General features: G+C 37.3%; 2 long non-coding RNA genes across 3 annotated transcripts; both read left to right on the top strand.

Moving 5' to 3' along the window:
• Positions 1–31,883: 31,883 nt before the first annotated feature.
• LOC120753072 (uncharacterized) lies at positions 31,884–91,342 on the top strand. Of its 2 annotated transcripts, XR_005700950.1 has the most exons (5): positions 31,884–31,971; positions 73,064–73,133; positions 76,776–76,893; positions 79,149–79,410; positions 91,219–91,342. It is a non-coding gene; the product is annotated as an uncharacterized LOC120753072 (long non-coding RNA). The 2 variants fall into 2 exon arrangements; XR_005700949.2 differs by lacking the exon at positions 91,219–91,342 and having other exon boundaries at positions 79,149–82,102.
• Positions 91,343–97,902: 6,560 nt separating this feature from the next.
• Positions 97,903–132,392, top strand: LOC120753119 (uncharacterized). Its single transcript, XR_005700975.2, has 5 exons — positions 97,903–98,025; positions 115,454–115,597; positions 117,898–117,973; positions 125,958–126,047; positions 131,389–132,392. It is a non-coding gene; the product is annotated as an uncharacterized LOC120753119 (long non-coding RNA).
• The last annotated feature ends 11,787 nt before the right edge of the window (positions 132,393–144,179 follow it).

The raw sequence follows: 144,179 nt of genomic DNA on the forward strand, positions 1-144,179 counted from the left end.
GATCATCAATCCTTCTCCTTGCAGGTCTACCTAGAGACTGAGCCATATAACTGAGAGTGTCATCTGGATACTACAACCTAGTGAGCCAAGGTTTGCTTTTCCTGGGTGACCTGTGTGACTCCATAGCTACAGAGTGGTTCTGAGCAGGGTGCAACAGCTTGTAAAATACAGACACGAATATTCCTGTGCTCCTCACCCACCGCTATGCAATCCTGATAGCTGTGGAGCTCTCCTGGGAGAGATTAGTATCTCCCAGGAGGGTTAATATCTCAGGAGGGGCACTTTGTGCCTGCCTCCCAGCTCATGGAATGCTGTCACACATGCCACATGTGTGAATCTTCTATGTCCACTGGGTCTAGTAGTCTGTACATGCAAACAACCATGATCCATATACACCTTGATTAATTCTACTGAACGAGATTTTTTCTTTGATTATGTTTCTCTATTGATATTTGAAAAGTGTTCCAGAAACTCTCATCTGACAGGTAAACACTTTCAGTAATACTTGTTCTGAGTGTTGTATTCCCTGGCCATTACTTTTTGTCTTTTTGTGACTTTGCCTGTTAGTTTATACAGCCCTTCTGTCTCTAATATTTAACTTTGTGATGAGTTTACATAGAGCAAACATATCTCCTATTGGCTTCTCTTCTAAGATAGTCAGGAAGCCAAGCGTTCCTTTAGTCTTCCCTGTGACACAGGCTTTCCAAACTTATGATCATACTGGTTGCTTCCCCATCTACTTGTTCCAGATAGAGACTGCTCTTGAGCATGAATGACCAGAACTGTGAAGGAATAATTAGAAGAAAAATTTGCAATTATTTTGTGTAAAAGTCATGAATACTTACCAAAAATATTTCACATGCTACCTTTCTAAAATGACTTTGCCTTTCTATGTGAGCACATTGTAAAACTGATAATTAGTCATGTCAAATTTGTCTACCCTCTTTCATTTGCATCTCAGAGATTTTCATGCATAGCATAAATTCATGTCATGTAAGTAACGTAAATTCCTACATGTATAACCTTGCATTTTTGCATTACTTATTTTCACAAGGATTCATTTTGTAGTATTTTCAGGGTATGCAACTAAGATTATTTTTCTGGGATCTACCTCAACCAAATTTCAGAAGCACAGTTTCAAAGAAGAAAAGATAAAGCCTTCTTAAAACTATGCTGGATTTGATTTGTCATTATGTAATTCCTCTTCTGACTTTTTATGAATGAGACCAAATGAATTAGGGAAGCATAGATTTGATTGAGAACATGAAGTAGACTGAAATAATGGAATTTGACATTTTTCAAGAATTAAATTCTGAGAGAGTGTTTTGAGTTTAGATATGGTACTCACTTCAAGGATATTTTTTGTTGATGTAAATGTAGCAAAAAATTAAGAGTCCTACCTATGATAACTATTTGTAACTTTATCAAAAATACTTAATAAGTTTCAAGTAATTTAATGAAGGTCAGAAACATGATTAGAGTATTCTGTATTAAATAGAGAGTAGAGAAGTTATGACATTAAGAAATTTCTCTGTTTGCAACGATTTTGAGAAAGTTGGTTTAGGTAGGAGGTTGTTCAAGGAAATGTCTGACCTTGGTGCTTATAAAAGAACATGCAATTGGTTAGTTGTAGTCTTCCCCATGAGACTAGACAGCCGCTGATGACAAAAGTAAAAGAATCTGCTCTCTGGCACCAGGTGGGATTTTACAGCTTTTATTCTCAACTCCTGCTCTGCTTGCTGGAGACCTTTCCCAATGACTCGCCAATGCCAGAGATCCCTGGCCCCTCCCCCTGCCGTGGCTTTTCCCCCAGGGGGCAGGGCCCAGAGGCACCACCCAATAAGGGAGAAGCAGGAGGGGAACAGAGGTTACATTTCAGTCTGGGGGATGGGCACTGCTGGGCAAGGACAGATCACATGATACACAGAAAAAACATTGCAAATCAGATGAAATATAAACCAAATTAATGCATTACAACAGTTAGTCCAACACCAGTGTAAAAAACAAATTGCAATTAGAGTTCTCTGAAACTATACTTATTTCAACAAGGTAACAGTGGTCTACAGGTGAGACAGATTTGAAATCCTTTTCTGTCTCAGAATTTTAACACAGCTCTCAGGACTACAAAATATCAGGCCATTCTGAAATGTTTCTGAGGTCCCCAAAGCTGCCTAGAGTCCTAGGAACTCACCAAGCAGGTTCAGATGGAATCTAAGGGGAGCAGCTCCTTATTCTTCTCAGATACCAAGACTTATTTTTTGTCAGTAGTCTACTGATGTACATGCAGCAATACAATCAGGTGACATAGGATGAATTTATTGTCTGGTATTTTCACTCTCCCTTGCTCTCAGACCACTAGTTAGTTCTCCTGCCAGTGTTTTTCTCCTGGCAGGCAGGCGGGCTAACCATGTCCTGGGGTGCCTCGGGCACAGCATCGCCAGTCAGTCAAGGGTGGGGATTGTCCTGCTCTGCTCTGCTCTGCACTGGGGCAGCCTCACCTCCAGTGCTGGGGGCAGTTTGGGGCACCACAGTATTATTTTGTACAAGATTCCCAAGCAGCAGAGAAGATGCCTCTGGAAATATGCTGCTGAAGTAACATACAAGGAGAGCTCTGACTCCAGGAGCACTGAACACCAGCACCTGCTGTGCAGCTGGAAGCAATGAGGCCAGACTTTCAATAACTTCATGGTAGATAGAGTTAGGTAGAGGAACTAGAGCTGCACAAGTGAAGGAAATGCAGGTGTTTTCTGTGGGGAGGATCACAACAGAGCTGGGAGGGTAAAAAAGAGGAACAGAGACAATATAAGAAAAATCACTGCAAAATGATCCCTCCAATACAGGTAAATAAAATCAGTTGAAGAAGATGATTATTTAGAACAAGCTCCTCGGAAATTTCCATGTCTACATTTCTCATTAAAAATGAATAATAATATATAACCAATTAAAAAATATTTTTAATTTCTTGAGTTAATATAATTTTACATTTCTGTACCTAAATCTCTAAAAGATGAGTCTGTAAACATTAGAGTTCCACAATATTAACAGGAGCTGTCAAGGGCTCTAAGAAAAGACTTCAGCAGCAAATATGATGTGAAAATAAAAATTCAAATTGATTACATCTGAGATAATTCTTGCATAGCAGAACACTTAAGTCAACACTGCCAACTTATCATATCATCTTCATGTACCGAAATATTGTCTCTCCAAAGAAGAGAATTATTGATTTCCTTGATAGCAGAGGTGAAAACCTGATCCCGCCTACACTGGTGACATCTTACCTTAGCTTCCAAGGAACAAAACTATTTTATGTGTTATCCTGATCAACAAGCTCATAGAATTAAAACCCTGAAAGACTGACACTTGATTTTGTTCTATTATTACAACTGAAATCCAAGAAACTGCTGGATGGTAGGTACACTGATATAGAATTTTTTCTTCTTATTAGAAAAAAAAATACTATAAAGCAAATAACCTATTTTCAGAAGGAATTAAAAATACCTTTTGTCTAAGTGGCTGAATCTCTCTACCATTGTCTGTGTATAACAGGTTGCTCCAAGAACATGTGGATGTCCAATCTCCTCAGGTGTTTGAGCCCAGGCTGGATAGAGCTCTGAGCAACCTGGTCTTGTGGAAGGTGTGATAAGGGGGATGGAACTAGATGATCTTGGGTTGCTTCCAAGCCAAACCTTTCTGTGATTCTATGATTACTGCTGTGTTAAATCTGCACAAAATAATTTTGAAAAGCTTGTCATTCCAACACCTAAGATTAAATGTCAACCTAAGATTTTAATAAATTTCTCATGTTACTCTTTTTTCATATGCGTCTATAAATTTAATGATACAGGGCTGATTACATGTCCTAGAGAGCAAATACTAATGTCCTGTGTCAAACTGAATATTCGCCTAGACCAGCACTCTGTCTCTAACAATGACAAATATTGGATACAGAGCAAAAAATTTTAAAAATCCATGGAAGACAAAAGCTCTCCCAGGTTTTCTCTCCCACCTTATGCCAATCAAACAGAGAGAATTTTAATGCCAATGTTGGGCTAAAAGCACAATGTTGACTAGCCATTGATGGTCCTGTCTCTTGTGCATTTTTCCTGTTCTTTCTGGAATTCACTTTCAGCCCTCATAGGATTGTGTAGCACTGTCCCACAATTGAATAATATTGAAGTAATAATCATTGTAATAATTACCTACAATTAATTGCTATGGTGTATTGGTTTTTGATCTATCTATCTATCTATCTATGTATAGTATGTCTATATATAATTATTATATATTGTTAATTGGTTTCACTAATTATTATCATTAATATCTATAAACTGCTACTGTAATTTCTTATTCGCTGTCTTATTCACTATGCTATTTATGGTTCGATGATCAGAGTAATATATACTGCAGTAACTATTTATTTCTTACAAAACAGCTTTGCAAAACATCATACATTATCCTTTTTGCTAGCTTGTAGTTTGTTTCCCTTTCCAAAATTGTAATTTGTTTATTCTTTTATTCAAACCCCTGGCCTTTCCTACTTATGCTTTCTGCTATGGTAGGGCCAACACCATATATATTGTTCAAAGAGTGGGCACACTTTTTATTTACATGCTGTCATTGTTCTTTTTTTTTCCTCTTTTTTTTTTTTTTTTTCCTTTGCAAACTAAGGATTCTGTTTCTCAGTTAGCCCTAGTCTTAAAACGTGTATTTTTTTTTCCCTCCCCCCCCCCCCCCCCCCCCCTCTTTTTTTCTCTTTGTTTCCTTAAAAAGAATTTCTTGGAAGGAATTTCTGTTCCTTATGCCACTCAGAATGAACTGCTTAATCCATTCTACACATATTTCTCCGTCAGTGATAGATGAGAAGTCAGCACCATAAAAATTGTCTCTGTTGTCCTTAGTATCAGATAGAGGAGTCAGGCTAAAAAAAACCCCAAGACCCCATTTTCTCTGGTATTCTCTCCCTGTTAACTGTGATTGGGAGTATTAGGAAACAAATTGTGTTTGACTCAATGTGTTTGGCACTCTGGCCCCATAAGCACATCAGGAAAAATAAAGATGTGTGTGATTTCTAGAAGATTAAGTGAAACTGGTCTGGAAATATAAGTATTCATGGGAAAGGAAGTATTAAATTTCTTAAAGAAGCTTCACATACTAGCAAAATATTTACTTTAAAATATTCCTCTTTCAACTTCAAGTTCTAATGACTTATTAAAGAAAATAGGGTATTGATCTAGTATCGGTACCCAACTGTGACGGACAAAAACTCTCTAACAGTTTAAAGTTAGAAAGTGTATGTTTATTACGGCACCAGACAGCGTGCGGGATAGCTCACAAATACACACCGCAATTTACAGGTGATTACAAAGTCCTTTTATTTACAAAAGTATTGAATACCCAAAATACAAATGCATATTCATAACCCTGGTACATTCCATTCCCCGCTTCGTATGGTAATTAGCTCAAAAGCTATTAAGCATGCGTAGTTTGTTCTTTGAAATGAGTCGGTGGTCCTTTTCATGGGGAGGGATCCCCAAAATGAGGAAGTAAAGAAGTCTTCCTCGCTCTGACCTTTCTCCCTTTTCAATGCAAATGTGATAAATGAACCCTTGGTAGGACTCCCACTTCATGTCTTCATGACCGTTCAATGAGTTTCTGGGCAGAGGAGGCCTACAATTGTCTTATGTTCGTAAAAGCTATTCATCAGTTTCAATATTCTTCATTATAAACATAGCTAACCAAAGCTGACAAGTAATCAGTTATTCTAATATGGAAGAGTGATCCCAAACCCAATTTCTCTTAGTTAATTACTAACTTTTAATTTCAGCAAGGCCTACCTATCTACTTTAATTAATTTCAGCAAAGCTTATCTCTAACTAAAATCTTAACCCCTCTAAAAATCCTTAATTCTCTAAAGTTTATGTCTCACTAACTTGTCCAGAAATTCTCATGTTGATGTACGTTTAGAAGAAGTCCTAAGTTTTGCTAAGAATGTGTTATGTTCCTTCTCAAAGCACTTCAGTGAAGGTGTGCAACTATTCTGTGGGCTTTAAGGATATATCTCCAAAATTTTTCCCAGTTTTCTGTTTTAGAGAAGTTTGAAAAAGCTGTAAGTGTAGTTTTATTAATTCTGCTTTTTCTTTCTGCATGGAATAAACACAAACTTACTAATTTATTTAAAAATCAATATCATATAGAGTGCAAATTGCTTTATGGCTTACTTTACGGTGTTACGGTTCACAGAGTATTATTGCAGTAAATGCAGAAATGTTAGTACTGTTTAAATCAAAAGTGAACATTATTAGTTGTTTATAGATGGCAAGCTCAGCAAACAAAACTAGTCTTACAGAAAACACAAACACATTGATAAAGTACTTTTCACGTAATCATTTTCTGCCGTTTGTTCAAAATTAGATTTAGAGGTGTTGGCTAATAGGTGGACAATACTTTCTTACTCTGCATGATTTTAAATTTTACACAAAAGCTGTAATTTTCAATACAGCTAGAAACAGTGATGTTACCATTAAAAATAATTACCCATCTCCCCCTTCAAGATTGTTCCTTGTACCTATTGTGGTTTGCAGAATTGTTTTTTATTGTTTCGAGTCAGTGATCACAGAATGCTTTCTAAGGCTTATCAAAGTAATATCTAGGAGAGTGTCTCTCTGTAAAGGCAACATATTAATACCTAAATGTATTTATGGAACATTCTTCCAAGCCGTGGAATTCAATTAAACTGTGAGTAAAGGGTAGCCCATAGATTTAATGCTTCAGCAACATACAGAATTTAGTGGACACAATCATCACTGATTCTTCCTGTGAGAGGAGTGGGAGGTAATAAAGAAAGGTGATATTTTTCTGTGTATTGTCTGCAACTCTCTTTATTCCACGCATTTACTCCTCATAAGTAAGCTGAGGAATTTGGATTCAGCAGCCTCTCAACATCTGCATACTTTGGCAGGCTGAGATTTGACCAGAAAAAAGATAAGAAGGTCTTCATTACACAGTGGTATCCTTTGAGGACATATGCCTTAGGCTTTGATTATAAAGGAGAAAGTTCCATGTTCTCCTTAAGTGGACTAATACCTTTCCTCTTCCTTCAGTGCTGCTCAGCATGGAAGCAAATGCACAGTGGGCTGTTGTGGTATTTCTTTATGAGACCAGATGACCGCTGATGGCAAAAGGAAAGTCTGCTCTCTCTCACCCGGGGAATATTGGCTTTATTCTGCCTGGGTGGAGACCTTTCCCGATAGCTCACCGGCGCCAGAGAGCCCTAGGACCCGCCCGTGCTGGGGCTTTTTCCCCAGGGGGCAGCGCCCAGAGGCAGGGACAAGCCACTGCCCAATCAGGGATAAAGTGGGAGGGGAACAGAGTTGGGTTACAGCTGAGCAAGGACAAACCACGTGATTACAAATCCGATGAAACACAATATAAACCAAATTAATGCATTACAACAGGCTGTAATCTTCCTTCTGTCCAAAGCCCAGCTGTATCCAGTCTGGCACAAGGCTGAAGGCAACAGTCTGCTGCAGTGACAATGTGTGCTGCAGTGGGGCAGCTATTCAGCCGCTGTTTAACATAGTCCTGTCCTTCACAGCACCCCAGGTGAGTGAGGATGTGATGCTCCTGGCCTGTTTGCTGCTGACAGAACCAGGAGGAGCAGATATGGCTATCAGGGTTCAGAGCCCCTTTCCACGATTTGGTTTGCCTTGTGAACTGCACATGTTAAGCCGCTCTGCAGAATTCATCAGAATTCCAATAGTCAGGCTTTTATAGACCCTCTTGTTTATTGTGTTATACACGGCTTGCGAAATGAAGTATGGAGCATTAATAAAAAAGATTGGGATTTTCAAGGCATCATAATGGAGTCAAAGGTACAGCTATCACAGATGTCCAAAGCTATCTTTAAAAATAATGATTTTTAAAATATTGTTTTATGTCCATTTGTTTTAGCATATCTAAATGAATAATGGAGATAACTTCCTTCAAATATGTTATCTTCATGTCTCACTGTACTTAAACAGTTGCATGATCTTAGCATGTGATTAGTTTTGTTCACTCTAAAGGGACTGAGTTTGTGCTTAGCTTTAAGCACATTTAAACATTTTGTTATGCAGGGGTTGATATTTCAAGAAAAAAATATCAGCTTCTGTGCATAAAATAAATGTTAAGATATCATATGATGTATAATTTACTCCAACCAATTAGCAAGTAAAAATATTCAGTATGAATAAAAAGTTGTATCATTAGACTATGCATTTCTTGCTGCAAGAATTTTTTTAAAAAATGTGTTCAACTATCTGGAAGTGTAATTTTATATTCCCAGGCAATATTTTGTCCAGAGAATTGTTATGGACTTGAGAAAATTCTTTCTTTGCAACTTGACTCAGAGATTTCTGCAATGGCATGAACAACTTAAGTAAAATACTTGTGAGTTTATATCAGGAAGTCCAGTTATTCCCTTATTCTTCATATGGATAAGGTAGAATTAACATTCTGTAAGATTTAAATTTTGTGTATTGATAGTCTGGGAAAAAAAAAAGATAAAATCAATGGATGAAAAAGAAATGGACATCTCAGGAGTCATAGAAGGATGCCAAGATAAGGAATAGGAAGAAGTAGATAGTAAGAGAGCACATGTGTAGCAGCATATGTTTTGTAGCCTACCAGTGACAGCACTCGAGTTGAAATTGGGCATAGCTGTATTCGACCTTAAAGATCAGTTAAGTTTAGTGAGCTGGCGTTTTGCACAATTAACTAACTGATATTGGCATTTTGGCAAGTAATCAGTGCTGAATTTCAAATAGAATGGTTTAAGTATTAGGATTTCATTCTTATGGATATAATGGCATAGTTATGAAATGTTATCTCTGCTATTAATTCCTTTAAATCTGACATCAGAAAAAAAAAAAAAAAAAAGTGTTTTATAGAAAATGGGGGCAGGGATGCACGCCACTTTGTATTTCTCACCCTTGTGTAATGCAGTTAAGAACTGAAAAAGGAGTTGTCAGAGAAGTCACTGGACTGGGGTGGTGGCTTTTTGAAGACAATCCTGCTGCATTGTTGTAAGCTGTGTTGTAATGAGCTGCTTCTGGTTGAAAAAAAGAAGAGAGAAACAATTTTCAGAGATGCTGAATATATTGGTGGTGAATGTGACTTGAAATACCTCTTATTTAGAATTCTAAGTCTTCCTCTTCAACACAATATTCCTACGGCAAAAATACTTTCAACCACATGGGCAGAAATATGAAATTGTATTAAGTTGTAAGTAGTTAAGAAAGAAAAATAGTTAGAGAAACTGTTGTGAATTAAAGGTCCTAATCCAGCAAAATTTGTACATAAATAATAAGCACTAAACAATTCCTAGGTCTTCATCCAGTGCAATGTTGTATTCTGCTAGAATGGTTTATTCTTGCTTCCCCTATATTTCATGTGTTAATGGTTTACCCCAGATTTTGTATACTCCCTTTTGCTCCCTATATAGTTATTCCACACCTTTTGTTCCAGCACCTTCCTTGTCCATCACCTAAACCCTGCAACTCCCTGTCAGTTACTGTAAAACCTATCCCTTTTGCCCAGAAATTTCTATGTCTTTATGTATCCTTTGAAACCCCACTGGACTCTGTAACACAATCCCTGCCACAGAGTAACCCTATTGGTTTCCCAAATTGTACTATCCTCCCCTCTCCTCCTCCCCAGTTATCTCCCATTGGTGAATTGTTTATATCAACCCCTGTTACACCCCCTGCATAAAACCCCGTGCACAGAAGTGCTCTGGGCCTGTTCTTCCCTTGTGGACCCATTCACAATAAACACGTGGATTTACCTGAGAGAAGAAGGTCTCCTCAAATCCTTTGTCCTCGTCCTCGTGGACTCCAAAGGCTCTAGGAGTGTGCCTCCACTCCTACAGGTTCCATGTGTCCTAAGGCTTTGCCACAGGAGCGCGTTTCCCCACTCCTGTCGTATCACCGGGGTGCTGAGCTAGCCTATTCACCTCGAAAGCCTAAGGTATTCTACAGTGCAGCCCTTCAGACTTTGAACAAGGCTATTATGTCACTATCCTGAAATATAAGCATGCATTCGGAATAAATATTTATGAAATAATTTCAAATATTCCGTAATGCCAATCCCAGATTATAAAACAGACTGACCATAAATATGACTTCTGTCACTCAATTCCTCCAACCCCTCCCCAAAGAGAAAAAAATTAAAGAAGAAATTCACTTTTGTTTCATTCTGATTTACCTTTATAGCCTTGAACATCCCCTTTATTCACAGACTCTGAAGCTTTATTTGCATAGGTGTTAGACTGGAAACAGTGAAACTACTTGTAGTATCAAAGAGATGTAGTGCTTCCTAAAATGACAGCTCTTCAGTTTTCAGAGCAAGATATGGGAAGCAGGGGCAAAGGGTCATCAACTGAAAACTTGCTGACCTGATGGCTGGCTCATTATGTCTGTTTTTAGGTTGAGGCTGAGGTTGCTTCATAGTCTGAGTAGATTCTGCATAATCAATTGTTTTGTATCAATCTATTCAGTAATCACAGATGTTGCTAGCTTTAGCAAGAAATAAAGTTTGTGAGTAATGCTTTTCTTTCCTGATGAAGCATAAAAATAATTAACAATTTTGAAGATCCTTTTCTTTGCAGCACTTGTTTTAGTATTTAATGGAACTGTGACTTTTAAACCTTTCCACACCTCCAAAATTGCTGTTGTTAGCTCAGGTACCTTTCGTTATTTTCTGCAACATATTTGCCAAAACAGCCTTATCTTGCTCTTGTATGATTATTTCAAGATAATCTAATGTGCCGTGAGTTAAGACAATGAGAGATGTTCTTTCTGCAAAAGAAGTCATCCATGAAACGGGGTAAGCAGTCCTTGCTCCTGTATATCCCTTATATTCCTTCATAAATTTGTCATGTCATTGTAACTCCTATTTAAGTCAGAAAAAGAGGCAGAGGAGATAAGGAGGAGTGATTATTCAATAAATTTTGTGGTATTCTGTTTGCTCTCTTCCTATGACACTGCACCGACAAGACTCCTGTTGCTACTGGAGAAGACTTAATGCCCCTTCAGAATGCAGAATGTGTCTGGTGGCTGAGAGTCTTCAGAGACTTTTTGGAGCTGCTCCACTAACATGTGCCTGTTCTTTATTTTTGGTAGAACGTGAAGATTTTAATCCCTGACTGACTGAGCATGACATAATTTGGGAGTAAAACATGCATTCTTCCCTTTCAATGTCAGTGTTTCAAGTCTGGAATATCACAAGTTTAATTTCCCTTCCATCAAACATGGATAAAATCCTTAAGGTGAGGACAATAACCTGATGTTGAGAGGCTGAAGTTCTGGCATGTAAAATGACTGCCGTAAACTTAGAGACTTTGCTAGGGCTGAGACAGACAGACTAGCCCATTAAAATCTCCAAGATTAAAAGTACATGTCCTCTGTCATACTGAAGTAAATAATTAAGTCCTTTGTGTCATGATTTGACTTTTAGATTTGAAGAGAACTTCTCAAAAGAACCCCACTTTACCTGGATTAGTACCTGTGGTGTCAATCTTCTGAAACAACTCTAAACTATAATTGAAGTTTCTATCTTCTGTCCTTTATTACCTATTCTGTAAGAGATGTTAAGAAAGATACACTTTTTTGTTTCAAAGTTTAGTTATTCTTTCCTTGGTCAGATTGTTTTCCTTCTTCTTTATCCCCCTGCCCTTGACTCCAGCTTATGTGTTATTATATTATATTATTAGCTTATATTACTGACTCCAGTAATGTGTGTTATTATATTTTAGTCCCCTAAGTTTATGTTTCATGCTGAGGGAAAAGAATACTTCTGATTAAAAAGTAAACTATGTGTACTATAATGTTTAAAACAGTAGATTTCAGTCATCTTTGATTATGCTTCATCAAGTGTATCTTAATCTACAAACTGTTTAAAATTCACAAAATGCACAAAAAAAAGTTGTTTGACTGTTCTGGTATGCTTGTTACTCTATTGAATTAAACCTGTCTCATGGTTTATGTGTATCCTGTTTTCTGGCTGGAAAAGGGAAGTTATTCTCATCTTTTATGCTACATGCTAGTATAATGTAGATAATAAATCATAAAAAAGCTTTTATAAAAGGCAAAAAAGTTTTTCTGAAAAAAACCCCAACCCCACACCAAAGCAAGAGCAGAGAGAAATAATTAAACTATTTTATATTACTTGTACATGTTTTAAATCCAATTTGTTTCAAAATCTGCATGTTGCTAAATAACAAACAGTGCTAGTACATGCCACATTAAGGATTTCAGGAGTTCATTAAAATGATTTAAACTTTTCTTGGGTAAAAGTCAAAAGAACTGGCAAAATATCAAAGCTGAGAATAACACCCAGGCTATTGCTGTGCCAGTTGCTGAACTTGCTACAACAGACCTAAATGGGTTATTCTTAAGACTCCAACATGAAAGTATATTTAGTATTTTTAAAGTACTTTTCTTTCGTTTTGAGGCAGTTTTGTAAGAAGTGCTATGGAAATCTAAGGCACAGAAAATCTTTTAAATCATCAGTGCTTGAACATAAGCAATGCAAGCAGGGTTTGAATTGTCTCGCAGACAAATGATACTTCCTGCTGAGCTGACCCATTCTGTGACACTATTTAAGTGGATTTTTTTTTTTCCTGTTTGTGATCTCTTATTTGTTCTATTACACTTCAAAGCTGTGTTCTATAATTTCAGACAGCTCCTGGAACTTTCATCTTCAGGACCTTGTATGCTTTAATTAAGTGATATGCAGGCTTTAAGATCTGGAATTTGGATGTAAGGGATTTTGTTAAATGACATAGAGCTGATCTGATCTAAGGTTCCATATGATGTGGTTATTCTTATTTTGATCTCAATTAAATGAAGCTAAACAATGATCTGCCCCTAACTACCAAATGGAGATTTTTCTAATTCTATCCACATATAGGGAATTATTTTTGTTATAGAGCAGAAATTTTGGAGTAATCTATTTGAACTATATGTGGTCTGAATATGTAAAAAATATACTTTAAAAAAATAATACATTCTATATATATATATTAAAATATATATGTAAAAGAATACTACCATCATGGAGAAAGAAAAAAAAGTAAAAATTTACATGTTTCCACTTTCAAACAAAGCCAGAATCATTCTTGTTTGAAGAAAGCCATCATAGTGTCATAATATAAAGAGAAAGAATAATCTGCTTAAATATATTTCTAATCCATTTCATATACCAAGCTCTTTCCAAGAGCTGCCTTTACAGAAGGTGTATCACCTTGTAAAGAGTACTCTTTGTGGAAAGTTACATATAGATGGAAACTAGTGTTATGTTGTATAAATAGTACTGAGTGACATATAAATACTATACGATAAACACCACTCCCTTGTAAAGAATTTTTATCTTTTTTCATCCCTTTATTGCATATCCATCAATGTGTTTCTTCTTAAGAAAGCAAGAAGAGTAGCATTTCATCTTAGCAATAACTTTCAGAAACTCTCTGCCTGAATATGTTGATATGACACACAGCAAATACTAACAGTGATGAGAAAGAAAAGCTAAAATTTACCATGGTCTGTATGCTAGCTGAAATTCATGTAGTCTATATCTGTCTGTCACCACTGAAATAATTCCTCTGATATTTGGCCCTAAAATGTTAAACATTAGTATAATGTGTGTGTGTTATAGTCTATTGTGAACCTACTCAAAAGATGGTTTTCAGAATCTCCCTTTGTGGTTCAGATCATTTTAAAGCAAGAGTGCTAACGGTCCTTGAAAATAGAAATTCTTACCCAGTGTGATATTAAAATCTGTTGGCATTAATTTATATACTGAATTTGGTTGAAAAGTAAGGAAAATGCTGAATTAATAAAAATGCAATAAGAAAATGTTAAAATATAGCTAAGCGACATAAAAATGAAGACTATTTATATGTTAGCATTAAGGAGATTTATTTTCTCTTCTCAAAAATCATCAGAACAATGTATTCAGCCGGCTTTGATGTGAAAACTGAACCTATCCATACTGTCTTGTAGGAAATGTGGATCAAGTGGCTCATGATGTGGGCTGCGCTCCTCAGCTGGATTCCCTGTAAGTCTGCAGTGGGTAAAAGTTGCTCACCCTTGGTCTAAAATACTCTTGGAACATGGTGCGACTCTTGGGGATGGTGCTCTGAGGGCTGGGAGTTGATGATCCTTGTGGGTCTCTTCTAACTCAGTTGATTCTGTGATTCTGTGGCAATCAGCACAAAGGCTTGACATAAAATTCCTTCCCTACATAAGACCACAGTTGTATAACTTGTGCAAAAAGATGCCTTCTTTCTGGTTCATATCATGCTGAGGTACTATTTTTGCTAAGTTAACTTGTCAAGAGCAGTGAAACTTTAGTACATGCTTGGTACCTTGGGAACCTAAAAAAAAAAAAAAAAAGTAAAAAATATAAAGATTTTCCTTCAGATTAATAAGAAGGCTGGTGTCCTTCTAAGTATCAAAATTTGATACATGCTGTATTTTGGCACTATGAAAGTTCAGTGTATGCATCCAATTCTGTCTGCCTGTGATGCTGAATTCCTTGTGAGAGTAAAATTTTAATTTAACCACTGAACAGTTACTTATCAGACCTGTAAAGTTCACCCACTCCTTAGGAAGTCTTCAGAATCTTGAGCTGTAGAAGTATTTCAGAGACATAATTTCTTCTCTCTACTTCTTCATTATTTCCTCCTTTGGATAGGGCCAGTAATGACTGGTTAGCTAATATTCATAAAATATTTGGCATGTATAATAAGTTGATTTACCAGGCTTTGTTTAGGTAGCAGATTGAATGATAAGGTGCATTCATGTAAGATACCCTACTGGAGACTTAGTGTAACACCTTATATACTGACATTTATGTATGGGAAAAATATATATGTGAAAGAAATACAACTGCCTTCTCCAACAGAACGCTGTTTATTCCCCTCTTGTGATGCAAAATAATAGAAGACAGGAGGATGGTTGAGCTGAGGAAAAAACTGTCAGCCAGTTATGAAAGGTGAATGAAAGTTAAAAAGAATCATTGTGAAAATAAATTTTATATTTTAAATTCAATCCAGCATCTGTTCTTATTGAAACTGGTTAAGGCTCTGAAATAAGCTGCTGGCTGGGCACTGGAAACCCTAACTAACCCAGTGTTACCAGAGGACTATTCTCTGATGGGTACATCGGCTTAGAGCAAGAGGTTGAAAAGGGCTCAATTTGTAATCAATGTGTTGGAAAGTCAGGTTCAACAAGATTTCCTCTGTGTGTGCGCACGTGTGTGTATGGAACAAGACAGGAAAATTTTCTTTCGGAATATAGTGAAAGGGAGATGATTAATGATTTAGGATTCTTTTCACACTGCAGTAAAAATTAATTAAAGATGTGCAGCTTTTAAACAATTCTGTGCTTACAATGACAAATATGGAAATGTGCTGCATTTTGCAGAATAAAACCCACTGTCTTTACAACACACAGAAATGAACTGTATCCACATCCTCTTTATGTAATAACTGTGAAATTCAAGTGTTAAAGGTTTAGCTGAATGTCTCTCTATGATTAAAGAAAAGCAATACTGATGGTAGCATCTTCAATATCAAATACTTTTTCTCACTTAAGAAAGAATTGGAAAGAAAAGATTTTTGTCTTCTGTAGACATAAGGGTAAGTGAGGGAAAGAGGCAGGATCAATAAATACCTTCAGTAGCTAAATATAATTATGCTGAATGGGGGGAGAGATATTTTTGGTATTGTTTATTAAGCTTAATTGTGTTAGATGTGAGCTCTGAATCTATTATCACAAATAGGCCCCCAATCCCTTATCCCTTCTATTCTTACAAAATGAAGCTACCAGAGTAATATTCCTTTCTATTGACACTGAGACATAATTCCTCTTTTCAAATCCCAATGGCTCTCTCTGTATTACTACATTGAATAAAATCTCTTGTTCTCAAACTTTCACATAACTTTGAATGTAACTGCAGCTTTTGTCTAGTCCATTTCCTTCCTTCCATTTTCCTTCCTGTAGTTGCCATTTTGAGGGTGTTAGGAGCATTCCTGGTCTTTTCTCCTTCCTCCCTGCCTCCTGCACAGCAGCTGCACAAGCCTGTCCTACAGCCTGTCTAGGATAGCCACAGCAGCTCTTATCTTCTCTGCCTCTGAGTAACCTCTTAGATCAACCTCTGCCATGCTGCCAGAAGTGACTTGTTCAAAAGGTGCCTTTCATCTGCTTGCTGCTTGCTCACCTGTCCTGCAGGCATGTAAAGCCTGCTGCAGCTTACAGTGATGATAAAGCAAACCAAGGTTAGAAAAAAAGTATTTGGAAAATCCTCCTCATTAGGAACCTGTGTGTGATCTAGCTATTCTTATAGAAAAATGCTTTAATAGTGCTACTGATTTACTATGAAGTGAGTATGTGTAGGTCTCTGTATGGCACATCAACTAGAGAATTTAATTGGTTAAATGAGAATAGAAATATTCTCAGGAATATTTCTTGTTCTCTTTGGAATCTGAGGATAAAGGGAAGAGGGAAAGTAGGATGTAACTGAGACCTAAGCATGTAACTTCTTTTTAGGGAAAGAGCAGAATTATTTGCAGAGCCTGGAGTATCAGCAGTGGGTGGGCAGCTGCCTCTGTGCTCCCCTTCAGCTATGTCCATGTTTTCTCATCCCAATCTGTCCATTTAAGAATTAAGACATAGTTAAGATGCAGGATATACTGTTTTCATGAAACTTCAGCTAAATACAGATATATTTTTTGGCATGAAAGAAAAAATTTCTTGTAATATGGGTAAGGATAATATAGAACTAAAAGTTCTAGAAAACTGACAGATGACTTTTTAGCACCTCTGAAGATGAATGTTTTGATGTAGGCGTAATGTGCTAATGAATTAGCCTTTCAAATACAAATGGAGCAAATATATCTCATTCTAGTCCTACAGCATGAAAAGTGTTTGCTCAAACTTAAAAACGATCATATGCTTTAGCAAACTATGGCATGAGTGGAAATTTCCACTTGGTCAATAGCAAGTAGGTTTTTTTTTGGTGCAGGCTTTAGAAGAGCAGTAAACAAAATGCATGCAATCTTGCATAGTTTAGGATAATATTTTACCTATGTTTTAATCAGTGTTGTTGAGGCTTGGATAGAAAAATTAAGTAAGCTAGGAAGAGATGAGAACATGAGTGCTCTGAACCTGTGAGGTTACAGGAGGCATATGACCAAACGTATTTGAGAAGGTGTGTGCCCTTGGGATAGGTTTCTGTTTGCCCAGCAGATTTTCCCTCTTCTCTTGGAGTGAAACCAGGTCTGTCCTTGAAAAATCCTCTATAAAATCTTAGAAGTCAACTAAAGGCCAGTGGATGAGGACATAAAATCCACTCACTTCTGCAAACAGAAATATTTAAATAAAAATAGGAAAGAATTTCTGACCACAAGTGAAAGAAAGCTGGGAATGTAGGTTGTCACAAAGCCATTTTCAGAGGGAAAGATTTGAGACACTTGCTCCAGCAGTCACCACCCTCCATTAGTGCCTGTGGCTACACCAGCCTGTGGACCACATTTTAACTAGAGGCTTTTCTGTAGTGCCTGCTCTACAGTTTGCACTCCATTTAGTTCTGTCTCTGCCTTTGCAAGGCCCTGATGGAAACCAGAGCACTGGAATGATGTATGTTAAAAAACAAACTCCTCTTAAAAAGGGAGAAGAAGTGAGAAGCGTTATTGGTTATAACTGTTTAGTCTGGCAAGGGAACTGTGAATTGTCTTAAATGGCCAGCAGCAGCTCAGCCTCTCCAAGGCAGGGGAGTGAGGAAGTGTTTGTACTTACAGGCAGTAATTACAGCTGCTGCTCATTCCCTACTCTAGAGAAATTAAGCTGCTTCTGATTTGAGCAGTAGTTTCACCGTACAAAGTGCTATGTCTCAGTGCCCGTTGACTTTTAGTTTTCTTCCTTCCCTCCTGCAGCACCTGCCTCCTTTGTGCTGCATCAGCGCAAGTCTTTGTTCACGTTAGGTGAATTGGGAATTAGGGAATTAATCTGACTTTAAAAAAACACAACAAACCCGATTACTTCTATGCCTAAAACCCCTCTGATGTGAGAAATGAGGACTGAATGTACAGAATGAAATTACTGTAGGATCCCTTTAGGTGCTGGAAATACTTGGGCTTCTTATTGTGTGCCTAACAGACAGCCTTATTCTGTGCTCACAGAGATAATGGAGTCACTGAATAAGCGGTGTAAAAAAGCATGACTATCCATCAGTTCCATCCTTTCTACCAGGCAGACTGTCACTAAACATTAATAAAATCTCATTGTTACTCAGCTTTAAACCTTTAACATCAGCAGTACTATGCCATAACTAAGTACAAATCTTATTAGGAAAAAAACATTACCTTTTAGATTTTCCCCTAAAGAGGAGATATCTCACTGTTGCATTCATTGCTAAATAGAAACACTATTATTTCAGTAAGCAGTTTATAAACATTAAAAGAAACTGAGTGAGATTTATGGGATTTAAACCTTCATTTCATTATCTGTTAACAGGCTTTAACTCCTGCATGCCACGTCAAACATTCCTCTTGAATACACTTTTCTGCAGTTTTGTGTCTTGAAAGACTGAAAAAAAAATTTCTTACTTGAGCTGGATTTCTCAGAAAATCAGCAAGAGGACCTGATGTCAATTACAGGTTTAAGCAGCTGTACAAACATCACTGAATATGCAAAAATGCATCTTCAATGAATACTTTCTAGTTAGACTAATATTTCTCTCATGAATATTTCAGTTATAAAGTTTTCCTAAAATTGACTTTAATTAGAGGCCTGTTAAGAAAAAAATTGCTATAACTTAATTTCCCTTTGACTGGAATTATCATGCAATGCATTCAGCAAAAATTTATTTCTTTTCTTGACAAAACATAATGTTTGCTAGTGTCAGTTAGAACCAATACATAGACAAATGCTTATGGGATGAAAGGTTAATACATCATACATTGTGTCTTTGCAGTGACAAGCAAAATTTGCAACTGGATTCTTTATATTTACAATAAAATATTTATCTTTTCCACACACAGGAATACCCACAAACGTTTATTGATTTTATTGACAGATTAACAACTAATTTTTAAAATGCATGATCCCCATATATCATCTCTTATTTTTCACTTCATCACATTACTTTCATATTTTATTCTTTATGGGGATGGGATTAGAGGAGTCAATTATAATTTGATTGAATATAAAGGTCATGCAGAAGTTTCATAGAATAAAAATCTTGTAAAGAAATGCTCTAGCAGAGGTTTAGTGTATTGTGTCCTCTGAGAACTATTTGGTAGTTGTTTTAGGATGCACAGGAGTATCTCTGTAGAAGTAAAGATGACAAATTCACTGACCTCTATGCTCTAAAGATGAAGGCTTGAAAATCATGAATGTTTAGTGGCAAAGAAAAAGAAAGAAAGGAAAGTTTCACTTTTCTGAGAAGATGAAATTCAGAGGCTGATAAGATCTGAATGTTATGAAGGCTGTAAAATCACTGGGGAGAATGAAGTATATTTTAGCAGCTGCCAAACCTGTGGTATAGCTAGATCAGTGTATAAACTAAATTGAAACAAAGCCACAGCAATGCCCTGTCAAAATTCCACCATCAAGCAAAAATGCTGCACTAAATGAGACAAAATTGAAGCAGATTAGAAGCTTTCAACAGCTTCTGACTCAGCTGGTGGCATTACCAGGATGGAGGTTTGCACAGCGTATAGCCAGCCATTCATATCAGCCATTGCTTTGTAGAGATAACCTTATGTTTTTGCTCATATTATAGCTTCACAGAGAAAGCTGCACTTTCAGCCAATGAGAAAAGAATGTATCAATAAGAAAGTTAATAGAGGACTTCTGCATGGTTCAGCAAGATGATTACAAACTGGATTTTTTTGTCCGTAATTTTTCAAATGTGGAAAAAAATTCTTGGATAGAATGATTAAAGTCAAGAGAAACCAATCAAACAGATTTGTGGCCTGTGGAATGTCTCAAGTGTATTAATCTCTATGTAAATTCTGTTTTCAAGTAGTCAGAAAAAGCCTCTTTACAGTCATTTCTCCCTAAAAAATGGTAAATAAAAAGTGGATGCTGTTGGTAGATTCATGTTTGAGGTATTTTTCAGCATTCAAACATAATCAAATACTTTAAGAAAAAGAAGATAGTCTATGAAAATCTAAGATGAAGTGACAACCCAACTTTTTCCCTGCTGCTGAGTCTTTTGTCTGGTGTTATTATCTATTGCTGTAGTGTTCTTAAAACAAAACAAGGACATTATATATTCAGAACCTGTAGAATTAAGGTTGTGAAGTCAAGCACTCAGAAGATAAGAAGTGCCAGTTTAGGTTCCCATCTGCATCTTATTTTGTCCCTACCTAGCTGTTTATGTTAGCTAATTTTTGACAGATAGACAAATTCTGTTTCTTGTTACATTATTTTGGCATATTTAAACACCTCTGTTTTTTTAACTTTGACTACCCAGCCAAATGATTTATAAGACCTTATTTCTGTAAAAATATTCCTGATGCACCAGCAGGGTATTTGTATAGCAGTAGCATGTCCTGGAATCACTTTCATAGCTGTATCAGGTCTTCCTGTTGCTGAGCAAGGTGCCATTGCAGGTCTGCCTTCACTGACATACACTGCCTACACTGACCGTCTAGGCTACCTGAGCCTCCTTCTTCATCCGTGTCCTACCATTCATGCTTGTTTTATCCAAGGCGTATTAACCACACTCAAAGTGCAGCCTCTCTACAATGCAGCGTCTTTTCAGGCTGCTCTGCAGTAGCAAAGGGTGTTTGAGAAAGGGCTGGAGTTTAAGGTTTTTAAGTGTGATGGTGCTGACTGCTCTGTACCCTGTGAAGCTGAGAGATGTGCCAATGAAAGGAGCAAGGTTAGGGTGAGAGAAGAATGTAAATGTCACCATTTCTGCAAGTGTGGCTGAACTGCAGGGCAGGGCAATCTGGATGGCAACAAGGACAAAGCGTAAGACTTCAAGTTTTATGGGACGCCAAACTATGAGGGAGGTGGGAAATGTAACAACATGCCTCACTGTTACACTGATGCACTCCCAGCAAATAACTTCATTTTTTACTGTTCTTATGCTGCAATCTGTTGGCAAAATATAGCTCTCCTCCCCTTAAAATTTCCTCTTACAGTAACATACCTGGTTCATGAACTTTTATGTTGCTATCTGAACAAAGACATAGATACAGAGAATTACCAACTTTAAACTGAGTTGTCAGGTTGAACAGGCTATACCTACAAGATGTTTTTTGCTTAGTATTTCTGACCATTAATCTGAGAAATTTGGGTCCTTGACTCTGACTGACACAGAGCGTAGGATAACTTTAAGATTGAACCTTGTTATTTGTGCAAATGCAACCAATATGCTCATAAAGGTGGATAATGTTTTCTGTGGTTCCTATATTGTATTACGCTGAACCTCGAACTCAAAATCTGAATGCATTTAAATTTCAGTGAAGGGAATGGGCAAAAATATGTCATGTCACTACAGAACTAACTGCAAGGCTGGTGAAGTTTCTTGGAGAAAAGAACAACTGAAAGTACTTCAGGACAACAGAAAACAAGAACTGTTTAGAAACTACTTAAAAAAATAGCTAAAATGAAATACACAGTTCCCCAAAAATTCAGAAGGTCTGGTTAACCCATTGTTTTTGAATAATTTTAGAGAAATTAATCTACCACAGTGTTACCCAGGCAATTAGTAGTTAAACTACTGAAGACAGAAATTTGTACAGGAATTATAAGGAAGCGAGGGATCAGCTAAAATGGAGATGATAATGGATTTTGTTAAAGGGGAAATATTAATGAAATTCCTCCAAGATCAGTCTTGAAACTGATGTAATGTAGAATTTTCATTAAGAATCTCAACATAAATTTGAACTTGAGTAGAGAGAAAATTCTCAAATGACTCATCCATGGGGCCTGGTTGAGTTTTACTCTGGGATAGTCATAGATGCCTAAATCAGTAGGTTAGAGAAAGGAGTGGAGAGAAAAAGTCATCTCCCAAGGCTGGCTCCTGGCACCTGGGTTATCTTCCTGCTCTGAATTGCTTTTTTAAATACAGAGAGGGAGTCAGGATGCAGCAGGAGGCCTATTGGCTCGCTGTGGGGAGTAATGACATTGTTTATTACACACGGTTGATAACCCCACATCCAGGCCTGTTCTAGTTCTTGTTCACAATGTTAAAACAGGGCTTGAACATTGACTGTGAAACCTGCAAGCCCCCTCTGGAGACTCTACTTGAGTCCATAGATAATTTAAATGTACATGAAAGGACTTGCCTAAAGCCAGTGTATTTCAAGTACTCTACTTCTAGGTCTTTAAACGATGCTTTTGCAGTAGGTTTCCCTTTGTTGCCACAAAATACATTTGTAGGACAGTATCTAATGTTCAGTCTCACCAATACTCACCTGCTGCTTGACAGGGTGCTGTGTACCTGCTTAAGCACTAGCTCTTTCCCTTACAAATTAACCAAATTAAAGAGGTACTGCTCTTAGTTTCTCAACTTTGATGCTCCTTTTTCAAAACTCATGTTGTTTAAAAAAAGCCCAAACTAACTGCCCTCCCCAACTACTAAAATTCTTGCTGAAAATCAATAATAAAATACTTGCAGCAATAAAGAAGACATTGAGGATTAATAAAAACTAGCTGCAATTCTTTTGTCTCTTACTGTATTTGTTTGTAACTACCTCTCCAGCTCCTGGCTGCTCCCTGTGTCACTGCCCATACCCTCCACAGCTGAATGTGTGGAACAGGAGTCAGTGAGGGAAGGATGGTTTAGTTTTGGTTTCTGTCTGCCTGGGTGATTTCTGTGGTTTGGTTTACATTTTGTGGCCACATGTGGCAGCACAATTTGCAATGCAGTTTAAGAAAGGAAGTAGAATGTCCCAAATTCTCTATACTTGCACTAGTCTCCTTATTCTGTTTCCCTGTGGCCAGACTTAACGCAGATCGTCCTCATTGATACGTACCACTGATCTCATTGATCCACTATTGTAAAATACCCAAATCTCTCTCTCTTAAGCGAGTCAACTTAAGCCACTGTTGCAGGCTGGATGACAAAATACTAGTTTGGCTGCTCTATAAATTGTTCCATGCTATGTATGTAGAGCAAGCACCATTGTAGACGGAGGCCTGACTGGAGGCAGGGTCTGGAGTGCGTGAATATTCCTTGTAAATAGTTCATGTTTTGGTAACAAAGAATGAGAAGTGCTGTTTATCTTTAAAATAAGAAAAAAAAAAAAAAGAAAAAAAAAAAACCAAAAAAACAAACAAAAAAAAAAACGTGCGGTAGGGCATAGGAGATATGTTCTGTAAGGCAGTGAAATGTGGAAGAGAATTCCAGCAAAAACACTGGCAATAGGAAATGTAACAAATTCTAATCTGAAGATTGATTGGTTTATGAAAAGCATGATTTTGTGGCTGTTATGATACAAATTGTTTTCTTGCCTATGTTAGAAAGTGCTCCAACTTAGTGACTTGGGTTTAGGCATATTCTAGTTTCCTAAATTATCATTATCTATTATGGACAAAAGCATTTACTACATTAGATGATGTTAACCAGTTAAAAAAAGAAAAAGAACTTGCACTTTCATTTGACTGATTAATTTTGAAGTTTGACCCTGATCCTGCAAGAATTTGTATGAACTTACAGAAATGCAAGCAGCTATAATTGTTGCAACAGAAACAAACTCAGCATATTGTGAAGTACATATGGGTTATAAGGAAATGTGCTATCACCACCTATATTCAAATAAGATCTCATAAGACTGTCTGTTAGCTGATGGAATACTATCCAGCTATTCATTTTACAGAATAACCTTCCCGGCAGCTGTCACCATATTAGGGTTTTGAGCTATTCAGTTTCAGTAGAGTGTAGTGATTTGGCAGCAATCACAAATGAGCAGCAGACATTGATTTGCTGTGTGGAATATGAATGGCAGAGTACTTTGAGGGTTAACCCTGAAATGCAGCAGATAATATAAGAAGGATTTAAAAAAATATATTTGAACCAGAGCCTTCTTCAAAACAATAGATTCGGAAATAGGAATTGCATGGATAAATTATGCATTCAAGTTGAAAGATCTCACATCATATAGGAATGTTTTGTCTCTTAGAAGAGTGTGCTGAAAGGGAGACGTCAGAAAATGGAGCAGTCAGAACAATCCATATTTTCACATCTAGTTTAGTTTTGCTGCAACCGTGCCCTAATTATTTGAAACCAGACTAGAATGAGAGTGTCTGTCAGTCCCTCTATTTACACCACCTTTAGGTTTTCTGTGGAGACAATACAAAAAATTGGCACAATGTTTTGTCAAGTAGATGCCTGTTTTTGGGGAGATGTCTAATCACCAAATTTATTTTGAAGCAAGCTATTGTAAAATTAGCCAAATAAAACCACTTGAAAAATCTGGAAAACACTGATTCTTAAGGTGAAATTGTCCCAAATCCATCATCATGCTGCTGCCAGTAAGCTACTGTTAGCACATGCTTTGGCATATGCCTTTCTGAATTTGCAGATGTTGCTGATGCTTCAGAGGTTTTGGGGAATAGAATGCATAAATAGCAGTTATTGCTATGGCCATTAACTTCTGGGTTTGGAAAGTCTTTCACATTATGATCGAGAACTTTCTTCCATATGACAGCCAGAGGCAGTAAAAGACAGATAGAATCTTTAGTAGGATAGGACCCATGCATAATTGTATGAAAAATTATAATGACAAAGCTGGACTGTGGATCTCTAATGCAATGTACTGAAATAAAATTCATTTCCATACAGTTCATGCAGGACTACTGCTGTTTGTAGTAACCATATTTGCAAAGCCCAATATACGATCCCTGCATCAGGAGACACACTCTTTTTCTGCACAAGTTTTTATTTTTAAATTTTTTCCTCATAATCTAATCTGGTTTTGAGATATAAACGTAGTTTGCAGAGGGGAATAATATGAGTTTAATACAGCTTCATTTAACAGTTCAGTAAAAGTGATATAAGGCCCTTGGCATATTTCTGAACAAGTCCTGACACCAGAACTTGCATAAAGATAATTTAAAAGATATTATTTTGCATAATTATATTTTTGAGCCATAATTTAAAAAATCTGAAATAAATTCATTGCAATTTTGCCACAAAGACTAAATGGGAAAAAGAGTAACTTTTTGAATGTCAGGCTCTTGTAATCCAGAACAGGAACAACATAGCTAGTGTTATTAGCTATCAATCAGCCTGAGCTGATTGAGGGAAGATGTTTTGTTCAACTAGCCTTGCTGATTAAAGGCACATTTTCAGTCCACCCTCTAGATGCAAGCTGAAGCAGATTGAGAGAGGAAATCATCATAGAATCATAAAATAGTTTGGGTTGAAAGTGACTTTAAAAGTTATCCAGTTCCAACCCATCTGCCATGGGCAGGGAGATCTTCAACAAGACTGGGTTGCTCAAAGCCCCATCAAGACCAGCCTTGCATACCTCGAGGGATGGAGCATCCACAACTTCTCTGGGCAACTGGTTTCATTGCCTCACCACCCCCACAGTGAAGAATGTCTTCCTAATACTTAATATAAATCTACCCATTTTCAGTTTAAAGGCATCACCCCTTCTCCTATAACTATATGCAATTTATTTATATGGCATAATGACTCTGAAAGGGTTGAAAGCCCCTCTCTGACTTTCTTGTAGGCTCCCTTTAGGGGTCTGAATCCTCACCATGAAATGAAATTGCTAGTTCTCTTACTGGGAGATGCTAAAGCAGAAATGCACTATGTAGTTCCTTGCGCCACTTCATTAGCAAAGAATATAGGATGCATTACATTCACTTAACAGCTACTATTAGTAACTAAAACTGAGCAAATCCTGTCAAGTCCCACTAATTGCTACAGAGTCTAGATCCTTCTGTTATTTCTTGAGACCTTAGGTGTTTTTTCTTTTTTGGATGCTGCTGTATCTGTATCATCTCCATTTTTCTGTTCCTTTCTTTGAACCTCTTACACTCTATCTCCTGTTTCCTTTCCCTGTCAGGGGCTGGCAAGCCCACCAGGCAAGTGGTGATCCTTATCTTTTCAGATCTGGAAGTTCTTGTCGGTCACATCACCTACTTCCTCTTCTTTGTGCCTGCTTATACTTTTAAATTGCCTAACTCTAATCAATATTATTAGACTAGATTAGATTAGATTAGATTGCCCCCAAATTACATGTTCTTTGTTGCAGCATCAGTTTGTTATTTATTCTCCATCCAGATTACCTTTATACCCACACTATCTCTGAAATTAACTTTTACATAAGGGCTGCCTCAGCCTTCTGGAAATGTCTGAATCTCTTTTATGAATAGTCTGTGGTCTCATCCTTAGAACTATCCCCAGAAGAAAGGAGAATATCCACACATTTCTTCAGGTACCAGAAGATATATTCTTCTCTGACATGATGCAAGAGGAAGTATTTGCTTGGCAGATTTCATAGGTCTGACAAGCCAAAACGTGTGCATCCTTGAAGTAATACACCTTAACTAGTAAGGTCAAATGTGGTGGTGCAAGAATTATTTTATTAAGTTATTAAGTTATTTTTGTAAGTTTTATAAGTTATTTTTGTAATGGTTTATTCCACTGTGTACCTCCCTGTGTTCTGTAATGATTTCCCCCCTATGAGTTGGCTATATAACCAGACGTTTTGTGTCAATCATTCCTCCCCTGCACCTGTCCCTGTCAATCCTCCCTCTCTCCTCTTGGTCTGTCACTTGGGGACCCTTCCCTGGATTCTGGAAAGATCCAGGAGAGGCATCGAGTGATAGGTTGGTGCCTGGAGAATCCCCTCCTCCCCTCTTGTGATTTGTTCATTGTTCAGAAGTTGACACCCCCCTGTTACACCCCCGTGTTCCCTGGTTGGCTGACCCATTGTCACCACCCCTGGATCCTCCCCCGTTTATAAGTGGCCACAAGGCTTTGATCTCTGCTCTCTCTGGGCAGCAGTGGTCTGAGGCAGAGCTCCCTCCTGGACTCACCTTAATAAACTACCTTCTGTCCTGCCTAAAGAGAGTCGACCCTTTTTCCGTTGCCACAGTCGTGATGCCATCAGGTCCACTCGCTGGTGTGGGGAACCAAGAACCCACCGTGAGGAGGTTACTCGCCCTTCCTGTAACCCCGACCGATCCATGCTGCCGCAGTGCAGAACTGAGCTAGCCTGTGGTCAATGTCTGCTAGGTGTGAGGGACACTGCGACAGTCAAATAGGTATCTGATGTTATAAATTGCTTTCCTGATATTTTCTAACAAGCAAAGCAAAATATGAAGTGTACCATAAATACAGAGATACTTTACTAAGTGCTCAGGATTGGAAATAATCACAGTTTCTAAAAAGGCGTGGTATGGTGTGCAGTGGTATGATGTGATGGGCTTCCGATGCAGATTTGAAAAAAAATTGGCCTGAAAGTTACTCTGTGAACTAACTCTTTCAGGGGAATGATAGATGGTAATCATAACCCATCCCTACCCTTCCCAGAAACATTACTTCTGACACTATAAATGATATTAGACCCTTTCTTTCCAGAATGTAGAATTGGATTATACATCTTTATCGCTTCCTGCTGTTTCTTTTCCCCAGTAATGCACGGACATTATATAGACCTTTTTTATTTTTATAATAAGAAGACAATTTATTATTCTGTAGTTGAATTTAGGATAAAAAGACCCAAGAAAAATATCTCTTTGTTATACCTGTAATATAATTAGAAACAATGCAGAAAAATTTAGATAGTAGGTCAGCTGACAAGTGTATGATAATAAATCTAAAATGCAAATGAAAAATCAATGTATGCAGAAAAAGGAAAGATGTCAAAGATTTTGGCCAAGAAACAGAAAAAGTTTGGGAGTTATTGTGTGAAAAATGTGTCAGTTCCTCAGTGTAGTGCGGTTGTACTGCCGAATAAAAAATATTTTTCTAGGATTGTACTGTTAGGAATACAAAGTCACTGATGGATATTGTATCCAAAATTGTTGCTACACATCAGCTTAGATACTGATATAATACAACTTTGCAGTGTATGCCACTGACTTTCATAGTTTAAAATAGTAAAAAAAAGAAAAATCCCTTAGATTGTAAGGCTCTAAACAGAAGGAGAGTCTAAATTAGACTTTATTATAATTGAAAAATGAAAAAGATTCACTGGAATTTACTGAAATTCTGTAATTGTGGCAGTAGTTACTGGATATAAGACTCTGTGTCATTACTGAAACATAATTATACAAAAAATACCAAAATACATAACTTGCTAAACTAGTGGAATCAAGCAAGAAGTAATAAAAATAGGTTCAGACACATGATAGATAGCATAATGTTATATACTAAGGATAGCTGCTGAAAGAACCAAAAATAATGAGAGTACGGAGCACAGTCTGTGGTAGTAAAGACAGCTTCAGATTGTGCTTCTGCATTGCCCTTTACTGGGGAGCAGCAATCAGTTGGGAGGCTGTTGGGAATCTATATCTCACATCATTCTGTAAAATGAATGATGTTAGATAAAGATTTTTTTTCCTAGAGCCTTTTTTACTGTTCCAATGGAGGTGGTAATTTGCAAATAGAGAGTGAGGCAGTGAAAATTGGTGAATGGAACAGGAGAGAAATGGGGTAAAGCTGGTCCACAAGTTTCAGAAAGAAGGAGATAGGTTTCTGCACTGGTAAGGCAGTGAAGTTAAAAAAAGGAAAGGAAAAGTTAATGATTGTGAGCATCAAACCCCATTTTATTTAGTATTTATTTGGCTATAAGTAGCAATTTAATATTATTTCTCCAATAACACTGATTTTATGTGTGTTTCATCATCATAATAACTGCATTTTAAAAATGTTAAATTTGTTTATCGTGTTGATGTGACTTTGATATGGGAGTTTTGCCCATATGAGGGAAAAAAATATTGCTTACTTTTGCATAGAAAGTCTGAGTCAAGGCACGAAATGGTAAACAGCCTCATCTCACCACTGAACAGGCTGTGTAAGTTGCTCATAGTTAATCCATCTCTAGAACAGATTTTTGTTCATGTTTATTGAGTTTTAAACTTCATGCTCCTGAAAGTAGGTCTGAATTAGGGAAGTAGTGGAAATGCTCACAAAGACTGGCTTTATGCAAATAGTATCTAGGTTGAAACCAGGAAACTCAATACAAGGTGCCAGGAAGCCAAGTCACTTTTGACTCCAGATTGCATACAGGAAAATAAAGTGTGTCAGGGATCATATAAAGGAATCCTATACCCATATAAAAGTCGTCCCCTTGGAGGACTAATTCTGACTTCTAGCTAAAGTAAATGTTTTGGTTTTTTACAACCTTTTTGATTTTTGTTTATTCCTCCAACCTGAGTAATTTCAGTTTTCCAGGGGTAAGGAGTTGGGAGAAACTGAGAGTCCAATCAACTATATAAACACCATACAGAAGAAAGTGCTTCATAGCGTTGAGAGACCTTTCTCTGTAAAAAGATCAAGCTGCAGCTTGATGACCTATGGAAGAAAAAAATTATTTTTTTTACCTTGAAACCCAGATTAATATAATCTGAGTATATATAGATATTCTTTTAAACAACCCTTGATATATTAAAAAAAAAAAAAAAAAGTCTGGAATGTTTAAAATTGACATACGTGCAAAAAGTAAGAAACACAAGAACATCAGGAGCAGTTTCAGCAATGATGAAGCTAAAAATTGGTGAAGGGCAGCATTTCAATTCTCCACACAAATCAATATGATCATATTTCTAACTGTAGAATTATAAAATACATTATCTTCTAAAGTGAGAATTTACTGAAATTGATGAGAGAATTACCAAAGTAGTTGGACTCTCTTAAAGTATGTTGGTGATGATCATTACAAGGATTTTGCTGGCAGGCATTCCTTATTACCAGAACTGTAAGACTGCATTTTCTAGAAAGCCATCAAAAAAGAAGTTTTATATCTTCAGCTTTGAAAGAGAATACGAATGCCTGCACTATGCAAGTAGCAGAGCTGTTTGACAAGTGTGATGCCAAATTAAGGTCTGCAGAGTTTCAAAAGTTTTAGCTACACAAAAATATTCCATGCTATGCTTTTAGTAGACAGCCTTTATAAGGAATTTTTGTTAAAGTTGGGCATGCTGTTTTAAGTAAATTTCCTTAACAGGCTGCTAACTTTAACAGATGTACTGGCTTTGCTTGGCAAGGTTTTGGTAATGGGGAAGCAACAAGGGTGGCTGTTGTGGGAAGCTGCCAGAAACTTTGCCTGTGTCCAACAGAGCCAATTCCAGCTGGCTACAGGATTGACCTGCTGCTGGTCAAGACTGCGCCCATCAGTTATTTTGGTAGTACCGCTGGGGTAACTGGTTTAAGAACAAGAAATAACTCCTGCAAACAGCAATGGGAAGACAGGAGTGAGAATGTGTGAGGGCAGCAGCTCTGCAGGCACCAAAGCCAGTGAAGAAGGAGGGGGAGGAGATGCATCAGGCACCAGAGCAGAGATGCTCTTGTAGCCTGTGGTGCAGACCATGGTGAAGCAGCTGTGACCTTGCAGCCCATGGAGGAGTATAGTGGAGCAGAGATCCACCTGCAGCCCATGGAAGACTTCATGGTGGAGCAGAGGGATGTCCAAAAAGCTCCTGTGACCCTGTGGGAAGCTTGACCTGTTGCCCCATGGAGGGAGAAGCCCACACTGGAGCAGGTGTGCTATCAGGACCTATGACCCTGTGGGGTCCCACATCAGAGCAGCCTGCTCCTGGATGAGTGCACCCTGTGGAGAGGACCCATGCTGGAGAAGTGCAGGAAGATCTGCAGCCTGTGGGAAGGACTCACATGGCTGAGGTTCATGGAGGATTGTTTCCTGTGGGAGGGACCCCATGCTGAAGCAGGCAAGAGTGTGAGGAGTCCTTCCTATGAGGAGGAAGGAGCAGCACAGGCCACATATCTGACCTACATGCCCCTATTTCCTGTCTGCCTGCACTGCTGCGGGAGGGGTTAGAGAATTTGGGAGGGAAGTTGATCCTGGGAAGAAGGGATGGATGTGTGGAAGGTGTTTTAAGATCTGATTGTACCAATGACAGGAATTACTGAGATATTTCTGTTTCCTTATCTTGACCCATGAGACTTTTGTTTTATTTTCTCTCCCTTGTCCAGCTGAGGAGGGCTGTGATGGAGCAGCATAGGGGGGTATCTGGCATCCAGCCAGGGTCAGTCTTCCACAGCAGACAACAGGACACTGAACTCTTCAAAGACCTACTGTGTCTTCTGCTCTTTTTAAAAGTTTATTTATTTATTTATTTATTTATTTATTTATTCATTTTAGAGGGAGTAAAAACCTACTGACTTTAATGTTCCAAATTAATAACATTAAGAGGGGTTGTTGTTGTTGTTGTTTTTTAATCAATTTGAATGTAAAACTAGTGGGAATTTTTTTCTCCTATGTTATATTTCTGTTAAAGCCAATGACTTAAAGGAATCCCAACTCTTGTGAGAACACACAGATAGTTTGTTGCATTCATCTGGGTTTTTGAGATAAGAAATAATGAGACATGCTCCAGACAGCGACTCCTTCCACCCTGTGAAAACTCAAAAGTAGTTTTCTGTCACAATTTATATTTCAGGAGGGAACTCCTTGCAGAAACCTGGGGATGAAGAAGAGCATCCAACCATTCTAAGGTTAGCAGAAAGACATAAAAGAGGGCAGCTGCCCTAATCGTCTCCAAAGCAACCAAGCAGAAAAGTTTTAACATCCAGGCCCCTTTTTTCTCTCTTTCTCCTTCTCTGAAAGCAGTACAAATGGGAGTAAAACAGCCTGAGGGAAGAGATACGTTGGTGGAATATATAAAGTTGCTGGGGCTGGGTGTGGAGGGGACCGTAGAACTACGTGAAGTGTCCCACTAAATTCTGGGAAGTGTTAGACGTGTGGCTGTCATATCTAATAAAATTAAGGTAAATATATGGTTTCTCTCCTGTTTGAAAGTAACTGTTGTTTAAAATGTTAGTTTTAAGTAATATTTAGATAAACTTAGAGCCAACCTTGTAATGCTGAAGTTAAAAATTATGTTTGCTTTGTGAACATATGAGGTTGGGAGAATAGTAATGAATAGACTAGCAAAATAAGAAAACCTTAAATATATGCATCCTAGTTTCTCCCCATGTTCTGTCAAGGGAATTTTGAGGCTTGGTTATGACAGTCATGCATAGCAAGATTGTTGAGTTCTGTTAGTGAAAATGGCTGCATGTCACATAGTTATCATATATCTATGTTTATCTACATTTTCTTCTTTTCCCCACTGAAAATTCTTATATAGATTGAATTTGAAAACTGTGAGCACATATCCTGGGATATCTAAGCAAGCTGAAGTCATTCAGGGAGTGTTTTATCTATGCCTGAGATTATATGAACAGATCAGCAGAAAAGGGCTATGTGCAATGACTTAGCTGTACCTTGGACAAAGCAAACTCACTAAATACATACTGCACATTTCAGGCAGATTTCAGTCTTTGAGTTGCTGCAAAAAGAATGAGAACTCTGTTTTTTTCCCCCTGCATGGATGTATTGAAATAGATGTACAGTCCTGAATTTATTTTACTTTTTGCTTTTAACTAAATATTTCAGTCATATTCTTTTTTGTCCATCCTCTGTGAAGAAATACGAGAGGAATAAGAAGGACGCATCAGTCTAAGAAGACTTGGGAGATAAGGTTTTATTCTTAGCCCCACTATACAGTCGATTGAAATACATCTCTTTCTACAGCATTTTGAGACCCTAGGGCTAAAAATGCTTTGCTAATGAGGCTTTATATTATCATTATTGTTGTTCATATTTAAACTTTTTTCACTATTTTATGACTGTAATTAAGAGAAAAGTAAAGGAAAGGGTGTATTGGAGTGACTCCAAAGAATTCCTTTTCAGTAGTGTTTCAAGTTTGTTACTTCTTTACGGAAAATTTTGTTATTTTCATTCAGACTACAATCAACTATCCAACATCAGAAAAGAAAATTCAGTTAAATATCCGTTCAACTCTTTATTAGCCATAATACCTGACTTTGTGTTGTTCCAAATAATTTCCTTTCTTTTCATTTCCTATATTTTTACTCTATGGAAGTGCAATAAGGTCAGAATGTAAGAACTTTCAGTCTTTTATGGACTATATTTAGAGGCTTGCTGTACTCTCCAGAAATGCAATTGGTATTCGAGAGGTTTTTTTTTTTTCCCTTAGTAGGCTGTGAGCTGAAAAGGACACTCCATTTTACCTAAATAGTCTAGCTGACAAATTATGCTCTTTAATACTACTTAGGAAACTGTCTTTTACATTAACTAAACATCATCCTCCTCCTCTGCCCTACTTGACATTTAAAGCTTAAGCAACTGCAACCTTCTTCGAGTAAGTTTTCCTTCGATACAAATTAAAATGACTTGGCGTTGAACAAAATCATCCAGTATCAAACACTGCACTCCTCAGGGATTTCTTTAATACTGTTCATGTATAAATAGAGGAATTCAATTAAAAAATAACCTGAGGTGCTATGCAAACTTGCAATATCAGCAGAATGCAATGTAACTTGTCAGAGACTTCACCTCATGAGTTGTATATTTATACACACACATACATGTACATATAGGCACACATACATGGGGCTAGAATGTTCCTAAACAAAGAATATCTTCTGCTGTCATGATTTGGGATGGTTTTATTTTAAATTGAATTATCTCTTGCTTCATTTGTCTTGTTAGACTTACTATAATGAGCTTCCTCAACAGCAGCATCCTGGATTTTTAAGATCTGTAGGATACAGTTACAGTACCTTGCAAAGTAAATGGTGTGAATTAAACTCCACAGATTTTACTCAGGCTCATCTCCATAAATTCAGTTTTACCATCTACAAATCTTAAAGAGTTTAATTTGGTACTTGAAACTACCACTGAATAGATGACATCTGCAGATTCCCCCTATCTTGCCAACTTTAATTAAAGTCAAAACTGATCTCATTTGAACTCTTTTTTTTTTTTTTTTTTTGGAGGGCAACAGGAATAGCTAGATTGATTTAGTCACAACCATGCCAAGAGAAAATGGAATCATCTTCTGAAGCAGGTTGGAACATAATTATGATTAGATTGTTTGAGCTCACTTGAAACCATCTCTGGGCACATTCAGAAGATGACGTATGGCAAAGATGGCTTTTTTCTTAATACACAGCTGTATGTTAAGTTTAAATTAAACATTTGTTGGGCTCTGTTTTTTTATTATTTTCATATTCAGTTTGAATGTCCTATTTTTAAAATAGCTTGGTAATATTAATTAAATTATTAATTGTGCTTATATAACATAACATCCAAAACTATTCAGTTGTACATTGAAAACGTACTTACAGGGGCAGCAGATAATTGTAGTGCTTGCATATCCTCCCAGTTCCAGTATTAGTGGTTATCATTTAGTGCCTCAGGTGGAAGAGCATGGTGTCAGTGATTTTACATACACGTGATTGAAATACTGAAAAGTTAGACCTCAAATATGTTTACTTTCTGTTGTCCTGGAATTTTAAAAACTGGGCTAACTTTTTATTTTTCTGGTGATGAAAATGAGTAAATGACAAATGCACCTATCCAGATTTATTTATTTTTTAATACCAGTTACACCTTTTCCTATAGGTTAAGCATTTCTTTGCTTTTGTGAGTAAACACAAACATTTCTGGAAATGGGTTGATAGAATTATTGACATTTTCTTGTAAATACAGAAGTATTTCTTTATGGAGAATTTAGCTGAGGATGTTTCAATTCACAGCCTATCTTTTAATGTTCTAAGCAGCCATACTTCCAACAGATGTGTTGAGTATACTTATTCTTATAAGTAGTTTAAACAAAGGACAAACAAATCTGGCTTCCTGGATCTGATGTGCATTGCATGCATAGGAACAAGTGAAAGTCCTGCAAGAGATTAAAGTTTAAAATATTTTTTCATAGACCAGAAATTATTTATAGAATCACAGAATCACAGAATGTTTTGGGTTGGAAGCGACCTTAAAGGTTATCTAGTTCCAACCTCCCCACCATAGGCAGAGACTCCTTACACCAGATCAGGTTGCTAAAAGCCCCATCCAACCTGGTCTTCAAAACTTCCAGGGACAACCACAACTTCTCTGGGAAAACTGTTTCAGTTCCTCACCACTCTAATGGAACATTGATCCTAAAAATTGATCCTAAAAAACCCTACAAAAACCATACCTGCACAAGAACATAAACTATTAATATAATTGTTTATTTTTTTTAACCTGTAAGAATACTCTATTTGTAAAGATGCTGTCAAGTCCTAAAAGAATATTAGAGAAACACCTAGGTTGGTTACTGATATGGTATACACAGTTTGGCAGTTACAGGATTCATTCAGAGAAGTACTTAAGCACATGCCTAGCTTCGAACACTGCTAAAATCTCATCAACTTTAATGAAATTTAATTGCAGATGGGGGCACTCTCAAAGAATAAGATAATTTCCTGTAAATAATTCCTTTCAGAGGGATTGCTATATAAAAAAAGCTTTAATTGTAAATTTCCAGCTATTGTAATATTTCTGCCTAAGTGATTTTGCTAATTTAAAAGAAATTTTATCTGGCTTCCTTTAGGAGTAGCAAAAGTAGTGAGTGTTTATTTTATTCTTTAATGCAGATGAATGGAAAGAAGCAGTAAATATGAAGCATAGCTGATTACTTTTATCCTTGGTGCAACCTGTTGGCTTCAGGGTAATGTTGCTAGAGATGAATTTGGTCTTCTGTTGGAAGACTATTTGTTCTGACTGCATGTGACAGCATAATTTAGTAAAAACATATTAAACACACCATTTAGGCACCTCAGTTCTAGCATTTTTGAGATCCATAGGAAAGATGTTCAAGCACATATGGTAATTTGTTCTCTGGAATTAATGGTCTGGTTTGATTGTTGTCTAAAAGATTAAAAATAAATAGGAAGTTTTTGAATCAGGAATTTCAGAGGAAAAATGTGAGAGCTGATAAGCACACTTAATATACTATCTAGATGGACCATTAGTTTGATCTGGCATGTCAGTTCTTATGTACCTGAAAATAACTTTTCAGTACACAAATGCCAAAAGGAATTTAATCTCAAGCAGAGATTAGAACAAGTTAATTTTATTTTAAATTATTTTCATTTGTAAACGTTGAAAAATAGAATGATCAATTTTAGCAGAGTGCATACATCTCAAATGCATAAATCTAATACATTTAAGAAAACAGAAATTAATTCAGCCTCCTACTTTTCTGGTGTATTGGGAATTCAGGTCTTCCTAGAGTCAAACCAACAGCTGCTGATGATTTTGAAAAGTAATGCGGAGTCCAGCTATATTTGAAGTTTAGCTTATTTTATTTACTATACTTCCATATCAAAGTGCATGAGTGTTCTGTTTTCAAAACATCATTTTTTGTGACCCAAGGGGGGCAACTACTGAACCATTAAAGAATATAATTCATGGAATTGATGCTTTTGTTAAAGATCTTTGAAATTCTGAGTTTTTAAAATTGGAAATATACTGAATGATAAAACATCCTTATAAATGAGGAAAGTTCAAGATTGATGATCTTTTAAGATGTACTTGAATACTCAAGAAATTTGAGAGCTTTACTGGTCATATATTTGCTACTTGCATGTGAATTTTAGACATATTGCACAGTTTATACAACTGCAAATTGAATTAAGTGTAAATTCAAAATAGATAAAGTATTGCACAAAGGCTAATTTTATTGCATAGCAACATCTGCTTTAGATTTAAAGATCAGTTAACAAAGGAACCAGTTGATAGGTTGATTTTGTTTGACATCTGAATGAAGCTGGACTACTATGCCTCTGTATCATTTGTTTCTTACACATTCAACTTCTTTGAAAGTTAAGATGGAGAAACAGTGCTTTTTATCTTAAATTATTATTCATTTTTTGACAAAAATTTAGTCAAGGGCAGGGTATGAAAGAAAGAAGACAGCTATCATAAACTTGTTCTTGGATATTAATGTGTAACAAAATCACAAGATCTCACACTTCCCTTTCCCCATTGAAGAGCTCTGACTTCTGTTGTTAAATCTGCAAGTTACCTTAGAAGGTAAATGAGCTACTTTTTTTTTTTTTTTTTTTTTTTTTTTTTTTTTTTTTTTTTTTTTTTTTTACTTTTCTCATGGTAAATTCCAGCTATACCTTTGAATGACTGTAACCACCTGTTTTCCTACACCTGCTTCAATTGCTAAACCATATGTTGCAGTCACAGATTAGAACTCCTATATATATGATGTACTTTCTGATAAATTCTTCATAGGCTTCCTAGTCTCTGTGATTAAAATTAATTTGAAAGCACTGATTTGCTGAAAATCAGGGCTGAAAATGGTTTCTCAATATTACCTCTGTTCCTTAGTCAAGGAGTTTTACTGGTTGCTGGAACATAAAAAAAATCCACATAGAATTATCAGCATATTGCTATCAGATATTAGCATTATCTTTTCAAAATTAACTCCACTGTGATTAATGACAAGGAAACAGAAGATAAAATAACTTGCTGTAACACAAGAATATTTACAAACAGTCATTTTTATAGTGGTATTTCCTAGACTAAGTGTTTATATGTTCAAGTAGAAAATTTCTTAAAATTACTTTATGTTAGGAAATTTAGATAGTTGGAAAATTCCTCTCCTGGTGTAAATGAAACCTTTAAAAATTCCTTTTAGATGAAGATATAACAACTTGTACATTGAATATACAAAAGTGTGTAAGTGCTCCACCCACTGGTATGGACACCTGCAAGTTCATAAACTTTTAAAATATTATATGCTTGGATATTAAGCTATAGCATAGCTTTCATTCTCTTGGCAATACTGTGAAACCTCATCCAAACTATACTGTCTCTTAAACTGGTCCCTGAACAGGAAAACTTCCATACCCATGCAAGATGAATGCTGCTAGTAGATAATAAAACCATTTCTCATTAGATTAGTAGACTGTGTTTCAGATCCATTCTTTGGACTTTTAATCTCTTCCTACAACAAAATGTGGATCCCTTTGCCTCCCATTGGCATGTATCTTCACCAACTTGCACCATATTGATTTGGAAAGGAAAAGAAACATAAACATGCTTTCTGAAGCCACTTCCCTGTGCTGGAGATTGAGATGGTCTTATGATAGCCCTTTATGCCTCACTGACTTTAATCTACTCTAAAATGTTTGGAAGAAGTGGAATTGCTTGTAAAATGATTTGTTATGGCATGGACTTTATGCTTCACTTTTACCCATCATAATGAACTAGAAATATATATTTATTACGCTATGCAGGAGTAGTGAATCATCATGGGTGATGCAGAGCTGAATGTTTAATTAATGTCATGGATAAACCAGAGTAATATTATGCTCTTTGCCTACTGTTGTTGAAAGAGCAGCAGCTGCCAATGTAAAAAGTCAATTATGTTTGTAGTAGCTTGTACTGGTGGGAAATAAAGGCAGCTGGAGGTGGTATGCATTTCCTCTTTGTTTCTTTACTTTCTTCGCTCCTCTTGTGCTTGTCTTTTTCTTCCCCATTTTTGTTTACCATATATTCAGTTCACTGATTACTTATACAGAAGGAAAGTTGTAGTACTAGAAATAAACCACTGCTTGCTTTCTTCTTTCCCCCCTTCCTTTTCTTTGGGTTTCTTATGTCCCATTCATCTTCATAGTCTTTGCTTTAAATGCAGTTAATAGAAATTGCAGTGTGTGAAAACAAGACTATCAGGAAAAGCTAATGCTTCAAGCTATGACTATTGTAGCTTAAAAGCAATGCTCTTAAACACAAAGCTGAAGGAACAAACCCTACAAATTTTCAGTGTCTATAAAGTTAATTTTAGCTTAACTTGCTCATTGCTATATCAGAAGTTTGGTTTATTATCTGTCCAATAATGTTGAAGAGAACTTCATACTAAAAGTTAAAATTCCTTGTGTTGTGCAAAATAGAGCGTCCACAGAGTAAACTGAGAAATATTCATCCTGATTTAGGCCAAGAATTTTGTATTTAAAAGATGTGCTGTCAGTACTATTTTAACACTATTTGGAAGTTAAAAAAAACCTCTTTGCAATACTTATCTGTTGGATGTTTCAGGATATGAGATGGAGTAACTTTTCCTCATTTTATTTTGGTATTGTTTTCCCCTTGCCATAAGAGGTGGATGGATTCTAGTTTCCTGATGGTACCTCTGGCAGTAGGGATCTAATATTAGCTGAAACCACCTCATCATCTTTACCTATCATCTGACAGACTTTTGGATGTATAGGTCACGTCTAGGCACAGGGAGAACTGGTTTTAGTCACTCATACCAGCACTGGGCTGGTTGACTCAGAGATTGCTTTCTGCTCCTTCCTCTTTTTTTTTTACTGAAATGCCTAGTGGTTTTTAATTATTTTTTAATTTTTATTCATTTATTTTTAATTTAATATAGGTCTTGGAGTTTCTTGTCATTCCACTTTAAATTTAGACCTTTCTTCTCAGAAACATAAGAATATGGCTCGAAACATAAGAATATGGCTCAGTTCTCTGAGTCATAATTAGTGAGTTCAGTGCTCACTTTAATACTTTAATGAAGATAAATCAATTGAAACTGATGGAACTTGGGTTATCATCCATGGCTTTTCAATACGAATATTTCATGTTTTATTTTACTGTGTGATTGTCTTGATCTCTAATGCCACAGACTTGCTGAGATGTTTTGATACAGCTTAGTCTTTCCATATTTCCTCCAAAGTCATGTTCTTGTGTTTTCCTCCATATGCATATTAAAATAGCAAAATGCCTTCCTCTATCTACTTAGTGACAATTTGTACAATGGAGAAAAAGACAGCAAGCCTTTTAATTGGTAGTTCATGTATGAAAACAAGCAATTAGTTTCTGACACATAAGATATGACAGAGAGATTTATTCAAAGAAGTTAAGCTGGAGCAAAGTTATGGAATCTGGTTATGGAATGTATAAACAAGAGTTCAGCATCACAACCTTGGTGCCTTGTTGCCACAAAACATGAGGCTAGAGCAGTCCTTGAAATGAAACAGAAAATGTAACTCATCTAGGAAATTAAATTGTGTTAGGTAAATAGGAATATGATGGGCAGTGACTAAAAACCCTGACTAAGCATAAAAATCTTACCTTCTAAGAGCTTACTACTCTGACGATACATGTGCAGACATTTCTATTCTATTCATCCTATGCTTCAGAGAGGAAAAATTTATGTACTTGACTAAACTATGCTACTAGGATTCAATCCATGCTTTAACTCTGCCATAGGAAAAACCCAGTAGGACTCTTGTTTGCCCACCATGATTTTTCCTCTTAAGGACTTGACTAACATGCACCTGTTCTTACATATGTGCTCTCTTTTGAACAGGACTAATAAGCAAACCTTAAACAGAATTTGGAGGATAAACTAAACATCAAGGTGAAACCTGGAATGCTCCAACATTACAAAAAATAAAAGCAAAAGGAATCACATCTTGATTTTTTTCTCACCAACAGTAATGAAGTAGCCTTAAACCAAGGTCCTCAAGAGTGCATATAGTCATTCACCATCAGCCACACAAGGTGGAGATCTGAGACTTTTTTATCTTTTTTTCCCTCTTTAAAAAACCCATATTAGTGACCACACTGTCATCACAGGACTCAAATAGTGATTTAAGGAAAAAATAGGACATAGTATTGGTAGATAAGTATAGTTCTCTCCACATGCTTTGCTTTCTCAGCTTCTAAAATCAAAGTATGATTATAAAGTTTCTACTGCCAGGAGGGTCATCCAGAATAACTCTCCCTGAGTTTAAGTGAAAGAAAATGTACCTGTTTTTTCTTTTATATTGTTTTTTAGGGGAAGAAGAGGAAATTGCTATATGTCCAAGGTTTGACAGGAGTGTTTTTCCAATCAGAGAGAAGCATACATTTATTTTGCTACTAGAATACAATTGTATTCCAGTAAACACCATGGTGACAAAAGCCCAGGGTACTAAGCCACAGGGTTTATAGGTTAAACAGTCTCACATTAGGTTAAACTCAAAGCTGGTGCAAGATATTCAGTGGGAAGGTTGAACAAAGGTCCTCAAAGTTATAACCATTGAATCTGGTTAGTGATATAGTGATTAATTAGATGTCACTCAAATAGTGATATGTCAATAACAGCTTGCTGGGCACCAGTAACAGGTATCATTAAGTAAAATTTAGTGTGAGCTCTAAACCCTCCTACTGTTACTACTTTTCTTAGTAAAGCTTAGAAGCCCTTAACAATAGCAGAGCCGCTTGGCTTTTGCTCAAATTCACACACATAAAAAGATCATTCATTGTCACCAGTTCAAAGCCACCTAGAAGAGGCAGAAAAAGAGAAAGACAGAGAAGTGAAGCAGCTAAGCTAATAAACGAGGCTGTCCAGGGAAGTTTGGGAATATGTTAGCCTGAATGTTTCCTTGTGGTTTCCTTGGAGGCCTGGGGAACTTCACTTGCTACAACTCTGTCTTGATTCCTTTGTGTTGTAGAAATCTTAAAAAGCAGGAGCAATGTCCTAACAATGGAGGCAAGGTGTTGTAGGGGCATAAAATTTTTCTTTAATTCTAGCCTGGAATGACTTTTAGCTGCTGTCAAAATTCAGTAAAATGAATGATAGACAGGGAAAAGTTTCTGTGATTTCCTCTAAGTACTTCAGGCATGCTAATATACCTTATGAAATCTAATTTTATTTACTGCTCTTTATTAAATATATATTTGTGTTCATCCAGAAGAAGGAAAGTCAAAAGCAGAATTCAATTGTAACTAGATTTTGTAATTTCTGTTTGATTTGGGGGCTAGCATTGAGGAGCCTAGGCCACTTCAATTTCAGTAAGGTTTAAGCTCCTAACTGTATCTGTGAAGTGGGGTCTTGGTATGTTTTCACTTTAAATATTTCATGGAAAAAATAAGTTTCACTCTGAGATAAGAAGTGGGTTATCTCTTTACAAAACAAGTTTAGAAATTCTGTACATGTGGAGGTAGTTAGAATACAGATTCTGTAAATTCCTGAACCTGGAAACCTAAGGCTGCAAGATCCAAGATACTTTTTCTATTAAACCATTTGTCCTGGTTTTACTGGGGTGTAATCATCACAACTTGCTGAATGCAAAATGACTTTTCCTCACTGGGAGCTCAGCTTGTTCTAGTTTAGTAAATCCTACTAATTTGTTTTAAATAACAAAACTCAATCAAATATAAAACTTGAATAAGAACATCTAGAGATTTAAACCTCTCTGTTTAACAATATTTTTAAAGGTAGACACAAAAATGACTACATGTATTCCTGCCTTTAAATGCATGTATCTACCTTTGCAAAATTATTCCAATAATTGTTAAATGAACTAAGGATCTCCATTCATCATCTGTCTTGCCACAGAATATTTTGAATCATAATTCTTTCTGCTGTTGTAGCTCAAGCAGACACATTTTCTTTTACTTGTTCTTTAATGCAAGTCCATAAATATTACTCCAAAAGGATGGTTTTTGAGGAGTTAAAAGAACCAAGGGTATGATTAAAATTCTGCCTTAGTGGTTATCTGTGGTATATGCTTACCTAGAGGCTGTCTCTCACTGCTGTAATGCTTGGAGAAAATTATTTCCTGAATAAGCCTGAAACAAAATGGCTATTCAAGAAGTATAATGAAGCAGTGCAACAGCTAGTATTCTTTTGTTATGACATTATGGTAGGTTTTGTTCTCTCTCCCAGTGTTCTAATAAAAGAGTTCCAAAAATCACCAAAACAATATATTTCTCTGAGAGTTAGTTTTTGATTTCTCTTCCCCATGAGATCCTGGATTACAATGACACCAGTGATCTGAAGTAAAATGTCTGACCTGGAAGGTGATACTACAATTCAAAAGATACTACGAGTCAAATACACTCCTTTCTTCAGTGTTGATCTCATGAATCAGATTTTCTGTCAAATAATGTGTCTTGATACAATAATACGAGAAATCATGTCAATATCTTCAGAAACAAAAATAACATTATTTAAGACTGTTCTCTAGAATAAAAGCTATATATTGGAAGTTGCAACTAAACACACTGCTCTACAGAATTAAGTTACTGGGAAATCTCCCTAGGAAAATGAAACAATTTTTTCTTCTGTTTGTGAAAAAATTTCTGATAAAAATAGGAAACTCTGCTGAATCTGCAGTCCTGTATTCTGGCAATTTATAAATAGCAATCCTATGTTCGTACTCAAATAAGCATATATGGGATTTGGCTAACAGTTCTGACCTACCTGAACGACACAGTTTAGATCACATTTGATTTTAACGGAAGCGTGATACTCGCACATAGTAAAAAAACCAAAACAAACCCTCCCAGAAAAATGGTGAAAAGATCCTGAGTACTAAGAGTACAAGTCTTAAAGAGTGATAGGAAGAAAAATGAGGAGTTTAGTTTTGTTTCTTCTTGCTTCTTAAATTTTCTTTGAAGTTGCTAAGTATTTTTCCTGAATATTACACCATCATCTTGAGTGATTAATAGTTGTTAAGTTTCATGGGGGGAAAATATTGGATGTTAAAGGTTCCTTCATCTATCAGAGAAAATTGCAACAGGAACTAATGTCTGAATGTTAAAATCAAGTACATTCTGGTTAGAAATAAAGCATCTTTACTGTTGCCAGTGTTAACAGTTGAAATTGCTTATAGAGAGAAATGGTGCATTCTCCACCTCTTGGTATTTCCAGATCAGTGCTGTATGTTTATTTCTGAAAGGTATGATTCAGTCAAACCCATTTATTACTGACGTGACTATAGGAGTAATTGGGTATATTGTTTACCCTGAGATACGTGCAAAGGCAGACTAAATGCCTCAGTAATTCCTCTTGATCTTGAAGTATTTTATTAGACAAGTCTTTTCAAGTAGAATATAAATATTTTAAAAGTTGAGATTCTAGAGAAAACCATTTTATTTTTATTTTTGAAAGTATCAGCTTCTCCCCTGAGGCAACATTTTACCATAAACACACTGTACTGTATGTTGATAATGGTCTCTGGTTTTAGTTTTTCCCTTTAAAATTGGCTTCTAATAACCCTACGATAAAATAGGCAGTTTGATTAAATTCTGTCCACTTAAAATGATCTTGCTTTAGATGTTTAAATTATGTTTTTCAGGATCTTTTCACCTTTTGGATTACATGAATCTGAAACATCTCTGAGTCCCAAGCTGTCAGTGATATGGAAGGAATCCAATACAACATGATTTGTTTGGATCATTGCTTTAATGCAACTACAGAGGCACAAGGTTCACAAAATAGATGGAGAAAGCTCGTGTGTGTCTCAAGGCCATATAGACCATAGAGATCCTTGAAAGGTGCCTTTTGTTCCCTAAGAGTTTTCACTTAACGTTTTTGTTTATATTTCTACTGCATAATTTTTAGGGCCTTTGGAAAAGAGGGGCAGATTTTTTTTTTCAGAGAATCACAGGGTGGCTGAGGTTGGAAGGGACCTCTAGAAACCACCTGGTTCAAAACCCTGTTTAAAGAAGTGTCACCCACAGCAGGTTGCTCAGGGACAGGTCTAGTTGGGTTTTCAATATCTCTAGGGATGGAGAATCTTTGAATTCACAACTCTCAATATACTAAGACCAAAAGGTGATTAGATGACTAACTGAAATACCCCTGTGAAAAATAATAGAAGTACGATGATTGTTTCCAGTTTTCCCAATTCTTCTGCAGGAATCCCCAGCCATGCTTGTGATGCCACTGTGGCTCCCTGTCCCCAGACACAAGTTGCTCCTGGTCTGTGCACACAAGTCTGACATGACTGTGGCCACACAGACCCCACAAAGAGTGGTGCCTGTACTGACACCTACAAATGCACATACAGCCCTCACATAACCGTGAGTCTCACAGTCAGACTGAACCTGTTCTGCCTCCCTGTGATCAGGAGACACAAAACTGCTCACTAGCTATGTGCTCAGATGGAACTGGTCTTGTCATGTTTCCTCTATTTTCACATGTTTGTTCCTCCCAGTTCACCTTGGTTGCCCCTTCTCCCCATCTTTGGTCCTTACATTAGGCATACCATAAAAATTCTTGAACATTCCCACAATTAACTTGACACATCCCTTAATAATTATTGCACAATCCACAAACCCTCTTCACCACTCCATTTTGTGATAAATCCTGTACCCTTGGAGGTAATAATCTTCCTTTAGTCTGAAGGCCTTGGAGAGAGAGTTTCTGCTGCTGACTCATCTCAGTGGGATTCACACCAGGCACAATAATTTTATCTTGATAGCTTTAGAGGCAGCTGATTCAGTGTGCTCTAATTTTCACTGATTAGGTTTTCACTGATTGTGTTACTACGGGTCTTCCACTCATGACCGTTCCTTAGATCCTTGCTGGATCTATCTGTTCAATTTACTTACCCTTTCATCACAGACTCTACAGACAGCTTGCTTTTAAGTGAAGCAAATATGGAATTGTTAAAGAACTGAAGGAAAATTTCAGGTTTTTCTTCCACTAGCTTGCTTTACCTATTTAAGGAAGAAGTTACCCGGTTTGGAAACTGAAATAATAACGTATCCTTAGCTTTTCATGCAAACCCTAGGAAGGGTAGTATGGGAGTTCAGCTGCCTTCAGGTTTTCTCTAATCTGTACCGGAGAAGTAACATCTGATATTAAATTCATGTCTCAATGTTCAGTATTGCTGGATTTGTTCACTCAATTCCCTGATGGTCTTAAGTTGATCAGATATAGCACAGTTGCATTTCTGTTCACAAAGACCACCCCATAGAGCTCTATGTAGGCTTTCTGCAGCAGCGGAATGGCTGATATGTGATCTGGAATAATGTCTATATGGGAAAAAAGTTAGCTTTTCAAAATTTTTGAGTCCTTTTGAACAAAGTGAATTTTTCAAAGCTTTGTCTTGCACAACTGACTTATTTTACTCCCATCTTTGGAACCTTTCTACTTAATATCAAATTGACTGCTTCATGGAACTGTAGTGTAACCTGTAGCTCTGTAGAGTGAAAGTATATGGGTATAAGAAGTAGCTGCTCTTAGAGAGTGCAAGAAACTATAAAACCAGAACATTAAATGTAAGAAATTTGAATTTAAAGAGAAAAAAAAGTACTTCACCCTCTTTCCTTTAATTCTGAGAAAACATCTTCCTCAATCTCTCACTCAATATTTAGTGCCACATAGGTTGCAGATAAATTAATTCCTTCACTTCAAAGTAATAGGATGCTAAGCAGGACTTAAAAAGATGGTGTATGTTCTACTTTAGCCATTGAGTTGCCACTTACTTTTTTGGTTAAACACAAGCCAACAAATTTATTAAAGGCCATTCACTGATTAATTAATATCATCAATTTTTTATGCTCTTCAGAATCATGGCTCCTTAAATTGGTTGTGTTTATTCATTATGGGTTGTGGCTTCTGAAATGTGCCCTATTTGACCTTTATATTTGACGTTGGTAAAATATGACACATGGTTGCTGCTTATCCTGGACGTCCTACTTGGAAAATAAAGTAACCTCTGGTCATTAATTTTAGTTGCTATCTGATAGTAATGAAAATGTTAATAAGTAAATTTCAGTGGGTGAGTGGCTGAAATAAGCATAATTTTTAAAGTTAGAAAATGGTGATTAAAGAGACAACAGGATGACTCTCATTCTTTGCTGTTTTGAAATTCATCTAATTTCACTGACTTCAGACCATTTGTAATTGCTCATAGATGGTTTGATGTTTCATGAAGTTTGTAGTTAGATCACAGGACTGAAACACAGGGTTCTTCAGTGACTGTAAAACTTATGTTATAATTGTTGTGCTACACAGGCGGGAACAAATTACTGTGATGCTAATATATTTTGCTCACCAGTTTAACAGAGTTTAAGGCATTGAAAAATGGCTTATACTTTCACGTCTAGTATATATTCTATATTCTATATTCTATATTCTATATTCTATATTCTAGATTATCGATATATAATATATAATATATAATATATAATATATAATATATAATATATAATATATAATATATAATATATAATATATAATATATTATATATTATATATTATATATTATATATTATATATTATATATTATATATTATATATTATATATTATATATTATATATTATATATTATATATTATTAATATAAACTGCTTCAAATATGATGAAGTTTAAAGGATCCCTTTACTGCTTCAAATAATTCTCTTTGTTTAAGACAAACAGACAATAGCAAGCAAATACCTTTCTGATGCTCTATGTAAAGTCATATTCATTAAAAGGATAAGCTGTGATATGCATATATGCTCACAGTTAAAAGACTTTCTAGCTGGTATAGCACACTGCATTAAAGAGTCCATACAAGTTAAAAGAAAGTGATTATGGTTTTAAAACCTAGACAACTTTAATTTGTATCCTTATTATCACCATTAACTGTGTGGTAGCACTACTGTTTTCATGGGGACAGACAGAGCTCTGTTTTCTGTAAAGCCTTTCCCTGGTCTGCTGTATGTAGCAGAATGCTGCGTATATTCCTAATATTAGAAAGAGCTGCAGGAAAAAAGAGGCCACTTTGCCTTTCAGAAGTGAATGCTATTCTTCCTTTTGCTTCAGAACTCCTACATGATCCTGAAAAAGTATCTGCAAACACTGAAAGCTTAGTCATGTGAACAAGATTCACTGAGGATTGGAGAGCCACGTCCCTGGCATGAAGACTTTTGGTTACCCATTATCAGCATCACCAGCACATTGGTACAATAGGTGAAAATATGGTTTAACTTTATCTACTGTGTGTGCATCCTCTGTGTTTCTGTTCTGCAGCTAAAAGTTTTGCAATTCAAAAAAGTCTTTTGAATTTTATTGAACAGATTTTATCACTCTTGCTCCTCTTGAACTGCATGGAACATCCTTAAAGGGAATTTACAAAGCACCTTTATTGGATACGTGTTACAAATGGGAAACTGAAGGTCATGTGTGCTTTGTACTTAACCTTTCGTGACTCCTGGCAAATTAATACTTGAAGGAGAGCCCTGTTTTAGCTGACCAGTTCGTCCTTTTGTTGTGTTATCTTTGTGTGGCTTTTGAGACTTCTTTTCCTACTTGGATGTAAAATCCTCACTTTTGATGGTAGTCAAAAATTGTCTATTTGCTGGGTGGTGGTTACATGCAGTATATACCAGAAAATATTATGAAGTTAAACCAGGAAATATTACAAAGTTAAAACATGAAAACTTTAGAACAGCCTTAAGAGAACCAGGAAAACTTGAAAACATGTTACATTTTGAATCAGAAGACCTATTAGTTGCCCAGTGGGGGAACATACTTTTTAGCAGATCTGAATGTCTACAGTGGCTATAAAAAAACAGTTCTGAAATGACTGACACCTCATTTGCATATATTATGAAGATGCCTCTGACTGGTTAATGGTAAAAACTAATTTAGTTTTGCCAAGGCTTCAAATTTTTGGCTATTTCATAAAAGAATCAAGGTTAAACAACCCTGCTTAAGGAAGTGGAAACTGAAGGGTCATAAGTGGCAAATGTTTTGGTAATTTCCATTTTTGTGAGTTAGTATGTGAAAAGAAGGTTAGAGTTATCAGATAGAAACTCCAGGCAGTACAGAGACAGTTTTTTCAGAAAAAAAGCCTGAAATTCATGATAGGATTTTGTACCAAAATTACTAAGAGATTTATAAGTTATAGGATCACTTTTTCACTATCATAAAAAAATAAAAATACCCCAGCCTCATATTAAAGGAATGAGTATTCCTGAATTCAATTATTCATATTAAAATGAAAAAGAAGCATGAAATTCTTTTTGAGTGCATAGTATAGATGTAGTAAACCATTATTTAAAATGATCATTACATACTTTGTCTGTAGTGCTCATTTTTCTGATGGAACTGTAGCTGATGGCTTAAATGTTAAATTTGTTGTCATTAAGGAAAAATAATTTTCAAAGAAAGTATGATGTTCTTCTGTAGGAAACATGAAGAATTCTAGCTGTCTGTGCCACCAAAACATAACTTTATGAATTTATTTGAGTGGAACTAACAAATAGATTTTTCATTTAAAGTGCATCTGTGCTGAAACAATGGACTACCAAAGAAAATTTTAACAGTTAAACAATTAGCATTATAATAAAAATATTTATAATAATAATATCCTCATAATTTTCAAAGAAACTTGTTCTTATTTAAAATTGTTTATTTTCAAAATTATATTTTTTTAAAAATCTTTTTTTTTTTTTTTTTTTTTTTTACAATTTGAGCACAGGAACAGAGCTAAACTGTTCACATTTGAATGGCTAGCAACTATATTCTCCACTGATACATAAATACCTATATTTTCTTCTCTAAAAAGAAATTTAAGTATATAAATACCAGAAATGAGTGACTGCAAATATTCAAGCTTATAGTACTTGTGCACAAGGAAAGTACTAAAGGCTGTTTATTGGAATCTTCCTCCAATAACAGACCTATATATCTCATATCATGCTATATGGTTAAGTTGTATTACTTTTTTATGATTGGTCACTTTTCAATATGAGATGTTGGAATTCTGGAAACAGATTATAAGATTAGATTTAAGAAGCCAGAACCATCACAATGAACATTGCTAAAACTGCAGCTCCAAATTATTCTGGTAGCTGTCTGCCTTGGATACCAGAGGTGGTGACATTCTGCTGTTTGACATCTGCATCTCTCAGGGCTGCACAGTACACCTATTGTGTGCTGGCATGCCAACAGAAGGAACGCAGTAGTAAATAGTGCTTTACATGATTGTATGCAGCACTGTAAAGACTTCAGTGCAAAAGGCAGCTACGGAATTTCGAAGGGACATCATCTTGTCTATGCATTGTATATTTTTTGTTCCTCCTCCAGTCTACTTAAAAGTCGCAGAGATTTTGGCTTGTAGCTATGGGTTCTCAGCTAGCTCCTCTTGGAGCAGGTATTTCCCTGATGTACTTCTTGGCTTCCTTTCTAATTTTTGTGTGTGTGGCCAAATACACATAAAGATTTTACATAAATATTTGCAGGGTTCTGCTGGGGTTGCCTGGTCCCATTTCAGGCTTTCAAATCCTTTGCAGTGGTGATATCCTGAAGGATGGCAGCATAATAAGCATGTAGATATGTGAGTCAGACTCCCTCTCTGAAAATATGGGTTATGACAATTATTGTAGGAAAGGAGGTTGCCAGAGAAGCCTTGCTGGTAAGATTAATGGAAGTGCTGATGCTGGCTATGTTAGCATGACACCCCTTCACAAGATCAGTTATAGTAACACTGCAATTCACTTTTACACAGAAAAGCATGAAAACATATAAAATTAGCTGATTGGTCTATTTTTATATTTATATACTTCATCTCATATTTAATGGTAAGAATATCAAAAAACATAAGAAAATGCTTTATCTGTGGAACAGCTGATACATATTTATCGAATCCTCACATCCAAGTTACAAACTAAAGGATCCTTTTACTTTCTGTGCAGCACACAAGCTGTAGATTTCAAAGCTTACCAGTGTTGGAAGGCTGTGAAAGAGGCAAGTTTGTACTGAGAGTAAAATATATTTTATAGAGGTGGTGGTCGTGTCAGGTTGTGATCTCTTTGTATGCCAAGAGCTTTCTCAGTCTGAGACATTTAGACAACTATTTACCGCTAACTCCAAGTGATTTTCAGGGCCAATTAGGAGCCCTGACCAAGGTGTGTACAGAGCATGCTGAAACCATGGCAATGAGGTTCACACAGAACATGATGTGATGTCTGCTTTTTAGTGTTAGATATAAATTTCTAAGTGTTAATTTAGAAATCAAAATTCCCTAAATGCTCACTGATCTGGATGTAAATGGATATTGAGTCCTTCAGCCTGCGTACTCAAAGTGGCCAGATGTGGTACAAGCTGTGTCATTTTTACAGTTCCAAAAATTAAAGGAAATGATATCTTGCAGCTGCATAGCTGAAGAGTCACTGTTCTCAGTGAAGCCTTTATCTTGTCCTATACATCCAGCAAAATGATCTGTGAGCTTCACACAGAATTAACTTTTTTTTTTTTGTCAAATTCATAATTTTTGAAGAAAGCTTACTGTCTCATTTTCCAGCACTCTTCAGTAGAAGAGACTTTGCATAAATAAGATTAAAATAAAAATAGAGTTGCATTGTCCTAGTAGAACAGCCCAAAACCTCCAAAATTCTGGCTAAGCATCTTTGTCAAAAGACTAGCAGTAGCATTTGTATTGATGTTATGAAAATTTCACTACTTATTACTTTAGGTTAAACTACCAACTCCACATGAAACAACTGGATTTGATGAGCAGCCAATATTATTGCAAATTGTCATAACAGTTGACTCAAAATGAATGAAACCCTAGCCAGAGTTTTCTTACCAGGCTCAATAAGCCTGATGCACAAAATCAATCCAAAATGAGAGTTCAAAAGGTCAAGACAGATCTAAACATGAACAAAAAGTGACTCGCAAATTAGGCTAATTTTTAATCTACATGATTTTGGCAAAATAATTAACTAGAGAATCGAGTTTTAACTCAAATTCTAACTGCTCAGGTTTTGGGGATTAAGTACAGGCAAACTAACGTTATTGGAATCTTCAAACCTTGTAAGTCATAAAACATCACAAGCATAGCATTCGGGGAAGCAAAGACCATCTTTTGCATGGAGTTTTTCTTTGTATTGTCTTAATTCACATTTACTGTTTGCTGTTGCTTAATTTTAGGAGACTTCAGTCTGAAAAAAAAAAAGTTAATTTTGAAATCCTTTGTGTCTATAGGCATGTTAACTGGTAGTACAGATGCTAGGTTTTATTTTTTTCTTTTCTTTGATACAGTTGTGCTGAAATTGTCTTCCTTTCTGGAATGAAAGTTAATCCTTTGTGTGAAATAACAATAGCAAATAGAAAGACAGGTAATTATCTCCAAAAACATGAACTGATTTGTTTGAAACTGAACATCTATGGACTAAGCTATATCAAATTTAGACAGTGCTTCTGAAAATTGTGGATGTATAGTAAATCACTAGCCTGAGGGCACAGAAAGCCTGAAAGAACAAAAGCAAAGTCCCATTTTACCTGTAACAATCTGCTATAGTTGATTCTGTAAGTTGCAGCAGTATTTTGGATTGTAGGAAGAATAAGTAGTGCTTGGCATGCCTTATGTGCAATGCAAAATTCTTTATCAGTTGCTTTAATAGGAAAGGAGGTAATCCTTTGTGAAAAGACTCTCATTTGTCAGAGTGAAATGGTTAAAGTCTTACGAAGAGGATGATTATTCTCAATTTTTGGATTGCTGTAATATGGCAGCTCTGTTATCTATCAAATCCATATGCAAAAGACAACTGACCAGAATATTAAATATAACCTCTAACTAGATAAGAGAAGCCCTCAGCTCCATAAATGTTTTTTCACAACTTCTAGAGCTAAAATAGATCTCAATTAGTGAACAAAAAGATTTCTCAGGTTTTTCGGGAGAATTGTAATAGAACGTGAATTCAATGAGGATAAAGTCCAAATTCTGCAAATGGTTTTAGGAGTAAGAACAACATATCCAGAAATCTCACCCTCTTCTAAATTTAGCTGTCTGTGTGAAGTTGGAAATCACAGCTTCAAACTGGACATAGGCACATTATCTCCTGGGTGCCAAGAAACTATTGGCATTTTTCCTCTAATGCATGGTGCAAAGCAACAGGATGGGGTCCCTGCTATGAACAGAGCAGCTGGCAAGGGCAGAGGGCACAAGGAGTGTGACCCAGAAGCTCCACAAATGAAGGAGTCCACACTGTCTGCTGTCTCCTTGCAAAGGGCTGAGATCACAGGCATAAAGTTATGGCAATACCAGGTGGGGGACAGACTCTCCACCTTGAAGGGGCTTTGAGCATTAGTCACTAGGCAGAGCAGAGAAAGGGGATCTGATGCAAAACTTGGAATGCAGTTCACTTGTATTGTGATCTGAAGGTTTTCTTTGGATCTGCAGAAATCCTGAATCCTCTTCTGCATCTCATCACAGCTTTTGCGCAAGGATTGCAGAAGGTATCCACTGACTGGAGCCAGCAGGCTGGTGGGCTGAAACACTCGGCTGCAGAGAAGGGATTAAACTTGGACTCCATGAAGTGACTGTAGCTGGAAAGTATGACTTTGGGCTGAATGGCTTTAAGTAGTTTACAGGAGACCTTGTGGTTGTGATAAAACCATGTAATGGTTTTAATGATGTAGTCATTTCTGTTTTAAGTTTTAAAATTGGAGGCATGTTAAACAGATTATTATATCAAGGAGAAGAGAAAATTAATCTGCAGATATTGATTAAAGTTTCTGCAGAAAATAACTATATAAAATATTTAAAATATAAAATAACTATAAAAGTAAATAAATGTTCTGTTTTTTTTTTTTATTAAATCTTTGTCCTGTTAAATGACAAGAATCTACATTCAACTAGCATAGTGTGATTTACTCTTACGGTAACAAGAAAACTTGAGGCAGAAACTAATTTTCCGCATCCACTGAACTTGCATTCATGTGAAAAAATCTAATGATTGTAATAGAAATACCTGTGGGAGTAAAATTTACTGCAGAGCATGAAATGTCCAAGAAGGTTTAACATATGCAAGTAATATTATTCAGGTATTATGGAATACCAGCTCATCCCATGAGGTGTTGTCTGCTTTCTCAGTAGTTCTACTGAAGCTTGCAACGAATGCAAGTTTTTGTAGAGTTTTCAACCTCTGTGTGCTCAGTTCAGAAAAGAGCTAAAGGCTACAACACTTTTCTTCTGTAGTTGTTAGAGCAGTGCTCAGTAAATTCAGGTGTGCGTTAAGGAAATTTGAATACAGTTTTAAAATATATTTGCTTTACTACTTAGTTAAAAAGAAGTGAGCTTGAATTCCCTTCCGCCCCCTCCCCCCTCTTCCCTCCCCACGCCCCCCCAGGATTCTACCTCTAGCCATGTAGAAATATCTGTTATGTTTTGCATGAAGTTACTTAGTGCTTACATGATCACTTCCTATAGTTCTGCTGTGATGGCAGTAATCTTCAGTGTGGAGGAGGTCTTTATTGCTGTTTCCCATGCATTTACGTCTTAAGGCAGCAGTTTTATTGATTTCTTCAGACTCGAATATTAATGCTGACTGTAAGCCAAATCCTGTCTGTCTGACATGCATACTTGTTCTAGAGAACTTTATGGAAGTAACAGGATTTGGCTCTTTCTAGCTTTAAAACCTTTGAGCTTTCCAATGTTATACATCTATTTATTTATCTCTGCTGTATTTCAAATATGCATGATATTGATTCAGTTGACTATACCAGCTACAGGGTCATTGTTGTACTAATTAAATGGAGATAACTCAAAGAGTAGACTTCTCCCTTGAAAGCCAGTCTTTTTTGCCTTTTATACACTTCCTATATGATACATTGAAAGTGTCACAGAGTAGAATATATAACTGGTGTAATATTTAATGATTATTTGTGTAACAAGATATTTATGCATATTTTATACTTATTTTTATATTATTTATAAGAGAAGTTTGCAGGTGGAAAGCATTTTTGCTAACCATATTCTCTGTCCACCTGCTGAAGCCAGGTATTGTCAGTGTTGCTGAATCTCCTGGCTTGTTAGAGGCAAACAGGCGTTCCTAGTGAGCACACGAATTCCCAAATCCTGTTTTTATATTTAGACATTTCCAGCTACACAGATCAAAATTAACAGAAACATTTAACGCCAAAAAAAAAAGAAATCTCAGCACATGTGACCTCATACTCTTACTCCCTGTGCTTGATAAGGACAAAGATGCATTTATGGGAATAAATATACAAATGTAAGGTGGGTCATCCCAACAGCGAGGCTTGGTCTGTGCAATAGCTTCCTCTGGATCCCAGGCTTTCTAGTTTCTGACACCTGGGCACACAACTTCCAAGGCTGGTACAGGTCTCCAGGTCCTGCCTTTGCACACACAGATGCAGAGACACACAGACACCTGTGCTGTGGATCCCTTCAGCAGCCAGTCTTAGACAGTCTCCCCAGTGAGTGGCTTGTGCATCTGGTCTCAGATTGTTACAGAGACACAGACAGGCAAACTCCCTCTCTCTCTCTCTCTTTCTCTCTCTCTCTCTCTCTCTCAGTTGGTCTCTGGACCCTGTGGTCTCTAACAATCAGCCTTGACCTCTGGGTTCCTCCAGTAGCTGTCTCCCTCACAGAGCTGCACACTCAGATGTACCCCAAACTTGAGTCCACATCCATACCTGGCTGCTAAGCCGTGTATCCTGTTCCATGACTTGTTTAGTCTGGTATTTGCTGGGGATTGTATGGTGACACACAATCACTCACAGTGTGCACAGTCTGGGGTCTACAATTACTGGCACCACAAATACATAGTCCCTTTGACCCATGGTCTCACTAGTTGCTGGCACTCAGATCCATCCCACCCCAAGTACATACAGGTCCCTCACTTATGGTAAAGTAGAAATGGAATTAAAAAAGACAAGACAGACTGTGGTGATGGTTACAGGGCATAGCCAGACAAGCAAACAGAACAATTGGAATATGGGTATATAAATATGACTATTTACATGTGATCATCCTATTTTATCACCTTATTAATCTATTTTCCCATGCTTATTCTATCAAACACATTGATTCTTCCCTTTTCCCTCCTTTGGCTCCTCCCTTAAATTTTTCATGATAAGTCTTATGCAATGTCAAGAACTTCCTCCTCTTCATCCCATCACAAATGCTGTTCCTCCCTCAGTCTGAGGGGTGTTGTCCCCAGCTTCACAGGGATGATGCTCCCCTGGAATTCTCCAGACTGAGGCAGGGAGCAGGTGTAAATGATGAGGTTACTGAGGAGGCTACTGAGTTTCCCCTGTCTGACCCTGTGCCTCACACATGTGTGTGGGCTGAGAAGCCTTTTTTCCACATAACCTAACAGATATGTACAAGTGAACTTGCATCCTTATCACATTTCCTTCAAATGTGACAGCTTATTTCAAATAGCATAACAGGAGAGAGATGAATAAAAAAGCCAGAGGAGACTGTATACAAAAATTTCCAGCAACAATACATATCAGTGGTTGATCTGCAACACCCCTGCCTCCCTACACCTCTTAGCAGCAACAGCTCTCTTGGCACAGCTGACAGACCTGTGACCACAGCAGTGCTAATGGATACCACTTTAATTCACAGGTAGTGTTCAAGGGATATAATCTGCTCTGACACTATACTGTGTAGTGCATATTCCCTGTTCAGGAAAATGCCGGTTGCATTCCCTTCTATATTAAAATTTCAGCATCTCTATTTCTCCATGTAGGAAGCTGAAAGTCAGTCTGCAGCTCAAAGGTAGGAATGAATTACTTAAGATTACAGATCTCTCTAGTTGCAGTCGTTTTTAAAAATTATCTGTAGTGAAATGGCATGAGTAATTTGAGAAAAAGTACATATTTTTTGCTGTGTATCTGCACAACTTTACATATAGTACCCCTTGGTGCCTACAAATAGATAAACTAGGAACATTTAAAAAAAAAATCGAGATTATAAAATTATCAGCTAAGAGAATAAAAACATTGTATAGGTTGCATCTTTTATGCAGTCCCTCTGGAAAAGCTTTAAAATTACTTTTGTTATAAATCTGGCTAGAGGATTTATGGGAAAGAACAAACAGGAATGAATACTGTTTAGACCTTTAAACTTGGTGATATTTTTCTGAAGAGTGGCAATAAAAGCATGAGGACATATCATAAAAGGAATAAAAAGAAGCAGAAATACCCAGTGTTTTTAGACCTAGGTCTTTTGGCTCCAAAGGACTGTTTTGCATGAGGCAAAGACAATGGTGATTCACAAGAACTGGCTCTAGATTATTTGAGGTGAATTTTGGATCTCCCTATGAGCATGACCGCAGTCTTCTGACTTAACTTTAAGGCCACCTTATATGTTCTTAAATAGTAGTATACGTCTGAATTTTCAGGCAATAATGGTTATTTATGATACTTTTATGTTGTTACTGCAAATAGCTAACAGAAGGGCAATGACTTTAACTCCCAAATAATCTTTTTTACGGCTTCATGATATGCTGTATCCAGGATTGCTAGAATATTTAGGTGTTTTGTTGAGCGTAGAATACACTTGACAGCTGGTTTAATCAAGAGGTCTGATGCTAGAGCATCTCATACAAGTTTAAGGAACCAATCTAAATTTTCTAAATTTCAGATCTGGAATCTTAAATGACAGCTGCTGAAATCAGGCTGAGAAATTCCTATATTCATATATATATCCTTCCAGATTCTTCCTGGTCTTCTGTGGTCTGTCAGAGCCTCAGCAGACAGTTTTAGAGGCTAGAATAAGGATTACATTCTCAACCAGAACTTTTTCTTTATATAAACGGAACACATGGAGTTGTGTCCTATTTCATTGAGTGGGATAATAAAGATGGGAGTAGTTTCCTCTTTGTCACAGTTTCTCTAAGTCACATACTTCCCCATTTTAGAGGCACTTAGTCCTTGACCAGTTATCTAAACAGGTGTTATTGCAGGGATATACCCTCAACACCTTACATGAAGCAGTGAGTAGCCCAGTTCTGAGGTTAGTCCCGCACTCAATTGCAGTTGTTACACATTGCTTTGGTTCCAAAGGAGGTTGTTACCCACAAACCAGATGTCCAACAGATGATATTAAATTGGGAGCCCAAGTTGTGCGCTTTATAACAATACAAGTTGAAACTAATATTTGATGCTTCATAATATAGATGTAGTGATGGTGTTTCATCAGAGTTAAAGCTAGTCTGAAGGAAATTCACAGACCATGCAGGGTGCTGATGCTAGGTCACATCGCCACCTGGTTTTGATTTACTATCTTCCTCTGTTTTCAGTATTTAAAACAATATTTGTTTTAAAATATTACTTTTTAACTGTTATTTTTCTTCATAAAAACTGTGCAAAAAGCTGGTTTTTTGCCCAGTGTATGAAAGTGGATGTGAAGATACTGAAAGCAAAGCACTGTGTCTTTGATCTCTCCTGACCTAATCTGTAGCTCCTTTGACAGTCATGGAGATATCAGACAATCTGTGATGAATTTGTTCCTGTCTCGCTGAGATAGAAAGTCAATCCAATTCTCCATTTCTCAACTCTGTGTGATAACAATTAGTGCCAATGTCTTGTCAGCTGTGTGCTCATGCAGGCCTTTCATATGGCAGTCAGTATATATTGAATGAAAACTATACAACAAGAAGGTAGATAAAAACTGGGTCAATATTTTAGGGTCAAGTACTTCAGGATTCAGTGTCAAACAAAGCCCAAAAGTGAATATTAAGTCATTGTTTCCCCTAAGAATATGGAAGTGCTCTACTCGAATGTTATATGAAGGTCATGCTGATCTAGCAACATTTTAAATAATCATCAAAAATTATTCTTGGATATTAAAATGTAGGGTATAGTACATATTTTGATGCTGTATCACCAGATACATGTGACATACAGTTAACCTACTGAACACTATCTATAAGCCCATTCACAAAGAAGATGCATTCTGCAGAATATAGCTCTTTAATTTTGCTGCAAAGGTATAATGAGATCCAGGGATCTTATTTCAAGGTAAAGCAAGATAAATTCAAGGTTGAAAAGGAAAGTACATATTTCTAAAAGTAAAAGTAATTAATCTTTACAAAATCTTATCTAGGGAAGTTGTGGATTTTCACTGCCTGAAAACTTTAAATAAATTCAGTATCTTACAAAAGAGATATTCTAGGTAAAAAGCTTATATGGATTATAATGGAGTATCTCTATAGTGTGTGAATATCAGAGGCTAGACTGGATGACTGTCACAGTTCCTAGGACTCAAAGGCTGTCAGCTTGTCTGCTATTAATTTAATCAAGAATTGTGTTTCAAAAAAAAGGGGAGAAAAAAAAAATTATCACTGTTTGTCTTAGTAGACAAGGATTTAAAGTGATAGATTTCACTTTCAAGTTAGAGTTCCTTTGTAGGTAAATGTTCTTTATTAACAAAGTTCAGCAATGACAGGTTGCTATTCTGAGTTCATTAACAAAGTGCCACCAAATAATTGGTGGGTCCTGATGTGCATGAGTTTCAAGTTTCTATAATACTCGGAATTAATGAACAAACTATACCAGATTATTTGGTTTGTTCTTCTGAGGTGGGTGGGTAACAACTTTAACAAATGTCAGAAGCCTTGAAATAATGCAGGAGCTAAGAAGTAATTTTTGTGACAATATAATTACTATTTTTTTGTGTTTAAATTATATTATCATTTATGCATTCATTCTGCAATAGTACTCAATCACGTTAAAATGGGTTAATTAGATTAGGGCTCTTATTATATTAAAAAGCCAAAAAATATTTCTGAGCAATTCATGTTACTGGACAATTCTGATTTTAAAATCAGACCACATACAGAGGAACAATAACTGAATAAGGGAATATATAAGGAAATAATTTCCTCATACAAATAGTGTGTATGCATATAAAATATAACATATGTATACAGGTCATGTATTTGTAATACACCATTTGTAAACTTTCTACTTATTTTGTTTTGAAGAAGCATAGAAAAGTCCTTAACGTTCCATTGAAAATTTCTAAGACGTTCAAAACAAATGAGAATAACTGACTCACAAATTTCTTTGAATGCAATGGAAAAAACTCCCAAAACTCCCAAGAAGATTTCTTAGCAAAGGGCAGTTTAGAGAATAGTCAAGAGATTTGAAGACTTGAAAATACTGTGGAATAATTGATAGACAGGGAGAGGAGAAGCATACAGACAGAAACTTTACCTTAGATTTGTGAGAAATGGAAACCAAAATATTCAGACTATGTAAACATGAAAAACATTTTTGAATTTTACTTACTTTCAAGTTTGCTAACATTAAAATTGAGATATTCTGCATCAAGTGCATGAGTATTTACTGTTTGACTAGATATATATTGCTAGTGGTTTTAAGAAGAGGCTAACATTGAAAAAAGCCCAGACTTTAAACTGTAGGAATGTCTTTGACACAGACAGCGTGATACAGTCACACGTATTTTATCAGATATTACAACCAGCAGAGGTCAATAGTATACATTATATTGAATACTGTATTGCAAGCATAGTTAAGCAATACAAAACATCAGATATAATTCCAACTGAGTTGTAGGATGGTCATGCATAAATTATTCTGGGATTTATAATTTTTTTTCACAACGACTTGGTTATATCAAAAAAGTGTAATTGCTGGGTAAACTCAAAGCAAATTTGGACAGCTGTAAAAAGCAGGATCTCAGAAAGAATTTAAGTTCTTGAAGTGTAAGAGCAGCATATTTTGAAGTCTTAGTCTAAACCTGTAAGGTCCAGAGCTCTCACAGAGCTCTTTCTTATATTTGACAGGTCTGTAATCTGTAAGCACTTCAGTTCTTGACCTCAAAGTTGTCCAGATGCTTAAATCGCTGTTGCCACAGTTGTCAGAAGTATCTCAATCCTGGTAGTTCAGCAATTCAGCCCTAACTCAGGGATCCAGAAACTAGGCACCTACTGCCTTTCTCCTTTGAGGAGTATGATCTGCTAAGCTTCCTCAGACTTACAAGTTACTGAGCATGCAGTGATAGTGCCTGCTTCCTTTTAAAGCATACCTAGAGAATAAATCTTCCTTTTCACTTAGAGATTTGGTTATTTTAATATGACAGTGTGAATCCTGGTTCATTTCCTCCTGTTCTGAAAAAAAAAATCTTAATACTACTTATCTCTTTAGACTCACCAACTTGTTTGAGACTTTATGAACTTCAGTGCATATGTTTGTGAACAAAAATGCTTTCAACCACGAAGATACGAAACTTATGTCTCCATGAGGAATTCCTAAATGAAAGGAGCTAGGGAAAAAAAAAAAAAAAAAGAGGCGCAAAACAAGCTGACATAATCCATACAGCTTTTCCAAAGTAGAGGAGTTTTGTGTCTTCTATCCAATGATGACATGATGTCAAATAAATGTGGGCAAGTCAGTATGACTGCTCTGCATTCAGCAATGAGTTTGAACTCAGATGGGAAACTACTGAATTTGTGGTGAACTTGTGTAAACTATCTACTACAAAGATTCATGCTGTCAGGCTGAGTGCCAGGTTGCTATAATAACTTTTATCTGAGAAAAAAAGGACTTAAAAGGAAATCCTGGAGCTATAGAGAGTCTGACTTCTGATTTCCTTGCAAAATGCCAGTCTACAAAATGGAACAACATGATGAAGCACAGGTGTAATCTCCTTGTGTTTGGTGCCAGGAAACATGGAATTCTATGAGTAAGCAAGCAGGTAAAGGAGAGGCAGAAGATCTAAAGTGTATGGATCTGGAAATTAAAATCCTTGAGAAGCTTCTATTTAAAAGCCATGTAAGAAACGTATTTGCTATTAGTGTGGAGAAAAACTCCACACTAATAGGATGGCAAAATGAGGGGTAGGCCACAGCTTAATTTTAGATCTCTTTTCAGGAGGGAGAAGTGTATGGATTCCCATAGATCAGTGATGTGTGCATTTTTATTTAATATTTTCACAGATGACCTCGAGAGAGGGAGTGTGTAATTAAATATCCAAATTTTCAGATTATTACTGAGGTATTTTGGGCAGTTAAATGTGACACTGATGGTGAGAAAACCCATAAGACCAGTAAACTCAAGTATTGAGTATAGAAATGCAAGATGATAATTTATGTGAGTAAATAGGAGGTAATGGAACATAAATCATGCTTTAAAAATGGTGAACTTGAAAGTGGAAGTTAAATTCAGGAAGAATATTTTGGGCTCTCTGGCAGTTTTCTGAAGACGTCAACTCAGTGTGCACTTTGTTCTCAAGAACAAACAAAATATTTGGCATCATCAGGAAACATATTGAGACTAAACCAGAAACAAACATTTTTTTTTCTCTGAAAAACATTGATGCACTTGATGCAGTGCTTTTCCTTGCATCTCAAAAAGGCTATAATGAAGTAAAAAATGATGCAGAGAAATTATTTCCTCATGATTATGGGAATGAAACCGTGTCTCATATTAAAAGATCAAAGTTTTCATAGAATCATAGAATGATTTGCATTAAAGGACCTTAAAGATAATTTTGTTTCAATCCCCCTTAAATGATCAGAGACTCTTTCCACTAGACTGGTCCCATCCAGTCTGGCCTCAAACACTTCCAGGGATGTGACATCCCCATTTTTCTCTTTCTTCTCGGGGCTGCTCTCAATCCATCTTCCAGCCCGCATTTCTGCTCAGGATTGCCCCAATGCAAGTGCAGAAATTTGCACAGACCAACGTCTCAGGCGTGTCAAGGCTCATCTGGGTGGCATCTCTTCCCTCAGGGTATTGACTGCACCACACACACTGCTGTCATTGGCAAACTGGCTGAGACTTTCCATTTTGAGGAGAAAAGCCTGGGCAGATGATAAATATTAGCAAAGTCATGAAGATAGTAATTAAGGCTGTTGTTAGTCATCAAATTCCCCCAGTACCTGAATAAATTCGCTGAAACTAGCTGGAGGAGAGCTTAAGAGAGGTAAAAGAAAGTACTGCCTTATGGAGTGATTAGTGAGTTAGTGGCATATGTTGCCACAGGTGGTTGTGGAGATAAATACCAAGCAGCTTCAAAAATGGAATCAAGTTCCTGGGCAAGATGTTGATAATTGGGCAGTAAAATCAGAGATGTATTCCCTGCAATTCCTTCTGTGAACAATTTCTTCTGAGTAGATAAGGATAGTGAATGGCAGATAGCGGAAGGACTTATTTGTGGTTGCTACATACTACCTCCTACCTTTGCAGAGAAAATGCTGAGCTGCGTTACTGTTTAGTAAGCTTCTACAGGATGATGATACCAGTGTCTCACCAAGGTTAACACAGTGAGTCCAGGGAAAAGGTAATGAGGGATCATGGGAACCTACATTACCTTATTCTCCACAATCAATGGTAAATAATAGTTGAAGGATAATTTGAGGTAAATATAACTGTATAAATCTTGAGAGATTTTTATTAAAAAAAAAAAAAAAAGGAAAAGTAGGCTAAATTTAAATTATAAGGAGATAGACATACAGCTGATCCAGTGTTTTCATAGTTGAAGAAAATAATAGGAGGCAGATGGTTTAACTAGAATATAGTTTTTCTACATATTTAATTGGTGGGGAAAAACAGTATTAATGAAAATTCTTTGTATTTCTACTTATCTTTTTCCTGGAGGATTATTTCTATTAATTTTAAAGGAAAAATTCAGATTTTTTAGGGTAACTCCAGCTATCTTCTGAAGTCCTACCTGTTATCAACATCAACAACTTAGAGATCTCTATAATGTTTCTACTTTTTCTTCCTAATTATTTCCATACGAAACTCATGTGTCTTGTAGATTTTACTCCATCCTCTTCTCCCCTTCATTTAAAGTTTGGGGTTTTTTGACATACCTCTTCTCTTATGACTCATTAATTATTTAAAGCACTACATTCAAACTATATCTATATATCTATATATCTATATATCTATATATCTATATACCTATATATCTGTATATCTATCGATATCATATTAATCTCTGTAAATTCTTCTAACAGACTTCAAAATAAATGAAATTCACATCTTAGATGCTAAAAATAAAAACAGAATAGGAGGAATTGAGGCACTTTTTTGATATAACATTGGGAAATAAATCCATTTTAATGTCAAAAATTCTAGTGTGACTATGATTATTTGTTGCCTAACTGCAGTCTGCAAAATGTCTTCACTTTATAAAGAAAAAGATAAAATTTTGAATGAAGTCAGCCATGCCAAAAAAGCTGAAGAAATATAGTTTAACACGGCATCTTTATTTCAGCAAACTTACTAACATCACTTCATCTCTCCCCCTGGAATGAATCTGAGAAAGCAGCCTTGAAGAGATTTGTTTCGAGAAGTCTTTTTAATATCAGTGTAAAATTAGAACTTTAGAAAAATACAATGCTGTAAATGAATCCTGAAAAAGTAGTATACCAGTTTGGTGGTGGTTTTGTTGTTGTTGTTTTTGTTTTGTTTTGTTTTGGTTTTGTTTTTTCCTATTAGATACTGTGGCTATATTGGAAAAAAACCTTAGGTTAAATTGAAGAGGAAATACTCTCATACTAAATATCCCATATGAGAAAAGGTGGATCAGGAGAAGCACCTAATGAGAAGAAACACAGAAACACACACTTCTTTAGGTGACATAATCAGCAAAAGAAAGGCTAGGGTAAAGGTGTGTCTGTTGCTGAGTGGGGCAGGGCATCTGCTGTCACAGGACGCAGAAAAGCTGAGGTACTGAATACTGTCTGTTCCTCAGCACTTACAATAGGATGGGCATTTTCAGAAGGGTGAATCCTGTCAGTGCAAATGAATGTCTGAATGGAGGCTGTGAAGAAGACAGTCAGGCTCTATTCAGTTGTGTCCCACAAAGCTACAAAGAGGCAATGGTCACAAACAGAAATCACAAAATCCTGTTTAAACATGAAAACCATTTTTTTACTGTGAGAGTGACGGAGCTCTTGAACAGTTTGTCCAGTGAGGTTGTGGAATCACCCTCCTTGGCAATACTCAAAAGTTGTCTGGATATGGCCCTGACCAACTGATATTTGGTGCAGAGTATATTGCATTTGATTTTAGATAAATGTAATAATTTATTTCCTCCATTAATTTGTGTATCCTTCCCCATGAGACCAGACGGCTGCCGAAGGTAAAAGGAGAGTCTTGACTCTCTGACTTCGGGTGGGATAGCTCTGCTTTTATTCTTATGCCCTGCTCAGCTTTGGAGACCTTCCCGATGGAGAGCTGATGCCAGAGAGTGCTGGCCCCTCCCCTGCCATGGCTCTTTCCCCCAGGGGGCTGGGCCCATAGGCGAGACCCAGAGGCATCGCCCAATCAGTGTTCAGGGGGAGGAAACAGGATTCGGTTACATCTCAGTGAGGGGGATGTGCACTGCTGGGCAGGGACAGATAGAAAAGAACGTTACAAACATAAACCCAATTAATGCACTACAACAAATTTGTTTCCCAGGTCCTGCTAATGCAGTAGGCATTGTAAAAAGGGATCTCAAATTAATATTAATAACATCTCAGATATTTACATTCAGCCACTTTGGGGTATGTTGGAAAAAACATGCTGTCATTCAATTTACTGTATGAGTTTTAAAACTATTCAAGCTCTGGATATTCTTTCTTTTAGTTTCACTCAAGTTTTCATCAATTTTGTGTTGCTACTGTGTACTGCACTAGGATCGATAGACAATTTGAAAAGTCTTTTGTAATCTATTAATTATTTCATGCATACAGAAGGCATCATATACAGGAAAGGAAAGGTTATATCAGTATTTTCCAATAATATCCAGTCTATTAGGAAATCAATAACACAGATTTTGTGAAACAGAGTTAATCACAGAAGAAATAGTGCAAAAATTAATTCCTAACAAAGCATAAATCCAAACATGCGTGGTGTGAATTGTTAAGAAATAGATAAGTTTTTTAACATGTATTGTCCAAATTCTAAAATGCATTTTATCTCTCTCCAGCTTAGGAGGAGATTTTCTATTTTGATCATAGATTAAACAGGTACAAAAGATTTACTTGTATGCTCAGAAATTTTCCTGGTAGCCTTTATGATTGGGCCCACTATCCAGGGAATATTTTGTATTTGAAAATGAAGGGACAATCAAAGAATTAAGATTATCAGTAGAATATCTACATTTAATTCTTGTCTCTATTAAAGAAGTTTTGCATAATGTAGAGGAAATGATTGTTCTGTGATACAATGCCTCATCTCTAATCTTCAGAGGAAAGAATGTGTCTGCCTTGTCTGTAAAGTCTTTGAAGCAAAGACTGTCTCCTTGAATGCATTTTCCAGCATAAAGTACAATGGAACCTCTGGTTTGTGTGGGAGCCTTTCAGAATTACTGTGATATGAATAAATAATAATTAGTAACAGATGTTTTGTCTGCTGTCTTTATGAAGTTTAAGTCCATGAAAGAAAGCAATTTTTTCCATGTAAGTTGAAAAGAACTCAGAGGTCAAATTTTAGCTATTATTCTAAGGAAAAATGAGATTTGCCTAAAGCTGTTGATAAAGAGTATATTTTCATATTTTCCCCTTATTTTCTGGAAGTTGTATTAAAATTATTACTGTGATTTTAGAATTTGAGCACAAAAAATATGAAAAGCCCCCAGAGATTGCATTTTTTCCCTTTAGCTGTACTATAAATATGACATCAAACCTTCCCCAGAGCCTTCAACTGCCTTATTGCTTTAATAAGTAAAAAAATAGTAAGATTTATGAAAATTACAATGAGCTGCTTAGGCTGGGAGAAATATCAGCTAGTATCTATCAAGCATCATTGTTGTAATTACCAGTGTTTTGCAGAAAGTCAAATTAAGGTAGGTAGTATTTATTTTTATGTTGTCAATGTTTTAGCACATAGACCTCACTCATTTTAAGCAAGAAGAAAACTTAATTTGAGTTAATTCCAACAGCCTCACCTCATTCCTCCTGTCTAAGGATGGGATAAAGAATAGGAAAAACCAAATTATTATCATGATGTTTTATTTATGGTTCAGTGACTTGAAGGAAGGAAACTGCTGTCTCCAGTGATATCACCTCTTACCTTGTAGAGTTTTTACATTCTCTTGAAATTCTTAGCTCATCAAGAGAAGCCAAGTCAAAGGATTAAAATAAATTTATGTTCTGATACTTTCTAAATTGCTTTATTATATATTTCAGTTGGAAATAAACTTTAATGTATTTGACAATGAAAAAGGATTAAATCTCAAGAGAAATATTTTAGAAGAATTTATTAAGTGATTTGCTCATTTGAAGTACACAGATGATGGAGAATTGTCAGTGAACCACTTTAACTTTCAAGTGATTTTTATCTCCTGATTTGCTGACTATATAGTGTCTCATATCAATACTAACTTTGGAAATGAATGACAAGACGGATTTACAATCTTCTTCCATACGCCAGAAAGGATACAGGAGGGAAGAAGTTGTCTCCTTTGAATATATACAGCAGCTAAATTTATACTGAGTTAGCATTGTGCCCTGAATTTCTCCTGCACTCCTGTGATAGCTCAGGATCCTTAACTGAAGAAGCAGAGCATTTGGCTATTTCCATGAATGCTAAAGGAACAGCAAATTAGGAATAAAGATTAAAACCAGCAACAGCTTATTAGATGAAATGGCTCTGACCCCCTCCTATCTTTCTTATTAAAGTCTCACTGTCTTTTGGCTTCTTACATTCAGCAATCTGACTGTTTCTCTGGATATATTATGCTATCTGTTTTAAAACATTTTGCATTTCTACTAAGTTAGGGAGCGTAGAATATCTCTACTTCACATCTTTCCACATGCATGCACTTTCTCCAACATTCCTTTATGTTTCCCCACCATTCCCATTAATGGTAATCACTAGTTCACTTTTCCTTCCTTAAGCACAAATGCTTGCTGTGGGAAGCATACTTTAAATGTCAGCAGTCTCTTTGACTCAGTCTCATTTTCTCATGCTGTTTGCCAGTTTTGCTTATATGAGGATTGTTCCATCTAATGCTCTAAAGCTCTCTTAGCCAGATTCTCATCAAATGTAAATTTACTTAACATCATTGGAAGCATTGGAGCTGAAAACTGTCTTTCTATGCCTCTTACCCTTCAGAGTGTAATAGCTGTATAAAATGCAGAATCAGAGAATTGGTGAGGTTGGGAGGGGCCTCTAGATTTTTTTTTTTTGTGCAATGCACCTACTCCAAGCAGTCACCTAGAGCTGGTTGATCAAGGCCATATCCAGACAGTTTTTAAAAAATCTCTGGGGATGGGGACTGCAAATCCTTTCTGGGCAATCTGTTCTATGTTCAATCAGCCTCAGAGTAAAAATATGTTTTCTTATGGTAAAATAGAATTTCCTGTGATTAGTTTGTGGCCATTTACACTTGACCATTCCCAGGGTGGCATGAAGCAGAGCCTGGCTCTTTACTCCTTCCTGTCTGGTATTGGTAGACACTGATTAGATTCCTGAACCTTCTGTTTTTCAGGCTAAGCAGTTTACAGTTCTCTCTGCTTTTCCTCATAGGCTGTATATAGTCCAGTCTCTATATAGTTTTAGTAGCCTCTCACTGGATTCTCTCCAGTATTGCCATGTTTCCCTTGTACTGGGGAGCCCAGCACTAGACACAGCACTCCACGTAAGGCTTCTCTAGTGCTCAATAGAGGGGAAGGATCATGTCCTTCAAGCTCTTGGCAACACTCCTCCTAATGCAGTGCAGATAGCTACTGGTCTGCTTTGCTCTAAGGGCATATGGCTGACTCATGTTCAGCTTGCTGTCCATCAGTGTCCTCCTGTCACCTGGTTCCTGTACATTTCCATGGCATTCTTCCCTTTCGTAAGTCTTCCCTTTGCTGAATTTCATAAAATTCTTGTCAACTCATTTTTCCATCTTCCTGAGGTTCCTCTGAATGACAGCATAACTTCTTTGGTTTATCAGGTACCCTTCCCAGTCTTGTGAAATTTACGTAATTTCTGGGGGTACACTTTGTCCTATCATCTATATAATTAATAAAGATGATAAACAGTGTTGCCTCAGTACTGGCCCATTTGGTTTATCATGAATGGCTGACCTTCAGCTGGATTTTCTTCTCTGATGATAAGCCTTCAAACCTAGCAGTACAGCCAGTTTTCCACTCACTGCTCATTTATCAAGCACACATTTCACCAGTTAGTCTATGAGAATTTCATAGGAGACGTAAGACAAGATAAACAACGTCTGCTGTTCTCTCTTTGGCCACTGAATGTGTCATTTCACAGTGGTCAGGACCCTGGTAAAGCATGTTGACTGAACCATAGTCACCTTTCTGTCCTTCATATCTAAAAGCGTCTTTTACATTTAGTTGTTCCATCATTTTCCAAGGGTTTGAAGTGATCACTTTGAAGTTCTCCGAATTCTCCTCCATTCCATTCTTCAAAATAAGAGTGACATTTTCTTTCTGCGAGTGCTCAGGGATCCTCCCTCTCTTTCCCAGTTAGAATGGCCCTTCAAAGATAACCAGAAGGGGTGTTATAGTGATGTTGATCAACTCCCTCAGTGCTTCTCCATGGAGAAGCACTTTCTTTGTTCCAGATTTTCCTATTGTTCTCAGGGCCCTGAGATTCTTGTAGGCAAATCTTCGCATTGATGACTGAAGCAAAGAAGGCACGGAGTACCTCAGCTTTTTCCATGCCCTTTTTTACCAGGTCCATGGAGAAGTGGGCACACATTTTCCCTTATATTCTCCTTGCTGCTGATGTATCTGTAGAAGCGTTCTTTTTTACTCTTCACATTTCTTTCCAGATTTAGCTCCAGGTAGGTTCTGACTTTTATGACCACATACCTGTGTGGTCCCTGTGTGACCAAGCAGTCAATGGCTCTATATTCCTGGGTGATTCAGATTTTCTTCTACCTCTTGCATGCCTCCTTTTGATATCTGAGATCAGTCAGAAGCTTCTTGCTAATCTGAGCAAGCCTCCTGCCATCTTTGCCTGATTTTCTGCAATTTCGAATTAAGTGCTCTTGATCTTCGAAAAGCTGATCCACAAAAATCAAACCACTTTTCTGGACCCTTCTTTTGTCCAGGATTGTTGCCAGTGGTATTCTTTCAAGCAGATTCCCTGAAGTGTCAAGCATCATTTTCCCTGCCTGGAGAAGCATATATTCTGTAGCTACTCCTATAAGCTAGCCTCATCAACTGTTTTATCCAGTCTATATTTAAAGTAAAAAATACTAATAAACTGATTATGCCACTAATTGTAATAAACTAAACTATTCCACTGCTGCTTTAACTGACTCTTCATGTTAAAAGATAAAAAGACTAAAAATCCCAAAATCTCACTAGATGAAGTTTCTGCTCTGCAAAATAATTGAAAAGAGTATTCATTATTTCCATGCTATAAAGAAGCACAGTTTGAGATGAGGTTAAAGCTGTGTTAGGCATGCAATAAGCACATGTTAAAAGAGAACTTGTAGTCTAAACCTTATTAAGTTCCCAATATAATCCAACAGAGCAAGAATAACTAACACATCTTGTCTGCACACTTGCAAGATGACAGCAATTCAGATTTAGTTTAAAATCCAGCTTTCCAGCTTTCTATGTTCTTCCTGTCATCAGTAAATAATGTTTCCCCTAGTATTTCCTGTGCTAATATTTTTCCCATTCTAAATGTCACAAGTAGCAACATTTATATATTTTATTGCTTTCTCTTTGTTCTATTGCTTGTTAGAACTCACTGATAACAGTCTTGAAATATTTTTTTTTGTTTTGTTTTTAAACTGATTTCAGATTATATTATTTCATTATATCCTCTCTGATAATTCGATGTGGTGGTGCGAGAATTGTTTTATTAGGTTTTTATAAGAAGTTTATGTTATAGTTCATTTCACTGTATCCCCAATTCTGTAACCCTTTTGTGTTTTCTGTATAATAAGGTGTTTTGTGTCAATCATCCCACCCCCCACCTATCCTTGTCCATCCCCTCTGCCCCCCCCCAACTCTGGGGCAGCCCGCCTATCACTTTGGGGTCCCTCCCAGATTGTGAAATCCCAGGGAGAGGGCTTCAGGTGATAGGTCCCCTGGGGGGAATTCCTTTGGCTCTGGATTTTAGTGGTCCAAGGCTTGGGGGTGGGCACACCTTGTTACCCCCTGAATCCCCTGATTTGTTGTCTTGTTGTAACCCCCCCCCGAACCCCTCCCCCGCTTATAAGGTGGAGGAGGGAGATTCAAACTCTCTCGCTTGCTGGTCTCTCTGGCCTGAGGTTTGGACCAGCTGCGGACTACCCGCAGCCCGGCCTGAATAAACATCTTTTAACCTGCAAAGCTGAGAGCCATCCTTTTCTTACTGCCGCTGCTGTCACGACACTATTTAGTCCAGCTGCTGCTGAGAAGCCGAGCCAGCAGGTAAAGATAACCTGCGTGCCTATCCGAACTGGGAACATCTTGTAGCTGTGCTGACCAGAGCTAGCTGGAGGTCAGCGTCCGCCCGGTGCAGGGACAGATCCAGTTACAAGAATTCGATATAATTCTTCCTCTTTTTTTGCACCTTCTCATACTCCAGTTGGTTCCTCCTTACACTGCCCCAACAGGTGAAGCATAAATAATATTTTAAAAATTGATTCTATAGGCTATGGTCTACATATTCCAAGAATTGTGGAAAACAATTTCATTTGCGGTAGAAGAACTATTTTAAATTTGGTGTTTATGAAATCATAACAACTGTTGAATTTGCTGTAGTTTTATTAATGAAATTTATGAAAACCTCCTATCCCACTAGCTTATCTAACTCTACTTAGAGTGTCATCATGATTTCTTCCAAATTTTAAGGCTTCTTCCTACTTCCCTCTGAGCTGACAAATTGACAATAAGAAATCCTTTATGCATATTTTACTGACATATTAAAACCCTGTTGAGCTCTAAGAAAAATACAAGTTGTCTCAAAGCCCTCCTTTTTTGTTACTTGCTCTCAAAAGTGGCACTAGCAGTAAAACCGTCATATCTCCTTATCACAGTTTCAGTCTTCACACCAAGGAGGCAGTTTAACATTTTGGTATTTTGATCAAGGGATTGATGGCTTCCTGAGGTTATGTATAACAGGTTATGTACCTTTCCACCTGTGGATGTGCTTAATTGGTGACTCCATTGCTCTTTGTCCATGGTCATGGATAATCAAGTTGTAATAATATCCAAGCTATCCCTTGTCATTACTACACTTTTCAATCTGTAGCTGTATTTAAAACACATACAAGTTTTGTGCTGATGACATCCAGTTTTAAGGTACTCAGATTTCAGTTTTGGTTTCTGTCAGTAATTTCATATGCTGTTATCTTCTTAAGGAAAAAAAGAACACTTTTCTACTATACAAGTTTATAATTCCCCTGGCTCTATACAATAAGGTGGGTATATTTCAAATAATATGATTAGACTGTCTTGATTTTCTGTTTACATGATTTTTTTACCTTGAAAAGCAGTACAGTATTTTCTAGCAAAAGTTAACAAAATCTCAATTTGTGCAAAATTTCTTGATGTGTCTCCTAAGCCCGTTTCCTAGCCTTGCTAACATTGCAACATCTTTTTATTGTCACTTCATTATCATCATCTTTTCCCACAAAAGAATTTAAAATAAGAATATGTCTTCAACTCAGCCCTAAGAACTAGCAGTGCTTATCTTCATATGATGACAGCAGCATAATCTAATGACTATATATTACTACATTTAGTTTGTATTTAGTAATTTGGTTTTGTGGATTTATAATATCTTGTTATATAATGAAAATTTTTTCTGGAATTACAGACCTTTCTTCAGTTACTGTGTTCTTTCATGTTTTCCCTAATGATTTATAATGTTTCATATGGAAAAGTTAGTAATTTTTCTTTATTTTTGATAGAAATCACATCTGAAGCTGACCTATTTCACACTGTTAAGCATTCTTTCTCATTTTTTGTCCAAGGTGGTAGACATGAACATAAAAAACCCCTGTATTTAGTATTTGTCTGACATAGTGCCTGTGCCATAATATCAAATTATGCAGTTTGAGGAGATTGCTATATTCAAAAAATTTGTTAGAGATAATGTATGCATGACTCGGGGAGAAGAAAAGATACAGAAAGTTGTGATGCATCTTTTATTGACTGATTATGAAATAGTGCATTCCAGAATGACTACAGTAGCATTTGCAAAGCTGAAGTAAGATGTATCACTGTGTCATTCATTTATACATTTGTATTTTTACTTTCGTTTGTAGGTCATGAGTTTATTTTTCAAGTTATAATGGGAATTGGCTCTGTATAATTTTGATTCTAGTTGCTATTATTATAATTCCAATGCATTGATATTACTCAGCTCAGAATTTTAACTATTACTTTCCATAAAAATAGATTTAGTTGAAATCTCTGCCTTCATTAAGAAGGAAAAATATTTTAAAACCATGTAATATTGTATTTTTTCTAATGCTTATTATTTTGAAGTAAAAGAATATGTCACCTTTTTGTGATGGGAATACTGTTAAATTTATACTTGCATTTTCATATTAGGATATGCAAAGGCTGTGTTGGGACCTGAAGGCAAAAGCCATGGCACACTAATGAATAGACCATACTAGAGGTAAGAATAAACTGAAGAGTGTCTCCTGGCTTTCTTTCCAATCTTATCTAAAAGTTAAGCTAAACTGTAGTTACTGTTGCCCTCTAACTATGCTAGAGCTGTTAGAATTTAGTGTGAAAATGCTTTCTGATGAGAATTTTATAACTGCCTTTTTCAGGCCAGTGAAGAAAATTTAAAATAAAAGGTATTCCACAAAAACCATCTGGATGCTGGACCAAGACCTGACAATCTCTGTTCTATTCCTGCCTCTTAATGCCTGACTTTGCTTAGTAACTCTTATAACCACCTCAATAATCAGTTATTTTCTATTTTTTTTTACTCTAAGTGAGAAATTATTGTATCAGGGACTGTTTGGTAATGTGTATGCTCAATGTCTTTAAATAGGATTATAATTTTAGTTAAGGCTTCTCTCCATCCCTCCAAGTAAATAATCCCAAGAACTTCCTATTGAGCAGTATGTGTTGTATTTCACAGATGAAAACTAAAGCAGGGTTCATACCAACTTTGATTATGTGCTAAAGCAATTAATGTAGCATTCCAAATCTGGGGTGGAAGGGGGGGGGCGGATTTTTAAAGTACTTTCCTATAGATTTTTCTAATCTCTTCTCATGGTTGCACAGAATATAACTGAAAGTTTGCTACTGATTGAATGTAGTGGTTTTACGTTCACTAAATTCTGGTCTTAGTACTCACTCTTTTTCTGTGGGAGAGAGACTAGGAGAAAAACAAAGCAGGCTCAACCTTAAAAATGAACAAATAATTTTTTTAACACACACTAAAAGAATGGAAAAAGAAAGTTGGGGAAAAAAACTAAAACAAAACAGAATTAAACTCCAAAAACACTCTTCCCTCCCCTTACAAACTGTTCACTTTCTTACAAAACAACATAAAGAGACAAAACTTGTGATTTTCAGTCAGTTTCACCATCTGATAATAGTCTTTCATCAATTCTTTAGCAGAGGAGTCTCTCTTAGAGTGATGAATCCCACTGACAACTTAGAACTGTTCTCTTGTGGGTTTTTTAATTGTTACAAAAACAACTGCCTGGAGCAACCTGCCTTTGTGACCCTCCCATTAGCAGGTTCCCAAGCTGCTTATGGGTCATGAGTCTTAGACCTTTGCATACTGGGGTGTCACCTTTTAAAGATGAATAACTCCAAAGGCAAAGAGTTCTTCATCTCAAGGTACAGAGATATCTTCTCACTTCTTCACTGGCGCAGGGGGCTTCTCATCTCTATCTCTGTTCAAGCATCTTATGGGAATAATATCACTTAGTCTATCACAAACACCTTTGCTCAAATCCACATGCAAATCTAAACAATCATCTCCCCAAATGCTTATCTTTCCCATGATTTAAAGGAATAATCTAAATATAGAGTTCATTTCCATGGCTCAAATAAGAATTGAACAACCAACTCTTCAACCCTCTGTCCCAACAGTCTTTTCACTCTTGCTCTACTGACTTCATGCTGTCGTTCTTTATGTTCACTCTCTCTTTTCTTACTCTCTCAGAGAAGGGCCAAGCTCTGGAAGCTTCATGTTGCCAGGAAAGGGTTAAATCTGCTCGGAGTCTTTGTCTCTCCCTCTGTAGCTCATGGTGTTAGATGTTCAAGGCCACACTGGTGAAGGAGGAAGAACTCACACAGAAACATCAGAGATCAGAGCACTCAGGCAGTCCGGAATCACAAAAACCCAGGCAGGATCATAAATGCCTTCTCAGCCCACCCCTTGGTGTAAATTGGGGTGGCCTCAGCCTAAATGGTGCCCATAGCTCTTATCAGGGGCCCGGCAGAGATCTCTCCCTGCTCCAGGAAGTTTAGAGAAAGTAGTTGTTGTAAAGCAGCAACCTCTCCTTCCCCCCTCCCCCCCTTCACCCGGGAGCCGATGGAATCCGGCCAGGCCTCAGGCCAGCTCCCCCCCAAAAAGGGGGGAGCAGCAGGCCCAGCTCGATGTTACCTGTCTCTGGCCAAAGGAAAAAAGAAAAGGCCCACCTACAGCAAATCAAGGGGTTTTATATGGTACTTCCCAAAGTCGTAGCCAACAATTTTCAGTGGTTAGAACAGATGCCAATTTTCCAACTAACCCTCTGATAGGTTCCTGTCCTTTCTAAAGCAATTCCCAGGTCCTGACCTGGAAAATCATTCTACATTCCTCTATAACTAAAAAACTAAACTTTACTAACCCAAGACATTGAAGTACCTTGGTGACATAGGTAAGCAATAGCTTCAGCTAACCCACAGTTCCTTCTGGCTGTTTCCCATGAGAGATGAATAGAGAAACCTAACTCAGAATAGTGAGTGATGGTGAATGTTTAATTTTTCAGGGAAAGAAAAAAATATAATCCTTATTTCCTTATACATGCAGGGAAAATTCTGATCAGTACAATTTTTGGAGGCGTAATTGTAGAATGGAAGTGTGTGCACTTTAGATGTTTCCTATGTTGGCTGGTTATTTTGCTTTTTTTTTGTTATTTGTGCTTGCTGAATTGGTAAAAAAGAATGATCAGCAAACATAATGAACAAATTGCACTTTCCTCAGCTGAACTGTGTGAAAGACCCCAGAGACAATCCAAACAAGCCTGACATGTTCCCTCAGGAACCTAGAAATTCCATTGGCCTGTTTAAGACTGTCTTCTCTGGGGAACAAATCCCTGCAGCTGCTTTTAAAAGTTGAGGGTTAAAAGCATTTTTGTTGCTGAGAATGCACATTGGAGCACATGTAATGCTTTAATGTGCATTTTAGAGTGAAAATACAATACAACTTTTCAGAACCCTTGAAAAGAATCACAGATTTGCTTCTGTGGTTGAATGAATTCAGAAAGGTGCTTTCAGGCAGAGCTGAGTGACACTCTGAATATCACATCTAGAAGAAATTTTGATATTTCAAGAAAGTTTTCATTTTGAATGAGAGTGAATTTAAGAACTTCTTGCATTTTCCCTTCACTGGAAAAATAACCGTGAAACGAAATGGTGGTTTTTTTTGTTGTTGTTGTTGGTGGTTTTTTTGTTGTTGTTGTTGGTTTTTTTGTTTGTTTGTTTGGGTGTTTTTGTTTTTGTTTTTGTTTTTTGAGGGTTATGTTTGGGGTTTTTTTAAAGAAATTTGTCAATTTCTACACTGAAAAGACTATTCCTTGTGTGGCTTGCTATTAGAAGAATCCAAAGAATTCCCAGAATCCAAAGTAATCAATTGTCATTGAGAAAATACTCTTAAAATGAAGACTAAGAAATGAATTTTAAAGTTTAGATTTTGCATAATGTTACTGTGAGGAAAAAAAGTCATGTTATCAGCGCATTTCCGGATACTAAATATTTCCCAAAAAGGGTTAAGGGAGTTATGGGAAACTATGCAGAATACCTAAGCTATCTCTCTCTTCAATGATGCAGTTCCTCACTTTACAATTGATCTTGCCTCACTGAATACTCAAAGGCAAGTTTTGATTGATTTCATTTGACAGGGAAGATTTTAGTAGAATGTGCTGCTGGAAGCTCTAGGACTGATTTTTTTACCACCCACTCTGAAATTCACATGCACGAATATCTTATACCAACCAACTTGTCTCCCTCAACCAGTCCTTCATGCAGTTCACTGTCTAGTAAAGCTTGCATGTATACAACTATTTTTAACTTTGATATTTTTCTGTAGATAACAAGGAGAGCTGCTGACTGCGATGGCAGTGAAGGCAAAAGAGAGCTTTTTTTTCCTGCCTACTCCAAAATACTCCAGAATATGCTCCAGAATGCTATAGGCCTCGAATGGAGAGGTGAGAAAGGTGGTGCCAGAGTCTCAGGATGTGTGGGCCACTAGGGTAGGAGTTAATAGATAAAAGACTGCAAATACAGTGATATCAGAAGAGAATTGGTACAGAATTATATGTTATTATCTGTTATTATCTTAAAACTGTGATAGTTCCATGGGGCAGACATGTTGCCCATGACTATTTAGGATCAATGGAGATATTTCTCATTCCTTCCTGTACCATGGCTTATCTTCAACAAGTGAGAGATGCTTAAGATGAGCAGTACTAAGGAGCAACTTGATCCCAAAATGACTCCTCTGTGAAACTGGAACTGCATTTGGAAAATGCCAGACATACTGTTTCCTGGTGTGTGCTGTAATGAGTGAGCACTGGTGAAAAGAGGGCTTGTTTGTTCTCTTTATGTGTATCCTGAAAATGCCAATAACTCAGCTATGTGTCCTCAGCTAAGTGCCCATTCAGACATTTGAACCTTTTGTATCTCTTTTTCTTTCTTTAGACAACATCTCACTAATTGTGGGTGTCCTTGTTTTAGTTGGAACAGTTCATTTTCTTCACAGTAGCTGGTACAGTGCTCTGTGATTTGGATTTACTTGGAGAATAATGTCCATAACACACCAATGCTTTAACTGTTGCTAAGTAACTTGCTCTAGATCAAGGAATTCTTGTATCTCATGTTCTGTTGGTGAGCAAGTGCACAAGAATATGGGAGTTAGCACAGCTAGGATAGCTGACCCAAACTGGCCAAAGAGATATTTCATACCATAGAATGTCATCATGCCCAGTATAGAAACTTCTGAGAGCCACCAATCGCTGCTTAGGGACAGGCAGGGCATCAGTCAGTGGGTTGTGAGCAGCTGGATTGTGTATCACTTGTCCTTCCTAGGTTTTATTTCTCAGTTTCTTTTTGTTCTCTCTCTTTTCATGACTACATTATTAAATAATAATAATAATAATAATAATAATAATAATAATAATAATAATAATAATAATTTTATTGTATTTAATCTATTAAACTATTGTTGTTCCAAAACATGGAGTTTGGTTTTTCTTTTTATTTTCCTTTCTATCCCATGGAGGGGTGGAAGGGTGGAACATAAGCAAGTGTCTGCATGGTACTTTGTTACCAAGTGAGGTTAAACCATGACAATGGGAAAGTGATGAATTATCCCAGAGAGGTACTTAGACCCCTTTTGCGAGGTTACCTTCATTTTGTCCTCTTGACTACTACCTGTCTTTGCATAATGTATTTTTTTGCACAGGTGTTCTGAAGCACTTTGCATATTTTGTATTCCTACCACAGCTGGTCTAAACCTAGATCAACAACCTGAAATACCCCATTCAATTCGGCAAAGTAGTAGTATTCTAAGAAAAACTTAAAATAATCTCTTTTGTAGCACCTGGCTTTGAATTCTCTTCTAGCAGAAAATGGGGAATATGACCATTAAAGGTCTATTTTTGAAGCTGTAATCACAGTTAATGATGCAAATCATAACTCATTTCCACTAAATGGTGGATGTAAAACCAGCAGGTGTAATGTATCACTGCTTAGAGACTGAAGTAATACTGAGTACTGTGATCCGTTCACTTGGCCATATTCTTTGTATTGTAGGAATATAAAATTTTAAATGTATTTCAGATTGGACTTTGGTGGTCATTGTCCACAATAACCTGCTAAATTTAGCTGTCAGAAAACCCCAAAAAAGGCATCAGGTCTAGCCAAATCATTACACTCCCTTCATAGTCAGTGAAAGCCAAACCAAAGATTCTTCCCCCAGTAGGGAAAGAGTGACTGTAGGGAGCCTATGCAATAATTGTAGGTATTTGTCTGACTTACACATGTTAAATATTCAGTAAAACTATTCCAGCTCTATGTTTTGATGATACCAACTTGTTTCTTTTCTATTTTATGTGTATCTTATATACTAAACATCCTGGGACTCAGAGAAGGATTTCCTTCCATTTAGTAATGAATACATTGGCCCTAAATTGTAATTTACTGTAATATTGTCTCCAGTGTGGGCTCATCAGCTGGCCACAGAGCCTCATGAGAAGCACCTTCTCTGAAGCAGGACTTCTGTGGGCTGTCATCCTTGTCTCTAGCATTGGTCCTTCATAAGCCTCAGTCCTTTGAGAGAGAGGTGCACGTTTGCTTCACCGTGGAGCACCTCCTCCTCCTTTGAATTTGGTGTTTCCTATTGTTTCTCTTTCTTTTTCCCTTCTCTCCCATTTTCTGACCGTATGTCAATATGTTTTCACAGGGCTGTGATTAGCTTGGCTTGGTGGGCTCAGCTGTGGCCTGTGGTGGATCTGCTGTGGAACAGGCCTGACCCAGCCATGTCTGGCACAGGCCAGGCCCTCATCTCGCAGAAGCCGCGCTTGCAGCCCTCCTTGTACCAAAACCTTGTTGCCTACACCCAATACATTAACAAAGGGCCCACATCAGTTGCCTGAGCAGCTGTGTCATCTGACATGCCTTAAGGTACCCTCTATGTCCATATAGAGGCACAACATACGGCACAGGTGAGGGTCAGGGCACTTGATTCCCATGTGTAGACAACAGAATTACACTCTTGAAGTCCTTGAACAGATCATTTAAATATCCTTTTACTAATTTTCAGGAATCATGTGTTCCAACATTTAATTCTGAATGTTTATGCATTTTTGATATTTCTAGCCTAGAAAGATTCAAAGTAATGCAAGTTTTTCACACTGTATATGACTTTGGCTAAAGAAAACAGAATATGCTATACCTATTCTGAAAAGCAAAGTATTGAGCTGAAAATAGGTTACCAGTGGAGTTTCTCAAAGATTGGCTCAGAGTTGATGTCATTTAATATATTCATTTATGACCCTGGCACAAGAAGCAAAAATGTTTTAATTAAATTTGCAGATGGCATAAAGGTGAGAGGAAATATAAATACAAAGCAGCACTTGAATATTGTGTAGAGTTAAGAGACCTTGTGGACCAGGGTAACAGAACTGTAATAACATTTAATAGTACAAAATAAAAGGTCACAGAATTTGGCCTTTTCATCTTACTCATAATTACCTGTCTAAAACTTAGAGGCCTATTTTAAGTTATTCACCTGGGCTCCTTTAAATAATCATAGAGAAATGCCTCTGCAAGGATGCTTCTATGCTAAAGTAGTTGTTTAAGACAGGAAGGTTGTACTGGCTTTTAGAGATGCCTTTCTCACTACATTGCTTTTGGAGGAAAACTAGATGTCTGCTTAGCCTAGATCCCCATGAATCCTAGCTTCAGACTTAATGTGAATGCTTGCTAAATGCTTTTTCTCCTTCAGCTGGAAAGAGAAAAACCCATTAACAAACAGCTTCAGGGAATGCAAATATGGTCCTTTGATACATCAAGCTTAATATTTCTGTGAAACAAAAGGAAATAATGAAAATCCCTGAAAAAAATTCCTTGTGGAATATCTTCTAGGACTTTCACCATTAAAGTTCAATAAACAAAAACTAATTGTTAAGATACAAATACTAATGAGAGAAAATAATTTTACAAGATGAACTTACATAAATATTTTTGATATAGAAGATTGGAGATGAGAGACACATGAACATTTTCTGACCTGAACAAATGTATGCACCAAACATGCCTGTTCTGTGTGAAATAATACCAATAACAAGTCAGGTTGAAAACCATAGAAGCTATATTAGTGCTAGACTGTGCCTCACACAAAACATGCCACCAGTTGAGATGACTGCCTTGTTTCTGAGATAGTCATGGCTGTAGCCACTGGCAGCAATTTTCCCCATCTAATGGACTACATTTCTAAACCAGAACGTGCTGGGTTAGATGAGCCTTGTGGAAAGATGGTTGACCTTGTAAGTGATTTAAAAAGTTATGAGACATTTTTTTATCAAAAATATGCAAAGATTTTTTTCCAAAATATTCCTTCATTGTCATGCCCACTATTTGTGTATGTATTCCAGCATCTGCAATAGACTAAAGGTGCCAATACAACTATCAGTCCTTGAGTACTTCTGCTTAAGCTGATCCAGCACCACAACATGAAGTCCTCTGGAATGCTGTACTAGTATGGATGTGGGCACAAGTCACTGCTTTTCAAGCAGTTAAATGGCTTGGGTAGCTTATCTTTTGTAGGTGTTTAAAACATTAGAATTTCCAGTTTTGAAAATCCCCATTTTCCTTCAAAAAATGTTATGTTTGCAGAATTTTCTAGTTATTGCAAAACCTTTCAGATTATTTGTGCCTCTCTAATTCACTAGAACTTTCCATCTTATGATTTCATTACAGCTTTAAAAATAAAGTAAGTGTTACTTTTAGTATTTCTGGAGAAGGGAACAATAAAATGCACAGACTGTAAAAGTCCCAAGATAGTGTAAATCACTCCCTTAGCTGGGGATAAAATTAGCTAGGACTTGGAAGCCATCTTTTGATTTACACTCATTAAATATCTGACCCATACTTATTACCAAAACACTGTGCGGTAATCTGGAAAAATAAGTGAGAGACAACATTTGTCTGGCTGTCAAAACCATGTTTCATTAGAAAAGCTCTTTTACTCAAATTCAGGTAGCTTTGCACATTTCCACTAGCCCGTGGATGACATCTGAAAACTAAGTATGATGTGAAAGTTGAAAAAGTGTTCCTAATATAGATTAGATTTATTGCAGAGGTGGAAAATGAACAGTGCTGCCAGCTAAGAGAGGTATTTGTTTGATTCTGATTTGTGTCAAGATGCTACCTTGAACTTGCAGATTCAGAAGAAACAACACTGAGTCTTGGAAATACACAATTTTGATGAATGCCATCTACTGGAATTGAGCCAGTTGTATCTGCTTTCTTTGTTGTCAGCATCTCAACACTCAGTGTGAACTCTATCATGGCAAACTGTTGGAATGTTATTTCTAGTCTGTAAAGAGTACTTCTATGACATTATCATGGAAAATAACAGGTCTCAAATGTGTACGGTGCACCATTTTTCACCAAAGTACAATTTTTTTAACATTAGAATGAGCGTGAACACCCCTCCAACATTATGAGTATAAAAGACTGAAGATAAAATTGTCTCTGTAACTACTAGAAAATTTCTCTCTGTATGTGTAGATACAATTTACAATGGGTGTTTTGAAAGAAGTGGGACAAAATTTTCCAATACATAATAAAAATAAGTTTTGCAGTCATTAAATTATCTGAAAATTTAGTCAAGTAAAACAAATAATTGCATGCAAAAAAAATTAAAGAAAAAGGAAAAATGTAATGAAAATGTAAAAAATGTAAAACTTGAATTTAATTATGTTTAATTGCCTAAACTAAAATAAAAAATGAAAAAGCAAAAAATTTGTATGAATTTATGAAAATAGATTCTATGTGAGCTTGAATGAAACTTTTTGGGTTAACACAATATCTTTTTCACATTCAACCAGTGTTGTTTTCCTCTTTTCCTTGGATTTACTATCCTTCTCACTCCTCCTTTTTATTTGTGATTGATCATTCCATATTCCTAAATTTTTTCTGTAAAGAAAATTATTTTTAAAATAAGTATTGTTTACGAGTTTGTATGAACATTGTCACTATTATTTTGCAACTGGTTTAACAGTAATTAAAACAGAAATGATACAGTGATGAAAGAGGAGCTATTTGGTTATATGCTTCCTAAATTTGATGTTCAGGATATTAGATAGCTGGGCTAGTTGATTGAACTTCCATGGTTTATAGAGCGAGATTCCAGCCTGTACCTCTCAGGTGTTTCACACTGGGGTGAATATCCTCCTGAAAGGGGCTGTTTCTGTTGGAAATACATTAGGAATATCCTCAGTGGTAGTGTTTCTTTAACGTAGCTAAGGCTCCCAGAATTGTGTCTGATTGTTAGGTGGGGCATGGCAACCCTGAAAACCCTGAGCAAGCGCCCCAGATCTCAGATTATATGTTCCCAGGCTAAGCCTGTCTCAGAGTTAGAGCCTCTGATTGCAGAAGGGCAAGCAGGTGCAGCAATGAACCGTATAATGTAGATTTTATGGCCTCTGTGCCAAATTTTTTCTCTCCTGATCTGTTCCTGTCACACATTTGCCAATGAAAGCAGGACTTAAGATAATTACATGATTCCACATATAAAGTTCCACACCTTTGTCTTGTTGTTTTATAAAACTGTCATAATTATTAAACTAATGAATCCTCAAATATGCTTGGCTTTAAATTTGTATGGATTATGAGAATAAAAGGTGTTTGAAACATTTATTTTAAAAATATCCTGAAGGCGTGAAGCTGTGGATGCCATTTGCAGTGGTGTCTTAAGAACTGTGTGTCGAAGAAGGAAGGAGAGTGGTACTGTGTGTTAGAAGCATTTAAACCAAGTGTATGCATGTAATTTAAGGCTTCACACACAAACAGTGCCCAAAGTGAAAAAAAGAAAAAATTACACGACTCATTTTTCAGTGGAGTACCATTAAAAAAAAAAAAAAAAAAAAAAAAAGTGGAGATCTCAGGGAGTGTTTCTCAATTCATGTTAGAGCAGTTTTTTCCCAGCAATTTTAATATACTTTGAAATATATTCTGTTAATTTGTGCTTTATCTAACTACTGAATACCTCCTGCCATATTCCCTGTTATTAAAACCACCACAAAATACTAATTTTTGATGCTAGGATTCTATAACCAAGGCAGAATTTCTTTTTAAAAGTTCTAGAAATTGCTAAAGAACTTACTGAATTGTGAGAGTTGAGAAATAGAAATATTCACCAAGATTAATTACTATTCCTCCTCTCTAGCAGATGATTAGAGATCAGAGCAGGTAAAGACTATAATTGAAAATCCTACCACAGACTTACAGTGATGGCTAAAGGCATACGAACACAGTAGCATATCAAATTTTGAAAGTGGAGCATCACAGCAGATTTTTGTCTTCAGTGAGCTTGAAAAATTATTTCAGCCCCTTGCTTGCAAAGTTAAGATGTCAGAAAAGAAATCCAGTTTTCGGAAGCTTGTCAATAGGAGAGAAGTTTTGTCTCTCTCCAAAAATATGCCTGCAGACCTTTCAATGTCTTGAGGGCTACTTTTTCTTCCTACAAATCTTCAGAAGTCAACACTGAGTGAAGAGAGACGAATACTTCTCATTTGCAGATCTCCTGCTACATCTTCTGTTGCTATAGCATGCCATCCTTCTAAATTGCATTCTGTAACTCAGTATTGTTTGGCTGCGACATGAGATCACAGAAAACAGAAGCATCCATGAAGGATCACGAGGAACTAAGGGGTAAAGAGTAAGACTTGAAAAGGAATGTCTCCTCTGAACTTTACTCCTTTGTTTTGTTTTATTCCTCTCCATTAATGCCCTCTGCCTTCAAGAGAAATATGTACCATCTGCTCTTTTTGAGTCCCTATCATACTGTAATAATTCCTTGATTTATTGCATGATTCACTGTGTCCGTTCATTTTGGAGCACATATAAAACATTTAGAAAGAGAGGATTTGGAGATTATCTAGAAAGCTATATTACTGTCTTTAGGATACTTGTCTAAAGTTTCAAGAGACTCACATTTATGTGAGTTTCAGGAAGAACTAGAAATTCACCCAGATTTCTTGGAACAATAAATATACACGTCATAGGAGACTCTCCTATCACTTGAACATGTTTGCTATACATGAGTATAGGACGTAAATTCTCTGTACTGGAATCATACATTTGATTGCTTTTCTTAAGTAGGTACTGTACTGAGCTAAGGAGTCTAAATCTTAAGGAACTCAAATCTTTGAGTAAGCTACATGTTTTGTGAATTTATTTTTTGTGTTATTGTCAGCATTTAAATCTTTTATTTTTCAGTACTACACTAGTTTTTAAGAACTAAATGCAAGCTACAGACCTGACCTCTGTGGAGCTAAGGAAGCTAATTCACAGCAGAATTTGGTTATAATAATGGTTGGATTCTAAATAAACAGTTTTGGAAACATGCTATCTGTACTTCATATGCACTGCAGGACTTATTTGGCTCAAGGAATCCATCTCCTACTACAATTTGCAAGATATGCAGTTTCCTGAATACATGGGAAGCTTCAGGCAACTACTTGTTTAATTCCAAATATGAACATTAGATTGGGTATTTTCAAAGTAATTTTCTCCCCATCACGTGCAACTACTTCTACCTGCCAACATTTTATCAACAAGTTTTCAATAGGAAATTCATTTCATACTTGCTGCTGGAGTTTATTCTAACAGCTGAATAGCCTGAACATGTTCAACATTATGGGTCAGAAGGTGCCATGGTGTAGAGCTGAGATAAGGGAAAAAAGAAGACCTCCAAAAAAAAAAGTTTTGACTTGCTTCTTCTGGTATGTAACAGCCAGCATTTTTTCTCTATCACTGTTTCCCAAGTGTTATAATTGGAAATGTAACATTTAGCTTGATAAGGGTCTTTCTTATTTCAGTCAGAGACTCCTATTTCTGTTTAAGAGCATAGTGCTAATGTATTTAATTGGAGTAATATGAATAGTTTGCATTCTGTGAAGTACAGAATTGCTACAGATTATTCTGGATTTTAAGCCTGTTAAGAATCATGCTTATACAGAGGCCATACTTGCAAGGCATATTCTTGTTGTTGGAATGTTTAATCAAGGAGGTAATCTTGCAATCCTCACTTAGTTGAAAGTCTTTCTGAAACCAGTAGAAATATTTTCTAAAATATTGGTGTTTTGTACATTTGCATATTACAAAAAACCAAAAACAAAAACAACCCCAAAAAACACCCTCCAAAAAAACCATATAAACAAAAGCACAAGTAAAACCCTGAAACTCATCAAAATTTAGAAATATTTAGAATAAGTCTATATATGCCTGTCATAACTTTGATCGTACAGTGAAAACTAAGCAGACAGTAATGTGAGGCAAAGTTATGCCTTAATAGGAAGGTAAGCTGTATTATTACTCTTTCCAGAGTATTATATTTCCTAGAACAACTAAAGGAACGCCTTCTGGTTATCACAATTTTCTTTAGAATACAGAGTTTTGAATGGGATAAAATATTTGATCAATGATGTTCTGAATTTTCTATATCACTTATTAAATCTTCCTAGATCATCACATGTCAGATGATACTGGCTGCTTTAGTATTTATTTTAACTACAGTCTATCTATTCAAAATAACTCATTTAGCACTTGGAAATAAGAGTTTGTTCAGTACAATAATTACTTTTAAATTTGAAGAGAAACCAGATAAACCCAACACTATTTACAATTATCATTGTAAAGTAATACATTTTCCCATATTTGTTGAGTAAAAATGGAGTTTGCTTAGTTCAGCAATAGGCTTTGACTTATACTGAAAGTTTTGATTGAACCAATTGAACTTTATTTTCAATAGAAAAAGTTTGCACTTTAGCCAGCATAAAATAATGTCAACTTTTAAAATTAAAAGAAGTCTTCAAAATTTGAACATAATTTGCAATTTTGATTCCCTTGTCTTTACTGATTTCTATTTATGTAAAAAACAATTTGATTATCATGTATCACCATTTTAGTTCTCTTCCTCCTTTCACTTCACAATTCCTTGTTCATGTGAATAAAAGCACTTCAAGAAGGATGTCTGCTAGCTTCCTTTTAAATGTCCTATGATTTGAAAAAAATGTTTGTCTAGTTTATCACTAGAAATAATAGAGAACAGTTTATAGATAGTAGGAAAGGAAATTTAAGTTTTATTGGCTACCTGAAGAACTCCAGAAGCCTACATTTTTCTGAAAATGCCATTTTTCAGTATTTCTCAGGCAACAATGGTTTGGGATTCCAGTTGGTAGGAAATTTTTACTTTTTTTTGGTTTAGAGTTTTCCCTCAGAAATTTTGGAAAGGATTAGTTTTTTGATGAACCAGAAGCTCAAAAGTTTTTTATTCAGTTCACAAAGTGAGGGAAGGTAGTTGTACTTCATGCAGGACAGAACTGAACTGGAATCTGCCACAGAGGAGTTTTTCTGCATTACTGCATGCAGGGCTAGTAAACCTCATCATAGGCAGGTGAGGTTTCCTGCAGTGACATTGAAGGGAGACATAGGTGAAATAAAGCCCAGCTTCAGGATCAGATGGGTAGTAGATGGTCAATGGCAGTGCTATCTAGAGACAGAGGTGTTCTTGACTATGACCAGAGACCTGCCATATCTCTCCACTGACATAGAAAAACCAAGAAAGGATGATTATTACTGGCAGTCTTGGCTTCATATAGAAGCTACACTTTCTAAATAAGCTCCTTTTGTTCCCAGCCTGAATTCCAATGAGAATATGGTCCAGTTTTAAGTATTCAAGAAACAAGAAGCTTTGCTAAGGCTTTTGAGGGTCTTATTGTCATGAGTGTCTCCCTGCTGAATGTCTGTTGCTAGGGGACAAGTTTGCAAGAGGAGATTGACTTCTCAGCTAGCTTAAAAGCAGAGGTAATATGTCCCCAAGGCAAGGTGGTTTAGGAAAAAAGGCATCAGCTAATTAAACTTAATTGGGTTAGCCAGGGTAGTCTGATTAGCATAATTAATTTAGGCCTCTGAGTAGGCTTGAGGGGTGTGTGTTTTTGTGAGGAATCCTTTGAGGGACGTGTTTGGGACTCTAAGGTGGAAAGAGTAGTTAAATCTCTAGGTCAAGGGAGAGACACTGTAGATGAGTGGGAAAGACAATGTACAGGAATGCAGAGGATTTAGCCTGCCTAAGGGCTATGTACTCTTTTGAAACAGGCAATAGTCAAGGAAAAAAAAAACAGAGGGGCTAGTTAGAGGATTTTAATCCACTTGGAAAGCATGGGGAAGGAGCCTAGGCAGCCTGTTACATTTGACAATACTGTGATATAAGCAAAAATATGGTGTCTAGGGATTAGTAGATAGGATTAAAACTAGACTGTATAGCAAAGAGGTAGAATCCTCCAGTTAGGGGGAGTTAAAATGATTTCGCCTTAACTGATTTGGGATCTTTTGGTACTGCAAGAATTGAATTAAGCACTGTTTTAAACTGTTTTTGAGGGCTTTGTGTACTGTACCTTTAGCTCAAAAAAAGAATCCCTAAGAAATAAAAACTTGCAAATATAAACGATTTTGCTCAAATGACAGAGTAAAAGGAAAATTATGATCACTTTATAGCACTTCTTGTTTTACAAAGAAAGTGGATTTGAAAATATGTATATCCTATCTTTGATTACAGCACTACTTTAATGGAGTAGATGGTGTAGTTCTTTATTCCTATACTAAGTTATGTATTATGTCAGTTTCATTTGGTATAAAATGTGTGTTATCTGAACTACCTTCACATTTCAAAGCTTAAGTTTTCTGTTTTTTTCTTTTTATTTTTGCTAAGCATTTAATTTTCAACTTCATTGTGTGTGATACAGTGGCCAAATGAGCCTTTGTCATCTTCTGTTTTAATGCAATGCATATTCTGGCTGCCAGGCAGAAAATCTCTTCCTTTTCTGGCTGAGAAAATAAGGTACCTCTATCATTCAACTTACCCTAGAGCTGGTTGGTATGAAGCATAGTTGGGAACCCCAGTGGGGAAAAGATTGTTCTGTTGCCCACCCAGTGCTTTGCCCAGGTACTCCTGTGAGCTCCTTTTATTACTTCCTGATCTCCAAGTTAAATCACCACAGTTTCAACTCCAAGATAAAAGTGAAAAATGGGAATTTTACACTGGAAAACCTTATAGTAATTCTGTATACATATTTGTGGCTACAGACTACTCTTAAAAGACCAATCTGAGGGCTTTTTATTATTTATATGAAGGATGACTGATACATAGTCAAGGATATTTGGCATGTAATTTTGTAAGGATTCTCCTGAGACCTTGAGAATTTTGACCAAATATGATGAAATGTTGTTTGCAATAAGGAAATCTAGTAATTAAATGTTGGAAAATAAATATGTAATTTGTCCAAATAAATTATGTAAATTGAAATATCATTTTTTTGTAACTAATGTTTGAATTGCTTTTTACTTAATTTCCTTCAGAATTTTTTGTCTGATTTTTCATTCCTTCCAAACCATCACACATTCCTTGAAAAGAAGTTTCATATCCTAAATAAAGATATTGATATTTTAGTTGATGGTTTGGAGGAGAATCTCAGTATGTGTGAAGGCAATTATAAATTAAGATGGTTATTTCTAAGAGCATCTTATGTGGGAAACTTTGGGAAACTTGTTTTCATTCTCACTTGAAACACTATGAGAGGAATTTTACAATGATTTCAATGATTTTTTTTTTTTTTTTTTTTAAGTGCTAGCTGGACCTGGATGACAGAATAAAGCATGAAAATTAGAATCAAAACAAAGCTGATGCACCAGAACCAAGACAAATAAATAAATCTCCAAGTTTTCCTTTTCTAATCTTTAAAAGGTTTATGTTTAGGTCAATTCTTGCCCAGTTCTGCTTCAGAGCCATTCAGATGAGATTTTATAAAAGGAAGAAAGGAGAAATGTTGCTAAATTGCTTTGAGAAAGGTTAGCCACTCAGCATGAATAAACTAGGGTTTGCTACACCACAGATATATATGACATGTTGAAAAATGTTTTAATGAAGTAGCTAAGGTCTGCTAGAGAGTGAGGTAAAAAAGAAAAATATAGCAGTGTAGTACACTTTGAAAAGACAGAAGAATTCTTCTTTCTCTTAGAGCAGAAGAGTGTTTCATGTCTTTGTTTTAAACTCTGGGGCAACTCTGTGTTGTTTAAAATGCATACTCCAAATTTCAGGTTTGGCACCTGCATTATTTGAGGTATAATTGCATTTACTCTTTGTAATTAGAATATAAATCTGTGTTGCTGAGGCAGGATAGTGTTGTGGTTTTTTTCCTGGGAGGTAGTGTTATGCAGTCTGTTTTGTGTTCAGAAAATTTGCCATGACAGTGCTTCATAATAGAACCAATTATCAGGAATGTTGTTACACATAGCCTTCCAGACCCCAATTTAAACAGAAGCAAGTGACAATTCCTTCTGTGAAACAGTCTCCATAAATCAGCCATATGTGAAGACCTACATGCTTATTGAAGATACAAAAAGAAATATGAGTTTTTAAAAAATAATTATGTGTTTTTAAGTTGTTCTGATTAACTTTCAAACTAAGAGGAAGCAACACATATTAACAACACCTACTAGAACTGCTTTCCATATATCTTTAATGGGTATCAAAACACTTTATTTTTTTCACATTTCATTTTTAAGAGGAAAAGATCCCACTTCCAATGCTTCATGTTTTCTCCTTTGCTGCACAATAAGGGACACTGAAACAGATCCTGCTATCTTTGATGTTTTTGTCCCGTATGCAGTGACATTACTGATTGTTGTTCTTTATTTTTAATGGGCATTCTCAATTAAAATGCACAAAACTGAAGGAATAGCCACTATTTTTGATATATAATTAATATATCTTTTTTTTCCTGAGGCTTCACTTTGTTAGAATGATGCAAATTGCCCAGTTCACACTCAGACACACTTGGGAACTTTTAGATGTAATGTTTAGAACAGCCTATTATTTACATAATGTTTATCAAAAGCAATGCCCTTTATCACGGAAGTATCTCTGAATGCAAAAGTCCAAACACTGGCTTAGATGTCAAATTTAGTTTTTCCATATATTGATTGTAAGCCTTTCCAAGGTATGCAGTGATACACTGGAACGCAGAAATGTCAGAGAGCATTCACTTTCCATATACTTTGCTTTTTTAAAAATTATTTTCGATGTGTTTCTTTAAACATGTGATTATGTAGGTGTTTTTATACTATATTATAATTACATGCCACTTGAAGTTTTCCTTGAAGGGCAATCTAAGCAGTAAGCAGTTAAGAATAGCAAAATTTTAGAAAAACATCTAGGAAATAACATAGCAACGTGGGTGCCAAAAAGCAAATTGAACAATTTAAGACATTTTTACGTATTATTATTTCAAAATACATTAAAATTGTATTAAAATATTTTTAATTAAAGTATAAACCTTAATGAATATTCTGCTATGTTTCTATTTTGCCCTGACTGGTTCGCCTACTGGAAACAGATGGAATAGAGTGTTTGGAAGTATCTTGCCTGCAAACTTTCTAGAGTTTCTTGGCCAAAACTGTAATTAAATTAATAGTTTCCTAAAGAGAATATGAAATCTTAAATAAACTAGAGTTACTAATAAAAATTACAAAATTTTTTATTTTTCTTTCACTTTTTAATGTACGATCAGACATAGGTCTGATCATACATAAAATAATATGATCAGACCTATGTCTGATCATACATAAAACAGTGCTGGTATTTAGTTTATATCACAGCTTGTGCAAATCTATAGTTTTCCATTACATTGAAACTTCTCTGGAAGAATGAGGACATCACAGCCTTCATCTCTCTTCTTTCATTTCAGGGAATTCAGTGAAAGGAGTAAGTCTTGGCTTTTTGACTCCCAACCTGTTTTCATCCAGACATCCATACCTGGCTGTTGCAGAACTGGCAAGTATCACTCAGGATCACACAATGCTCACCTAAACATTCATTACCATGCTTGTAAAGTTTTCCTGCAATTTATTTGACAGCAAAGGGCCATGAGATCAGCTTGAATGTGGTTGAATGTGCTGAAAGTAAGGAAAAGGGCCTGTTTTAACACTGTATTTTCCACTATTATGAGGCACTTTTGCAGGAAAGAACTTTGTTCTTCTTGTGAATTCCTTTTTTCCATCTATCCAATAAACACAAATTATGAGACTGAATCTTAGGCAACAAAATTGACAAATTCTTTGGTTTCTCAGAAGAGAAGTAACTATAAAGAAATTAATTTTGAGTCTACCTTAAAGGTGGGGTAGGGGGTGAAATACGTGTTTATTGGTCCTTTTACTCTAAAAATCTACCTTTTGTGTAGATGGTGGGGGTGGTAAGTTCAGTCCAAATGTTTGCTGCAGATGTGGAAACAGAGTTCATTTGTTTTCTTGGCACTGCTAAAATAAAGCCTTTTAAAAATGTGTTTTAAATCTGAATTGTGCAATAAATATTGACTAGGTATAGCTTTCAAAAATTTAAAGAATTGTAGTTGTTTAAAGCAGAGGAATCTGTCAAAAAACTGCTGTATTCTGCCTCTGGGAGTGTGCTAGTGTTTAGTTTATGTCTCAGTTTGTGCAAATCTATAGTTTTCCATCTACACAAAACCAAAAAGTCATTTCACTTTTTTTCTTTCACCTACTTGAAAAGAGGGATTGCTGCTAACACTGGTATGGTGAAGAAATGTCTCAGTATTTTAAAATAACATTTGCAAGCCTATAAAAGGGATAGCTTGAGATATAATTATCAGATTTAATCTCTCAAGATTCCTGGAAGCTCAGATTCACACATTATTGATTTGATTGATTCTTTTTCTGAAGTTGATACTTCTACTTTAAATAAGCTCACTCTCTTTGTGGTTTTGTATTGACATCCTGAGAAATATTGAGAATAAAGACATTATTAGCCATTTCCGTTTCCTTGCTGAGGAGAGAATAAAAGAGAGAGAGAGGGAATAAAATTTGGAAGATATTTGAGTTTTCTAGAAAAAAATTTTCTTTTCCATGTATTTAGGCAATGTGCACTTTCACACTGTTTTACCTTGGATGTGCGTTAATTTTAGAAATGCCACAGATATATGATACTTTAAAAATGTTTTAAAATATTTGGATGGTAAAGTGCTTATACAACAAAGGAGTTGTCTGAAGCTCATTAAAACAAGAGGGAAACTTTTTATAGTCTTTGGCCTCCTAGTCAGTTCCTGATTTTTTACTTTTTTCTCCTTTAAAGAACAATACTCAATTCAAAAGCTATTCTGGAGATAATAATATAAAGATTAAAAAAACCCCAACCCCAAAACAACAAAAACAGTAATTTCAGAATACAGAGGTATGAGTTCTGCCTTTGAAATCATCACAGATTCAATGAATAGTGTCAGGCTTTCTTACTGTCTATGAAATAAATAAATAAAAAATGTGTTTCACTTTCTTGCCAACCCTTCATGGCAATGACAACATCATTCTCCCTCTCATATATGTGACTGTTTTGCATTTATTATTTTTAAAATTAATCTTACTGACAAACCGAACATTGCCTTTGAAATTAGAACATCATTAGACAACCATCGTATAATACTGTATGACAGTTTGGAAATGGGCAAAGTTTTTGTCAGGATTCTTCAAAGACTCTAATAGAGCAGAGGCTGATATGGTGATCCTTCTCGGGCGAGTATAGGAAAGAACGTGGTTTTCTTCTCCTCCAGCACGTGGTTCACTCAGGTCACAAGGGGCATGTTGTTCACTGAATTCCTTCAATGCCTCGCCTTAGTGAGGGCATTTCTTTTCACAGGAGTTGCCGGGCTTTATCCAACTGTGTTACTAGTTCTCTTATCCACACCTGTTTCTGACACCTTTGTTGTCCTGCTTGGTCTCTGAATGCCCTCTTGACTACTCTTCATTTTTATTACTATTTGAACCATTGTTTCTCCTTTTATGCCTTCGAAATTCTATGTTGGGGACAAAATCTGTTCTGTGTGGCAGAAAGCCATTGCCCTTACTGCCCTGAAGAGCAATGGATAACACCTAGGTATTTCACTTGTTAGCTGTTAACCCATGGCCAAAAAGGAGTAGATAAAGGCACCTTAGCTGGATACTGAAAGGATATTTAGACAAAATCACTTCTGTGCTTGCCCTGTTCTTAAGCTTCTATGTGCCTCCACTCTGGCCACCATCAAACTCTATCACTGGGTCAGTTAGCCCTTGGTATCAACCACTAAGCCATTTCTGTGTGACATAAACGATCTTTAAACTTTATCTTTAAACTGGACCCAGAATGAGGGAGGTATGTAACATGAAACTGCTTTCCCTTAGTTCTATCAGGATTCATTTAGTGTTGATTTCAGCCATACAGTCTTCTGTGGAAGAATTTTATGTTTTCTCTCACCCTGTTGCTGGCACATCTCCAGTGTTTGATTAGGGGTTATGTCTGAAGTCAGTGCCTGGCAGAATGAAATACTACTTTTCAGGGTATTTCTCATGTCCTCCCTTTATAATTTTGTATTGTATACTATTCTTTCATCAGAGATACTTAAAACTGGCAAGTAGTTTTCCTGAGGGTTTGCAGGATTTTATTCTACTATATTATTTTCATTTCTCAATCTTAATTTTAATTTTAAGCCATCTGTATGTGAAGATAATCACATAGCATTTATAAGAAAGATACAAACTGTTGATTAAACCTTTCTATTATATTTTTATTTGTGTTCTGTTGTTAGATAAATGGGTATTTCATACAGGGATGCTTTGTTCAAAGCTTTTTTTGTCTGGTGAGTGAAAGAAGCATCTAATATCTGGAAAACTCAGTTTTCTTTTCTCCATAGTTTTTCTGCCTACCCAACAAAAGCTGATGGGGCATTGTGCTGAGGAGACCATGCCAACTTCTTTTGTATCAGCATGAACACCTCTGATCAAATCAAAACACCTAGTGTTATCAGACATGTTTGAGCAGCTCCACATTGCATTTTCCAGGCAAGTTTCCTTCAAAAACTCATAGAAATTCATAAGAGAAAGAACATTACATGAGTGATGCTAACTGGAAGGAATTGCTTGGCCAGCAGTCCAAACATTAGAATGGGTGTTTTTACAATATCTTATATGAAACTCATCAATTTATGTTGAGTGTGGCTGCAAAAGTGCAACTACAGCAAAGACAAGGAAATCAACACAGTGCAGTAATGCACTTAAGAACTCACTGTCAGCTTCTCAGCTAGACTGCAGATCCTGTTGTATGGATTGCCCATCTAGAGATATTTGCTCTACTTAATAATTATATTTGAAAGCAAATTTGAGAATAAGTCTCTGAAAGATATTCAGCTATAGGTGTGATTTTTTTTTCCCATGCCAGCAAGTGTACTCTATTTCAAACTGATATAGCAAATTATGATTGTTTATGTAGCATCATTCTTAGCCTATGTGATGTGGAGTAATTAAGAGTGCCAAATATCTAAATGCAGATAGTTTCTTAGAATATTATAGAGAAATGTGTGTTGTATTATACTACTGCAAAACTCTAATAGTAATTTATGCTGTTTGTAGGAGTCTCTTTCTTCAAACATAGGTAACACTATAATTTTAACCCTTCAAAAATATCAGAAAGAATATGATTTTATTGATTTTGTTATAATGACACCTTTTATTTTGATCTAAAGACTAAACAGAAATAATAAAAAGAGTAGCCACTAAATTTAGAAGAATAATATTATACTTAGAAGATTTCTGAGACCAATAACAACATATTGTGCCAGTGTTGGCATAAAAAATTGATGGCTAAACTGGGGCAAAAAGATTAAAAAGAAATTCAAGAATAATTTAAATATTTAAAAAATTATTTTGATGTTATAAACTTAATAGATTTAACTTTAAAATAAAGTGACCAGCCTGAAAATTTGTTGTAAATAACCGTATGAAGAGTTTTCTGTTGCTAAAGGTACAGTAGACATATGCCAAATATCGAATATATTTCTAAAATACAGATCTGAAAATAATGGTGATCATTTAAATTAGGAGGGTGTTGTTGTGCATTATTTGAGCTTATATTGTATTTCATTTTTATATTGGGTTTTGTAATGCTTTCTTCTATACCCCCCTGTTCCCCTAGAAAATGTACCATCCCGAAATTTGTCCCTTCTCCTTTTCCCCGCCCATTCTCCCGCACTGGAATGTAATCCAACTCTGTTCCACTCCCATCTTATCCCTGATTGGATAGTGGCTTGTCCCTGCCTCTAGCCCCTTCCCCTGGATAAAAGCCAGGAAGAACACGTGGAAAAACCTCTTGGCTGGGGGACAAGGACTGGTGCTTCTGACCCAGGTGGGGGCAGGACCACAGGAGAAAGACTGACTAAAGCCCGGATTCCCCCCAGTTCGCATGCAGACACTTTCCTTTGCCATCGACGGGGGCCTGCTCTCTCTAAAGGAAAAGGTTCACAGCCTCTCTGAGATCTTTGGGGCCCTGAGGAAAAAATCCTTCCAACTGTGGTTTGCCTCTCAAGCTAGCCAAGGCAAAAATGGAGCTGGGGCTCCGAGAGGGAGAGAGAGACACCGCAGGAGGGGATCCCTTTTAGAAACGTGTATTGACTGAGTCTAACAACTGGACTCAGCAGAAAGGGAATGAGCTGAAGTAAGTACATGAACTATGTCCATCAGAACTTTAACTGCTTTGAACATGATGATCAGGATAAATAAAAGCACTCAAAAATCTTTACCAGAACAAAATTTGAATCTGTGGGCCTTTGAAGCATTCATGACGTTATGAGGTGAATATCTGCCTGAGTAGCAACAAGCATCCTTTTGTAGATCCAGTCCTTTGAGTGGGGGATCTACTAAAGGAAATGGGGAACCCTAGAAGGACTTGTAAGCTGTGTGAAGGATGGAGTTTGAAGTTATGCACTCTTGCCCAGATCAAATATAGACACACAGAGAGCTCATTTAGATGCTGGAATCATCTATTGTGCTTTGAATGTATTCCCTTAACTTGCTAAATCATGAACCAATTGAGAAATCATCTTTTAGTTAGAAGGTTAGACTTCAAATTGAGATGTCTTTTCATGTCTCTAGTGGCTTCAGGTAAACATATTTTCTTATTTTTGTTTTCTGTGTGTTAAATGGAAACAATAACTACTTCCTGAACTGCAAAGCTCTTGGAAAGTTTCAAGACACGCAGTTCTGGGTGAGGGGAAAAAACCCTGAACTGATAAAAATGTGTTCAGAAAAGGAATCAGAGGAAACATGATATGATTTCAGAAAAAAGGAGAAGAGGTGCAGAGAAATCAATGTTTTTATGTAGTAATAAATCCCCTTGTATTGGCCCCAGAAACATTTTTAGTGTGTGTCTTTCAAGAAATTCCAGGGAATCCTGGAGGCCTTTAAAAGTATCTATGTGTATTTAAATTAGGAAGAAAAAGAAAGGGGAACGCATTCATTTTCAAAGTAAGAAGGATTTACATTTTCTATTTTTACATCAATATAGCTCCTAACTCTAAACTGAAATATGATAGGAATCAGAGTGGAAAACTAGGGTTGCACCACTTTGATGCATGCTAATGCACATGTATGCTACCATACGAAGCTCCTTGAGAAGCAATTTTCCCTATTCCTAACATCTTCTTTCTGTTAGTTTTTTTGTCCCATCTTTTATCACGAGAGAGCCAAATAAAATTAATACTTATGAAGAGGGTGTACATGAACATCTCATGAGCAGTAGGAAGCTGGGCTCGATTTTACAGTTTTTTAGGTATCTTTTATGAGCTTCTGAGTATTTCTAATTTCTATAGAAGTCAAAGGGAACAGAGCATGTTGTCAGCATCAGCTAATTAAGACCCAGATTTGTAAGACAGTCAGGGAACAAACAGCTCATGCTGTAAAGTGCTTAGGTGTTTTAATGAAAACATATTTTAAAGCATTGATTAATAAGAAACTAATAATTGCTCTAAGGAAAAGCATTAAATATTAAAACCATCAAGGGCTAAGCACGGATTATAGTCAATATATTTAGTGTAAACAAAACAATCAGATTTTAAAAGTAAATATAACTATTCTCTCAATCTGATATTTAACATGATTAATGATTATGAAGATTTTAAAAGGAAAATAATCATGGGAATATTTATTTAAAAGTTACTTAAAGAGAACTTCGTCAGTCTCAAGATGGTATTTGTAAGTAAATGCACACATCAGCATTCTGCAAAAGCTGAGAAGAGGAGAAATAAAAATAAATCAAAATTATGTTCACTGTGAATGAAAAGTAGCAACCAGATTGTGAGCTAACTCTAGAGACCTATATAAAAAGGCTTAAATGTTCTGAATTTATCTCCAGCTATCATAAATTAGACTATGCCAGAGGTGTACCAAGAGGGACAAAAATACATTTTCTACTCCCTGCCTTTCATTCTGAAAATTCTGCAATCTAACCGAGTACCAGATAAGCAATGTAAGTGTATTAAACCTGAATGCACAGTCCTCTAGTTGTGCTCACTCTTTTTATTTCTTTTTTTTTTTTTTAATATCAGAATTATAAGTAGAGTGATTTGCTGTTGTTGATGGAAGAACTGTGTAATAAAGTATTGAAGTGAGTAAGAAGTTTGCATGAACAGCAGGAGAAAAGCGGCTGAGATGACGAGTATCTCTTCCATACACATTTGGATTAGGTATGGTACTACTTTGCCCACTGGTATTAAAACAAGAAGCTGTAGAAGAGAGTGTTGGGCATAAATTCAAACAAACTGACATATCTGTGTTATCCATATTGTCTGATAAGTAATGGGAAAAGGAGATATAGCCATAAATCACCTCTGAGTCAGAACAAAATATATAATTTAATGTGTGTGGGAACTAAAAATAGTGTACACTGGCACCAGGACATGCCACAGTGCATGAAATGAATGAATTTAAACTCCAGTCTTGTGAATAAAAGCTAATCATATGGAGAGAAAATAAAAGAAATAAGATCTATAACTAATTGCAAAATGAGGGATGATCTTTCTAGTTTATCTGAATGCACAGGAATGCATAACTTCTTATTGACAAGTGTGGAGCAATATATTCCTTTAGTGCTTTAGTTCATTTTGGAGACTTTTTGACTATTTGATCTATATATATTTTTCTGCATCTCTTGAAGACTCTGTATTAGCCATAATGGCATTTTGCATAAATTTGGAAGACATGAGCGAATGAACGTTACTGGACAAAGCAGATGGCCCAATAAAGGGCCTGTGTGATGAGAGCCTCTTAAAGAGATAATTATTACAGAGTTTTAAAGTTATATTAACACTGTGATTAAATTTGTGACTGGGGGTACTTCTCTAACTATTTGTAATTAAAACAGTTGTATAGCTGTATCTCTTTAAACTTTTGAAGTTTTCCAAAAGGTGTAAATAAAGCTCCATATGAAACAAAAAGTTTTTCATCATAGTATTTGAAAAAGGTAGGATTGCTTACTGGGTAATGTGTAAAAACGGTAACATTTTCCTTCTTGGCTGACAAGTAGTTGACTGAAGATGAACTTCCTTCCCTTGTATGCATGGATGCTATAAAAACGAATACTACCACATTCCTATTACATATTTTGCCCCCTTTCATAAAAATTTCTTTTTAAAACAGTAGAGAGAAAAATCCTGAGAAAATAAGATGCAGTTTGGCAAACAAGTCTGGTATTCAAGATCAGTCTATCTTGTGAAAAATATTTTGTAAGTCTTGATGGTTAGGAACTGCCTTCTCATCCCAAACTCATACATAGCACCCCTGCTAACATGCATAATTCATCCACATTTGATGTATTTGAACTGAAAGACAGTAGCAGCCTTTTTGTGCAGACTGTTGCTTGTACTAGCTATGCAATTTAACTTTGCTGTGATGGGGAACAGAAGAAAAAAACACTCACACCTTGAGCCATGATCTCAGCTGGAAAGCAGGCACCAACAGCTGTGAAACTACTGTGAGATGTCCCCCTTGTCAGAGCAATGCCTGACTGAAGGAAATCTTCTTGACTCTATATCAGTGCAATATTGAAGCCTAAGCTTCCAGCTGTTTGCTCTGAATGGAGCTGTGCAGAGTTTTATCTAAGCAGACCTCCTTGCTTAGTTTTAAAATTATCTCCTTCTGTAATAAAGATGCTTGAAAATGTGAATATTTTCTCCCAGCAAGAGCTATGAAAGGGCTAAATGAAACTGTTCATTGTTACAGTAGAATTAAGCAGAGGAATAACTCTCCACTTTAGTACCAGTCTCAGCTTTAAGGTGCTGACCAACAGCTGTAAAGAGCATGACGTCTACCAAAAGCTATCAGGAAAGATGGATACCTGTTTACATGACCTCCTTAACTGCTCCACTACAGTGAAACTCATATTAATTCAGTGCTTTTATGGCACTTCTCATTGGTTTGGACTGCAAGGAAGGCAAAGAAGGCAAAGATGCCATATTCCATGAGAGGAACAATTAGTTGTAAACTTTACTGCATGGTGATATTATACGAATACCTATAAATTGTTGGGGTTTTCTGTAATCCAGAAGAGGTTTTGGCTTACTCAGGCCAGAAAGAATTATTTTTTATTCTGTTTTTTCATCAAGAGAACATTCAGGCAAAAGTAAAAATTAAATTTTTAGTAGTTGCTTTAATTCACTTTAGCAGAAACATTCAACATTTTAAAATTCATATGTTTTTCCAAAACAGCTCTGAAACATTTCTAATTGTGACTTGACAAGGCATCAGTCCTCAAAACTAGCCACTGATTGGTTTTGTCAAGCACAGAGGAAGCTGTTAACAGCTTCTCTTAGAAAAAACACTTCCTTCCCTTTTCACCAAATGTCAATCAATGCAAAACCAGCACAAAGGTAGAAAATGATGATTGCTTTTCTGAAATTGCCATTTTTCCTTTGGAATAGTCCCAACTAACTTGTGTAGGCATGTGATTGGTTGTGGGCCTGCTCACATGTACATATATTCCTTTACTATCTGAATTATGAAATAAAGGAAAATTATTTAAAAAAAAAAAAAAATCTGAAAATTCAGAACACAGAAATCCAAACCCAAGTAAGTAATCCAAACATTTTCTGAAAAATGTTTTCTACATTTTTCATTTTCTGAAGCTTAGATATTGAGCCCAGTTGTACCCAAGGTATTTCTAGCTGGTGTTTCAAGGTATTTCTTATTCCACTGACGCTGGTGTTCTTCTGTCTTTGTAATACTGAGAATGAGTCAAATAGTTTATCTGTAGACTTTTTCTCTGAAGTTCTTAGTTCTAGAACAAAAATTGTGTGCCATTTGTCACTGCTCAGAAATTACTGTAAAGTGGCTACTGGGAGTATTGATCATTATTTGTTTGTCTTCTACATTTTCTTGCATTCAGCACTTTTTTTTTTTTTTTTTTTTTTTTAATCTTCCTTGCTACTTGAAAAAATTTAATTGAATATATTACACAGTATTTGACAATTTATTAATCCCATGTCCTGTTATTATAGGAAATGAGCAATCTCCAGTGCCACCTTCTAGCATATTCATGTAGGTCATATATATAATCGAGGTCAGAATTTATACAAACAGCTACTGTCAGGAAGTAAATTTTGTAAGTGCTAATGAATGTAATGCAGTCTGAATACTGATACCCTGGAGCAAAACCAAGTGTGTTCTTCTCTGTAGTTTCATTCTTTAGTTTTAATACTATTATCAGTTTGTTTTATGAAGGAATTGAAGTTGAAAAAACCAAGAATGCATTAGCTAACTTTACTGTCTAGACATATGGTAAGCCATAGGATCATTAACAATAATACATTAGCCCCAATAAGGTTTTCTGAAAGCTCATCTGTTGTTGCATATTAAACATAGTATATTGTTTCCTGTCACCTTACAGATTATACCAAGTCTACAAAAATAACACCTAAGCTTTATTTATCAGGAAACTTACATGGAACAGCTGCACACAACAAGCCAATCATTTCCGTCAAAATGTTCTTGATTTATCCATTAGAAATATTCTCCTTCCATAAGGCAGCAGCCATTCGTTCACTCTGGAACTGGAGAATCTAACTGTGTTCTGATCTACCTATACAATCAGACCTGTAGGCCTGTTTGTATGGATAGATATCCATGAGGAATATTAGGTTATCATATTGCTGTTATTCCAAAGAAATTATATCAGGATTCACTGAGTGGTTTAAAAATATATACTACTCTAGCCATTAGATCAAAAAACAACTTTATTTCTCTGACAGCTGGTATTGCCAGTGAGTTAACACAGCTCCCTGGCACAGTTTGGGCATGGTAATACAGGCTAGATAAGGTGCTACAGGTTGTTAATGAAGAGTTCAAATAGTTTTCTGCTACTTTGGGTTCTGCATTGCTGACACACTCTAGGTATAATGCCTCAAAATCCCCCCAAATGGATCATTAAATCTAAGGAAAAATACAGGGAGAAGTTAAACAAGAATGGAATTTATATTAAAAAAAAAAAAAAGTCACTGTGGAAAAGAGAGAAAAATTCAGCACTGGGAGAAGACTAAAAAGGGACAGAGAGTGACTGTTCCTGCTATAGTATATTCTTTCCTGGGGCTGGGCCCTAAATCTCTTCCTAGATCTCAGTTGTCAAGTTATGTGTATCAACAGCCAGGTGATATAGAGGTATGAAAGGTTTCACATACCTTGTCTTTATGACAGATAGCAGGAGACATTTTCTATTTTGGCTAATCATTCCTCTTCACATACTTCTCCCTCCCCTTCCTGTTGTTTTTTTTTTTTTTTTCCATTAAACCAATATCATGGCTTTTACTTGGTATACAATTTTTTTTAACATATACACACTCACATACATGTTCTTACATAAAAGTTATGTAAATACCATATAGAAGTATAATTATAATAGATAAATACTTGTGTCTGTGTCCGTCCCCACTCCGGGCGGGAGATGACCTCTGGCTAGCTCGGGTCAACACAGCCACAGAAGTTCCCAGTCTGGGGGGCATGCAGGCTATTACCTGCTGGCTCGGCTTCTCAGCAGCTGGACCAAATAGTGTTGTGACAGCAACGGCAGCAGAAGAAAAGATTGGCTCTCAGCTTTGCAGGTTAAAGATGTTTATTCAGGCCGGCTGCGGAAGTCCACAGCTGGTCCAAACCTCAGGCCAGAGAGGCCAGAGACCCAGAGTTGAAGAGCTGAGGAGCTGAGAGCTCTGAGCTGAGAGGATTTGAATCTCCCTCCTCCACCTTATAAGTGGGGGTGGGGTTCCAGGGAGGACACAACAAAATAACAAATCAGGGAATTCAGGGGGTAACAAGGTGTGCCCACCCCCGAGCCTTGGACCACTAAAATCCAGAGCTAAAGGAATTCCCCCCAGGGGACCTATCACCTGAAGCCCTCTCCCTGAGATTTCGCAGCCTGGGAGGGCTTCTCAAAGTGATAGACAAGCTGCCCCAGAGAGGGGGTTTGGGGCAGAGGGGATGTTACAAGTCAGGTGAGGAGTGGGAGGACTGACGCAAAACACCTTATTATACAGACAACACAAAAGGGATACAGAATTGGGGATACAGTGAAATGAACCATAACATAAACTTCTTATAAAAACCTAATAAAACAGTTCTGCACCACCACAAATACTGTGTTACTGTATATATTTATATGTATTCACTGTGGTAATAAGTAGCAATACTTGGACTATTGAACAGGTGGCAGACTGTAACTGATGAGTGGGATGATGGCATTACATCATAGGCTTCTTAAATCAGCTTCACCACCAAGAAAAGGTGAATGGAACTGCAGTCTGATTCTGAGTATCTTGTCATGAACTGGTCCACAGATCCAGCCCAATATTACAGATCCAGCAGATGAAAAAAGATGAAAAAAGATGGAAAGAAGTTATTCTTCATAAGTGATAAAATCCTTGAACAACTGTCTGCTTAACACACAGTAAAATATAATTCACTCAAGACATTTTTTTAAAGTGCAATTTTTGTCTGAATGTCACTAAATCTATTATATTCTTTGGTACCTTTAGTTTCTTCCATAGAGACTTAACACAGCCTGTAAGGTCATAAGGTATCAAGTAGAGAGTTGGTATGTGAGGTACAAATTCTTCAAGTTAATGAAGCATTTCAGATTGTTTCCATGAAATCTTCTCTTTATGAATTATTTACCCAAAACTAAGGCTTGATGTTTGGTACCTTTCATGATAGCTGGTATCCTCTTTGAAAAAGTATTTTAAAAAATCCTTTAGTGTAAATTGAAAGTTACTGTGATGAAGTAATTGAAATGAAATAAATTTCAATAATATAATGAAACATTTTTATTTTAAGTTGAAGTGCAATTTAATTGTACTTTTCTTTCCATTTAGAATTAACTAGACAAGCTGAAATTAGTGTATACGAACTAGTATCAATGACATCTAAAAACCTATATAAATGGGTGTTGACTGTGAAGATCAAAATACTTATTAGGCAGGACAGCACTTCCCAGTGATTCATTGCACTTCTGAAATCTGTGGACAGCTTTTAATTAATTTTAATGGAGCCTAAACCAGGCCCTTGCAGAATTATATAAACAGCCTAGTATTCATGATTTCCTAACTCCTGAGAAACCTGTATTCAGCAGCTATAGCGCCGGTTACTTGAAAGCACAGAAATGCTTTCCCACTGTTGTCAATTAAGAATGACACAATCTTGGGGGTGGCTGTGATAATAAAGTGAGGAATAATAGCATAATGATATTTAAAAGTTTCAGTCCATTCACAGAAGTATAGGTAGAAATGTTGGTACAAAACTACCTGTATTTTGCATAATATCTTTTTAACTAGGTTGCTAACTTAGTAAGTAGAATCTGGCTTTCTAATCACTGCTTCAGCCTGAGAGGCTTTCATTCACCATTCAGTAATACTGAGAGCCATAGTGTTTACCTGAATATATGACAGGGAGAGTTTCATTTCTGATGTGTGGTGGTGCAAGAGTTGTTTTATTAAGTTATTTTTGTAAGTTTTATAAGAAGTTTTTTGTAATGATTCATTCCACTGTGCCCCATGTTTTCTGTAATGGTTTCCCCCCCATGAGTTGGTTATATAACCAGACGTTTTATGTCAATCATCCCCTTCTTCCACCTGTCCCTGTCAATCCCCTCTCTCTCCTCTTGGTTGCCCTGTCTGTCACTTCGGGACCCTTCCCTGGATTCTGGAAAGACCCAGGGGAGGCGTCGAGTGATAGGCTGGTGCCTGGGAAATCCCCTTCTCCCCTCTGGTGGTTCGTTCGTTGTTCAGAAGTTAACACCCACTGTTACACCCCCGTATTCCCTGATTTGCTGACCTGTTGTCGCCACCCCTGGATCCTCCCCCGTTTATAAGTCTCTGCTCAGCTTTGATCTGGGTTCTCTCTGGGCAGCAAGGGTCTGAGGCAGAGCTCCTTGCCAGACTCCCCTTTAATAAACCACCTTTTACCCTGCTCTGGAGAGAATCGACCCTTTGTCCGTTGCCATAGTCGTGATGCCATCAGGTCCAGGCGCCGGTGTGGGGAACCAAAGACCCACAGGAAGGAGGTTGCTCGCCCTGCCTGTAACCTCGACTTATCCGCGTTTGCTGCAGTGCAGAACTGGGCTAGCCTGTGGTCAGCGCCTGCTGGGCGTGAGGGACACTGCGACGCTGATGCCTAAATTACTGAGCACTAACCTTCACATGGGTTTGTGTCCTTTCAGCTTCTGTTGTCTTTTCCGTTACGTATTCTGGAGAAAAGGAGGCTGAGGGAAGACCTCATTGCTCTTTATAACGACCTGAAAGGAGATTGTAGTGAGATGGGTCTCAGTCTCTCCTCCCAAGTAGCAAGAAATAGGACAAGAGGAAATGGCCTCAAGTTGTGCCAGAGGCAGTTTAGATTGGTTATTAAGAAAAATTTCTTTATGAAGAGAGTTGTCAAGCATTGGACCAGGCTGTCCAGGGAAGTGATGGAATTACAATGACTGGTGGTATCTAAAAGATGTATAGGTGTGGAAGTTATGGACATGATTCAGTGGCAGACTTAGTGCTGGGATAATGACTGGACTCGATCTAAAGGGTCTTTTCCAACAAACAGTTCTATGATTCTATGATTGTTCTACCTGAACTAAAGGCCTACATGCTATCAGTGGACATGGAGGGACTTCTGTTCACTACAATACAAAATGAGAAACATCCTTATGCATTTGTTTCCCTGAACAAGGAGCAATCGCCAAGATAAGTGCTTATTAATTTGCAAGATTTCTTGCATCTTGCTTAGTGTTCTGTTTTATTGATCTGAACATCATGGCTTTTCACATGATATATGTTGTCTCTGGATAGCTGTTGCTTTTCTCCCTCTCACATCTACTCTGGGAAGCCTAGTCTGACATTTTGGTGCTATATTTCTGACCACTAGGTGCTGTCATGACTAAAGTAAAACTTTGTAGTCTGGCTTTAGCTGGTTTTAAAGCACTTCTCCTTTTAGTGACTATCAGTTTTATTGTTTTACTGCTCCTGGAGGTTGATATAAATATTGAATTAACCTCTTTTAACATCTGTTTCCTATGCCAATACATCTGAATAAAAATACACTGTCTGCCACAGAGTTTCTTTTTGCCCTTTCATTTTCATTTTCACTATCAAATACTGCCTGTCACCATCTTAGGTTAGCCATGCTTGCAGCTATATTGCATTTATGTAATGAAAAATAAATATGTAGGCCATTGTAAACTGTTCTGTATTTCTCTCTTAAATCTAGATCTAATGAACTAAACTTTGATGCTTATATCAGTTGCATTAGTTTCCCAATTTTTTCATGCCCAGCTCCAATTTCAAAGTTCATAGTGTAGGAAGGAAATTACCCTGGGAAAAGTTTCTTTCAGTTTGAGAGATAATAATTATTCCGTAATTACTATAACTCCTTAACCTGTTTTGAAATCATTTAGTCTCCTGCTGCTCACTTGGTGAAAGTAGGTATAAAGTCTTTTCTCTGTAACAATAGTTTGAGCTAATAAGTTTCATGGGTTCAAGAGAGGATTGTGTTGAAGCTTTTATAACAATTAGTGTCACATCCCAAGCTTGCGTATATACGTGTATTGGGATTTTGGCATTGTTAATGGCAGTATTTCTTCCATGACAGTCATAATTAATGGGTACAAACTAAATCTGCTAGAGAATGAAAGTTGAAACTACAGCTAAATGAGTTCTAATAAGCCTAAGCAGAACAACATGAAAAAATTCTACAATGCAATTAACAATAACAATTTATTGTCTGGTTCTAGGTATTTGTTTCTTTTCCAAGCAGAAGCATGCAGAACTTTTGTATTTCGAAAAAAAAAAAAAAAAAAAAAAGGTCACTTGCAACTTTAATTTTAATATCAGAAGTTTTCCCCAAATATCTGTTATAAATATCCATTTTCCATAAGCCTCACATTTTCTAAGGCTTTCAGTTTTTTTCCCAAGATATTCCTGAATCAATGTGGTACAGAAATACCTTGTAAAAGATGAGAGGGAATTAAGTTCTCCTTGTTGAAACAGAGTAAGATTTATCAAGTGTTGTCGTGTAGTTCCTTAGGAAAAAATTAAATTCTTTCATGGTGGAAGAGTATCTGAAATAGACTTTATGACATTTGCTTTATTTTTTAAATAGCCTTCTCTTTTATGATACAAGAAATGTTCTCCATCATTGCTTGAGTAGAACGACAGTATAGTATAATGTAAAATGCAAAAAGGTAATATGTAATATGTGGTATTATATTAGATGTGCTCCAATGTGCGCATTGTAGTGTTTTAGTTTTTTCAACTGTTAAAACTTGATGTTCACAAGTACATTACTCACTGCAGCTCTTTATTTAATTTTCTAAAAAACAGAGAGCACAGTGAATGGAAGTAAAGCAAAATATTTGCTCAGATGGTTACTGAAGTTACTTTTTTTTGTCATTACTGGCTGGCCAGTAGAATTGCCACCATCAGTAACTTCTGAAGGTATTTACTACTATATTTAACTATAAGTAGTTATTTACTGCAAATGTGTAAATAATAATTTTGCAGAAATACAGCTAAGTCAGCTTCTACTGGAATTTTGGCATGCCCACAAGACCCCATGTTTCTTCTTGTTACACAATACTTGTAATGATCCACTTAATTACACGTTTAAAAACCTTGACATTGTGTGGTAAAATGGAATACTATAAACCAGCTGAGTGTCAGTAGATCAGGCTTACAGGGGGCATATATGCTTTGATTACTTTCCTGCTGTGAAGGTTGTTAGGTTTGAAAGTTTCCAGAATTTGTAATTTTATCAGATATTCTTTGAAGCTTTCACTATCCCTCACTGCCTATTTCTTGCAAAAAATCTGCAGTCTAATGTGCAATGAGCTCGTCAGATAAAGACTGACAGATATCACATTACTTCCTACTCTATAATTTAGTGATGTATGTGCTTTACTTGTACAAACATGTCACACAGACCATTTGTTGTAGCACAGACCATTTCATAGAATCATAGAATCACAGAATGGTTTGGAAGGGACCTTAAATTCTAGTTCCAAACTCTATCCAGGAGATATCACTGCTGAGTGGAAGAAGGCAAAAGTCATACCCATTTACAAGAAGAGTACTGAGGAATATACAAGCCCATTAGACCTATCTAAGTCCCTGGAAAAGTAATAGTGGGCCCTCCTGGTAACTGTTTAAAACAAATGAAGCAGATGTCTGGGAAAAAAACAGGATGGATTTACCAAGGGCAAATGAAAAAAAAATAAAATCCGCTAACATGAGGAGAACTGTGGATGTTGTTTACCTGGACTTCAGCAAAGCATCTGCCATTGTTTCCCACAACCATCTCCTGGCAAAACTGAGATGATACTGCATAGGTAATCTGCAAAGTAGGTAGGAAATTGACTGTCAAGCTGCACTCAGAGAGTGGGTTTTACTCAGGCTGGCAGCCTGGCACAAGTGGGTCCTGCAGGGTCCCATTCTGTTCAGCACCTTCATAAATAATAGGATTGGAAGCACCCTCACCAAGTTTGCCAACACTGGTTGGTATGGTGGATGTGAGTATTGGCTTTGCATGGCCTTGTTTTGGTAACAGGGAGCTACCGGAGTGGCTTCTGTGAGAAGCTGCTGGAAGCGTCCACTGTGTCTGGCAGAGCCAATCCCTCGTGGCTCTGAAAGATGGATGTGCTGCTGGCCAAGGCTGGGCCAATCAGAAATGGGGGTAATGGCTCTGTGATCACATATTTAAGAAGAAATCAAATAAAAAGTTGTTACACAGTTTTAATTTCAGCCAGAGGAGCTTGAGTGAGAACATAGGAGAGAAAGAGCTCTGCAGACACTAAGGACAATGGAGAAGGAGGAGGAGGAGGTGCTCCAGGCAGCAGAGCCAAGATTCCTCTGCAGCCTGTGGTGAAGCAGCTGTGCGTCTGCAGCCCACGGGTTCATACAGGATGCAGAGATCCACCGGCAGCCTATGGGGATGGTGCACATGCTGGAGAGGGTGAATGCCTGGAGGAGGCTGTGGTCCTGTGGGAGACCCATGGAGAGAGAAGCACTGCTCCCAGACTGGGACAGCCTGTCCTTGATGGACTTCACCCTGTAGAAGAGTGACCCACGCCACAGCAGTTTGAGGGGGACGGTTGCCTGTGGGAGGGACACACATTGCAGGTGTTTACAGGGAGCTGCTGCTCATGGGAGTGGGCCCATGCTGGAGAAGTTCATGGAGAGCTGTCTCCCATGGGAGGGATTCCACAGTGCAGCAGGGGAGTCACTCCTTTCCCTGAGCACTGGGAGAAACCACAGGTGATGAACTGACCATAATTCCCATCTCCTGCCTCCTTGCACAACTGGGGTAGGAGGTAGAGCTGGAAAATGTGTGTGTGTGTGTGTGGTTAAAAAGGTGTTTTGAATCATTATCCTGCTCTGATTTTCTTAGTAATTAATTCACTTCATATTTCTAAGTTAAGCCTGTTTTTCCCTTGATGCTATTTGATGAGTGAACTCTCTCTGTCCTTATCTCTTCCCATGAACCCTTCATTAAATTTTCTCTCCTCTGTCTGGCTGCGGCAGGGAGTGGGTGAGCAGCTTTTGTGGGTGCCTGACATCCATCCAGTGTCAATCCATGACAATGTGTCTGAAGAGACAGCCATCTTAGAGGCCTGGACAGGCTGGTAGAATGGGCTAGAAATAGCAGCATGAAGTTTAGCCAAACACAAGAACATGGCCCTGCACCTGGGACAAATAGCCCAGTACTGGCTCAGCTCTTTGTGGCTGGGGAGCAGCTTTGCTGAAAGGAACCTGGGGGCCCTGCTGGGCAATGAGCTGAGCAGAAGTCAGCAGAGTGCTGCTGCAGTCATAAAGGCAAATCACACCCTGGAGCATCGCTGGTAGACGTACAGACATGATCATTCCACCCTTCTCAGTGCTTGTTGGGCTACATCTGGAGTAATGTGTGCAGTGCTAGCCCCCACAATCCAAGAAAGGGAGAAAACATGAGGATCCAAAGAAGGGTCATGAAGATGATCAAAGATCTGGAAATCTGCCCTGTGAGAAAAGACTGAAAGAGTTAGACCTGTTCTGACTGGAGAAGAAAAGGCTCAAGGGAAGTTCTCTTCACAGTATTCAAGTACTTGAACGATGGCTACAAAGAGGATGGAGGCTATCTCTTTGGAAGAGCCACATAGGGATGACAAGGGGAAGCAGATACAATTTGCACTGGAGAGGTTTCATCTCAACAGAAAGAAAGAATTTTGTTTTTGTAGTGAGAGCAGCCATTCACTGTAACAACCTTCCCAGGGACATGGCAGAAAAATTGTTAGGCTTTTTGTTCATTTTGTTTTCTGGGGCGAGTGCCCTGTAGTACAACTAGAAAGATCTTGGAATATGCCTTTACTTTCAATTATGGACATTTTGGCAAAGTTCGTAGTCACAAACCCAGCGTGGTGAATCTGGGAAAAGCATGGCATATTTCAATATAATTTACTTCTAAATAGTTGAGGAACATCAAAACAGGATCATGTGTATTTATGAAGACTTATCCTGCAAGAAGACATTCTCTTTCACAAGATTAAAAAAACAAAACAAAACAAAAAACCCAAAACAAAACAAAAAAAATCCTCACCTGAAATCTTTGCTAATCTGAAATTAGTTTAATTTCATTGCAACTGGCCCCATTTCCAAGCATGAAGTTCAGCCATACTGACTTATAAAAACCAGTAATAAAGTATTAAGTGGCCCAATGCTGTATGTCCATGATCAATTACTAAAAGGTTATCACTTTTCATTAATACTAAATCACTTTAAAACTAAAATGTGTATCATCCATGTAAAATCTAATTGGGGCATAAGGGTATGCATTTGGCTTTGAGTAATTCACGTGGGTCAATTCCACCTCCAGTGGAAGTTTAAGTGAACTTGGCTGCACCTAAAAGATCTCTTGACAGCAGATAAAAGCTGGTGGTAAGAGAGACAAAATAACCACTGAAACATCAGGAAGAAATAAAGGACTCCGAATTTGAACATAAGAACACCAGGAATGCATCACTCCCAAGATTAATGCAAGACCTTGCGTTATTATACTGAGTTTTGTGAACATTCAAATTTTCAGCACAATTTCAAGTCTCTCATTTTTCACAGCAATCTTTAATCCTTACCCTTTCCAAGAATGTCTTTAAGAGGACTCCTGGAAAAGAGTATCTTCCTTCTATTTTTCGGTTTCCACTTTGTAACGCAGGAGACTTTGAAATATTTATTATTTCCCAATGGATTTTTTTCTTTGATTTTTTTTCCCCTGGATCTCATGTAGACTGCCAGCACAAATAAGAACCTTTGACAGCAACTCTCTCAGACTACCTCCGTTGTGAATTATTAGTTTTAGTTTTAATTGTTATTTTTGTTATTATTGTTGAATCTGCTACCTTCCTTTGATTGTGCATAGTTCCTTTAACAACCTATCCAGTCAGCTCATGAAAGTCAGATCCCATATACTATACTCTATGTTCTCTTCAATCTGTACTGTAATTAACCTCTTTTTTTAGATTGAAGAGTCCTTAGTCTGTTTAGTAATTTCTTGCACAGAAGTGGAATGATATCTTCAAGCATTTTTGTCTGAAGCTTTTACATATCAGCTGTCTCTTCAAATGCCTTTGCCAATTATATGAGATCTTTTAATCCATGAACTAATGCTGACAAATCTCTTTTTTTTTTTTTTTTTTTAATTGCTCAGCCAGCGCTGACTGAGTGATACTTCCAAATATCGAAAGACTCTTCCTTCATGAGATAACATGATAACATTTTTGGAATTTATTCTTTAAACTTATCAGAGACTACATGAATGAAATTCCAACACTTTGTCAATTTTTAAAAGGCTTATGCTTTTAAAAGCATTACCTGCTCCAGTTCGTGCCCACCTCACCAACTGTAGTCTTGCTTAAAACATTATCTTACAGTTATTTAAATTAGACATAATCCATTGAATTAAATGTGTCGTAGTAAGTCCACTGTTTCAAACTGGACAATGATCTGAGCTTTTGTTCATAATCTGTACCAAAAATTCAGTATTTTAAAAGGTACAGTGTAAATGTAATATTGATACATTTATGTTTGTTGTTTTTAGCTATGTAAAGCAGTCAGTACTTGAGCAATTGTTGCACTATTGTGTTCTGAGTTTTTATTGTGTGACTGTTCTTAACCTCAAGATTATGACTAGCTCATTTAAACTCTTGCCTCATAATGGTAGTTTAATGTCTGTGCTACACTGAAAATATCCAATATGAATGAATGAATTAGCAAATATTAAAAATGTAATCAATTACAGAAGTAGGAAAACTTTACCTTTAGTAGATAATAATTATTAGAGAGCAAAATACAGTATGTGGAAAGGGTAACTTAACACTGGAGTACAGGAGAAAAGTTTTATTAGAGCCATTAAAGTTCCATCTCCTCTTACTACAGTGAAAAGAATCAAAAACACAACCTCCTTTTGTCTAGAAAGAAAAAAGAAAAAAAGACTGAAAAGCATGCTTGGATCTATGGAATGGAGAGCTGATGGACAGGTAAAAGAGGAGTTGGAAGCTAAAAGAAAAGAATACATTAAGTATCAAGAGACTGCTGGGGAAAATGTGAAGGACATACAGAAAAGAAAATGTTCCTGCACCATATCACTTTGTGATAGTAACAAAAGTAAATATATGGCTTTTAAGAATTAAGAGGTCATATAAAATATTAGTGTGTTTTGCTTATATATTTGAAGGATGCAATTATGTATTCCTATTTCCTGAGTTCTCTTAGATTTGTATGCCTGCCTGAAAAAGTAGTCATTCTATAACCCAGAATGGCACACAACAAGTCACATAATGTTAGGAATTTGTCATTTCAAATCACAAAAAGAAAGTATAGATAGAGTTTTAGAAATCACCTTATGCCTGAATAAGAGGGAAAAGGAAGGAACATGGTCAATTTACTTCACTGTCTTCTTTCTGGAAGGTTGCTCTTCTGTTATATGCAGCATGCTGAGGACCTCATTCTTTTCTGTATCTCATTATTGCCATTTTTTTTTTTTTTAAACCTATGTCTTAGCTTTGGCAAATAAGTTTTCAATGATTTATTGTCTGAAAAATAAAGCAAACAAAATTTATTACACCCATGAAGGCAAGTATGTATAAGCATATCTTCCATAAATGGCAGAAATAAGCCCATTGACATAGTTGAGGGACCAATGTCATATGTGCTAGAGTATTCATTCTGGGGAGAACTAAAGGGGCAAGTTTAAAAGTTGAAACCGTTTCTATGAGAAAAAGTAAGATCCTTTTTTTCTCAAAACTAATTTTTGGTTTGTTTCATCTTTCTCTTATCATGAGTTCATAAAAGCGATGCACTATGTAACCAGGAATGGGACAGGCCCTGTTGAAAACTGTCAGAAAACTTGCTTCTTTTCATTTGCCCAAGCATTATTCTGGAGTCAGAACAGTCATTGCAACCATTGCTATCGTGCCAGAATGAATTTGAATAAACTGATGAGATTTAACTGAAGGTTTTTTAAGGCAGTGAGTCCATTAGTCTAACACAAATCTGTAGAGAGGTTTGCAGATTCATCTGTCTTTGAATTAAAGGAAGAAAAGAAGCAGACAAAAGAGAAAGTGATATAGCTAAAATTAGATATGATGATAGATAGCAAATCTCTAGCCTTTATCTAATAGTTTAAACCTCTTTTCTGGTGGTATTTAGGCTATAAAGAGAACTCTCTGCCTTCCAAGCAAAATTATAAATGCATTGTGTGGGAGGATTACATTGGAAGTCTAGCACCTACTTGATAACCTCATGAAATTCTGCCAGATCTGTCCCATTCAATACTGACCAGACATGAGATGACTATAATTTCGTTTTCAGGAATGGATTCTAGAGACTTAGTTTATGCTGAATTTAAAACTTTTTTTTTTTTTTTTTTTAAATTTTATTCTTTCCCTTATTTCCCTCCACTCTTGCAGTTAAAAGCAAGAAAATCTGAACATATGTTTTTGCTTTACACATTTTCAAAACTTTACAATTATTCAACCATTTGAAGTCTGTGGGATGATTTTTTCTGAAGAAGAAATAGTCACATTTTCAGAAAAAATATTCAGAGATGTAGAATTTCTGAAAAACCTTTTTTTGATAGGTTGTTCTGGAGCACTAAGTGGGGAAAAAGGAAAATCCCAAGAAAGAAATGTAAAGAAAAAAAACCCAAAACCAAAACAAGTGAAACTTGGGCTTATTGTGGCAAAGACTGTTGTTGTGTCAAGTCACAGTAGATGGTGCTGATGGGCCAGAAGGCATAAATTCATCCTTTTGGGTCATACTCTGATGAGGCTGTTTTATAGAAACATATATAAATAAGCACTATTTGGTGTAAGTAACAATCAACTCTATTTGCTATTCACACATTGATATTCCCTGGATTTTAACTGATTTAGCTGGTATTAATGAAGATGTCCTACTAATCATCCTTCCCTTAGATAAGTTTTTTACTCGGGGAAGGCATCAGTGGGAAAATTGTTTTTATTACTTAGAGAAATAAATTAAAAAAGGGATTTTTTTATATATGGCAGGTTATGGCAGGAACTGTGTGTAGTTTGATGAGAAAACTGAAAAGCATATTGATAGTGGCATTAACTCTGCTGGTGCTGTGTTCTTACTGCTGTTCTTTGTATTATGCAGCTGATTTGGTCTGACAGAAAGGCATCTCTCCCATGGTTGCTGTGCCATAAAAATGCTGAAAACATCCTGCTGACCTAGCCAGTTGGTAACAGCATTACTGGATATCTCATATGGTCCCATGGTGTTAAATGCATCTTCTATTCTGAGATGATGACGATGGAAAAGCCTCTTTGAAATCAACTTAGTTTGGCTGTAGACATATTTACAGCTGAGTGAAACTGAATGAAACGTTCAATCTAAACATAAAATTTACCTTCTGGAAAACACAACAGAAGTAAAAAAATAGTAACATATGCAGGAGTAACTCTGAATACCTACAGAATTTATGCTGGCAGATACTTATTCACTTTCTATATAAAATACATGAATATAAGAAGCTACTGCACAAGTGTTAAAAAAAAAAAAAATTGTCATAGCTGCTATTGTTTTATCTCATGGGGTTACTCCAAATAAGAAATTTAAAAAACAGAAATTGATTAGTTGAGTGAAATTACTCTGCTAAATTTTATTACTTTGTTAGATCAAAAATTAAATACCTTTTCTGACTGAGACCCATTATAAGTAACAGATAACAGCTAGACATTATGAGTAACATTTTCTTAGTCTTCTTTCTAGAGCTGGCCAGAGCCAAACTCCTGACCAATTCATCAGAAGGATTTAAAGTCCTCTTAACTTGCAGAAAAGAGTGCTCTAATTATGGAGATAAACTGTACCCTAGCACGGGTCTTTCACCTGTGCAGCTTGCACTGTTCATGAACTCTGACAAGTAATTGCCCAGGTTTTACCTTGATGGGATTTGAAATATTAAAAAAACCCCCTCTTTTTTTTGTGTTACCAGTCATGTTGTGATATAAATGTGGAGGTCTTATTTCATGTCACATTTGTCTGTTACTTCAGCTTGCTTTTTTTTTGTTTGTTTTTGTTTTCTCTTTTTCTTTTCCCCTTGAAGGAAGCAATGTGTAAGTAGGTGCACCAGAGTGGGTCTCTGGAGATCTGTGCCTCACCTTTTGTGAGACCTGCAATATCTAAGACTCTTAACTCCCAGCCTCACTCCCAGCCTTTCTGCGCTATTCCCTTGCTGGCTGTTATGTTGGTAAGTCATTCAGTTCAGGAATTTGAAATCTATGAATGTAAAGTGCTAAATAACTCTGTGATAAAAGTAAAATCTATTATTCTGTAAGACTCAGTGTTACTGCTTTGGTAAGACAGCTCTATGTCTTAAGTCCATGCACATTTGCAGCAGTGCTTTAACTATTAAAGACAATAAAGCTGAAACCAGGTCGTATATTATATGAAGTAATACTTCCTCTACACTTGCCTTCTGAGAGTGATAAAAGCTATTAACTTTGTGTGTGAATGTCATTTAAATTTTGCATTCCTTTTTTTTTCTCCCCAGTGATCAACAGTAAATTAAACCACTCCTTGGCTTGTTTTTACAGATGAAGTGAATTGAAAGCGGTGCATGAGGGAGGTTTTTTTTTTCTTAAGACCTCGCAAAAGCCAATTTCAGTAAATGAAGCATCTAAAAAACCAGTAACAGAACATTTAAAATATATTTCTCTACAACTTGATCTGTATTTTCTTAATCTGATTTTGTGAGGGCATTATGACATTTGGACATGTATGAGAATAAATGGGTTCAAAATCACACAGATTCTGCTCTCTCTTCTCAGCTAGTTGTGTTATTTTTGAATTAATTAAATACAGTGGCAGGCCACAAAGCCTGTCTGTGATATTGTGCCTTTGTCAGCAGTTTACTTATGTCTTTCCCATTTAATTAAATGGGAAACAGTGAGTGGCTGATGCACTGCTATGCATGGCATGTAGGACAAACCACACCTGCCACTGTGTATAAAATCTGATTAATGCACATGATGAAAGCACACATGCACATAGTGTATTGTGCATGTGTGTAGATATTGTAAAGAGTTAATTCCTTGCCAAGGTATTTTCAGCTCTTCTTTCTTTTTGAACACACTAGCCCTTATCTTGCATTTTCTTCAGTTTATTTACAGAATTTTTAGTCTGCTTGCTCTGGCTTAAAAATCTCCTGAGCAAGCAGACTGAAAATTCAGTAAACAAGCTGAAGAAAACTTGAGATAAGGTGCAAAATATCTAGAAGAAACAAGAGCTGTACCGTTCAGAAGAAAACTAAGCTTTCAACATCATGGATTTTACATGGTGCACAAAATATTTTTCCTTATAATGCACACAGGTTCTACCACTCAGCTATTTTCTTAACATGTATATTAAATGCTAACAATCCTAAAATGTTGATATCCACAAAAATTTGACCTCCCCACTGAACATCGCCCACCATCTGCTTTACATCTTCACTTTCTATATCCTATTATCTACAATTAGTCTACAATGCTTTTCTATTTCAATTGCATCTCAGGGCCTGCATCTCAGGGCCTGCATCTCAGTTTATTTTTGTCCTGAAAACCAAATGAAGAGATAGCATAGTGAATTAGTATTTTCTGATTCAGTCTCCAATTTCAGTTTTCCCTTCTGTACGTGCAGGGAAACATAAGAGTTTTTTTCTCCCTTTTGCTTCAACACCTTCCCATACCCTCAACTAAAAAAGGCTCAGGACAGTGATAGCTTCCACATCTCCTTTTCAAAAAATGCCACTGAAATTAGCAATGCTGAAAACCCTCCCTAACTGCCATTAATGTGTTCTGCAAATGCAAGCAGCTAACAAGGAAATGGTTACTTTGTGCAGATTCCTATACGCATCCTCAAGTCCAGCCTTGGCCAAGACCTGAAATGGCTTCTGAATAATACATTTATCTCTCAGGGAATACCATTCTATTTTAGAACAGAAGCCACGTGAACTTATCACACTGCCCCTTCCTTCACAATTCTTTTGCTGCTTGACATGTCCCCTAGGCAGATTGTGCGAGACAGACCTTTCCTCTCTAAAATTCTGCCATTTTTGGCAGCCTTCTGACATATACTCTATTCATTGCCTGCATTTACTGGATCTCAGCTGAACTATTCTCAACTGCCCATATTTTGCTGGTGCATTCCTCATCCTGCTATCACCCAGCTCTGTAACTCTATCTTGTGTAACAAAATATTCTCACTTGTGAAAAAGAACGGTATGAAAAAGAACATAAACAGACTTTCCCTTAAATCTTTACATAACTCACTTGTGTAAGAGTCTGGGGGGAGGTAAGAGGTGCAAACACATGCCCTGTGGGCGATATTCCAGCCTCCAGGCTGGAATTATGACAAGGACATTTAGACAGCCTGCTTGACAACTGGTACAACAAGTCTCTTTAAATGCAAGTAAAGATTTTGAATCCTACAAGATTTTCTCTTTTTCCAGATCACCCTGTATATTTAAATATTTATTGTTGGTCCCTCTGTTCTGCTTTTCTTTCCCAGGTCTTGTCTGAGCATCCTGTCTTTTATTACAGAAAGTGAACATGTGTACCAAGACTTGTGTAGACCTTCTGAACAGGTCCTGTACTTCAAATTAAAAAAAAAAAAATTAAAAAAAAAACAAAAAACAAAAAACCTCTTCATATTTAACAAGTTGTGCACATTTCTGTACAATTTTTATCTCTAGTGTTGAAATTGTAGAACTCATTATGGTGGGATATTGTGAATGTCAAAAGGAAATTATATTAGAGAAATGATTAGACAGATTCAAGGAGGAGAGTACACATGTAGCTAGTAAACAAGGCAGAGGCACTGTTCTAGTTTAGAAAGTCCTCAAACTTTGGAACAATTGCAAAAGCCAAGTTGTTCCAGGGAACAGTTCATTCTGAGCTTTCTGCTGTTTCTTTTTTCATTTGATAGCATAATAGATTTTTTTTTTTTTTTTGCAATATTTTGCATCATTAAGTGTTTACTTAAGACTTGCCCAACAAAGAAAGCATGAAATTCAATTTTTAAAGAGGGCATTTTAGTGTGAGGTTTAGTAAATTTAGGATATATTTCAAGGATTTACTATAAAAACTACCAGTAACACTTATCTTAAACATAGGAACTTAGTTTAATAAAAATTAAAACAGAATTGGCTGTACTGTATTCACAGATGCAGATATATATTTTTGGGTCTGTAAATGCTACATAAATGGATACATCATGCATTAAAAAATGAGACTTGTTTTCCCATTACTCATTATAAGGCAGTGTTGTCTAATGGGAATAAACTAGGTTAGTAAACTGCTTCTTCAGCAAATTACCTTCACAGTTTATTCCAGCTGCAACAAAAAGATAAATCATATACAACATTTCCAGATAGCCAAATTACAAGCAATTTAGATTTTTCTCCTTAGAATTGTATATCACGTTTGTAGGATCTTTCTTCCAGTTCACAGTCTTCTGTTGTAACTCCTTCTAGCAAAAGTTATTGCAACCTTAGTGCCTTGCTAGCAAAAATTACACAGAGGATGTTTCTCCTCTGGAAAATGAGTTAGTGTTTTGACCTTGTTTTATTTATCTACGTCTTTTTATAAAATGTTTTCAGTATGGTCACCTAATTAAACGCAGAGATCATGACCTGTATGATTACTTGTATTTTCAAAGCAGCAGCAGAAAAATTCAAGCTGAACTTATTATCTGTATAATATGTATAAAAATATGCATACTAGGAAAACTTATTGGACATACTGTTTTAAAATATTTTGCGAATAAGGTAATAATTCATGAAAACTTTCAAACCACAGGCACTTTATAATATGGTGTATAAAAGTCGTCTCATTCCTGCTGAGGAAGTTTTATTAATTTAGGCATATAAATGTACTTTTGAGACACAATGCTAGGTACTTTTGAGACACTTATGCAATTGAAGGATAATTTATGTGAAAATTAGATGACTGTGTGCATCACCACTATCTCCACAAGCTTGGTTTACGCACTTAGACGTAGAAAGTGATGACACAGAACATAAATGACTCAGGTTATAATAATTTCAATAAATGTTGTCCAAATCACTCTCCAAAACAGGGTTGCCATCATGCATACTGGGAGAATTCCCTCAGCTAGGGATAGTCCTCAGTCCATGCTGTTCCCTGAGCATTTCACTGGCATTTTTTTGAAGATTGCTATTTGTCCATATATACATTTGTCCATACTGTAAGTAAAGCCAGCCCTACAGCTTGTGTCAAAATCCTGATCAGTTTGCTAATGCAGCTGTCGTCTAAGAAAGCTCCAGAGACCTATTTTGTGGACATAAAATGGAGTCGTAAGATTAGAAAGCTTCTACTCTGATTGTTTGATATTCCTGGAGGACAAAGAATCCTGAGTTCTGGACCACTTGTGCAATTATTTACTGATTCTTAATGCAGAAGGATAAATAAGCCATCCCCAAAAGAACAATAGGACCTTGTTTCCCCGTCTTGTATGAGAACAGCTTAATATCTGGCAATATTCAACTTTCTCTTGCACATATGCTGATTGCTTGGCTTATATATCCTTATGTAGCCTTTCTGCTTTAGATATCCTTATACATCCTTTCTATCTGGTGATACAGTCTCAGCCATACAGATTGAGAAAGAGCTCTCTGTTGTGTGAGTTGCTACTATTCAAATAGGCCATGATTTTGTGGACAGAGCATCTTTCCTGAGGTATTTAAGCTGGTATTTTGACACCTCTCTGAAACTGATGGGGGACTAGAATAGACATTATTTACATCCTGGAGGAACACCTAAAGGTACAATGAAATAAGTGAAAAAAAAAAAAAATAAAATAAAAAAAGAGGGTTCTTGCTGCCATCAGGATTGCTTTGTAAATAATGGAGTCCAATATTAGACTGTAAATCTCAGCCTCATTTAGTTTTAAGCCCAGACAAAGGCAGGATATCATCCATTCCCTTTTCTTCTGCATATAGTGAGCTTTGGCTTAGACAACATCTGAACTACTATATAGCTATTTAGATTGTCTAAACATGGGCAATTCTTGCCATTCAAGTGATTTAGGGATTTAGAAGGCAATTTAGATCACCAAAACCTCCTGCAGGGTGTTGTATAACATTAGCCATGGGAATATTTGGACCCCTTGCTAAATATTAAAGCCATGTTCATATTTAAACAATTCAATTCTCTTTAAGACTGTGCACAGCATTATTAAAATCTACTCGTCTACTTAATTCCCTCAGGCCTAAGTTATCCCTTTATATGGAGCTACTGCACGCTGGAAACAGCTGCTGTCAGCAAAAAAAGCCTATCTGAAAACCTACAAAGCTTCACAAGCCTTAACAGCTTAACAGACCACTACAGAACAGAGGTGTGAAGTTTACTGAAGTCCAATTGATTAAAGTCACATGCCAGTCTTAGCTGGAAAGAAAAGAAAAGAGGTATTTATAAATATTTGGAAAAGTCTTTCAAATAGAGTTGGCAAGTCCAGCTTCCTTGAAGATTTCTCAGTCTTTGTTGTATTGGGATAGATCTGTAAGTAATTTAAGATAGTACAGATCCATCATTTTCAAAAGTACATCTGGGCTTACAGGAGCTGAGACTCTCACCCTGTGAATTTTAGAGCACAGCAGGGTCTTATGTTGTATCCATAAAATACCCTGCTGTGAAGTTAAAATTATTGCCAAACAATCATGCATTTTTTAAAAAAGAGTGGTATCAACCATTTGGCTCATGACTACAAATTTATCAGAAATAAACTTAGCAAAATGTCAGGAAAAACTGGCCAGTTGGGGAAGATATTTTTATTTAAGTAGAGCAAATGGTCCTTTCTGGAAATCTGAAATAGCACAAGTCCATATAAAACTAATGACAGACAACCAGAGACTATGATGCAGCATAGTACAGTTCTTCAAAACTCCCAGGTAACTTGAGAAATCCTCTGTTGAAATGCGAGGTTCTTTAATTTCAACCACTATGGAATCAGAAGTTGTCTTTATATATTTGTATTGAGTTGCCATGGTGTCCTGGTTTAGGGTAAATTTGGGAAGAAACTTCCAAAAGAGTCCCTCTAGAAAACAATTTTTTGCGGCCTCTCCCCTTACTCTTTCAGAAAAAGATTTCCTTGGAGAAAAATGGAAAAAAACCCTGCTTATTTAACAAGCATAGTATTCACAAGTGTAAAAATTTAATAATATTAAGCAATAAAACCTCTCGCTTTTCTGAAGAGATGGCAAATTCAGAAAGTCCCTGTCGTGGGGTGTAGCTCAGCTCACTCAGTCTCTTATCAGCTCCTCCAGTGCTGGAAAATGCTGTCCTGGGCCCTGGTGGGCTGCAGGTGTGAGCTCCAGGTGTTTTTCTGAGTTTTCATTTCAGAGAAGGGTTGGTCAGTTCCAACAAAAAGAAAAGTCATTTCTGGGGAATTTCTCTGCCTCAGCTAGCTAAAAAACACCTAACCAAAAGCAAAGGAGAGCTCTCTGCCACTGTCCACGCTGCAGACAACACAGTCTGGAGAAGGATGCGTAGGAGCAAGTGCAGTTTCTGCAAACAAACTGTGTACTTCTCCCCACTTTGCTCTCGGAATCAGTCTTAAAGGTGCAGAACTTAATATCCAGCATAAACAGAACAGACAATTGAGGATAAAAGCATCACAAAGTCACCCTAGGACACACAGGTACCATTTTGTTTGTGGATGAAATAGTGCAGGCCTTTAGAGAAGAGCCTTTCACAGTCACACCAAGATCTTACCAAGCTCAAGACATCTAGCTGGGGTTGGATGTGAGAGGTGCAGCAGGAAGAACAACCAAATGAGATTTTGCTTTCAAACTGTAAGAATAATATTATTTTGCAGATATGGAGATTTGGGGTAAGAGAATACAGAGTGTGGAAACCCTAACAGGTATTCTACAGTAATTGCTGACTGATAAACTGCAAATGTAAAAAAAAGCTTTTTTCCTTATAAATCTTATAATATCCTTCGTTTGATAGAAAACGTCTTTGAGAACTTCCAAAGATATTGCCTGAGAAAGGCCCTAGATGCAATTTTTTTTTTTTTTTTTTTTTTTTTTTTGTGGAATAAAAAAAAAAATTAAAAAAAAAGTTTTTAAAATGGTTCAAAACATCATCTATCCAATACCAGATATTCAGATGGTGAGTTAGTAAAGTATTGAATCATTATCTGTAATTACTTTGATAACTCTGAAACTGAAGAGGCAACATGGGTGAAGGTTTGTGTTTCATACAAATAATTTGGAATAAAGAAATAGGTTAGAAGCTAAAAGAAACTACCATTTTCAATACCATATTCAGGGGTCCTATTGTGTTTGGATTTTAGTTCCTTACTCTAAAAGCTTGGATAGAAGACACAGATTGTGAAATGAAAATAGTTTGTAACAGTGGCCTTTCATTATGAAGCTTGAAATAGAAGTAAGAATGGTCACACATGCCCACTTAGATCTTGCACAAAAGGAAAGAGATGGTGGCTGCTTTGAATTTAAAGGCTTTAAAAGATGATCTCAGAGGTTTCTGCTAATGCAGGCATGAATCAGTTGGCTGTATTTCCTATCCAAAAGTTCCTGAGTTTGTGTCTCTTTTGTAAAATTTAAATTGTGTCATAAATACTATTGGTTAGTGTTAGATGGATCTGTGATTAATTTTGTTCATGCTAGGAAAATGATTCTTTACCTGAGGGTGTGTCCTTAAACATTTGTGTCATTGCTCACAGTGCATACTGACACAAACAGTGTAAGTCCTATGAAAGATAATAAGAAGAGATTTGAGTTTATTCTGCAAAAACCGTTATTCTTCTCTCCTTTAGCAGTTTTAAGAACACAAATTTAGTTTATTATTTCATTTTGTTATTAAAGACATAGTTGGATGGAGAACACACATAATTTAGGAAGTACAGGAAATGAGGAAATTATGATGTTTGTGTGTGTCCAAACAAGACAGCTTTTGTAAATGGACACAAATATTATACACAGATTTCAGCTCAGGTTGCAGAAGGAATATGCTGCATTTAGGTATAGCAATAGAGCTAATCAGCCTGTCAAAATTTAATAACCAAATGTCTTAAATTCTAGATAATGGAGAAAAAAACTCTTTTATTTTTCTTTTAAGTACTATCTCAGGGATTTTTGTGTTCCTGGATACATAACAACAACAACAACAATAATATGGTGAGACAGCAAATGGAAGTAGGAGTTATAGTTAAGGTCCTTCAGGCAGAGATAATAGATCTTACAGTTGCTGGCAGCCTGACATTCCTTTTACTTGTTATTCAAAGGAAAACTACCTTGCTCTTCTTCAATCAATAGGTTGGGGCTTTTAAAAAATAAAAGTAGTCATGCTTCTGAGCTTTACATTGAGTAACACCCTGTCTCTATGAAAAAGGTGAAGGGTATTTAGCATTCATATCATGCTGGACCCCCTGGATTAGGATGAAGGAGCCAGGGGCCTTCATTTGCTGACAGTGGGTGATTTTGGGAATAGGCTAAAGCTGATGTTTAGAGATGATGGGAACTAGAGGGCTGCCCAGAGCAGCACCTAGAGAGGCTTCTGTGTCTCTGAGGTAAACAGCACTGTGGAGCAGGATTTCCTCATGATATTCTTGGACATCTACAGTCTGTTAAGCTCCCTCAGAAGCAAAATGTCAGTGGTCTGGATCCTGCCACAGTCTTGTTAGCAAAGAAGTTATTCTAAAAGAGTGAGTTGCATAGAGTGAGAGCTACCTTGTTTGTCTAAAATTTAAAAACCTATGATTTGAACAAATTGTCATTTTATCTTCCAAAGAACACATTACCTCTGCTGTGCGGAATACCCATATGATCTGCACTGTCAGATTCTATTATTATTGTGACAGATACTGTAGCATATAAATTTTAAACTAATGAAAAAATGTCATCTACCTTTTGGAGGTAAATGTTCAAAGTGCATCAGATATTCAATTTGATAGACCATTCTTCAGACAGTTTGAGAAGAATTGCATATTAAAAATACAGTGAATGGGAGAAACCCTCACTTTTACCCAGTTTTACATTTCTTAAACTAATTCTGGAGAACTCATGAGGGGTCTACTTCCAAACATGTTTCTTTACTCAAAGTGGCTTGGAAAAAAAAAGGTAAATAAAATATTTCTCTATTAAGATAAATTTGATTTGACTAAAAAAAATAAAACAGAATATTAAAATTTAATAATGCTGATTTTCTGGTTTTTATAGTCTCCTGGTGAAAGGGGAAGGAATAGCTCCAGTTTATTGCTTTCATATTATTCTGTAGCTGAATGGTGTCAACATTTATGATTCTCTAATAAAAGAACACACACTTGGCTTTTATAGGCTAGAGCAGTTGATAAATTCCGTTAGATGTTTTAATGCAGACAACTTTTCTTATGGAAAAAGAAAAATAAAAACCTTTTCAGGTTCCAGATACAACAAAATTTTGGATGTTTGTAAAGCTGGAGAGAAAATGAAGAGCTTGAAAGCTGAAACCCTTAGATAATTTCAGTTGGAAGATGCTTGAACACAAGGGCAAATATGAATCTAAATATGAAATTTTCTAGACAGTTTTGTTTGCATGTTCATTAGCATTTTCATGTTAGCATTAGCATTAGCATTTTCTTATGTTTCAAATGCTTCATTTCACCAATTAAATCATTGCTTAAAATATCAACAGGTGCCTATTATCAATGAGAGCAAAACATCACACTTCGTTAATGTATTTGTATGACTTGTTACTCTCATCTTCCCTCTTTCTGTTACATACTTTTGGAAACCATAGCTTTTTAGCAAACCATAGAGGATATAAACCAGCACATAAATAGTTATTCTTGAAGGTACTAATGCTCAGACTGAAATTATTTAGGGTACAATTTAAACAAATGTTATATGATTTTTATTGTAATTAGTTTCAGGGACTCAGGAATGTAATAACTATTTACTCCCTTCCTTGCTTTCTGAAAGTCAAAATTTGAGAAATCCACCATTACAGTTGGCTTCCAGAAATTCTCCCATTAACTTACTGGAAAAGCTTCCTTTACTGACTGAAAAAAGAGGGAAAGAGAAACACTTCCTCAGAAGTTAAAAAATCCACACTTAGAATAATCTGTAAGGCTCATCCTGTCAGTGGAAGTTTAGTTGTTTTTTGAAATGTGTTTCATTTCTGTGTTCTCAGTAGATACAAGGGCTTTTCTTACCATCTGTGTGGGTTTTTTTGGTGCCTCAAGAGCCAATGCACAGGGGAGAAATTGGAACCTTTCAGGACTTACTCAGGCAAAACAATGGGAACAGGAAACTTGTCACGTCCATACTCAGCTTCCTTCCAAACAAAGCCCTTGTACTGCTTTGGCAGCTAACGCTGAATAATAAATCAAGTTATAGGAGATAAGCTGAAGAAAGGAAAACAATGGATTTTTCACTCTAAAAGGGAAGACATTCTATTGTAAAGAAACTTGTCATTCTGAAAAATCCATGACATTTTAAAACTCATCCCTGCAGTCTGATTAAATATGGAAATGATCTTTAGACAAAGTGAACATTTCACAGTTCTTGGCTTGATTTTTTTTTTTTTTTAATTTATCTCCTACAGTTTCAAACAATTTCAGAGGATGTAAGCCACATGTGGTTTACCATTGATCTTTACCATAAATCAGAAGAATGATGAAATTTGTGGAAAAAGGTCAGTGAACTTTATTCCAGTTCCCCTTCGCTTATATCTTCTGTTATTTAAAATAAATTGTATTATTTTGTGCTACAATAACTTCTTGTTTTGGGGGGACAACAAGTAATATCTGGGATGTTATTTACTTTGATTCTATAATAGAGTTTTGTTCATTTTCCGGTATGAAAAAGCCTCAGAGAAACACAGCAGGAACTCTAACATCAGATATTAAAACTGTTTTATTTTTTGGGAGAGCAATAACAGGCTTTATTTATTTGATTTCAGCTTCATTGCATAAGTAAGTAATAGTTATCCCTTGCATTTTAGTGGAAGGAAAAAGATCTAGTTTTGCTAGGATTACGTTATCAATGAAATGTAATAGGTAAAATATTTTTCTTTGTTTTTTCCAAAGAAATATTTTAGAACAGGCTGAAGTACAGACACTGGGAAATGAGAAAAAGGCAGAACCTTCTCCCTTACTCAAAGTTGCATCAGGTTTTTGTTTGGGACTTCATCCACCATTCATAATTTTTAAAAAATTTTGCTCATCAAAGACCAATCTGAACATATTTTTTCTTTTTTGAAACATAAGAAGTGTCCAATTCTTAGGAATACACTGCATAAAAATCTTCAATAGAATATGCTTGACTTCTCCATAAATAATTTTGCTGTATGAAATCAGAGCTTATTATATTTGGTCTTATTCATTTTGATGTGCTGTGATTTTCTTGCTGCATGCTGTAGGTCATGCTGGGGGATTAGTAATACAGCCATTCTGCTACTGACTAGTGACTGACAGAAGTTGTTTTCATAACCTTTTTTGAAGATTGCCACATCTATATTTTTATTTCTGTTTTCCAGCTTATCTTGACTTCAAAATACTTGCAAGCTCCTTATCAGTAGAGTTTCCAAACTTGCAGTAAGGAATAAGTTCGTTTTTTTAGCTAGCACGCTATCAGCTCAGGAAAAAGTCACTTAAAAACATGAGCAAAAGAGTCTCAATAGATTTTAATTGTAACCTTGAAAGAAAAAGGAATGTTATCTCAAATGATCAAGCCTAATTATTCAGGACTTTAAAGATCATTATCAAAACTTCAGAGTCAAGTTAGATGTACTAGATAAGCCTGACTGCTGGATGGATTTCAGAAGATCCTTGAGAGAAAGCTGCTTTGGCAGGCTGACCTTCATCTGAAACACACATGTACATGGGCACTCACCCAGCTAGTGAAATATTTTGTACAGCAGTAACTTCCAAGTCTATTTTTTTTCCTAAATCACAGCATTGGAGTTCACAGAGGAAAGTTTTCTTTATGTTTTAACAGAACAAATATACAAAAAATTGTAGATTATTTTATCTTCATGCACATGAACAACTTAGAGTATTATTATGCATGTGCCTAAAGATGAACCACCTTATTTACCTTTGCAGGATGGAGAGAGCAGCATTGTGCTTAGGTTTAATGCTGCTGCCAAAAGCCAGTTAAACAGATTATTAAGAGCTGTAGAAGCAGTTTAAATTCTCTATCTACATTAAAAAAAACCCCAAAAACAAACAAACAAAAAACCCAAAAACCCCCAAAACAAAAAAAAAACCCAAAACAAAACAAAAAAACCCCCAAACAACACAGTAGCAGTGGCCTTAGAAGTGATGAATCAGTGTAGAAAGGAAAAAACCTCTTTCTGTACTTTTTCAGTTTGCAGTATGAAGGTGTGCTCTGAAGTGTGAGTTTGAAGGTTTTACCTGGATTTTAAAATGTATTTTATTTTGTGTTACAATCCGATTAGTGAGAGATGCCTCAGCCCAAACTAACTGCAGACAGACCATATGCCACAGTCAATAATATGGATTTTATTTAACAATGAGTGTGAGGTAGACCGATTCAAAGAAACAGAAAAGGGGGCTAGGGAGAGAGAAAGACCAAGCAGAAGAACAGCTGTGGGTCCAGCAGTGTCCCTTGGTCCTTCTTCGCCCTGGACTTCTTGGTGGTGGGAGCCGCAGAGCCATTCTTCTGTGGGTACCACCTTTATACAGCCCAGGTTCTGGTGTCCTTGGGGTGGTCACAGATGCCGTTCCCATAACTTGGGCTGACATATGTATGGACAATACATGTGATATATGTATGTTGCTTCCTTTCCCACAGTTTGTCACAGTGGGAATTTTTGTCTGGATGCATTAAGCAGGATGTGCTAACCAGATTGCCTCTACCAGGCCTGGAATTAGCGCCTTTCTGTTGCAAATGCCTCTCTTCTGTGCTTATCTCAAATACCTACTGTGGTGGCTTATTTTATGACAAGATTCTTCTGTGGCCTCGACAGTGTTTGAGACAGGCACCTGGGCTCTTTAAGTTGTGAGAAGTGTTTCAGTATTTAGGTGAGAGGTGTTTCACTATTTAGAATTAAATATTTAATATTCAGTGGTTTAGTAGATGGTTTCATAACTTTACGATTTAAGATTGACTGCAAATTAAATTGTTTCTTTTTTCCTACTCCTGAACATTGTTATTTTAATTTTTAATTTTATTATTAAATTTGCTACAATTTGACATGAATATGATATACTAAACATAATGATATTATAAAAGCTTATGGAGATTTTTTTTTACATCAACTACTTATAGCACTGTATTCTACTGTATTCTAACAAATTAACAATATGTTCTCAATAAACACCATTATAAGCCCTACAGCTACTTTAAAAGAAAAGCACAACACAACACAGAGTATTTCAAAGGATATCTACTCTGATTATTGCATGGCACTACCCATGAAATGCACTAATACATTTTAACTAGACTTAAACATAAAATGAAAGTTACATTTCTGAAAGTTCATTTCCATTCTTTCTTCTAAGATAGTAGGTAAATCAGAAAGGACATGGAACTCCTCATGCAGTAAGGGAAATTCAAATTGGAAGGGGCAATTTAGTATGTTAGCAGGTCTTGCACCACTATTTCTCTGACTTGAATAACTCATTTGAATACTCAGTGAGTGCAGGATGCACTTTGAGGAAAATTTTGCTAGACAGTGAGTGTTTTCTAATATTTTTATTTTCCAGCTTCAGTTAAAATACTTTGAAACTCATTTATTTTTTATCCTCCATCATTTTCTTGTTTGAAATATTTTGTCACAAATTTTCAGTTCAAATGATCCCTTATCAGTCAAAATGCAAGTCAATATTAGTGCTTTTTACTCTATTTTTACTTTCTGATTTTTACTTCTCTTTTACAAATAGAAGAAAAAAAACCCATAAATGTATACTAAGCAAATTAATTGCATAGAAAAGAGAAGGAAGAGAAGAAAGGATGTATGAAGTCCTCAAATCAAATAGTTTCAGGTTACCCCATGAAGATCCATTATCAGCTATCTGCAGTGTGGGAAGGATGACTTATGAAGCTCACAGGTGCTGGCTTTTGTATTTTGTTTGCCTTGCAATGTGTATGTCTCAGCAGGTAGCTATTCACACACATTCTGTCATGCAGTGAGGTGGTAAGGGTCATGGCAGGAAAAATTCTAACAGATTCATTAAAATCATGTTCATATTAATCTAAAACTCAGACACATTGCAAATAATGAAAGAGCTCTGCCAGATACTCCAAATAAATAATGGCAAAATCTATGCAATAAATAATTCAGTTATGTGTGTCTTCTATTTTACAGAAACTTCTAAAGTGTTATAGGAAACATTTTTCTTAAAAAAAGGACAAACTTTTGGAAGTGAAGCAAATCTCTCTTTCCAGCTCTAATGATAAGTTTCTTTTTAAGAACTATGACATGGAATGCAGCTTCTACTGTATCTTTCAGAATTGCTTACTTGATCATAAAATGAGAAGCAAAGTTGAGTGTATAGATGTGTTGCTGGGTCCTTTAACTCCTGTTCTCAGTAATAGTTCTGCGGAACTAAGTTATATGCTTGTCATTAAACATGTAATCTGAGGCATATATATATTCCAAAAAGGAATGCCTCTCATTATTGTTTACTTATAAAAATGGGAGATATGTCATAGCTGTGAGCTAAATACCTCCTTTGCATTCACTTCTCAGAGTTCCCAAGAAAAACAATAATGTTAATGGAAGGTAGAGCATTTAATTTCAAATTTAGAGGCTTTTGTTGATAATGTTATTTAAACCCAGGAAGGTTATACCTAATTATAGATATGGCAGCGTTTTTGACAGTTCACCCTCTTTAATGGATTATCTTTCCTCATTTAAATATAAGAAGTAGGAATAATAAAAAAAATGAATCTACACATTTAACAAGCTTCTTTTTATATGCGTAATAGCTATCTTTGAAGAAGAATACACTCCACACTGAGTTTTAAAAAACTGACAATATTTATTAAGCCACAAAAGAGCTTATGTAGCTTTGTGATTATGGACAGGAAAGAATTTTTTAAAAAGGCAAAGTTAGCAAAAAAAAAGCTTTAAAGTAAGCAGAAATTACATGTCAGTCATAGACATTAAAGCTGGCTGTTTTAAAACTCCTACTGCTAAGCCCTGGGCATGAAACAAGAAAATGATGAGGTAGGCTGAATGAAATGCACACAAATGCTAATGTTTAGAACCTTACCTAAAGTTAAAAATACAAATGCTTGCTTTAAGGAAAAGGTTTCAAATAAAATAAAAGAATCCATCACATGAGTCTGTATGAATACAAATATACTGAAATCCACACATACGGAATATGTTAAAGATAGATTTTCCTTTTCTGTTGTGAAATATTCCTACTGTATGCTCTAAGAAATACTGGTGTTTACTGTTACAGGAATGCAGAAATAAGAATTTTTACTGAATAAAACCACATGGTTTTATCAGGGGAGGGAGGAACCTGGCAGTTTTCAAGAGAAGTAAGACTGTTATCATTGCATACAATACAATCAGCACAAATTAATTTATTTCCTGCTTTTTTTGAATGCTCGCTGTAGTAAATCACAGCATTTGCTGCAGAATTCTGTAGAAGATTATGGACTGAGAATGTTTCTTAGAATTATTGTCAGATGTTGCAAAATTAAGTATTTGATTTAGGAAACCACATCTAAATTTCCTTATCTATGGCATTAGACATATTTCTATGTATCTATTATAAATGCACATGAATGTGTGTTTGTGTGTGTATAGTATTGAGAAAAATCAATTTTGTTTCTACTGTGTTCATCTGTAAAATGAAGCAATGTTGTAAAAATTAAAAATATAGGTATCTATCATAATAACCCCCCAAATCAACAAATTACAAAAATTTTCAAGTTAGAACAATTCTCCTTCTCTTTCCTGACCCAGAGTCTTAGACTGCAAGAAAGGAGCACTGAGAAAGCAATGGAAAGGGCAAGGATTCACAAAATTTACCATGTATTCTTCATTGCAGATGGGAAGAAACAGAGGACTCAGCTCACATATTTTCCAATGCATTTGCATTCCCTTCTCGGATGCCTCTGTCCTACAGACTTTTTCCCACCCAGTCTAATCACCTGGTGTGCACCTGAATTGCAGCCAGTGGACTTGGTCTCTCTCTTGGAAACAACCATACCTTGAAGCGAAGAGCTGATGAGAGAGAAACTCCACCAGTCAGAACAGGAAAATCTAGTCTCTAGGGAATCTGTCTCCATTTTGTCTGCATTCATGTTTTACCCTAAATGATTGTTGATTTATATACCTTGAGTCAGCAAGAATAACAGTGACTCGTAATGACCCTGTTCTGCCATTGCATATGCTATTGCTTGGTTTTGTTACTGCTACCATATTATTTCTGTTCCCTCAGAGTGTTTCTGTTTTATAACATGTTCTTTTTTTCCATGGACTTGGATGTGTGCAGTACAGTCAGGCTGAAGCACTGCATGAGATCTTTGCATCCTTCCATCACAGACAGTGATAAACACTGTAGTTTTTGCAACGTACAGTTCCATTTTCAATTTCCTACTATCCGTGTTAAAATTAAACATATTCAACTTAAAATGCTCTTCTGAATCAGCTAGGAGAACCACCTTTATTGGAACTGTTCATTAGTTAAGACTGTTTTGAATTTATTTGTGTGTGTGCATCTGTCTTCAGAAATAAAAACAGAGTATAGAAACAATTAATGTAACATCCCATCCAGAATGCTCTCCCTACGATATTGCAAGAAAACTGTTTTAACAATAACAGCCGGCCACATGCTGTTATTTAGTCATTATTTTAGTCAGAAAACTTGAATAAAGATAACTGAATTTGACCTAATAATAAGACAATAAATTATGTGACTATTGCAGATAAAGCCTTGTGAAATATAAAGCCTTGACGTAATGGCAACTGCTCAACTCATACCTTTGAAGTAAGAGCAGTGCTAGCTGTTTGACTGAAATGTTGCAGGCAAATGTAAACTGCAAACAAGAGTTCAAGGAAATTTAGAATAACAGAATAAGCTTTGTTGTTCTATAAAAAATACCATTTTGTTCTAAAACGAAATATCACTATAAGGTAATCAATACTTATTTTATATGAGACAGTTAAAGAAAAAATACAGCTCATAATGTTTTCTTTGTCAAAAATAAGTACTTTTATCTTCATGAAGGAAGTGGAAAAACAAAAGCGAACATTCAAAATTCCAGCATTTGTGTCCTTTCATAATCTGACATGAACAATGTAATTCAAAGGCCATCAGAAACAAAAGTTCTAGCAAACTCCACAGCATTTCTGAATCTGGAGTTCCCAATCAGACTTAGCAAGGTGATATGTACATTGTGTTTTACAGTCTGTTCTGCAACGCTACTGGTTTTTTACCATTAATATATGAAACCAAGTGCATCGATATAGCTGCCATTAGAACAAAAACCTAATCTCCATTTTAAGAGTTGGTGTGCTCTAAAATAAAATAATTTTTTAATATAGCCATTGCCACAAACAACACCTCAGGGCTTCCATATTTATTAGAAGCAGCACCTAAAATCATGAACTCAGATATCTTACAGAAACTACAAATAGATATTTTTAAAATATCAAATACAGGATCCAGACGCTTAATTGTTTTCTCTGCTCGAAGCCCTTATTCCCAGCAGCAAAAAAGCCAGTGCAGAGATGCAGCACGTAATAGGTTCAGGAGAGGTACACATATCATTGTACATTCCTTGTCACTGGAAATGGGCTGGGTACACCAGTGGAGCAATGTAAACTTGAATTCTGACAGAAAGATTCACACTACTGGTCGTTTTTCACAACCTTTCTGAAGGTGACATTTCATCTCATGAATTTTCATTAGAAAATATGTTTCACTCCATACAGGTAAAAACTATTGTCTTAAATACATGCAGTGAATATTCTTGTCTGGAATTTGCAAACAATTATCAAGTCAAGAATTGATCAGTCACAATTAAGAGCTGTAACTCAGTCATCAAATATGCAGCCCTTGTGAAAGCTGCATACTTGTGGAAAAGTCTATGCAAATAAAGCATGAAATTTAAGAAAAAAAAATAAGAAGGGAAAAAAGACACCCAAATGATGGTATTTATTAATATTGATGTAAGAGACATATTAGCTGAATGCAAATCCAAAGGCTACTCCTACACTAGTGAACTAATTAGTGATGGAGTGCGTCTTTTTTGCCAGTGTCAAAGATCTGTTGCTACGTCCTTATCATTAAGTTCTCAGGCACCAAAATCCCATGCTTGTGTATCACATTGGGTTTTTTTCGGGGGAGTAGTAGGAGGCAAGAACAAAACTGTGCCACTGAACTTCTTATCATGAATGTAGGTGATGGCTTTCCAGTGTTTTTCTTCACTCTCTACAATATATAGTTTATAGTTATGGAAATAGTGTGAAAAGCTAAGTACGTAGCTATGTTGGATGTTAATTATTGCAAATGTTACTTAATGAAAATCATTGGTATATCTTATTGTAATCTACAATTCAAAACCATTCTATTTTAAGAAGTGGTCAATTCCCATTTTCAAAAATGACCCTAAGACACTAGGAAACAGGATTGACTAGTTGCAGGGTGTATACATGTATTTTTATTCCAAAACGAGTTTTTCTTGAATTTTTACTTACTGTATTTGGAAACTTATTTACTTACTTGGTGTCCTGCTGTGTTATGTAAATGACAAGCTTCATATAGAGATAATAGTCCTGAACCAGTGTCTTGGTTTTGAATGACAGTTGCCTGCCAGGGAAATCTAGAGCCTCCCTTTGAATGGAGAATGTAAACCCCCTTCCCTCCAAATTATTATAATTTTGCAATTAGGGGCTCTCAGGCAAAGACATGGGAATAGGAGTAACAGTTCTTTTTTAGGAATATTAAAAAAAGGAAAATACAAATGTGGTAGTACAAAAAACCAAGCAATGAAGCAAACAAAGATCCTGGAAAACAGCCCTGACAGAGTCAGGGGTATGACCTGGTGCCTCGGTGGTCAGGGTGTTGGAAGCAGTCCAAATAAACCAGTCACTTACCATCTAAAATAAATGGGATAACTTAAGGCTTAAGAAAGCAGAGGGAGAGGAAAATAATTATTCAATAAAGACAGAAGAAAAAATCGGCTCTGGACATTGCCCAGAGGAAACAAACAATATAAGAACTATATCACTGAATCTGAACACAGCACAGAGCTTAAGCGACAAAAACTATGAACCCATGACTTTCTATAAAAAAACATTCCATGGGTTCTATAAAAATGTCTCTTCCTAAGTACTTCATAGACAACTACAATTAGATGCCAGGACACAGAGAATATGAATCAGTATTTTCTGAAAATGGAGAGGAATCCCCTTCTAGCTTACTTCATTGCTTTTGTCTTTATGTCTTTCTATAGGCATGTTCTCTCCGAAAAAAAAAATACATTCTTTTGAAAAACATTCACTTGAGTGTCAGCAGCAGGACACTGAAAAAAAAGTTTTACTGCCTTTTTCTTCATCTATCATGAAAAAGACAAAAACATATCAAAGAAACAGGAAAAATGGAGGATATTTTATCACCATAATATACTGTACACTTACTTTATGACAGTCGTTTATTTATGTAATTTTTAGATTCTCTTCCTGTTTAATGGTAAGACAGTTTATAGTATGGAAAGATGACTATTTTCAGATAAATCTATTTAGTCATCCTTGTTAATTTATTTTCTTTCCCGTTTCATATCAGTCTGTGACTTGTCTCTCCAATCCATTCATTTTGGCTGGAAATTTCAAGTGCATAGCCTTTTCATTTCAGTAATTCTTTCAAAAATTATTTCATATTAGCAGAGCTAGTGATTTTTCTCCTTTACTGTGAATCAAAAAATCTTTTTTTCCAAAGAAAAAGGGTTTTGATCCCAAATTTGGTGAATGACAGAATGAGAATACCTTTAAATATTACTATTCTTTCTTTTGCTTTAGGAAATGAGAAATATTCTACAGTTTAAAACATAAATAAGTCATACAGCTATTTAAAAAAAAAGAAATCCTTTAGAAGTTTGACATGACCAGTATCATCACACAAAATTATGCTATTTCAATACCATTGTGCAGAGTTGTCTGCAATGTAGGTGAGCAATTTTAACAGCTAATGCAATGGATCAGAATATTTCCTCTGGGATGAACAATGATGGAAATTGTTTAGGTCAGGCAGTCCAAAGCATAATGCATATTCTTCCTAAAATCTACAAGGACTGAAGAGAGAGGATATGTTAAACTTGCTTCCCAGTGGCTTCCCAGTTTCATTTTGAATATATTTCTGCACATATACATAGATTTTGGTTCAAAATACTTTTTTACTTTTCTTACAATTTGTGCTTGTAAAAACATCTTAAATTCGAACCCATGCTGGCACTATAAATGTGTGTATTTTTTGCCACTAAACAGAACACAAAAAAGAAAAGGGGAATTATCTTATTAAAACAGTAGGTTTATCAAAATAATTAGGTGTATAGCACCAATGTATTGGATTTTAATAGTATCTCAGTGTTGTTTGATTAATTTTTCAATTGAACAAAAGTGAGTTTTCAAAGATTTACCAAACATAGAATATTCCTTTCAAAACAGCAATTCCTTCTCCCTCTTCCTCAAATGAACAGCTTTGCTTAAGGAAACAAGAACTTGAGAAGTCATAAATGCAATTGTGTACTCCCAGGTAGTGAAAACGTGCAGATGGAGAATCAGTTCAGACTGTGAGTTAATGCAGCTTCCTCAGTCTGTCAGAAGAACTGTAAATCCTATACAGAAGATTTGTACCCAAATGAAATGGATTTTGGCTATGCTCCTGCCCTGGATGGGTACTGTGAAGGTACCCATGAACTTTCTATTATTAATCAGAAAATACACAGAAAGATGGAGACTCAGCGCCCTGCAAATTCTCTGACATCTCCACTTTTGCTGGAGAGAAAATTGTTATTTTGTACTGATTTTTGCTAAAGTGCCAATCACTTTTTAGGGGTAGTAATATACCAGGAACTCTAGTTCCCATAGTGGAAATAGAGACCACCAGCAAACATCCTACTAATCTATATCTTTGCCTCATAAGGGGATAATTTTGAGAGAAGGATTGAGTGAGCATAGTAATAATAAATACCAATTTTCTATCATAGCACAATAGATTGTGGTGGTGGTGAGAATTGTTTTATTAAGTTATTTTTGTAAGATTTTAAAGTTATTTTTATAATGGCTTAGTTCACTGTATACCCCTGTGTTCTGCATTGGTTTTCCCTTCTGCATCGGTTGCTTTGTCTATTGTAAAACCCAACGTTTTCTGTCATTCATCCCTTCCCTGCACCTGTCGCTGTCAATCCCCCCCCCCCCCCCCCCCCCCTCGTGGTCGCCTGCCTGCCACTCAGAGACCCTTCCCTGGCTTCTAGAATCCTCCGGGAGGGGTGCCGAGTGATAGGCTGGGGCCCGGGAGACCCCCTCCCCTCATTTTGTGATTGGTCCCCAGTTCCATGGTTCACACCCCTGGTTAACCCCCCCGATTCCTGTGACTGGCTGACCGGTTGTCGCCACCCCTGTTTCCACCCCACTTTAAAAGCTCATGCACGCCTGCCCCCGGGGTCTCTTCTGGGTGGTGGGTCAGAGAGTGCTGAGCCCCGTGCCGCCTCTCCCCCTGAATAAAATCCTTAACTGAGCCCAGAGGAGTCCGCCTTTTGATTAGCTGCCGTGGGTTGCATTTGCCATCTGCTGGCCGTCGCTGCGAGGGGAACCAAGACCCCACAGGGAGGAGGTGGCTCGCCCGGCTTGCCACCCCGACTTCACACGTTGCCGCGGTGCACGAGACTGAGCTAGCCCATGGCTGCGCTCATCAGCGCGAGGAACAGCACCGCGACAGCGGTTGGCGCCCAGCTCGTGGGGCCCCCACCCTCAGGACACGAGGCAGACCCCGCGGCACGGACTGAGGCTGCAAGAGCCTGAAGAAAAGTCCTTGGACGCCCCGCTACCCTTGGTCGAGCGGCTTCGTAAGATCACGCTCCCAAGGGACGAAGAGGACAGCCTGAAGCGCCCAGCAGGTCCTCTTCAGGCAGCTAATCTCGAGACCCCAGGCTTTATCGCATCCCAGAAGGGGGTAAGCCTTCTTCGTGAGGGGGCTTACTTTTGGAGGGTGCTCCCGGTGTGGAGACCTTAATTTCGGGAGGGATCCTCCAGGAGTGGGGGGGATCCCAGGCTGCGCAGCTCGGGGGGGTGGTGGTTAGCCTCATCCCCCTGCGGATTACTCTCCTCGGGGTGCTCTTTTGTTCTTTTTCGTTTTGTAAACTTTAAGTTTCGGGCAGTTGTCTTTTGGGTGGAAGTGTCCACAGGGGTTTTAGACACTGCGATTTTATTTTTCGGTGCGGACCCCCCGGGTTTGGGTTTCAGGTTTTGCCCGGTTTTAGGGGAGTGACCTCCGCGTTCGTTTTCTGTTAAGTTTGCTTTTGTCTGGGTGTCATCGAGTGGGCAGCAGGCAAGGGGGATTTGTTAGGTGTCCCCGAGCCCCTGATTTTGGTTTTGGTTTCGGAGAGATGGGCGCAAAACTCTCCGCTGCCCAAAAAGGTGTGTATTATAGTTTTAAGTCGGTTGTGGAGCTCGCCCGGTTAAAGGTTTCGAGGGGCGAGCTCAAGGGGTTTGTGAGATGGCTTTTCCTGCACTTTCCTCGTGTGTCCCCGGAGCAGGTGTACCGCCCCAAGTTTTGGACGGTTGTACAAAACAAAATCCATGATCTGGTGCTCCAAGGGGACAAGCAAGCCACAAAATTCTTTAATCTGGCTGTGCAGCTCTCAGCAGCTGCTTCAACTACCAACAAGGGAGTGCAGAAAAAGCCCAGTTTTAGGCAAACCTCCCCCTGTTCTCCCTGTCCCCGTTCCCCTTCCCCTTGTCCCCAGAAGGGAATTCTGAAGGGAGCAGCAGGACCCCAACCTGCTGGCTCAGGCTCCCCCAGGAATTCTCAACCCCCCCGCCCGGGCAGTCCTAGCCAGACTGCTCGGGGTTTCTTGGGCAGCCCTGGCCGGGATGCTCAAGAATTCCACCCTTCCCCATCTTACCCAGTTAATAAACCTCGTGTCAGATTTAGTCCAGCTGAGACTCCCCAACCACAAAATGGCTCCCCTACCCCTTATCCCCAAGATGGAGGAGACCGCATGGCACGGTTCTCCCCATCCCCCTCTTCCTCTTCTCTAAATCCTTTTCTTCCCGCCCCAAACTCTTCCAACCCCTTCCTTTCTTATACTCCTCCCCTTCATAAAAGGGCTCCGCCCATGCCTCCTCCCTCACCGAAAACTCCACCCTCGGCTCCTCCCAGCTACTCCTCCCATGGGAACGCCCACATGACATCATCGGGTTCCCAAACCACGCCCCCTGCCGGAAGACCTGCCTCCTGGGCTTCCGGTTCCCACGCTCCCCCTGCTGGTTCCTACGCTCCCCCTTCTGGTTCCCACGGTCTGGGCCCGGAGGGGGCGGGGCCAGGGCCTGAGCCTGCAGGGATGCATCAGCCTTCCCCTGTTCCTTCGGTATCCCCAGTCGTTTATAAGGGCTCCCGAGGAGGGCAGCGGGTCCGAGCGATCCATCACCCGTTCCCCCAGTCCACCATCCGGGATCTGTGCAAGGCCCATCGAGATTATGGGTGGGACAGCCCCTATTTCAGGGGTTTGCTCCGTTCAGATCTCGATGCTGCTGTCGTTATTCCTGCGGACCTGAAGCAGTTGTTCTCCTGCCTGCTTGACTCAACAGAGTTCAAACTGTGGGTAGCGGCATGGAGGCAGCAACTCAGGGAGGCCTTGCCCAGTCTCCTCCGAGACCCGGAGACTGCGGTGGACGACAACGGGAACCCCCTCACTTTAGAACACCTTATGGGTGAGGGGAGATGGGCCGACCCATCGGACCAAACCTCAGATATCCCCATCAAAGCCCTCCAGATTGCCAGGGAGCATGCGGTCTCCGCATTTTTTGGAATGGTGCCAGACGGCCTGGTCGTACCCTATTACAAGATCATGCAGGGGTCCAAGGAAAGTTTCACTAAGTTCGTCGAGCGGCTCACCCGAGCAATCGAGGTGCAAATAACGGAAGTGGCGGTAAGGGATGGGATCTTGAGGGAGATGGTGTTTGCAAATGCGAATAATATGTGCCGGAGTGCAATTTTGAGTCTCCCTCTGGACCCCCCTCTGACCCTTCCAGATATGCTCAGGGTGTGTCAGCTAAAGGTCCCCTACATGCAGGGAAACGACCGGGAAGGGAAATCAATAATACCGAGAGTTTCAGCAGTGTCTGGCACCCAAGGACAGACACGTGGACCGTATGTGCCCCAGAAAAACCGGTGTCTAATCTGCCGGGAGCCCGGGCACTGGGCGAACACCTGCCCACTGCGGGATGCCGTTGAAGCTTTGAAAAAGAAAAGGGGGGAAGGCGGGGGGAGTGGGAACAGGGGAGGGTCGGGAGATAGCTCCCGACAGTTAAACTAAGGGGGGAGCGCAGGTCCGCCTGGCGCGAAGATAGAAATAGGGCGGACCGAGCAGCGGGGGAGGGGGAAGAAACATCTAGCGCCAATGATACGCTGCCTTTCACTGAGACAGACAATAATACCGGACATGACATACCAGATTTGACATACAGTACTGACCATGACCTTTCAAAGCCAATTTTAGTAACATCATCAAGGCATGAACCTTATCGGCTGCGGCTCACCGAAGCGCTCTATCTGAGGATGGCGGATTGGACCTTTCTTTCCATAAATGCCAAAGAACAAGGAGCCTGGCCAGTCCAAGGAAAGGAGCTTGTCATCATCGGGGACTGTAAGTACACCCCGCAAGAGGTCGAGATTCTTCCAGGGGTTCTCGTCAACAACCCCGGAGATCTCGTCCTCTGGCTGCGCTGTACCCATCCACCCACATTTATTCCTAAGGGACAGGTGATGGCACAAATCATCCCTACCCGGGGACCGAACAACACCCCAGTGGCTTGCCCTGTGCAAGCCATCACTGAAGAAAGGCCCCGGGTAGACTGTGAGTTCAGGGTGGGCGGGGAAACAATTAACATCACTGGTCTTTTAGACACCGGGGCAGATGTGACGGTCGTGCCAGCGAAAGATTGGCCGTCACATTGGGCTCTGCAGGACGTGGCTGGACACGTTCAAGGTGTTGGAGGGTTGCAATTGGCGAGACAATCCAGGAGCATAGTGCAAATTAAGGGGCCAAAAGGACAATTGGCTAACATCCGTCCTTTTGTTTTAGATTATAAGGAGCCTCTGCTTGGCAGAGATCTCATGTCTCAATGGGGGGTCAAAATTGACATACCCGACCCCTCAGTGGAAATTTCCGCAGCGTCCATTGACGAGCGTCCCACCAAGAAACTTAATTGGCTGACGAACAAACCAGTTTGGGTGGAGCAATGGCTGCTTTCAAAACCTAAATTAAAAGCGCTCGAGGAGCTCGTGAAGGAGCAATTGGCCAAGGGCCACATTGTAGAAACCGACAGCCCTTGGAATTCCCCAGTTTTTGTGATTCAAAAGCCGGGGAAGGACAAGTGGCGGCTCCTTCAAGATCTCCGCCAAATTAATAATGTTATCAAAGACATGGGGTCTCTCCAACCTGGGATGCCTTCCCCGACTATGCTCCCCCAAAATTGGCAATTGGCTGTAATAGATATAAAAGATTGCTTCTTTCAAATTCCTCTGCACCCTGACGATGCCCCACGTTTTGCTTTCTCGGTTCCCACCATCAACCGGGAAGCCCCGAGGAGACGCTATCACTGGCGAGTTCTCCCACAAGGGATGAAGAACTCACCTGTTATCTGCCAGTGGTATGTGGCCTCCTTGCTGTCCCCTGTCCGTGCAGCTGCGGGACAGGCCATCATCTACCACTACATGGATGATGTCCTGGTGTGCGCCCCGAATGATGACATGCTTTCCCATGTGCTTGGTCTGACAGTCGATGCACTGGTTGCTGCAGGGTTTGAGCTACAGGAAGAAAAGGTTCAGCGGATGCAGCCCTGGAAGTACCTCGGGCTTGAAATTGGAAGGCGGACCACTGTTCCCCAAAAATTGGCAATTCGAGCAAAAGTAAGTTCCCTTGCAGATGTCCACCAGCTGTGTGGGAGTTTGAATTGGGTAAGGCCCTGGCTAGGTCTCACCACCAACGACCTAGCCCCCCTTTTTAATTTATTGAAAGGGGGAGAGGAGCTGAGTTCTCCTAGGGTGCTTACCCCTGAGGCAGAAAAGGCTTTGGAAAAGGTGCAGGACGCTTTGTCCAAAAGGTAAGCTCACAGAATTGACCCAGAGCTTCCTTTCAAATTCATAATAATGGGAAAGTTGCCACACCTCCATGGGATGATCTTCCAATGGAAGAGCATCCCGAAGAAGGACCGTGAAGGGAATGATCCACTCTTGATCATAGAGTGGGTCTTCCTGAGTCATCATCGGTCCAAGAGGATGACCCGGCCACAGGAGTTGGTTGCTGAGCTGATCCGGAAGGCAAGGTTCTGGATCAGAGAATTGGCCGGCTGTGACTTCGAATGTATTCACATCCCAATTGGCTTGAGATCGGGCCAGATTTCAAAAGCTATGTTGGAGCATTTGCTTCAGGAGAATGAAGCACTCCAATTTGCTCTGGACTCCTTCACTGGGCAAATTTCTATTCATCGGCCTGCCCACAAAATTTTTAATTCGGAAACTAAATTTATATTATCACTCAAAGAGGTTCGCAGTAGGAGGCCCCTCAAGGCTCTAACCGTTTTTACAGACGCGTCCGGAAGGTCCCACAAGTCAGTTCTGACTTGGAAGGACCCTCAAACTCAGCAGTGGGAGGCTGATATTGCCGAGGTGGAAGGATCACCTCAAGTCGCTGAGTTGGCCGCTGTCGTTAGGGCATTTGAGCGGTTTCCCGAACCCTTTAATCTGGTCACAGACTCCGCCTATGTGGTGGGGGTGGTATCCAGAGCAGATCAGGCGATTTTACAGGAGGTGTCCAACATAGCACTTTATGACTTGCTCTCGAAATTAGTTAGATTGGTCTCCCACCGAGAGCAAACCTATTTTGTGATGCATACGAGGTCACACACTGATTTGCCAGGGTTCATCGCAGAGGGGAACAGGAAGGCTGATGCCCTTGCTGCCCCCGCTGAGATGGCCCCCCTGCCAAACATCTTTATGCAGGCGAAACTCAGCCACCAGCTCTTCCACCAAAACGCGCCTGGCCTTGTTCGCCGTTTCCACCTTACGCGGGAACAGGCCAGAGCGATCGTGGCCGCGTGTCCATCATGCTCCCAGCAGGCTGTTCCAACTTTACATGCATGGGTTAATCCCCAAGGGCTGAGGAGCTGTGAGGTGTGGCAAATGGATGTCACACACTTCCCACAATTTGGACGACAAAAGTATATTCATGTATCCGTGGATACCTTTTCTGGAGCCGTGTTCGCCTCTGCCCACACAGGGGAGAAGGCCGGGGATGCCATAAAACACCTCATCCACGCCTTCTCCTTCATGGGCATTCCGAGGGAACTGAAAACCGATAACGGCCCAGCGTATAAATCCAGGGAGCTTCGTAGCTTCCTGCAGCAATGGGGGGTGGAGCACAAGACCGGCATCCCTCACTCCCCCACAGGCCAAGCCATGGTTGAGAGGACCCATGGGACCATCAAGCGTGTACTACATCAGCAGCAGAGGGTCCTCAAGACAGAGTCACCATCAGTCAGGCTGGCCAGAGCTTTGTTTACCATTAACTTCCTGAATTGTTCTTACGAAGGTCTCAATCCGCCCATTGTCCGACACTTCGGCGCGAGCTTGCTGTTTGGGGTCAAAGAACGACCGCAGGTCATGGTCAGAGATCCTGGGTCTGGAGGGACAGAAGGGCCACACGATCTGGTCACGTGGAGACGTGGGTACGCCTGCGTGTCCACCCCCACGGGACCAAAATGGATTCCAGCTAAGTGGGTGAGGCCCTATGTTCCCAAAAGCCCAGGGTCTGGCAAAATCAACAGTCCGCAAGTCACCGTGGCAGTGTGGAGGCGGAAAAGGAAAACATCAAACGAGGAGAGCTGAACATCAGCTCCGGGCAGAGCCATCCCTTTCCCTGCTGTTGTCAAATTTAAGTAATGTATTTGTTTAGTGTCTTTCAGTTTTTCATAACAGCAACCCGAGCCGGATTCCCCACTCCGAGGAGGTTCCACCTAGCCCTCGGAGCCTTGGCAATGCTCAGCCTGAGTCTCCCAGTCGTTGGATGGCTGGTCCACCAACCGAACAACTACACCGCCATCCGACAAGTGACCAACATCAAAAGGGAGACCAAGGACTGGCTGGGCGGACTGTCTTCTAATTGGGGAATCTCCGGTTGGGCTTCATCTATGATAAAACTGGGTTGCTGTGTTTGTTTGTTTTATTACTTGTTATCCTTGCTTTCGGACTTTTAAAAAAGATGTTGTATAATTTGGTTTCCGCCACCTCACACTCCCCCACAGTTAACCATGTCACCATGCCATCAGAAGAGGACCATGAGGAGGAAGGACTGGGGTTGGAGGGGGTGCTGGGGGGGACCCCAGAAGACGAAGAAAGAAATCTGGATGAAGAAGAGCGTGAACTGGGGTGCCCGGCGCAGCGTCGCTGACCTGCCTCTTCCGTTCCAGTCCCACTCCTCTTGAAAAAACAAAAAAGGGGGAAATGTGGTGGTGGTGAGAATTGTTTTATTAAGTTATTTTTGTAAGATTTTTAAGTTATTTTTATAATGGCTTAGTTCACTGTATACCCCTGTGTTCTGCATTGGTTTTCCCTTC

This window comes from Hirundo rustica, chromosome 5 (genome assembly GCF_015227805.2).
Source record: "Hirundo rustica isolate bHirRus1 chromosome 5, bHirRus1.pri.v3, whole genome shotgun sequence".
NCBI classification, from domain to species: domain Eukaryota; kingdom Metazoa; phylum Chordata; class Aves; order Passeriformes; family Hirundinidae; genus Hirundo; species Hirundo rustica.